This window comes from Polypterus senegalus, chromosome 7, assembly GCF_016835505.1.
Source record: "Polypterus senegalus isolate Bchr_013 chromosome 7, ASM1683550v1, whole genome shotgun sequence".
Lineage (NCBI taxonomy): Eukaryota > Metazoa > Chordata > Cladistia > Polypteriformes > Polypteridae > Polypterus > Polypterus senegalus.
The window spans coordinates 59,526,114-59,670,292 of record NC_053160.1 but is presented as its reverse complement, the minus strand read 5'-3'; the positions used below and the strand labels follow the sequence as shown (position 1 = coordinate 59,670,292).

The 144,179-nt window shown below is 39.4% G+C and overlaps 1 protein-coding gene across 1 annotated transcript; it reads right to left on the bottom strand.

Annotated features, from left to right (window-relative positions):
- Nucleotides 1-77,631: 77,631 nt before the first annotated feature.
- On the bottom strand, nt 77,632-135,308 carry LOC120532583 (kinesin-like protein KIF2A). Its single transcript, XM_039758705.1, has 21 exons — nt 135,225-135,308; nt 133,803-133,877; nt 132,911-133,004; nt 131,798-131,906; nt 124,369-124,423; nt 121,636-121,725; nt 117,907-118,007; nt 117,017-117,112; nt 116,211-116,265; nt 115,902-116,064; nt 111,927-112,017; nt 111,493-111,556; nt 110,615-110,706; nt 110,375-110,517; nt 107,969-108,173; nt 107,670-107,780; nt 104,077-104,144; nt 103,362-103,500; nt 92,572-92,707; nt 91,227-91,544; nt 77,632-78,923 (listed from the first exon to the last, which is right to left on the bottom strand). Exons 3-21 carry the CDS (start codon nt 132,961-132,963, stop codon nt 78,787-78,789), a joined length of 2,226 nt encoding a protein of 741 aa, XP_039614639.1. The 5' UTR covers nt 132,964-133,004; nt 133,803-133,877; nt 135,225-135,308; the 3' UTR covers nt 77,632-78,786.
- Between the last annotated feature and the right edge of the window lie 8,871 nt (nt 135,309-144,179).

The following is a 144,179-nucleotide window of genomic DNA, read 5'->3' as shown; positions in this document are numbered from 1 at the left end:
GTGGGCCCTGGGGTGCCGGTAAGAGGGGGGAGCGCGGCCTGTGCGAGGCACAGGAGGACGCCATGTGGTGGTGTCCAGGTAGGGGTCTCCTCCCCTATGCCTATTGGGAGAACAGGGCTGGACCCCAGCTTCCCAGGAGTAGGGCCCCCTTCGGGTGTAAGCTGCCCTCGTGGGACGTGCCGCTCCTCCCGAGTGGTCTTCCCTCGCAGTGTTGCACTGTCAGAGGTGACTGGGGTGGCAACCCGGCCAGGATGCCCAGTAGGACCGGAGGAGCGCTTTTGCCTTCCCCAGACCATCTGGGGGCGACCACCCTGGTTTCTTTGGGGGCCACGGGCACAGAGCTTTGAAGCTCCACCCTGTAGGGGCCCGTGGTCGTTGCCAGGGGGCGCCCCCATGCCTTTGGAGCCCTGGACCTCAGCACTTCCGCCACACCAGGAAGTGCTGGGGGGAAGAAGAGCAGGGACACCCGGAGTGCTTCCGGGGATGCAGCCGGCACTTCCGCCACACAGGGGCATGTCGGCGGGTGATTGCCAGAACCCACCTGGAGTACATCCGGGTGATAATAAAAGGGGCCGCCTCCCTTCATTCGAGGCAAGAGTTGGTAGTGGAGTGGACTGAGCTGAAGAAGAGAGAAGGAGGCGGTCTGAAGAAAGGCATTGTGTGGCCAGGACTTTGGGGACTTTGGGGGTTTGTGGTGCACTTGACTGTTGTAAATAGTGTAAATAAACATGTCTGTGGGTGACATGAATGAGTCTGCCTGTCTGTGCCTGGGCCAGCTTCCACAACGCACACTCACTCCCTCAAACTAGGCCACTTAACCCAATGTTGCCATCTTTCAGAGACACCTGTAAAAAACTAAAATGGACACGGAGAGGACATGTGAACTCCTGGCACATAAGGACTGAGTTGGAAACCCAAGGCTGCAAGTCAGTAAAGCCAGCCTCTGCAGTGGGGTCCCGGTCTGATTTCTTTTTCCAACTTGAAATAAATTATCCAATTTTATAATGTCATAAATGAGCAGCTAATGTCACTTTCCTAAACAGATCAGAGATTCCACTTGTCTTCGATATATTTGATATAAACCTGAACTTGCATTAAACATTCTGTAAATGTTAGTATATTACAAAATCAAAAGAATTTATTGGTGGTGCCTCTACAGTATGCCTTCTTCCTTCTTCCCAAGTACTTGGTTTAAATAATTGCCCCAAATGGGTTTATATGCTTCCCCCATGTCCATGTTATCTGGGTGTCTCCCATCCCAAAAAGGGTATACGGCAGACTAAATGGAGACACCACTTTGGTCTGGGATGAGTGTGACTGTGTCCACTGAGGGGGTGTCAGTCCATTGATGGATTAAAAGATGGAACAGAAGACTTCTTTCAAATATATTTACTGAATGTATTGCAAATGCACGTGAGGAAGAGTCAAGAGAAAGTGTTGGGGTCCCAACCAGGAAGTCCCATGTCATAACTGTTAAAAAAATAAAGAAAGTTGGCAAATCTATAACAAAAAAATAGTTCTGTTGTGAAAGGTTTGTGATTCTCGATGCAAGAGTGCATTGGGCAATAAACTGACATGGACTTTCTACTTTGGTCTTCTTTTATCTTTGGTGGAGCCGAGGAGTCGGAGCTGAGGTGGGACCTCATCCATTATGGGAACAGAAGTGAAAACCAGATTAGTGATGGTATTGCATTCTTTCCCATTCTCTCTGTGCACTCTTAAATCACTCTTTATAAGACAGTAACCGTGCAGTTTGTATGTAGGATTAACACATCTGATATTTAAGCCTACTTTCTAATAGATTGAGAGGACCTAAATACTATAATTCAAAGACTCACAAAAACATACTGTGCATTGTGGCGGACGGCCAGCAGGTGAACCCGGTTGGGACGCCCAAAGAATAGAAGGATGGGGAAAGGCAGATATTTTGGTAAGTTCCCTGCAGCATAGAGGTGCACTGGATTCCTGCAGGGCACCGTGGGATTTGGAGTTCGGCTTCTCAGCCCTGCTGGATACCGTGGGTGCTGCAAGGAGACCTGGGGCCTCATGTATAAACGGTGCGTACGCACAGAAATGTTGCGTAAGAACGTTTCCACGTTCAAATCGCGATGTATAAAACCTAAGCTTGGCATAAAGGCATGGACATTTCCACAGTACCTCATACCCTCATACCCGTATACAAGTTCTCTGCTCGGTTTTGCAGACTGGCGGCACCCAGTGTCAAAGCAGTGCTACTGTTCCTGTGTGGTTATCCTTTCTTTTCCTGACGCGGCTTTATAAATACACTGAAATTAACCGCATATTGTTTATTAGTTTAATGCATCTGATTGTAATTAACCTGTAACAATATAATGGTCCACAGAATGGTCAAACTATTCTAAATACAATAGCTGCTTTATCGTTGTTACTCTCACTGCACTTTCTTTTTCTTCTTTCTGATGCTCCCGTTAGGGGTTGCCACAGCTGATCATCTTTTTCCATATTACTCTCACTGCACCACTCGGAGCAGCTAATTATTGGTATACAGCATCAAGCACTCGCTGCCTCAGCCATGCTTCACATTTGAACTGCTTGTCATATGGCAAACGCTTCAGAGGCTTTCCTGTACGGACCTCGCGGTTCAGAAAGAGTTTCATCCCAAGACCTCTAAATGCACTCAATCAGTCCATCAACTGTTCCTTGTAGGACTGTTAGTACTTATTAGTACAGTTACCTCACTCTAAACTTGCAGTACAGTTATAATATTGCACAACCTGAGCCACTTTATAAAGAGTGTATTTACGTATGATGACAATATCATGTTTAAGATGAAATGCAGCAAAATATATTTATTATATTATACAGATAAAACTTTAACTTCATTTAAATAATCAATATTGTTAATAATTAAAGGACACGGTGTTGCTACACTAGCAAGGATCTGGCACTCTGCTCACGATTGTTCCTGCCTCGTACTGTATGCTTCACTGGGACTGGCATGAAGGATAGAATAATTAAACATGTACTACGAAGATATTTCAATGTTCCTTAAAAGATTTGAAGAATCGGCATTATAAGCTTACAGATGGTTTAACTCCATTACAGAGCTGATTGTGTGGCGATCAGTTACTTGAAGAAAGAAAAGGAAGGACATGAATTGGAGGTTAGTACATTTGAAAGAGTCAGTACTGCAGGGGCGGCCTTAGGCATATGCAAACTGTGCACCTGCACAGGGCTGCCAAATCCCAGGGGCCGCCACACCAATATATATTGAATATAAAACAGAAAGAGAAAATAACGACACAGCTAAAAACGCAGCGGCAAATTTCGGCAAAAGTTAAATGCTTGTTTCATGAGCATGAGGCGGCTATGCAGTGTCCGCAACAGACGTGACCATTCGCTGTGCATAAGATACCATATTGACATCGGTGGGCGAAGGAGCCACCAATTCTTCCTCAGCCTAGAGCTGCCCCTGAGTACTGCTGCAGTAAATTATTTCATCGAAGGTCGCGCACAATCACTGGGCCACCGTGTTCCCATGTTTAATAACGTGCTTTAACTCCTATCATCATAAAAATGATATCATGAAAATGACATCACGTATACATCTCAGTATTTTAGTTATTCAGAGAGCTGTAATATCACGAATGTAATGGACTCTGTGTCCAGTTGGACGAAGAGAGCCAGTTTAAGAAGCAAGTAGTGATTCACACACATAGATCACATACGAGTAGAAGATCAAATACAAAACAAAGCATTTAACGTGCTACTTTAATTACGATGTGATTTGAGAAACTGGTTAATTAAACGATTTTAAGATGAAGTTTATAATGTTCTACTAAATGACAAAATAAACTACGTGATTAAAGTGGAAATGTCGAGATTGAAGTTGACATTTCATGCTTTTACCCCACCGTGTGCCTTTTTTCTCTGTACCCTAATAAACTTTCATATGACACTCAAAAAGTGGGCTTACAACTCTTCTTTTCACGGCAACTTTGATATGTTTGACTTCTTTTTTATTTCCGGCACTGTGCGATTTTGTGATGTGAGCTTTCAAGTTTCTCCAACACGCTATGTCACTCGATCAACTTCCTTTTGTTGATTATACCACGGTTTATTTGAACAAATAGTATGTTTTTCCTTTGCCTCCACTTGGTATTCGCTGAAATTCTTATATTTTCCCCGTGCTTTTCCCATTGTCTTTTCACAGAAGGCCGCGCTTAAGGGCGATTTATATTGATTTGCATATTTAAATAGGCGTAATTCTGGGAGGATTTGGGGCGTTACATAATGTGCGTGCACGAGCGTTAGTTTTCACGCTGATCGGGATTTATGTAGTGGAAGAACGTGGAAGGACATCTGCATCTGGATTTTTCTGTGCGTAAACACATTTCGGCTTTTGTGCTTACGCCATGTTATAGTGCGAGTTCTACGCACGGCGTTATACATGAGGCCCCAGGTGACTTGCTAGCACTTCCGGGTCTAATGAAGAACTGGCTTTCCTCTTCAGCCCGGAAGTACTTTGGGGCTTCCTTCATTGAAACTTGGGAATACTTCCAGGCTATGGATGAATATTGGCTCCTCCAGTCCTTTCACAGCTCCTCCTGCCGGCACCCATGGTACCCAACAGGGCTGAGAAACTGAACTCCAAGTCCCAGGATGCCCTGCAGGAATCTGGGGCACCATTGCACTCCAGGGGAGCTCCTATCTAGCATTTTGAGGGAGGCAGTGTTCAAAAGTAGCTGCCTCCCCCATCCTTCCATCGTCATGGCGTCCCGGCCAGGTTGAGCTGCCGGTCGTCTATCAAGATAGATAGATAGATAGATAGATAGATAGATAGATAGATAGATAGATAGATAGATAGATAGATAGATAGATAGATAGATAGATAGATAGATAGATAGATAGATAGATAGATAGAACGAACTAAATTTATTTGTCCCTGGGGAAATTTGCCTTTTACAGAAGCTCTATAAATAAATAAATAAATACATAACCTCACACCAGAATGACTAAAAAGCAAGAAAAAATTAAAAAGAAAGAAACATCTCTGCCTTGGCAGTCCCGGTGAGGCATTATGCAGGGTTATTGCTGTTGGTATAAAGAAGCCCCAGTAGTGTTTCTTGACGCACTTCTGCTGAATAATTTGTTGGCTGAAAGTACTCAGTTTTAGTGTGTCAGAGGGAGGATGAACGCTTTTCTGCTGAGCCACTGAATACACTGTGATTTTCTATTATTGGTGCTCAGTTTTTGTTTCTTATTTTGTGCCAATTAAATCGAGACACCTGTTTGGTGCCACAATATTTTGAAGCGGCTTGTGCAATTCTTTCTACCTGGTCAAAGCGGTTAGTCAGTTTGGTCAGAAGAGTCCTGGTGGTTTCAAACTCCTACTATTTGACAATCATTCAGGCCACTGTGCTGGGAATATTGAGAGCTTTAGAGATGGTTTTATACCCTTACCCGTGAGTCCATAGACTTCTAGGCTTTGTTTTAAATTGTGGGACCTCATATACACAGGTGTGTGTGTCAATTTAGTTTGCCACAGGTAGAGCCAGACAAGTTCTAGACACAGCTCAAGAATAATTGACGTAAGCACGATGCACCTGACCACAATCTAGTTTGTGAACCCTTTAGATTTTCAATAGTTCTGCATAAATATGACCTTAAACATCATCAGATTTTCACTCAAGTCCTAAAAGTAGATAAAGAGAAACCAGTTAAAAAAATGGGACAAAAATATTATACTTGATCATTTATTTATTAAGGAAAATGATCGAATATTTCATATTTGTGAGTGGCAAAAGGATGTGAACCTTTGCTTTCAGTATCTGGTGTGACCCCCTAACTGCAACTAAACGTTTCTGGTAACTTTTGATCATTCCTGCACACCGGCTTGGAGGAATTTTAGCCCATTCCTCTGCACAGAACAGCTTCAACTCTGGGATGTTGGTGGGTTTCCTCACATTAACTGCTTGCTTCAGGTCCTTCCACAACATTTCGATTGGATTAAGGTCAGGACTTTGACTTGGCCTTTCCAAAACATTAACTTTATTCTTCTTTAACCATTCTTTGGTAGAACAACTTGTGTGCTTAGGGTCGTTGTCTTGCTGCATGACCCACCTTCTCTTGAGATTCAGTTCATGGACAGATGTCCTAACATTTTCCTTTAGAATTCTCTGATATAATTCAGAATTCATTGTTCCATCAATGAAGGTAAGCCGTCCTGGCCCAGATGCAGTAAAACAGGCCCAAACCATAATACTACCACCACCATGTTTCACAGATGGGATAAGGTTCTTATGCTGGAATGCAGTGTTTTCCTTTCTCCAAACATAACACTTTTCATTTAAACCAAAAAGTTCTACTTTGGTCTCATCCGTCCACAAAACATTCTTCCAATAGCCTTCTGGTTTGTCCACGTGATCTTCAGGAAACTGCAGATGAGCAGCAATGTTTTTTTTGGAGAGCAATGGCTTTCTCCTTGCAACCCTGCCATGCACACCATTGCTGTTCAGCGTTCTCCTGATGGTGGACTCATGAACATCAGCCAATGTGAGAGAGGCCTTCAGTTGCTTAGAAGTTACCCTGGGGTCTTTTGTGATCTCGGCAACTATTACACGCCTTGCTCTTGGTCGACCACTCCTGGGGAAGGTAACAATGGTCTTGAATTTCCTCCATTTGTACACAATCTGTCTGACTGTGGATTGGTGGAGTCCAAACTCTTTAGAGATGGTTTTGTAACCTTTTCCAGCCTGATGAGCATCAACAACTCTTTTTTTGAGGTCCTCAGAAATCTCCTTTGTTTGTGCCATGATACACTTCCACAAACCTGTGTTGTGAAGAGCAGACTTATAGATCCCTGTTCTTTAAATAACACAGGGTGCCCACTCACACCTGATTGTCATCCTATTGATTGAAAACACCTGACTCTAATTTCACCTTCAAACTACCTGCTTATCCTAGAGGTTCACATACTTTTGCTACTCACAAATATGTATTATTCGATCATTTTCCTCAATAAATAAATGACCAAGTGTAATATTTTTGTCTCATTTGTTTAACTGTTTTCTCTTTATCTACTTTTAGGACTTGAGTGAAAATCTGATGATGTTTTACGTCATATTTATGCAGAAATATAGAAAATTCTAAAGGGTTCACAAACTTTCAAGCACAACTGTACATGAATGAGAGATTTAACTTTTTCATTTTTAATAAATTTGCAAATATTTCTGGAAACATGATTTTTCGCTTTGCCATTACGTGTTACTGGGTATAAATTGATGGGCAACAATGGCAAATGTAACCAATTAAAATTAAATCTACAGCACAATAAAGTGTGCAGAAAGTGAAGGGGTCAGAATATTTTCTGAATCCACTGTATATATAAAATAATGAGCACAAGTGAAAGGCAAATGCATACAAAACACAGCACACTATTGTTGAACCTGGTGCTCCTCCATTTAGCTTGTGTGTCACTTTACTTCAGGGGTATCGATCATAAGTTAGCCAGCTGGTCTTTGTAATGTACTGATGATGATGACGATGTGTCCATATACAATATGTTGGTAACCTGCATACGCAAAGCTGCATTCTGTTTGCAAAAAGTCTACACTTAAATCTTGAATAAAACTTAAAAGATTTAACAGTCAGTCAGTCTGCTTACTGTGTTAAAAAAGTATTATTTCAGCAAAACACATTTTCACACTGAATAGATTATACTGCAGTGTATATCAACAATATGAATCAGCATTTAGAACTTGAGCCAGAGTGGATGTGTTCAACAGATTTCTTCAGCCTTGTGTGACACTTAGATGCTTATGGATGAGTTATTACTGCCACCTATAGGCTATTTTTAACATTGCTGCTAAAAGAACAATAAAACATTGTCCTGTGCATAAAACAAATTTATGTTTCACTTTGCCTAACTCTCCAGAATTTAAAGCCAGATTTGCAAATTAAAATTATTTATTGTCTTCTAATGTGTGTCTTTTATTATACTGCAATAAAAATATACAATATTTACAAAACGTGTAAAAACTGTAATACTTTGTGTTACAATGTGATTCAATTTTCTTAACTTTCAAACATGCCGTATATTGGAATTTCATATAGAGCCATCTCTTGGGATAAAATAAAAACATTAGAATGGATATTTTCTGAATACATGAAATTGTTTTGTTTTTCTCTCATTATTACTTTATTGGATTCTTCCTCAATAGTGCTATTTTTTTTAAATATTTTGGATTAATGCTTTCTTCTGTTCACTTGAAAATCCCTTTCAACAAAAACTCATCTGAACTTATCTACCATTTTTAAGGGCAATGAATTTCAACAAGACCTCAGAGCAAAAGTCCATGCAGTGGCCTTATGAACCCTTTCTCCAGGAATCTGGCTAGAGGGTCTTTTCTAGAAGCACTGGATCCAAAGCAGAAGGCAGAGCCGAGAGGATGTTCCTTCATCACAGGCTGCTTATATTCACACCAATGCTTGTGCAGTTCACAAACGACAGATGCACCAGTGTATGGATCTTTAGAAATGATGTGCAAAGCTTCATCAAGAGAGCTACTTGCCCGAGGATTAAGCAAAGGTCCCTAGAGCTATGAAATGGCTGCATTTCATCTACTGCTGGTTTTCAGATCTTCAGCACCCTACATTGGATAAGAATGTTTAAAAGCAAGAACGCTACAACTAGGCAAAGCAGAGTCAGGAAAAATGAGCAAGGAGATCAAAACTCTTGGGAGATAGACATGTGTTATTGAGGTCCAAAAGGGGCTGTGATTATAGCCAGATCTGAGAAAAGGTATCACTTTAATTTCTAAACTATATTATCAAAAAAAAGGGAATCCCATTTGCACTGCTTTTTAACCCTCTACTCAGTGGTGTTAATGTTTCTATTTCATACTGAACGTGTGAACACAAAGCCTTGTAGTTTCTGCACTATTGATTTTCTGTTTTCGTTCATCTTTTACAGGTTTTCCTTTTTTGCTTTTGTTTGATCTACGACAATACCATGGAAAGATCCACATGATGTCTCCCTCTTACCATTGAATACGGTATGGAACCTCACAATAGACGACTCATTCTCTTTCACTCACCAGCACATTTTGTTTTTTAATGACATGGTCCTCTCACATCTTTCCTCACAACATTCACAAGAATCAAAGCTTGCACTCTACCGATGCCCCTCAAATCCATTGCTCAGACTCTTGTTCAATTTTTACCTGACTGATTAAAATGTCTCCTATCAGTTCTCCCAAAAACCACTCTTCTACTTGCTCAACTCCTTGCTCCACTGCCACTGCTTGACACTTTCTACTGACTTTCAGTTGCAACTAGGATCCAATCCAAACTCTCATCTTGACCTACATGGCTCTGATCCTCAATACCTTCAGTCTCTCGATATGCTGCTACAATGAGTCTGCTTTGGCCCCTCTCACCATACACAAGACAATGCTCCTCAGCTGTGGAATGAGCTCAACCACACCTTCCAAACTGCTGATGTCTGTTGACGCTGAACCTTCTTTAGTGTTCTGCTCTCCTCTTGCATATCAAATAACCAGTCGACATGAATCTTGCGACTAATGGTAATGCTAAGCATCTGGTACACAATTTACCATTTTGTTCTTCTGTTGTTGTGCAACGTTGTACTAAAATTGTGCTAAAAATTATTTGTTTTTGTACATCACCTTAAATGAAGATGTAGGGATGAGGCTTTACATTTATGAAAAGAGCATGCATATGTTTCTTGCCTAATGATAAAGATTTCAAATTGTACCAAATGAGGCCCTGTAGTAGTTATGGCCTCAAACACACCTTACTTTTATTGAAGTACAAAGCGAACCTCCTGTCAAGCCTGATGTAACAAGCAAGCCAGCATTAAGCCTCAGATTAATTTTAAGAGATTCCAACTTCTCAAGTGGATGCTGAGACATTTGGGCCCCAGAGTGCATTCATCCGCTTTCTTTTCCATATTCAATTCATTTTTCTAAACTAACTTTGATCAGAATAGATTTTTTTTTCCGAAAGACTTAAGGGTAAGTGTCATTACAAGTCATACATTAGAAACTGGTTTAAACATTTGCTGAAAGGAAAACCTTCTGCTGTCATAGTCCATTGAAAATGGCTGTACGATTTCAAAGTTTTATATCTATTTAGATTTGAAACAGTGAAATGTGCAGAGGATCACAAGTTTTACTGTCATACCCTAATAGGCCTTGATGTGAGCTTTTATTTGTAGGATTTCACACACGGGCTTTTCTAGAACTATGGAGGCAGCAGTCAAGATCAATAATATTCTGTGACTCACTGTGGCCTGTCTATTTAATAAGCTTTGCACTCATAAAAATGTTGCTTAGGAAATATTATGCTTTCATACGCAATACATACATTTTATCTCTACTTGTTAGAGTACTTGATCTTCCTTTTCATTATGCATTTATATTATTGTTCTCATTATTGTGCTATATAATTTGGGATCTGATATAAGAAGGTATTTGTTGGCTCTGCCTGGAGTAGCGTCAAGGTGGCTTTTTGTTTCGTGAGATTTCTAGAGAGGGGGTGATGAAGCTCCTGGTTAGACACGGATTGATTTATTGTAACAAAACAATATTACCTGAAATCCCCAAAATGTCTTCCCACATGCTGGCATTTGAGCCCCCACATCTGCTCGACACTGGAGTACCACTGCTGCTGACCTGCTCAACCCTAGAACTTCTGAGTTGCAGCCCTCCCACCTTCAGACATCGGATCTCCAGGCAGGGTCTTGCTTGTGCATTTGTAACTTGAAAGATTCAGTAATACAAGCTAAGAGTAAAATTATAATTTGTGTCATGATTGTTTTAAATTGCTGTGGATATTTAGTCGGCTTTCAGTGAACAAAATGACTTTTCCGCAGTTGCTCTTTCCAGCATTGAACCTGATCCATTTGGGAAGCTAAGGCTTCTCCTTGACACAAACTCTAAACCAGAGGCCCTCTTTTATGTTAAAATGATCGCGGAGTGACAGGAGGCAGTCAAGAAAGCAAGCTGGTCATTTTTTTTTTTATGTTTTGTTACATAGTTTGGCTTGAGTGTGGCTTCCTCTTTAAAAAAATAAATGGCAAAAAAATGAGTGTCAGTTAGTATGTGAGCGTGCCCTGCCTAACCCTAAAGTGATGTTCATCACTAGTTTTCTGTCAGTGCTACAACTATAAGCTCCATCTCCTCGTAACCCTACGACGGGTAAAGCTGATCCACAAGACAAATCCATGTATGATCCAAGAATTTCCTACAAATCACTATGTGTACAATACTCATATTATTATGACCTTCTCTTTTCCAGCCCTAAATTAAAATGATGTTTCTCCACCACAGCAGACATACAGGAAACACACATCCTTGTGGAATTAACATCACTCAGGAACTTTGACATAGATATCTGTGCCATCCGAACTGATGACAAGCACTTATCTCTGCTCCTCTCTGTAAATTCTGACCCAGAGCAGATCCTAATGTCACAAATTCACAGTGCTGATCTGTGAAGCTGGATGTTGAGGCAGTCAGAAAGGAAAACAGAGTGGAACATTAAGTTTCTTAGGTATATAATTTTGGAGAGCTGAATGCTTCTGATTAGGTCAGGTCAGATGCACCTGTAATTTAATGTGATTAACTGCAGCTCAAATTTGAGCTTTTCCGCTGCCTTTCAGGTGTGATACCACCCTCTGGTGTTAATTATTGTCTTCCAGCTAATATAATTGGTACTTTTATAAAACTGAAGACATCATTGTCTTCTTTTGATAACTTGGAAAGGCATGGTGAACTTCTTGTTGCATTGAAGTAATTATTACCCTGAGTTTATAGGCTAGGTATGTCTAAATCAGCCTAACAGCCTTACCTTGCTAACCTATGGCTTATTTTTGGTGTCAAGTGCTCAGTTTTTTAACATATTCAATGCATTCAACAATATAGGACGTGGAAAGCTTCACCTTGAAAAGCTCAGACCTGAAGTTTAGCTCTAGACTGGAGTTTGCATGTTCTCACCTTGTCTGTGTGGTTTCCTTCTTTCCGTTAGGTCAGATTATCTCAGGTTACAACGTGAGCTACCACAGCTATGCTGATGACACACAGCTGTACTTATCTATAGCACCTGATGACTCCGACTCTTTCGATACACTAACACAATGTCTTACTGGTATTTCTGAATGGATGAATAGTAATTTTCTCAAACTAAATAAAGAGAAAACTGAAATCTTAGTAATTGGCAATAATGGATTCAATGAGGTTATCAGAAATAAACTTGATGCACTAGGCTTAAAAGTTAAGACGGAAGTAAAAAACTTAGGGGTAACCGTTGACTGTAATCTGAATTTTAAATCGCATATTCATCAGACCTCTAGGACAGCATTTTTTCACTTAAGAAACATAGCTAAAGTTAGACCTCTTATATCATTGAAAGATGCTGAGAAATTAGTTCACGCTTTTGTTTTCAGTCAACTAGATTACCGTAATGCACTCCTATCAGGACTACCCAAAAAAGACATAAATCACTTGCAACAAGTGCAGAATGTAGCTGCTAGAATCCTAACTAGGAAAAGAAAATCCGAACACATTTCTCCAGTTTTGATGTCACTACACTGGTTGCCTGTGTCATTCAGGATTGACTTTAAAATACTGCTAATGGTTTATAAAGCCTTAAATAATCTCGCTCCATCTTATATATCGGAATGCCTGACACATTATATTCCAAATCGTAACCTTAGATCTTCAAATGAGTGTCTCCTTATAATTCCAAAAGCTAAACTTAAAAGAAGTGTTGAGGCGGCCTTCTGCTGTTATGCACCTAAAATCTGGAATAGCCTGCCAATAGGAATTCGCCAGGCTAATACAGTGGAGCATTTTAAAACAATGCTGAAAACACATTACTTTAACATGGCCTTTTTATAACTTCACTTTAACTTAATACTGATACTCTGTATGTTCAATTCATCACAATAACTATTCATGGTGGCTCTAAAATCCGTACTGACTCCAACTCTCTCTTCTGTTTCTTTTTCCGGTTTCTTTGTGGTGGCGGCCTGTGCCACCACCACCTAATCAAAGCATCATGATGCACCAACATTGATGGACTGAAAGCCAGAAGTCTACGTGACCATCATCATCAGGTCCTTCCATGAAAACCCTAAATACAAAGAGGACTGTTTGATTTATGTTAGGTAGATTGCCCAGAGGGGACTGGGTGGTCTCGTGGTCTGGAACCCCTACAGATTGTATTTTTTTTTCTCCAGCATTTGGAGTTTTTTTTTTTGTTTTTTCTGTCCACCCTGGCCATCGGACCTTACTCTTATTCTATGTTAATTAATGTTGACTTATGTTTATTTTTTATTGTGTCTTCTATTTTTCTATTCATTTTGTAAAGCACTTTGAGCTACATTTTTTTGTATGAATATGTGCTATATAAATAAATGTTGATTGATTGATTGATTGATTCTTGCTGTGCTCTCTGCTGTTGTTAAATCTCCCAAATGTTTAAGTACTGTATGTGTGTTCTCTGAAGTAGACTGGTAACCCATTTAATGGGAGTTATTGCTTTCTACCTCTTGATACCAAGATAGGCCTCAGCTCCTATTTGACCATAACTGAGCCTAAAGCAACTTCTAAAATGAAACTCTCATGAATGAATTCTTGAAGCAAACAGCAGCATCAAGTTACACTTCAATTTCAAACAATACTTTTTTTTCTTTATTTGGGGTAATTAGATGTTTGATCTGATTAAGAAACTTATATCTACATCAATTACAACATCACTGCAAGTAAAAAGGACAAAGATAAGGAATGGCTACTCAGCACCATCAGTTAAGACAGTGGTTCTCAAACTGTGGGGGGGCCCCCCTAGGTGCGGCGCGAAGTAACAAAAAGGGGGGCTCGAAGATGTGAAAGAAAGAAAACAAGAATCAAAAATATGAAAAATACATCTATTGAATCCAAAACAAATTAACATAAAACCCCATTCTGATTCTAGAACAATAAATATAGAGTTAGATAAAGTTAAGTAGGTATAATAAAATATGCATCTATGCTATATCATTCATTAAAAAAGAACAAATTGGTATTATTTCAAAAAAACCTTAGGGGCGTGATTAAAACTCGGGTCACAAATACTTAAAGGTTGAGAAACGCTGAGTTAAGACACAACTTTTTAAAATTCCAGTTTTATTACAGCCCTTAGACCAGCAGTCTACAAGCATAACATTACTGACTTTAGAGTTTGGACCCTTTGAGGCTGTCTGCTTGATTTGTTGCCTCTATTGTTGGTGTAACATGTGTAAAGTGTTGCCTGTAATCCAATCATCTACTTGATCCGAGTGGTTGTGTAGTGCTCCCGTCTAGTTCTTTTATATTGTCTTACTAAGGAGCATTTTTAGCATATGTGAAAGAAAATGGTGTGCATTTTCACACCAAACATTATAGCAGAAAATGCACAAATATGATAACACAGATGTAGTTATACATACAGTGGATTCAGATTCTTTCTGCACAATTTACTGTGTTGTAGACTGTAAGCAGATAATTCTGCCATTTTTGCCCAACAAGCTGCACTTAATAGCCACTAATGACAAAATGAAAACATGTTTTCAGAAAGTTTTGTACATTTATTCAAAATCAAAAACTGGAATTTCTCATTTATATAAGTATTCAGACCCTTAAATCAGTACTTTGTAGCGGCTCATTTGGCAACAATTACAGTATTGCACATCTGGGCAGTTTATCTCCTTCTTCCTGGAAGATCCTATCAAGCTCTGTTAGACTGGACGTGAAGCATCTCAAACCTGCCATCTTCAGGTCGCTCCACAGAGTGTGAACCACTCAAGAACAGTCAGAGACTTGTCCTGAAGCCACTCCAGTGTTGTCTTGGTTGTATGATTTGTGTCATTGTCATGCTGAAAGGTGAATCATCACCCCAGTCTGAAGGTACTGTGCACTCTGGGGCAGGTTTTCTGCCAGGACTTCTCATTATTTTGTCTACATTCCTTGTTCTCTCAATTCTGAACAGTCCCCCTGTCCCATCTGCGGAGACGCACCCCCATAGCATGAAGCTGACACCATCCTGTTTCACCACAAGTATGGCATTAGGCAGGTGATGAACAGTGACTGGTCTTCATCAGACGTAGTTTTTAGAGTTCTAATAATAATAATAAAAATTTTTTGCATTTATATAGCGCTTTTCTCACTATTCAAAGCGCTCAGCAATTTTGGTATTACGGGATTCGAACCGGTAACTTTCCGATTGCCAGTGCAGATCCGTAGCCTCAGAGCCAACATTCTGCCCAAAGAGCTCAATTTTTGTCTCATTGGACCAGAGAATTTGTTTCCTCATGCTCTCAGAATCCTTTTAAATGCTATCTGGCAAACTCCAAGTAAATGTTAGCCACTCTGCCATAAGCTCTGGATTGACGGAGTGCTGCTGAGATGGTTGTTTTTCTGACAGGATCTACCATGTCATACAGAGGACTCCTGAAGTTCAGTGAGTCTGACCTTCAGTTCTTGGTCATCTCCCTGAACAAGACCCTTTCTACCTGGTTACTTATTTTGGCTGGACAGTCGACTCTACGAAGAGTCCTGGTGGCTCCAAACTTCCATTTCACATGTTCATTTCAAAGTTGTTGAGGTCACAGCGCTCCTGAGAAGAACTAAAACTTTAGAAGTGGTTTTTATTCCATTGTCCTGATCTACAGCCCAACACAATTTTATCACGGAGGTCTACAGTGAGTTCCTTGGACTTCATGAGTTGATTTTTGTTCTGACATGCATTGTAAACTGTGGGACCTCATATATACAGATGTGGGCCTTTCTAAGCAATAATCAATCAATTTGGTTTGCCCCTTTCTACTCCAATTACGTTCTAGAAACATCTCAAGGATAATTAAAGCACATGACTACAATTTGGAGTGATACAGCAATGGATCTGAATACTTACATGAACAAGAGGTTTTCAGTTTTAGATGTATATTTAAATTTGCAAACCTTTCCAAAAACGTGTCTTCATTTTGTCATTGTGGAATATTGAGTGTCAATTACAGCAACAATGGAAAATGTATCCACACAGTAAAATGGGCAGCAAGTGAAGGGGTCTGAACATTTTCTGAGTCTACTGACTCTGCTGCACCAAACCCATCTAATTACCTACTTGTTAAAAAAAAAACCACCACTAACTAATCCCATCATGACCTTGTTCAGTGATAATCTGTTAATACTACATTTAATTCATTTAACAGTGAAGCTGTTACCTCAACAACCACCTCTAAATGACCCAGCACCCTAACTGGAAGTTTCATTTCCACTGTCTGAGGATGGGTTAGTCTATCATTTTTTAAATAAGTTATAAAAATATCATAACTGTGAGGATAAGGATGATGGAACAAGGGGTAGGCATATCAGTTTCATTTCTGCCATGATTATTGCCACCCTGCTACTGAAGGCTTAATGCACCTACCATATTCAACTAATAATAAACAGTTTAATTAATTTCCCCAATATTACTTAGAGGTTTATGTTAACTAAGTGTGTATAGAGTTTCCTAAGAAGTTTATTCAAAATTTTAATAAAAATTGCTTCCAACATTATAGTGAAAATTTACTCTTACAGTTTTATCCCAAACTTCTTGCTGAAGGAACAGCTACATCAACTTTAAATCTTACTTACTTTAAATCTACATGTGATTCAGATCAGGTCAGTTCAGGTTGGGGAGCATGCATTGGTACACTGCGTTGCCGCACCCACCACACAATGAAACAGCTCAGGATCCCGGTTGGAAACCCCCAAGGCAGACACGTGGTCCAGTCCCACCATCTGGAAATGACCCTCTATCTGCTGCAGCCTGGTATTACGTGGGCATCCTCTTGGCCTGGTCCAGCCACTTTGGGTTTTCAACAATGAGGATCCTGCGAACCGGGTAACCGTCTGGGAATCACGCCACATGGTCATAGTGCAGTAACTGCCGCTCCCTCATAATGCAGGCAATATGCCTCATTAGAGACTCTGTAAGCAACAACTCATTCGACACAAAGTCAGACTAGCAGAACCTAAGAATTCTCTGAAGAGACACAGTACCAAAGGAGTCCAGTCTTCGTCTCAGATAACTGGATAGTGTCTGTGTCTCGCAACCATATAGCAAGTCAGGACGCACCAGGACTCTAAAGACTTGGATCTTCATTCTTTTGCATAGATGCGCCACACATTCCTTTCCAGCAACCTCGTGACCCACCATACTCTCCCAATCCATCTACTGACTTCACAGGAAGGGTCACCAGAGACATGAATGCCACTACTGAGGTAAGTAGACCTCTCGACAAGGTCAACACTCTCTCCGCAAACAGACACACTGCTGATGGCTGTGCCCAAAAGGTCATTAAAGGCCTGGATTCACTAGAAGTAAAAAAAGAAAGAGGATAAATAGAATAAAATTGACAGAAAGAGAGTCTACCTGACTGGTCATATGCATTTTAATTGGCTTAACAATTGCAATATAGCAGTATTATTTTAATATAATATATTCTTTGTTTCAAACACGGAGTTCTAACAAGCACATCTATTACAGAATCTTTAACATAGCGCAGCATCATAACACAGCATACGTTAACGTAATTTAGATCAACGAAACATAAAAAAATGCAATGCAGAATAATTCAGGCACATAATAAATCCCAGAAAATAAACAGAAGGAAGAGTCTGCAAAAGCAGACGTGGCTTGATAGCACGTAGGAGTAGATTGACAATAAGGGTGGATAAACAGCACATTAGAGTCAGCCTCATTTCATGAGAGATGTAAGAGTCAGTTACAAAATAAAATAAAATTGCCCATTTGAAAATAAAATAGTCAGAAAAGGTGAAGCTTTCAGGCACAATTTTAATGTTAACACTAATGAGGTCTCTCAGACAGATCTATGGATTGCCAAACAGAAGGAGTCTGTCTGATAGAAGCATTATGGCAAAAAAAAAAAAGCAATTCTCAGAAGATCTGAGGTGAAAGCAGAATAGCAGTAATCCAACAAGAGGTAATGGAAATGCATTTGATGATTTGAAAATTGTAGGCAGAAGGGAAATGCTGGTCTCTGGCAGGCCTTCACTGGAGGATGATGTTGTTTGTGCCAGATAGAGGAGCGTGGACTACAGGGTCGTCTCAATGTTGCTTTAAAATGCTGGATGGAAAAGTTTGAGTTTGACTATTAAGAAGGCCAAAAAAACGGCGCACAGCATTGCTCTGCCTCAACCGGAAGTCGTTCTTTTTTATTTCTCCTGCTTACGAGGCGATAAGCCTGAACGCCATTTCACAACACGGTGTAGTAGACACTAATGTGATGAAGGTTTATACCCTTGCAGTGTGCGCATATATAAAGTAAGTGTTCTTTTCACTTCAAGTTATAAGGGGATGCCATATTTTGGGATGGTGTAAATATTGGATATTTAAGCTGAATGTCTGCCGATGTGAAGATAGTGACATGCTGCTTACTGTTCAAAAGCAACCAACTGATGTTTTTAATGTGTGCCATATGTGACCTCTGCTAATGTTATTATTTCATTTGAGCTTAAATTTCAATACATTTAGCTATGTTAATGTGGAGTCAATTGTTAAATTCCAAATCCACATGCTAATATCTTAAATATTGTACTTATATATTTAAAGTTGCCATTTCTTCCAAGTAATAATAGTACAGTACACTATTGAACTATTGCTGCCATTTACATTATATGTAATGCGATTAGTGTAGTACTATTTCATTTAGGTGCATGATGATTTATAAAGGTTCATTTCCTGTATTTCAGTGAAAACCACACACATACTTCATGTAAAATGCATGTAGAGATGAAAGATATTCCTTTGCTAGTTTTATATAGATTGGACAAGGTGGGAAACAAGTAAACTGGTTATCCTGGAAGACTTCTTGTGTCTCTCTCCAACTTCCTGATTCAGCATTGCATGATTGTGAAGGTTGCCACTGAGTAATACCTTCAATACCTAAAGATCTGGTCAAAATCTCTTCCTTATATTCAGCTTATTCACATCTTATACCAATCTCAAATTAATTTATTAATTAATTACAGGAACATCAGAAAGGAGTGGAGAATGGTCTGTCTGATACAAACAGTTACTGGATGTCTGTGTTGGTCATAGATTGTCTGAATTACAGTATATGCCATACATTTGTTTGAACAATAACCTACACATACTGTAAGCTCACCCTTTGGTCAATGACCGAGACTTATACGGGTAGTAAAGATGTCCTAAGTATACCAAGAATATCAGAATGAACTCACTTGTCACTGTCATAAGAGCTTTTACTTACCAATAGGTTAATAGATTTGGAATAAGCCTAACTCAAGGTCTTAGTAAGGAGAAAAGTAAAGAAGATGCAAGGAGCTCTGACCAGAAAGTGGTTTACTCAAGGAACTGATGGACAACAGTAGGATAGGAAGTCGTTGACTTTAAGAAGGAATGTTAGTAGTGGCGTTTTAGAACTTGGGCAGGAAGAGATGCCCAGTGAGAATGTACAGATTCTCACCGGTTTCTAGTTAGTTGCAGTGGAATGTGAGGAGACCAGTAGAAAAGGAAAGTATTAAATTAAAGAAAGAAGCTTTCTGTGTACTCTTAACAAGAAGGCCTCAGGGTTTAGCTGCAAACAACAAGGCAGAAGATGCAGCTGTGGGCAATGTGAGGGCATGTTTTGGAAGACATTAGTAAGGCCTAAGAGAATTGCTTTTTTGGTGGCATCAAAAGATGGCCTCAGTAGGTAGGCCTACTGAAGCTGAGGTAGGAATATTCAGATGTTGCTCAGGCTTTTCTCAGCGAGGGTGAAGGAACATTGACCTCACCAAAGAGTATTTTTAAAAGGTTGAAGTAGCATTTTGAGGAACTCCTGGAGTCCATGAAAGGGGGCAGTGCTAGATGCATCTGGTGGGATTAGATATGTTTTTGTGGTTGAGATCACTGCAATGATTAAAAAGCTCTGTAGTGGCAAGTCCACAAAAGTGGAAGAGATCTAGAACTAACTTACACTGGGTGACATCAGTCTTCATGGGAAACCTTTTTGTCTGCTGCATTAAACACACTGACTGCGTGAAGTTAATCAATAATTTTTTGGAAATCATAAATTTAAAACACCCGTATTTATGTCAAGGGACAAGTTTTGTTTTGCATATGGTTTCGAAAAAATTGACACCAAAATTTGTTATGCATGCAATTACGCAATTACAACATGCTAAAATTCACTAAAAACTGTTTTTTTTTTTTGAATGGTAGAGTTGTACATGTCTCTGTATTTGTGCGTATTTGTTTGGAACACCAATCCACATTACTCCGCCACTTTTGGTACAGATTTCCCATTTATAGAAGGGAATGCAATTGGTGGTTTTGCATTACGAAACTTAGTTGGGGCCCCCCAAACAGGAAGCAGGGTACCTGCTGCTAGTTGTTTATATTTTATGTTGAGAGCAACATGGTGGTTAAAGCTCGTGGGTGTGAATCCCATGCTTGGGTTTATGTGGAGAGTGAACATTCGCCCCATCTGCCGGTGTGGTTTTCTGCAGGTACTTTCACACAAACCCATAAGACTTGCATGTGAAGTCAATTAGAAACTCCAAATTGGCTCAGTTTAGATGTCAATGGGGGTCCGGGCATGACTAGGCCCTTGGACAGATTGGCATCACTAGGAGTTTAATGTAGCCAAGCAATTTAAATAGAAAGACACTACAGCAGCCGTTCTGTCCAAACTTGATTAAAACGGCCTTTGCATCTTGATAGTAAATAAAGGATTCTATTATCAAAAGAACTATTAAAGTCTAAACCAGATTACCAGACACAGTGGCAGAATAAGCATTTTAAAATATGCAAATACTGGATTACATGGAGTATGCACCCCACAAAGACACTGCCATGTGTTTGTATATTAAGTATAAGTAACATGGTAGGCTTTATTTTTAACAAGATTTCAAGTCCTCAGAGGTAGTAGCAAGTCTGTTAATCATCCATTTCCAACAAAAACATATATGCATAGAAATCTAATATTTTGCTGTTGTACTTGTAAGTGGAAGCCTTGACAGTTGTCTCTTTTTATTATAAAAGACTTTCTCAAGCATGAAAAATGAAAACTTAATTGTCACCTTCAGAAGGTACCAGTGTTATACTCCAAAAAAAAAAAAAAACACAGGATTTTGCTATCTTTTCTCCCAAAAATTTCCGTGATCAGGATTTTCCAATGCACTTCAAACGGCTTACAGTATGAAAGGAGCGAATGCATCTCTCTGGGGTAATCTTTTTCGAGGGACTATTTTGTTGTCATTCTCCTTGTAGAAGACTTTGATCACCTTGTTTTCTGTCATGTTTCCATACTGCTCGGAAATAAGACAAAGCGAAGAAAGGCAAAGCAAGATTTCATTCTCTATATAATTTATCACCCACTGTGCAGAAACACACAAAAAACTAATATGCTCTTTGAAAAAATAAACTTGATAAGAAATGAATTTCTTCAGAAATGAAATGAAAACGAGTTTTCTGCTTTTCTTCCCCCTCTGTGTCACATTGTCACTGACAGAATAGCAAATAGAAAAAGGCAACTGACATTCAATAACTTTGCTGCTGACAAAACTGTAAGGCTTTAATTATTGTTCATCTGCATGGCATTAAGAAGAAGGCTTTTGATGTCATTCTCAGGCAGAGTGTCTCATTTTAATAATGCATCCTGTCATTACTTTGACAAACACAGGATCCGACCAAAAAATGATACACATAAACTGAAATGTGACAGTTTGAAAATGACACTACTGCCATAGTTATCTGCATATGAATAAAGAAAATAAAATAAATACGGTACAGGTATTTGCAGCGTATAATCCTGCCGTTGATATTTTAGGCTTGCAAAGCAGATGTGTACCTAAGCAACATGCAGCACAACCTTAATGGCCGAATTACATGGCCGCCAGTCAGTAAGTACCCCAAAAAGAGGGTTTATCAATATGGCCAGTGGGTCGTGTTTCTTCTGGCACAATATTAGACTATATATTTTTAGTTGCTTAAATTAAAGGCACCATTGTAAAATCTTACAATAACACAGATGCAATGATCAACTTAGAGTAACGTAAGGGAACTGACAAAGCTTCTGTAGCTCACACCTAAGTGTAAAAACTGTTGTGGCTACTATGGGCCATACTGGCTCCCCCAAACCCCAGACACAATTGTACCACAACAGTCCCAGGTCACTTAGGCAGTGTGGTGTGCTGGTTAAACGTTAGCATTGGACCTCAAACCCAGAGGTTGTGGGTTCAAATCCCACTTCTGACACCAGTGGGTGACCATGAGCAAGTCACTTGACCTGTCAGCGCTCCAATTGGAAAAACAAAAGAAATATAACTGGTTGTATCTAAAATGTTGTAAGTTGGCTTGGATAAAGGTGTTCACCAAATAAATTTAAAGTGCTTTTTAATTTAAACAATACCTTCAGAACAACTCTTTCTCTTCCTTGTCTACCTTTTTTCTTTTCCTTTCTTTTTCTACACTCTACTCCCTCCTTCACATTCGACTCCAACTCCTCCGGAGTCAAGTTCAGGTCTACCTCCAGTGCTTAATCTATTATCCCCAGGAAGCACTTCTGGGTCAGACAACAACTCAACCGTCCTTGTGCTATCAGTACTCCACAGCTCCCCCTGACGCCCCTTGCAAAACCCGGCAGGGCAGGGCCCTAGGGCCACAACTCCAATGCTGCCCAGCGGGTGTCCATACTGGGACTCACCAAACGAGATGCTGCCACCCAGCGCATGGTAGAACATTCTGCCCATAGCAGGCAGTCACCAACTGTTCCTGACATTCCAGGTACCCAAGTCCAATCAGAGTGTCCATCCGAGGTTGCTGGGACCCCAACCCCGTCGTAGCTGTGTCCATGTCTTGCAGTGCAGGATTTACGTATAAGCTACACAAGCTATAGCTTAGGGCCCCCCGCCTTCTTGGGGGCCCCCACAACAAATCATATTTGGCACTTACATAGAATATCTGGACTTATAAAGGGCCCCATGTCTCAAATAGCTTAGGGCCTTATCAAGTCTAAATCCGGCCCTGTCTTGGCATGCCAAAGGAATATCACCACTCCCTAGGTGTCCTTCCTCTCCTGTGGCCTCCTGGACAGGTAAGGAAGCAGGATCCATCCGGGGTTAGGTGCCTGTTTGTGCCTCATGTGTTTGAGGATCAAGTGAAATGAAGGGACGCTTGTTGTATTGATGTGAAGAAACTCACAAAATAAGAAAGATAAAAGTCAACCTGAAGTAATAAGATGTTGGTTTAACCCAAAGCAAAATTAAAGGGAGGCATGAACAAAGGTAGCCCGAATATTCTTAGCTAGACGGCATTTTGCTTTGTCTATCAGAGCAAAACCACTATTTGAAATAACAGTTTGAGTCCTATCACTCCTTCAGATTAACTAGCAGGACAGAGTGGACTGTAGCCTTAGGGACCCCGATTTTTTAGGAGCCCTTGAATGGCTAAAGTACTTTTAAGATAACCTGTTGGTTCCTCCCCCACTGGACCATAAAAACATGGAAAACTTGGAACAATTTGTAGGTATCAACAGTTTCTAGTAATTAGCACCAAGATTGTGACAGAAAATATGACAGCAGAAGTGTGCAAAAATGAAAAGCACATTTGTTAAAAGTGCAACGTGAGCAGGATCTTCTTAAAAAAAAAACCCTTAAATGGAGTGGACCAGAGCCAGACGCAGACTCCAAGATGACAGCTAGCACTTCAGGCAGCAATATAAAAACCACAGCCAATAAATGAGCCGAGTCAGAAGAACGCAAATTATTTGAAACGCCATGACTTTCCAGTGCAATCTCCACAAGACTAGCAAGCCACGTCCAAACTGGCCCAGATGGCAGGAAATACTAAATAAAGAAGATTCTTCAGTAATCGTTATATGTGAAGTTCAAACATGGCCATCCTTCATTTGCACCTCTAGGTGGAGACCCCTTGTACTTTCCTCAAAGCATCATGGCAGACTGAAGACTCTAACAGAAATGCTTCCTTGAATCATTTATATAACACATTTCAATATATTTTTAATTTTCACCAATCAGCTTTAGATAAATAGGATGCTTTAGAAACACACCTCTGAATTAAGTATTATGTGAAGTCCCAAAACCGTTAAACATATTAAAAGTCCTAAGTATAAGAAATAAGACTTTGCATACAATATGTAGAGTGTTATCACAGAACAAAGCACAAAGTTAAATTTTATATACGATTTAATTTTCGAATCTAAAATGTGCTGATACAAATGATGTCAGGATGTTCTAGTTTAACAGGCGGGCAATTTTAAGCACTTTTTTCTTTTCCCTTACAATTTCTTTCAGAATAACTAATCAAACCTTTTAATCGTAAAATTATTCAGATATATCCTAGTTCAAAAAGAGATTTTATTAACTATATTTGAGTCTTCTTGACCTAAAGACAACCACAATAAAGAGTCACCAATTGCTGTTCTGAGCAAGTCCTCTTAGCATCTAGAAATATGTTCAATTCCTCAGCATTACATTATTTCCACAAAAAAAACATGTAAAAAGCATCGCATTCTTTGGCTTGAAAAATGACATCTTTATTAACTCTGAAGTTTCTACTGTAAAATGAGCAAAACACGAAAAGTGAGAAGTTTAGAAAGTATAATAATAACACAAATAATAATAATGAGGATGACTAATGACAGGTGGCACGGTGGCGCAGTGGGTAGGTCACAGTTAGGAGACCTGGGTTCACTTCCCGGGTCCTCCCTCCCTGGCACCCTGCCCGGGGCTTGTTTCCTGCCTTGTGCCCTGTAATGGCTGGGATTGGCTCGAGCAGACCTCTGTGACCATGTAGTTTGGATATAGCGGGTTGGATTATGGATGGATGGGTGGAGTGTGGAACTTGTTATCTGACAGTGAAATAAACACCAAGCCGTAATATTGTTCTGTACTGGAACCTATAAAGTTGGCACAATTTCTAAAGTTTCCCATTCCCACAAGCACATTCCCTAAACTCCATTATGATTCACGTTGCCCTTGAGGGCAATTATTCCCCTAAAACTGATGGAAAAATATTGCAATGTCACAGTGGGGACAATAGTAGCAGACTGGTTAGCTTTTGAACAGCACGCTGCACGTATACGACTAACACAAGCGTCACTTTCGGATTCATCAGAATCACTTTCGATTTTGCTGTTGATTTCAATTTCACTGCGTGAAGACAGATTCACTTCGTCATCATTGCTCTTATCACTGTTTAAGAGTGTGCAACACTTGGGCTGCTGAAAAACGTTTCTTACAAGGCGCCATTATGAGACTAGGAAAAGACGTGTCTGCACCTTTGCCCAGGTAACACTCGGGCCTCACGTCCACATCTTTTTCCAAGTAACGCTCGGCACAAAGGCTGTTGGCATTTTTACAGTCCGAGTAATCCTCGAGTCTAACGATTATATGAGACACGTCTATACAGTTACCCAAGTGACACGCGGGACTAACACTTTTAGCACTGTTTTTACAGCCTGAGTGACGCTCAGATCCAATGCTAAGGAAGTTAAAGAACAGTGGTTTGATATCAAATGACATAACCTAGTCAGTAATCGACTTGACTTGAAGCTTGGTTCCTTGTTGCCTTTCCCCTTCTGTGATGGGGTGACTGTGGCAGTTTGGAGTGCACAGTTAACATAGGCCGAAATAGCACGTCCCACGCCCTTTGGGCCAGCCTGGATAAACATTTTATCTACAGACAACGTAAGTATAATTAAGGAGCAACTGGGGTTATGCCCAATGAGAAAGAAAGAAGACCTCTTTGGAGCCTGGCCAGTTTGATGAGAGCTTGGAAAAAGGTAACAGTGGCTTGTCCACAAAGTTAAATTAACAAAAACTGACACATGTCACCTCAACTAAGACTTGAAGTTGACCCAATTTTCTACTTTAACCTTCTTGTAAATATATACTGCTGTATAGCAATGAAAACTTCTGGGCTATTGATCTGGTCAGTTAAATAGCAGAGGGGCTTGTTAATCAGTTTCAGCTGCTTTGGTGTTAATGAAATTAACAACAGGTGCACTAGAGGGGCAACAATGAGACGACCCCCAAAACAGGAATGCTGTAGCAGGTGAAGGCCATTGACACTTTACCCTCCTCATCTGTTTTTTCCACTAGTTTTGCATTTGGCTATGGTCAGTGTCACTACTGGTAGCATGAGGCGATACCTGGACTCTACAGAGGCTTGCACAGGTAGTCCAACTTCTCCAGGATATATGCCATTGCCAGAAGGTTTGCAGTGTCTCCCAGCACAGTCTCAAGGGCATGGAGGAGATTTCAGGAGACAGGCAGTTACTCTAGGAGAGTTTGACAGGGCCGTAGAAGGTCCTTAAACAATCAGCAGGACTGGTATCTGCTCCTTTGGGCAAAGAGGAATAGGATGAGCACTGCCAGAGCCCTACAAAATGACCTCCAGCAGGCCACTGGTGTGAAAGTGTCCAACACTAACAATCAGAAACAGACTTCATGAGGGTAGCCTGAGGGCCCGATGTCCTCCAGTGGGTCCTGTGCTCACTGACCGGCACTGTGGGGCTCGATTGGCATTTGCCATAGAATACCAGAATTGGCAGGTGCACCACTGGCACCCTATGCTTTTCACAGATGACAGGAGGCTCACCTTGAGCACATGTGACAGATGTCAAAGGGTCTGGAGAAGCCGTGGAGAACGTTATGCTGCCTGTAACATCGTTCAACATGACCGGTTTGGTGTTGGGTCAGTGATGGTCTGGAGAGGCATATCCATGGAGGGACACATAGACCTCTACAGGCTAGACAATGGCACCTTCACTGCCATTAGGTATCGGGATGGAATCCTTGGACTCATTGTCAGACCCTATGCTGGTGCACGACAATGCGAGAGTATGCATTACACAGTCCATATCGGTATAGATATCCAGCATGATTTTTTTCCCATTGAGATCTGATGTGTTTTCAAAGTGTTCCTTTAATTTTTGTGGAGTTTATAATCATGTATGTGATAGTGGAATTAATTATATTTTTCCTTCTTAAATCTCAAGAATGCGTTTTATAACTTAAGTTCTAAATATTGTGATTAAACATTGACAACAACTACTTGATCAATGTCGTATTTTTCTTTCTTGTTTAGTTAAATGTACACATACTTGGCTAAATGGTCCTGAATCTGTGTTGAAAACAAACCGCAGACATTACAGCACAAGAAAGACAACATGAATATCAAAAATAGCATTTCCTTAAAACCCTCTTCAAAATAACCCTGGGAAATGGCAAGTGTGTGAAAAGTAAATGGCTGCTGTATTCCCTATGAAGGAAGCAGCACATTGTTTTGTCTGTAAATTATTTGGGGACACTGAAGATAAGTCCAGACTGACCATTGGCTACAGTGACAGGAACAATGCACCCGCATGCCCAGCTGAATATGAAGCTTAGGAGACCCTTAGAAATGCTGTGGTCATGTACATTATGGGCTGTACTGATAATGTTGTAATAAATGCACAGCTATTAATGACAGTTTAACAATGAACAGTGTAGCTGTGTTTGTCACAAATTACCAACGTTCTGTAGCTTTTAGTGTGCCAAATAGGATGATTCAGGCCAAAAGTGAGACGCGTGTTCCAAATAATTCCATAGACCAAATATCTTTGTTTTAAAGGTTTTAGTAAAATTCAATGCAAAACAGTTCAATGATGTTAAAGGAAGGAAACATTCTCATTTAAGAAAAGTTCTGTTTAAAGCTTATTTCTCTTGTTTCATATCTATAAGCTTGGTCAGGATTAAGGTGGGTGCTATTGATGCTGCAGCATTAGGCCCATTCCTGAAATAGGCCCAGATGAAAACAGACAAGAATTTTCCGGAAGCTGAACAGTTTTCCTTTGCTATATTAACCTCAAAATAATTCTTAGAATGAAATTTGGACTCCTAGACACAGCGTTACTTTTTATACAGTTACTATTTTTCTTTGCGCTGTGACGTAGCTATAATGTCGTTGTGTTTATTGTTAACCGAAGATTTCAAGTTAATGCTATCAATTTTATGTTAAACAGTTTACTTAGTAATTTGTTTGCAATATCTTGGGGATTCTTGCCACTTTATTATTGTTCGGTAAGTTCCACGTAGTAAATTTTTCACCTTGAAAGTTAGTTGTACAGTAAAAATCAATGGCTACTTAAATGGTTATCTGTAAAGGTAAAAGTAAAAGCCGGCTCGCAGGCCCGGCATGGATGTTTAGAATTTTTAAAATCCTCGACAGGATTCTGGTCTATTATGAAATTTAAATCGTGGATAACTTTTTACCCTTAAGAGCCTGAACTGAGTCACTTTAGCCCAACGTCTCTGCAAATTCATTTTTTCATACTCTGTTTCATAAGAGAATTACGAAATTTTGTGTATTTCATTGTTAGGTTTTCTGCATTAATTGCACTTTTCAGACAGTTGCTATTGAATGTTGATGTTACATAGTTTGATGTTAATCTCGAGTTGTTACGATACTACGTCGTTATTATTATTCATGTTCAATAAAGGCTGGCTGGTTGTGTCGCAGGCAATTAAGGCTCCTTGGTCGGTGTGAGTGCGCATGTACAGTGAGTGTCGAATGCACATGCACCAATGCAGAGAAAAAATAGGCCTTTTTTGCACTGCAGCATCAGGCCCAATTTCATGTTAATCTGGCCCTGGTCATACACTCGTACTTTAGGCATGTTAAGTACGATCAGAAAACGGTATGCCATCTCTTATTTGCAAACTTCTCTAACAGTCCATGCTAGCAATAAGACTGTTTCTTAACTGGCTTAATCAACTCTCCGTATACAGACTAAGCAAAGGAAGTTCTATTTCATATTAACTTACAGGGAGTAAAAGACTATACCATAAACTAAGCAGCTATGAGAAAATGATATTCAATCACAGAAATGAAACAATTCTAACATTAACATTAAACATTTGAGGATTGGCTCCTACAGATAGATACATGGGACGACCATTAGACATTGTTTTGACGAGAACGTTTGCTCTGTGCTCTTGTTGAACAGTAACGGTAACAGTCTCGATCCACTGTACCAGATCTTTTAATAATTTTAAATACTTCAATCATCGCTTACTCTCATTTTGCTTAAAATCTCCCATTTGTTTAAATGGTGCAACATTTTGAAGAGAGTGGTTGCACTAATTAAGTTTTTAGTAAAGCGACGGCTATCTTTATGGGGACACAGTGGAATGTTTGGATGTCCTGATATTGGCAACTTCATTAGCATCCTTGATGTTATCAATGAATTTGATACTTCCTTGAAAAAGCCATACAGAAAAATATGGAAATCCTGGCTTCACAACATGGTCAGGATTCATTGAACTAATGGGACGAACTGTGCTCAATGAAATCTTCACTGAAATAAAAACTACACAATATCTTTCAGATAGTGTTGATTCCACCCCAGGTATGACACATGCACAGCAGCTAATTTTCAGAATGCAGTTAAGTGTCACCCGCTGATTTCACTGTGGAAATATTTGTCAATTCAGAGTCCCTTTGTCAATCAGTGCTAAAAACATTTAGAAAATATCGACTATGATAGTAGTAATTGCTGGCGACAGGGCTATTATAATGCAGCCAATATGTCTGACATTTCTAAAGGTCTGCATGAAAGCATTAAGGAGGTTAAACATTTAGTTGAGTGGATACCATGCGCTGTGCACACAAATTAATGGGGGTCAGCTGTGTGAACTGCTGCTTTCAGACAAAGGAATGCTTTCATTTTTGTATTGAAGTGTTTGCCCCCTTTACTGAGACACACCTGACTCACCTTTGGTGCAGCCCATTGGTTTTACAAGTCGCAAAAACAGCTAAATGGAGATCAACTGCTGGGAGTCAATAGGCTTCAATTGATCGTAGTAGAAATGCACCAGGGTCTGGAAAGTCCAACTTGGTGCAGATGAAGCCCTGTGAAGATTCTGAAGCTTCTTAATCTGAATCTTCTGAATCTTCAAAGAATAGCGACATCTGGTGGGTTACAGAAATCATAGCAGCCATGAGCACGATACAGCTCACGTACCGCTCACCCTTGCTGAGCACATAGTTACAATCGGATAGGTGCACTAAAACACCAAAAGCCCAGGAACACTCTGTGTGTTCATTCTGATCTTACGCTAATCAGTCCTAACGATGTAAAATGTTGCCATTAGGAATATTGTAGCACCACACTGGTTCTCACCTGCACTGAGTGCCAATGGACTCTCGCTCTTTCTATCACTCCTTTAGGTAGCTCACTATCTTTAGAAGGACCGCATTCTGCTGCTGCATTCATTGGAATTAATTTGAGACTTTGGCAGGTTTGCCATTTTCCTTCTAAAGCTGGCACTAAAGCTGCTCATTTGCATGATGGAATGGCATCTAATACTGCTGGCGACTCATCCCCCAGGCTGATGTACCTCGTCAGCGCTGTTATGATACTGATGTAAACAACAAAAATCCATCAAAGCCACCACTGATTTGTAATTATATGACAACTTTTTCACGTCAGGTTGATTTTTGCTGAGAGGCATTGAGAAAGATTAATATTTTTCCATCAGTGTTTGGGGAATAATTGCCCTCGAGGGCAACGTGAATCATAATGGAGTATAGGGAATGTGCTTGTGGGAATGGGCACACATAAGAAACTTTAGAAATTGTGCCAGCTTTATACGTAGGTTCCAGTACAGAACAATATTATGGCTTGGTATTTATTTCACTGTCAGATAACAAGTTCCACACTCCATCCATTATCCAACCCGCTATATCCTAACTACAGGGTCACAGAGGTCTGCTGGAGCCGATCCCAGCCAACACAGGAAACAAACCCCAGGCAGGGCGCCAGCCCACTGCAGAGCAAACACACACACCCATACACCAAGCACACACTAGGGACAATTTAGGATCGCCAATCCACCTAACCTGCATGTCTATGGACTGTGGGAGGAAACCGGAGCGCCCGGAGGAAACCCACGCAGACACGGGGAGAACATGCAAACTCCACGCAGCGAGGACCCGGGAAGCAAACCCGGGTCTCCTAACTGCGAGGCAGCAGCGATACCCACCACACCACCGTGCCACAAGTTTCACACTCCGAGACTCCTAATTTAATTCTTAATATTCTCTGTACAAGATATGAGCGGTAATTTCACATCCTGAATTCCAGCACATGGTACAACACAAAACACTGAAACAGTCAGAATGTTCCCGGTGCTTCAGTGACGCTTGAAGCTTTGGATGTCATCAGTCCAGAGCTTGTAAAGCTTCGATACAGTGAGCTTCATTAAAGCAATACAAGTTCCGAAGCCTCGGTGTCAAAACGCCTCATCTTTGCCAACATGTGGTTAGTCAGGATCATGGCCTAACCTACTGTACATCATGAAGGCAAAAAGAACATCCCTGGCAAATCAGGGCAAAGGTGATTGAAAAGTGCCAGTAAGAGGATGGATGGTGACAAAATATCCAAGTCACTGAATATCCCTTCAATGTCCAGTTAAATCTGTCATTAAGAAATGGAAAAAGTTTGGCACGCCTGCAAATCTGGCTACAAATGGCCATTCACAAAAACTGAGTAAATGTGCATGAAGAAGAAAACTAGAGATTGAGGCCACTAAGCGACTGTGACAACTCTGAATGAGTTAAAAGCCACATTGGCTCAGACTGGAGTGACTGCTCATATAGCAGCTCTTGTCCTGGTGCTTTATGGGAGAGTATCACACATGGGACACTTTGAAGTCTCCTGGAAGAAGGCCCTATGGTCTGAAGAGACCAAAATGGAGCTTTTTGGCCATCAGATTAAAAGACATATTTAATGTAACCCAAACACTGCATGCTGGTGGCAGAAACGTGCAGTGGGATGCTTCTCTACAGCAGGCCCCTGGAGGACTTGTGAGGGTATAGTGTACAATGAATGCAGCAAAATACAGGGAAAACCCAATGATGTCTGCAAGAAACCTTCAACATGGGAGAAGATTTGTTTTTCAGCAAGACAACAACTATGGGCCTAAAGCCAAAGCTACACAGGGATGTCTTCAAAATAACATTGTTAATATACTGGAGTGGCCAAGTCAGTGCCAGTTCTCAAGTCCAACTCAGAATGTGTGGCTGGACATGAAAATGACTGTTCACTCATGATCCCCATGCAACCTGATGAACCTGAGCCACCATTCAAAGATGAATGAGTGCCCAGCTATGCAAAGTTGACAGCGTCCTGTGCCGTCAGACTGAAGGCTGTCATGGCTGCCAAAGGAGTGTCAACTAAATATTGACCTGAAGCAGCTAATTGTGATCAGCTATTTTGTGTCTGATATTGTATTTGTAATTCATTTTGATCACTTTGCAGAGATCTGTTTTCACTTTGACATTCAAGACTTTTTGTCTGTTGACCAGTTTAAAAAAAAAATCCACTGTGATTCAATGTTTTATAGAACCTGAAAATTCTGAAGAGGGTGAATACTGTAACTATCCATCCATCCAACCCGCTCTATCCTAACTACAGGGTCACAGGGGTCTGCTGGAGCCAATCCTAGCCAATAGAGGGCGATACTGTAACTTCCGTACTGACCCCTAATCCCTTTTCTGTTTCTTTTTCCGGTTTCTTTGTGGTGGTGGCCTGTGCCACCTCCACCTACTCAAAGCTTCATGATGCTCCAACAATGATGGACGGATTAAAAGCCAGAAGTCTACGTGACCATCTTCATCAAGTCTTTCCGTGAGAACCCTAAATCCAAAGAGGACTGTTTCATTTATGTGAGGTAGAATGCCCAGAGGGGACTGGGCGGTCTCATGGTCTGGAATCCCTACAGATTTTATTTTTTCTCCAGCCGTCTGGAGTTTTTTTGTTTTTTCTGTCCACCCTGGCCATTGAACCTTACTCTTATTCGATGTTAATTAATGTTGATTTATTTTGTTTTCTTATTGTGTCTTTTATTTTTCTATTCTTTATTATGTAAAGCACTTTGAGCTACTGTTTGTATGAAAATGTTGCTGTAAATATTTGAAAATATCTTAAGAAGAACATTTTTATGGATGTTCAAATGCACAGAGCATGACCTTAAAGGAGGAGTTAATACTTTTTGAAATACAACCTTTGCACTTAAATTAATACTGCAAACCATTATTATACAGTATATTTTAATTGCCTTTTTTAAAAAAAAATTCTTTCAAAATGGTAATCTTGGAGCGGTCAAGTATAGACAAAAATCAGATTAACTTATCACTTTGTTCACGGTATATTAAAAGGTCGGTGAAACATTTTAAACATCAGTGGAATTTAGGGTGGGATGCCCAGTAGACTAAGGGTCTGCATGCAGTAATGGATGGCACAGGACAGCAAAGGCCGTAGACAAGCAGGCAGGTTAGCCCTTTGTTCATCAAAAGGAGTCAGGAGTCCTAAGGTGGATGTGCACTCATGCTAGAGATTTCAATCGCTGCTGCTTGTGCTTGTGTTGTGATAAAGTGGTGAACCAGGAGCTTCCTCTGAATATGTCCAGAAAAAGACTGGTGGGAAGGAGGAAAGAACAAAATGAAATTCAATGAAAATACTCTTCTGAAGGCTGTAATACGCGTAATATATAAATATTTCTGTTGTATGAGACCCTGTCTACATGAGGGAGATTTCAGTTGATAAAGGAGTCTCTATTTTGGCCTTTTGTCCACACTATCCTGGCATTTTCAAATGATGACAATGAATACTTTTGAAAATATTTTACAGAACGAGAAACTGTTGAAAATGTCAGTGCGGGGTTTTAGTGTGGACAGGCAAAAATGAAGATTTCTGGAAATGCAGATTCTATTGAACTCTGCTTGATTTGTGCTTATTATGTGGCTCTTCCCCGATTGGATCCTGTTCATTACAACATCTCCATGATTTCCATAATTGCTCACCCTTCATGGAAGAAAAATATACAACATAGCAGGCAGAGATTTAATGTATTTAATTCCGTTTTGTGCAATTTTCATAAATCGTGGTTAAGTAACTGGAGACCCTAACTGTATATGTGCTCAAACTACATGAGCACGTTTGGACCAGTTGACACGCCAGGATTAGGGAGCTCAGACTTTACATGTACGATGCACACTCACTGCAACCACGCAATGAATTTCAGGAAATTTGATGGGGACATCAAAAAAACAGCTTGTGAGACAAAACAAGGCAGCTAAATTTATGACATGACAGAAATTCTTCGTGAGAGGCAATGATGCATTGCAACAACTCTCATATTGCATGTTAAATGGTAGCCAATAAAGGCGAAATTTGGGCCGATTCTGAAAAGGAGTCGTGAACTATAAATCAGGCATAAAATCGTGTCAGAATCACACAGTGGCCCATTCAGTTTAAGACGTCTGTGCTGCGTGCATACCGAGTGTAACATTGCTGCCAGCGGCTGAGGGACTGCTGAGACTAGCGGGGAGGGTGGAGAGCTGTACAGAGGGCTGCCTTCAAGGAAAAGATTGATGGTAGATGGAAGAAACGGGTTGGTACCCTGAACGGAGGAGCTGGAAATGGAGGCAAGGGTTTCCAGATGGTTCAAGGGATGACTGGAAGGCGTGGTATATAAGAGTAAGGTACAAGCATGGGAGGAAGGAGGATTCTGTGTAGGGAAACGCAGATTTTCTTTAGGGCGTCTGTCAGGGCCTCAACAATGAGAGGTTTTTACGTTAATTGTAAATTGTTCCTTTTCAATGTTGTTTTACGTTTGTGTATTCTTCTTACACTGTTAAGAGTAAACCGTTCTGCAATCACTTCTTTTTCCTGCTGTGTCTTCCTTCCGAATCTGATTACGGGGAGCTGGCTACACCCCGTTTAGGCAGACAATAATGTCTTTGTCATTTTTGGTTGCTTTAGTATGGATGAAAATACTTTCACAAAAGATATGAAAATGCTAGTGCAGACAGAGGTTGTTTTGATTTAAAATGACATTTTTAAATGAAAACATAGTAGCGTGGATGCATCCAAAATTCAGTTTTATTTAATTTTTCGCCCAACCTTAAAATTTTCTCAGCTCTGACTGGGTGGCCCAGATGTCTATGTGGGTAGACTAGTGCCATCCTGGCCCTTATGGGGTCTCATGCCAGAGCTAAATCCATGTGGGTTACGTAAACTGATGTCTCAGTATAGCCCTTAGTGAGTGAGTACTGGTGTACCCGTAGACAGACGGGCACCCTGTCCAGAGTGGGATCCTGTCTTGTGTGTGATGTCCCTTGGAAAGTGTATAACGAAGGCAGACAGATGAATGAGACAAAAAGAACTCAATTTGTATTATTAAATAATTTACAATACTTACTGTAATTGTAGGTCTGAAAAAGTTAATGACAAATATTTAACTTTTGAAATGAGTTCATTTATTGTGGCCTTCTTGAAGCTATAGTCATGAGAATTACAGTACAGGATCAAAGCAAGCCGGCTTTACAGAGCAAATTGATAGCAGGCATTGCTTAATATATATTAAAATATTCTCTCTGGGGAAATTAAATAGTTGTCAGGCAGGCACTTCCAGATTGGTGTGTATTTGTAGCCTTGTTTGCAGTCTAACCTGTGAGATCTGTCACTTCTCTATGTTCTCCTTGAGCATGAATTATTGGTTAAGTTTTTACCATGAAACTTTATAAGGTGCAACTATTGTGCGTAGCATTTAATGAAGGCATTTGCTCTTACCTTTGTTCGTGTTTCAGTTTGTGTTGTTGTGGGTGAGAATTATTCAAAATTTGAATATCAAACTTATTCCGTGATTAGGGGCAGGATAATTCAATAAATTCCCCCAAAAACCATAGATGTAAACTTTTCAAGAGTATGACATGTTTCCAATTATTTTGTTAAACCTTCCCTTGGGGCCATATTTTAATAAATGACATCTCCTCCTTTGTTTACTTCTTTTGTACTTTTACTCAGTTCAATGGCATTGTGTGCTGATGCATCCGGAAAGCTAAATTTAGAAGCCAATCATGTCAAACCACATTTGGCTCAAAGGCCTGGGGTCAATTAAATTTCCATTCTTGCTGTCGTATTCACATCAGTCAAAGGCAGGGCAAGCAGCCACCTCTGGAATCGAGGACTGCTTTGTTGTCTGTGGTGCATAACTATAAATGTTTGAAACAGCAGACAGAGAGTTAGTGTCCCCCCACTAAGAACAGCTCCGAGTAATGCTTGGCATAAGGGGCTTAGGCAGATTAAGTTTACATTTCAGCTCTAATCAGCTTGTTTATCCTAAAAAATACAAATTCTGCACGTCAACAAATGAAAACTGAAAGCTTCTTCCTTCCCATATGGAAAAATGCTATTGGATTAATTTATTCATTATACAGTATACAACATAAAGGTATTTTTGTAATGACAGTTGCATGATTAGCTAACATATTCACATAGATACTACATAGACATACATTATCTAACATGCTGAAACCAATTTAGGATTATGGAGGGCAGGGGATGAAAACTGGACCTGGATGGGGGGGTTAGTTTGTCGTAGTGCCCACTCTTACACACACACACACACACTTGTATGACTCCGGTTTAGAACCACACATTAACACACACAGTATAGTGCAGCCTAACAAGAGACTATGGCCTATCCTCACATCATTGGAAGCAAGGTAGAAACCACCTCTGAACAGAGATCAGGCCCATAGCAGGGATGGTACTAAAAATCTCTAATTTATCTAATTGAAATGCATGCTTCATATGTACTTACATCAGAATAAATATATGCAGTAGCCATTAAACTAAAACATATTAAAAATATGCAAAAATGAATATAATATCTGCCACATATTTGAAATACATGGTATAAGAATTACCTTTATAAAGTGTTGCTAACTCTTACCGTGGTCTAGGGCTTGCTGAGCCAGCTGAGAAATGGAATCCTTCCTATAGCATGTGGGTCTGCCCCAGGTGAGCCCCCAGTAGGCCATGTACAGCACACCTCTCAAATGAGAAGGGTCATCTTCACAAGATATCTAAACGCCATAAAGACTCTCTCTTCATCCAGAGGAGCAATCATTCAACTGCAAGGTTCCATCAACTTCTAAACCCAGTCAAGCAGCTTTGTGAAGGAGCTCCTTTCTGCTACTTGCACCCACCTAATCTACTTTTGTGGTTTCTACCTTGAGCTCGTAGCCATAGATTACAACGGGCGCAGAGATTCACACCAAATTCAGACCCTCCTTTACCACCAATATCTGGTACAATGGATGCAGTGTTACAAACAGAAGCTCCAGTTCATTGGCCAGTCACTCAACCCCCTTAATCAATAAGCAAGACCCCCAAAAAGGTTCAATTGTTTATTTGGGGCAGTTGTGTTCACCTTACTTAAGGAAACCATGACCACAAGTCTGGAGGTTGCCCCAACATCGTCGCACATACACTGAGTCTGTAATGAGCACAGAACATCACAGGCCAATGAGACCAAAAGGGCACCGTTAGTTATGAGTGAACCCCACTGAATTTGCCTCAACCTGAATTCAGGGAAAATGCAGAAATATTCAGTAGCGTTACCAGACTCATTGAAATGCATTGAAGTCAAGGAAGGGGAAACTGAACTCGGTCTGAGTGGATTATAATGGTGCAATGATCTTTTAAGAGTCCCTGATGGCTAGGGAAACATCTGCCAACTATGCTGGACCAATTACTGTGGCCAAAAATGTCACCAGAGCTGTGAGGTAGCAGTGTTCTCACCACCGTAACACTGTGCCTCTTTGACACAAAATTAATAGAATTAAATATCCAAACAGTAACATTTCTTGCAGACAGGACACATGATTTCACAAAGGCTTGCCCCCAAATTTGACAGCAGATACTCACCTCTCCAAACCAGAAAAGGACACTTGGTTTGTTCTTCTTGCTGCTGCTAGCGAATAAGTCCAACACTAAAGCACGTGAATTCTTCACTCCTTCCTGTTACCTCAGTTGCACAGCACTCTGGGTAATACTATTAAAGGGATAGGCTCATATATTATACACAAGTCTCATACAAGTTCGTTTTAAAAGACTTGACCTTTAAGACATGAATGCACCAACACATTTCCAGTCTCCTTCTGTGTGTGTGTGTGTGTCTCTGTGTTTGTTTTTAATGTATTCACAAGTAAATTTTTAGGCCAATATTAGGATCAGTGTTATATACTCATGGGGCTGTCCCATCCAACATTGGCTGCTACAGGTCTGTGATGTCACAAAACATCATGGGGCATTGGGGGGGGGAAAGCCAGTGACATGGAGAATTTCCACGAAAATATTCCACAAACAAGGTTGCTGGTGAACACCATGTTTTTCTGCAATAAATGTGGTTGCAAATTTTGCCGATCAACACTGGTCATTACTTGCAAAGAGCACAGATACAACAGTCAAGTCCCCAAACTGAACACTCTACAAACCACATCTGCAACTTGGCGTCTTGCCCATGAAAACCACAAATAGGACAGGATAGAAGATGCACCTTTGGTGGAGTCATTGAACACTTTAAACATCAGGTACGCACTCACAACTTTCATTCATTAAATACAGAGACCAAATACCGGACACCATAAGATCCAGAGACTGTTGCCTTCTCTGCACCTTTGATAAGATACCACATGGTATGAGATTCTAAACCTTCTCCAAGTTCACAGCACCCACAGAGAGATCATCATCAAACTCCCGCCAAACTTGTTTTCAGTGCAGCTGGTCACTGTTCAAGGTCTAGGACACGATTCACATTGCTCTTCTTTTTTCCAGTATTTCACGATTAATTAAATTCTCTGTTCTACTTCAATGGCTTGGGCTTTCCTTGTCATTGTATGCCTTTTTATTCTTCTTTTTAACAACTGGGCACCACCATCCAAATCATCTAATTTCAAGATGCTGTCCCTCATTTTACAAACAATGTTAAAGAGAGACATTGATCAAGACAACTCCACCATACCCAGTGGTTTCTTCATTTCTGGCCAGATTGATTTTTGTTGTGGAACATCTGACACATTGCAGTGATCTCAACCACAGAACATTTCCTCCTGTCCAGGTTTAAGTAAATTTCACAGGTTTTGTTTATATTTTACTATTTTACATGTCATTAGCACCATTTTAAGTATCTGATGTTACAATGCCACATATGACCTTGCACATTAAATGATGTGATGTCGTAGACCTAAAACATTTTCATGCGTATTTTAATATTCTTTGCTGTTCTGCAACGTTGGTCCCTGCTGGTCCCCAATGATTGTACCATAAAGTTTGTGATCTCCAATCTCCAGGAAAGCATGAGATCAAAATGTCTTCTCAGCCATCACTGCAAACATGAGGAAGGTAGCAGATAAAAAATGGTAATATTTGTGAAGAATACTCCTTTAGAGACTGACTTTTGATTTTAGTTTGTTGCTTTCTTTGTGGAAATTTGTTTTTATTTCTATTCTTTTGTCTCTCCCCTTGAAAATATAATTACAAGAATCAACCTATTCTGCTTTTCCTGCCATTCATCATCTATAGCAGGGGTGTCAAACTCCAGGCCTGGAGGGCCGCAGTGGCTGCAGGTTTTCATTCTGACCTTTTTCCTAATTGTTGACCAGTTTTCACTGCTAATTAACTCCTTTTCCCTTTATTTTAATAGCCCTGTTTTTAAGGATTCAGTCCTCTGAATTGATTCGTTTCTTCATGAAATGGCAACCAAACAGAAATGAGATGTGAAACGAGCCAACAGATGAGCAGCTAAACGGGGGCTTCAAACTCCAACCAATCTAATAATGAGAAGCTGATTCTTGCTGTTACTTAATTAAGCCTGTTATTTAATTTTGTGGTTTGTTGCTGCTCTCATTCTGCCACAGCAGACATTTCCAAAACTGTTGATTTTCTGTTCGTCAAACGTTTTGGTGACCTGAGAGATCAGCCTTACTGAGACCTTCACTTTTCTTTATTTTCAGATATTGTGTGACGGGCACAGGTGAGCTGGTCATGTGGCAGCTTGTTTTGTGTCTCATTATTGTTTGGCTGCTAATTAAAGAAAAAGAGACAACTAAGGGGCCTGAGTCAAGTTAATTAAAACTAAAGCAAAATAAGTTAATTAGCAGCAAAAACTGGGCACTAATGAAGAAGATGGTCAGAATGAAAACCTGCAGCCACTGCAGCCCTCCAGGCCTGGAGTTCGACGCCTGTGATCTATAGCTTTTATCTTAGCATTACATCTGAAAATTTTTAAAAATTGCCTTCAACACCCCTACTGATACTCCTGCCGTGCCACTCCATGAACTCTCATCTGCCTTTTCCATTGTCTGCACATTGAGGCCATTTGCTTCACCACACACCGCGCACTTGTGGTCAGATTCACCCACCTTATTTACCCCATGTCTGTGAGCTGAGCCACGCTAGGATCTGTAAGGAGACCTGTCAGCATCCAGGCACCCAGGCCAGTGGATTTTTAGTAGTGGAGGAACACCACCTGCCTGCAGATAAGTCCTCTCTAACTGCACAGTCGTGCCCCCCGCTTCCGCACAATGCGCCAGCTCCTTTCACGGCTGGTTGCTAACGTTAATGATTCTGCCAACGCAGTGTTTCTTTTCTGCAGCTTCTTCCCTCTTGATAGTATACATTTTAGTTTCTAAAGATATTGCTTTACGCTTGTGTGATATATTGGGTAAATTATATTTATTACTTTACAAAGATTTAGCTGTGCTACCCATTTAGGACAGGTTAAAATCTAAGTAATCAACGTTGATTTCAGTGTTAATGTTTGCAGTGCACCATCTATTGGAAAGTATTGTGCAATACATGATAATAATAAAATGCAATGAATTTTATTGGAATGGCATTTTGTTTTTTTTCCAATTTTTTATTGGAATGCAGTATGTTGGAATGATAAATGCAATGCATATGCCTCTGATATATGCAATTTATTATGAGAGCTATAAAACCAGTGTTAATGTTTGTGATGCACCATCTGTTGGAATGACAAATGCAATTCATTTTATTATTACAGATGTTTGTGATGAACCATCTATTGGAATGACAGAAACAACCAGGTGGACACATCTAATGGAATGTATTTTGTAATAAAATGCATTCTTTTATCCAATATTTCACAATGGATGGGACCAAAGGGACCAGAAAATGTCAATTCCATGCCAGGCCAGGCACTAAACCTCTCTGTTTTCTATCCGCAAATCAAACATGAGAAATTCTGCCTGTGTCCTATTACAGTCCGAGGACGTCATTTCTTTTTCCGGCCGCAACGACATTACTTCCTGTCTCGGCCCCGAGGACGTCACTCCCAATTCAGCCCTGATGACATCACTTCCCTTGAAGTGCCTTAAAAACTCTCCATCCTCCATACTTGAGCAGTTCTGTTTTGGACTCTAACCTGTACACATTGCATGCAAATTTAAGCCTTTTGCAGCCTGGGAAAACTAAATGGGTGGCTGCCCCAAACCTTCATTGCATGTCTGGCTATTTCTTTCACAGCATGTATTCATTTCAAATATACACACCTTAGAATAACTAGATATCTATTAAAATATCATTTTTCCAGACTGATAACGAGTAAGTGTTTAGTATTGTAGGATGAAAATTTTAACCTGAGATAAAAGAGAGATACTTGCGCTTAAGTTGACTCACTTTTATTCAGTACGCCTAGCAAGTGAGGCACACGACTACAAAGTAAAAGCCACGGAGTTTATTCCCACACCACATGCACTTCATGTTTAGTCTTTCAATCCTCCAACTCTAAACAAAAGGTAAACACTAGCTTATTAATTATACAGTATATAAACCCATATAAAGTCTGATTGTCAGTTTAACTAGGGGGCTTCACCCCCTGCTCGCTTCATTCGCCAAACCCTGTGGTTGGTTTTCCAGACTTTTAAGATTTTTTTTCTTTGAAGTTTTGCTATTTCATTAATTTCACTTTTATTTCAGAATTTCTGTAAAAACAATATTTGGAATCTTTCGATTCCCAATATGCTGAATCTTTTTAATGAGGTCAGTGAGACGTGTTTAATGACTTTGTACCGTAATTCAAGATTAGGTTTCTCTGTTTGGAATAACAGCACAGGCAAAATGATCTTCATCATCAGCAGTTAATAATTTTTTTTTACAAAGCAACCAATAAATGCATGTGAGGTAAACTCCGTTTTTGAAATTCTCAAGATTCTTTATTTGTCACATGCATAGTTATACAGGACAACAACACGCAGTGAAATGCATCCTGATCCGCTTATCAAAAACGGTGCAAAGTTAGAAGAATATCAGTTAGATTAACAAAAAGTCATAGATTGAAAGATAACAGTATAGGAGAACATAATAAATAAGTAAAATTATGTGAATAAAGTAGAATTAAGTGTTAAGGTGCAATAGTGCAGTGATTATTGTGCGAAACCAAAGTTAGACTGGTGCACAGTTAAATGAGGTAGTTTGTTTGTTTGCGCTACTGCGATCTTTACTTTCTTTTTTTTTATACTTTCTAATTTTCCTACTTTCATATCCTTTAACTTTCTCCACATGTGTATCGCGCCAGCGTTTTTTTTTTTTTGAGCCTTTCGAATTCCACTGCTTTTATAATCTCTAACCTGCTCTTCATGTATTTAGCTACTTTACTTTAGTTCTACTTTGTCTTTTAATTCTGAGCCCAATTGGACGTGCTTTGTTTCAATTCCACTTGTTCCGGGCTGATAATTACTTTCCTTATTTTCTGAATTTTCACCTAGATTATTTTTTCTTTTTTGCTCTTTTTTCTCTCCTACGCGTTTGAGTCTCTTTTCTCTGCGCTGCTTTCTTCTTCACTTAGTCGTCAACGTTTCATTTATAACGTATTTTCCTTATACGCTTTATATGCGCTGAGAGGCATGGATCTGTGTGTGCTCAAATCCTTTCCACGACTGAGTGCTTTGCTGCCCGTAGTCTTATTTTGACATTGGTTGTAAGTAGGACGTGTCCTGCAAGAATCTCATGTTCCACGTCATCCCCGTGAGATGTCCCCCTCAGGTCCCCGTGAGACACTCCGTGGCCAGTCTCTTTCATCTCGCGGTTTTTTTTAAATGTCTTCCGTGATCTTAATGTAAAGATCATGTCTCGATGCCCTTGTGCTTCTCTCCAGGATTTTTTTCATAGTAGAGAGATGTATTTGTACTATTGTCACTAGTCAGTGGAACACATGCAAGGGTCACACCCCAACATTCTGCCAAAAATACCTAAAAAGAAAACCCCACAGTGAAGAAATAATTGAGAAAAACAGTAAGGCTGCAACCCAAAATAGAAACCAATGTATGGCATCACAAGAGCTTACATCACCTAACTAGATCCAAAATCAAGAAATGAGAGCACCAAACAGCAGGAGCAAGCGGAACTGCATCATCAGATGGCTAAGGAATGTCTGGACTTATGGAGGTTGGGGGCAAACATGGCAACAGCATCAGGGGCCCCACCCCCCTTGAATCAAAGTATAAGAAACAAGGGCAATAACTAAGAGAGTTAACATAAAATATAAAATAATTAATAGATGAGCCAATACTAATTAAAGAATTACAGATTAAAAAAGAAAGAAAACCAAAACATATTTAAGAATATTAAACACAAAAGAAAGAATATAAACAACAATACAGATGAATAAACAGAAGCTCTGTCAAAACATGTCAATAATATGTGACGATGAAGCATAAGGGCCGTTGTAAATTTCCGGCATTTATTTGATGTTTTTCAGGTTTCTTAACTCTTTCAGGGCGGATGTTGACTTTTATCAAACGGTGAGGCTGACAGTGGTAACCAACTGTAAAAGGTGACAAAACCCACCGTTATGTTTTAGTTGATCTGTCTTTGCTGGAAAGCAAGTTAGCTTCATTGGTTTGATCAAAATTCCCTGCGCTCACGTGAGTAGCTAGGAGCAAACAACGGCAAAAATGGTATCAACATCTAGCAAGAGATCAAAACGAATACGTAAAGCAAAATACTCCGTGGACGATGTTTGCCCGGCCGGGACACCCCTTCGACATATGTTCTGGGGGTGCAACCATAGGCTGCTCAATATCTCCCCCAGAACGCATGGTGGCAGCCTCCCTGGCTGACGGTGGTGCCTCAGCTTCCCGCAGGGCTCCACGGGTGGCGGAGTTCTCCTTAGCCCTGTTGGGATCCATGAGCCCGGCTGGACGAGTCTTTAGCTCCACCCAGAAGTGTAACCAGAAACAGGTGATCAAGCACCTGGAGCACTTCTGGGTGGGCTGTAAAAGAGGCCAGCAGCCACCACTCAGTGGCCTGAGTCGGGAGGAGGAGGACAAACGTTTGACGGTATGAGTGGTGGTGGTGGTGGTGGTGCCAGAAGGGAGTGTTCTGTGTTTGTTGGTGATTTGGGACTGTGTTGTGCCTGTGGGGTTCATGGGGAAGAAAATAAAAAGTATTTAATTAATATCACACGTGCCTCAGTGTGAGTCTGTGCCGGGTCGGGCGCAATATAGCACCTTATTACAACATCTTGGCAAACAGGCAGCCACAGCACACAGCAACAGATGTTTATGCCAGTTTCTGTGTGAAACCATTGTGCTTTTAAGAAAACTGTGTTTAGAGTTAATGGTGTTTTCCAGCATTTTTAAAGAAGCATTTTGCAGTAAAAATATGATTTTGTTAGTTTCTGAAGTGCTGTAGTGTTGTGTCTCCAGAATGACGTCTAAGACTTTAGAACTTTTAATCCTGGCGATCACAGTACTGAAGTGGAGCTGTCGTCTGCATTGTTTGCAGAGATGTTGGTCCCACCCAGTTCTGCAGGAAAGAGGGCCAAGAGGACATTTCTGGACATTCTATGTAGAACACAGATGTTGATAAGCATGTTAAGTACAGTGATATGGGATAGTGTGCTCATGATATTTCTGAAAGCTTATTCCTGCCACTCAAAAATAAAAAACAAAACACCATTGTGTTATATCGCTTATGTTAGTGCAAGTGTGTGATGTGGTTGTCTAATAACAGCTACTGAGGGAGAGGTTTAGCTTGTGCATATCATGTAATCAAGTGAACAGGCGTGAACAGAAGTTAGATTTAGTCCTGCAGGTGGAGAAGGTAAACTGTTAATCTGTCCAGGTTATGGTCACAGGGAGACAGGGATTATGGCAGCGGCATTGGGTGTAAAGAAGCAAACGTGGTGGATAGTAAGCAGGTCCTTTGTAGTGCAGAGGCAATCTGAAAAGAGTGGGCTGCATGCAATCTACTAACAGAGACCAGCTGGGGTGTGCAGTTTTTGCCGTTGCAGTTGCCTGTTTCCATAGGCTGGGCACTTGTTGTAAATCCATGGACATTTCAAATATGGAGTGGAATATTGGAGAGAGCTCCTGTGCAAGGTAATGAAGCAGACAGACACTCATTCCCCGTGGACCCATGCATTTTTGGACTTTTTGTTTATTTAAGTACCTTTCTGACATCATTCTGGTCAAAGAAGGGCTGACTCCTGGCTCCAGGGTCCAGTCTGTTCTTTTGCTGATTTAGTTCTGAAGCAAACTCCTGTGTTTCAAATCTTGAATAGAACTCAAGTTTTGCGCCAACTGGTAGTCGGTATTGACCCTTGCCAGTTCAACTTGATTATTGCTTTTTGTATGAATGCCAGCAATCATCCACATGCTAATACATCATGAGCCCAGGGTATCAGTCCACAGTTCATTCTCTATCTTGTCCTTATACTTCAGCTTTGCCTGCTTTATTTGTACATGTTTAACCTCCTTAATGCCCAATGCTGAAATGCCCTATTTGTTTAGGTTATCAGTAGATCTCTGGTAATCCACAGCTAGTTGTTAGGGTATATTTCGGCCAATTTCGTGGATATTATGGTGTCTTCTCACATTAATGTCAGCACAGGATTTTTCAAACACTAACCTGTCAGTGCACTCAAAAAAACAGAGTCCTCATCCCAGACTTTAACTTGTTTGCTTTCCATCTTTTCTCTCTTAAAGATGGCTTTATAGATTAGAATCTGATGGACCCAGCGGTGGTTTTGCTCTTGATTCATAAGCATCAAGGACACAGTTGTGACGAGTTGGGCGAGTGACGTATTGGTTAAAATTGTGAAGTGTTTTGTTCATTGCATTTGAGTGTTTCCAGGAGCACAAAGGCCTCGATAATTGTGAAATGGAAGAAGTTGGGAATCATCAGAGCTCTTCCTGGATTTGGCCATTGTGCCAAACTGAGTGACCAGACAAGAAGGGATTTGTCTCAGGAAAGGGACCAAGAACTCAATGGTCACTCTAACACATCTTCAGAAGTCCACTGCTGAGATGGGAGAACCTGTTGGAAGGACAACCATCTCTGCAGCATTCCACCATTTCAGGTGTTTATGGTAGAGTGGCTAGATGGAGCCTCTCTTGAGTAAAATGCCTATTAGGGCATTTAGAGGACTATGAGAAAAATTGGACTCTTGGAGTACACCTTCAAAGCATTATGCCTGGAAAACACCACACACTGCTCATCACCTGCCCAATACCACGTTGGTGGTAGCATCGTGTTATGTGAGTGCTCTTTTTAGCAGTAGGGAAAGCAAGGCTTGCCAGAACTGAAATGATGAATGCAGCCAAATACAAAGAAGTTCTTGAAGAACACATGTCCTCAAATTGGAGTGACCGTTCACCTTTCTGCATGACAATGACGTGAAACATACAGCCAAGACAACACCAGAGTGACTTTGGGACAGGCCTCTGACTGCCCTTGGGTGCTAGAGACTGGTAGAGAGCCAGGAAGCCAAGAAGACTTGAACCTGTAATTGCTGTCAAAGAGACATCTAGGAAGATTTCAGGTTTGGATTTTTAATACATGTGCAAACCTTTCTGAAAACACATTTTCACGTTATATTGAGTATCGAAAATGACAAAACAACAACAACATTTATTTCTATAGCACATTTTCATACAAATAATGTAGCTCAAAGTGCTTTACATAATACTTCCATCTTAACTTTTAATCCTTTGACATCAAGTTTATTTCGAATAACCTCATTTTAAGCATTATTGCCAATCACTAATAGTTCTGTTTTCCCTTTATTTAGCTTGAGAAGATTACTGCTCATCCATTCAGAAATACCAGTAAGACATTGTGTTAGTGAATTGAGAGAGTCGGTGTCATCAGGTGCTATTGATAAGTACAGCTGTGTGTCATCAGCATAGCTGTGGTAACTCACATTGTAACCTGAGATAATCTGACCTAACGGAAGCATGTAGATCGAAAAGAGCAGCGGACCCAGGATAGAGCCTTGTGGAACACCATATCGGATATCATGTGTCTTTGAGATGTGAATACCACAACTCACAAAGAATTTTCTACCTGCCAGGTAGGATTCAAACCAATTTAAGACCGTGCCAGAGAGGCCCACCCATTGACTAAGGCGATTTCTAAGAATATTATGATCAATGGTGTCAAATGCAGCACTCAGATCTAAGAGGATGAGAACAGATAAATGGCCTCCGTCTGCATTTACCCACAAGTCATTTACTACTTTAATGAGTGCCGTTTTTGTACTGTGATTTGTTCTGAAACTTATCAAGAATAGCAAGTTTATTGAGGTGGTCATTTAGCTGCATGACTGCTTTCTCTAGAATTTTACTTAAGAAAGGCAGGTTAGAAATGGGTCTAAAATTTTCAAAAGAAGAGGGGTCAAATGTATATATTTAAAATTAAATGTACAACACAATAAAGTGTGTAGAAAGTGAGAGGGTCTGAATACTTTCTGAATCCACTGTAATTATAGATGAGCACAGATCTGAGGAAAGGTCCAAGGCAACCTCAAAGGCACTGAACTATCCATCACACAGAAGTGAAAAAAGTACGAAACTACAGCCACACTGCCGAGGTGGACAGGCTACCCCTCTAAACTTGAAATGTTGAAGAAGAATGGCACTTGTCAAAAAGGATACCGTCACGCCTGTTGCTGCTATGGCTGACTTACAGAAGTCATTGACGGCAATTGGAGTGGATGTTCAAGACTCAACTATCTCTAAGGCACTGCACAAAAAAAGACTTTTATGTTAGAGTGGCAAGAAAGGAGTCCTAACTAAAAAATAATGATGAATCTGTAAAATGTCACTTTATAGAAGATACTGCAAAGATGTGGTCTGATGTGGTCTGATGAGACCAAAGTGGTCCTTTTGGCCTGAACACTCAATTGTATGTGTGACATAAATCTGGCACAGCAAATCAGGCAGGTAACACCATCAGCCCTGTAGAATGTGGTGCTGGCAGTGCCATCTTGTGGAAATGCCTTTCAGTACCAGGGACCAGGGAAAGATGAATGCTGCCCAAGATAACCACATCCTGAAGGAAAACCTACAGCCAATGAATACACAGGTTTGTCTTTCAACGGGACAATGATACAAAGCACACTGCTAGGACAACAATGGAGTGGCTTAAAATGAAGAAAATCGAACATCAAACATCTGATGCCTAAAGACTGCCATCCACCACCACTCCACAACTAGCCTGGCACAGCAGTTTTGCAATGACGAAAGGGTAAATCTGTCTCCATTATATTATGTAGTTAATAGAGACTTATTTAAAGGACTACAGGCTGGAACAGCAACAAGAGGCGGTGCAACCATATACTGAATACTTACAATCCATTGACATTTCAGTGTTTCGAATTCAATTTTTTTTAAAAGTTTATTATTTTTTGAGGTGAAAAAGCGATTTACACATTTAAATTCTCAGCCAGATTGATTAAAACGCCAGGCTGTGACAATCATTTATGTGAATAAAAAACATAGGGGACAAATACTTTTACAAGGTACTGTATAACTTTTGGCTTCTCCCCACCTGAATGACCTAAAAACAACGCCAGAGTGTGAAGGTCAGCAGACTTGGCTTTCAAATACTGTAAATCTCTTTTTGATTCCCATATTTAACTTTTTCTTTAATTAAGCATTTCCATTTCTGTTTTTATCATTGCCCCATGCCAGGTCATCTTGTAATTTGGGATTTTTGCACCAGAAGAATAGTAAATACAAAGAAGCATTCTAGTAGTAAAAATTTCTGTATACTAAATACAATAATAAAACTTGGAAATAAAGCTTGGTTGCTATAAGAAATAATATAATTAGTAATTACTTTTTACATCTGTGGTGGGCTGGAGCCCTGCCAGGGGTTTGTTTCCTGCCTTGCACCCTGTGTTGGCTGGGATTGGCTCCAGAAGACCCCCGTGACCCTGTATTAGGATATAGCGGGTTAGACAATGACTGACTGAGTTTTTACATTTCCACTTTCTGACCCTGGCAATGCCAAGTAACTCAAGTAGTGGCAAAAATACATAATTAATCTTGCAAACAGCTACAAATAGCACATAAGCCTTATATAGCGCCTTTCAAATCAAATTTTGCATGTGCAGAAGTTTGCATATTTCTAAAGTGACATATCCAGGGAGTGAGCTTCCAACTATACACACTAAGCCCTGCAAGGATGATTCCCAGGTTTTGTACCTTCAGCCTGACGTAGCCTGACAACATGACAGAGCTGGCTTCACCCTCGTTAATGCATTCAGATCAATATGGTTTAACTGCATCAGACCTGCAGGCTTTAATAAAAAACCTCTAGGCGGCAAATAAAGAAGAATGACTGCAATAAAGAATTCATTTCAACAGAATTGCAGAATGTAGTCTCCAGCTCCCCCTGCTGGCCTCTCTTCATATTTGCAGATCCAACAGATTATGAGTTCACTTGGCTGGTCTCAACTTGCAAAAGACTCATTTAATCATTTAATATCAATTATTGATATCTTGAAGAAATTAATTAGAAACAAATTATCTGTCAAGTAATGAATCATTAGGATACTCAGCTCATTTTAGGGGGGATATGTCATTATGCAACCTGAGTCCTTTGATTTTATTGCAGATAGATAGATAGATAGATAGATAGATAGATAGATAGATAGATAGATAGATAGATAGATAGATAGATAGATAGATAGGATTATATTTTAGTATAGTAGGCAGGATTACATAGATAGATAGATAGATAGATAGATAGATAGATAGATAGATAGATAGATAGATAGATAGATAGATAGATAGATATGTATTTGTCCCCAGAGGGATATTTCCCTTTATTTACATAAATAGGTAGATAAGTAAGTAAATAAATAAATATACACACATACTATTGCACTATGGTGGGCTGGCACCCTGCCCAGGGATTTGTTCCTGCCTTGTGCCCTGTGTTGGCTGGGATTGGCTGCAGCAGAGCCCCGTGACCCTGTGTTAGGATATAGCAGGTTGGAAGATGACTGACTGACTGACTGACACACATACACTTTGGTCTGAGCACACATTGGAATGACTATAAAGCAAGAACGTTCAAAAGAAAGAAAAGTTCTGACATGGCTGTCACAGTCACAGTGAGGCATTATGCAGGCAGATTGTTCAAGAGTTTCATATAATATATTTATTTTCTTCTGCCTGAAATAGAAAAGAGGAATGGTTTAAAATATACTAAAAGGGCAAATTATTCAATTGGGGGCAAATAGTAAGGCTTACAATTTAGAACTATATTGCAACATTTTTAAACCAGGGAGTGTGCCACATGGAATAATATATGTGGCAGATAGTTTTTATATAAGAAGAGTTTACAAGACAGATTATTTGGGTCACGTCCTTTTTTCATCCTTTTGCCAAATCTGCCAGTTCCAGGGAGCTGCAGAAGATGGAGAGCCCAAAGGCAGCTCACGCAGGATGTGGGTGCTCAGAAGGACTTCCACAATGTCACGTCTGCACCTAAATGAAAGCGTTTGGTACTCAAGCCGGGGAAGAAGCGTGAAATGAGATGGTAATGTGCATATTCTTGTGACACTGAAATAAGATCTGCATTTGAAATTCCACTTTTCGGTGCACCTCACACAATTTGCCATGCACAAGGTATCGATTACACTCCATCTTGAAGCCATTTCGATTGAGCTTCATTTGGTTTATTCCTTTGCTTCTGCAAAAAAGCCTTCAGAAATACCTTACGCCACAGGGCTTGCTGAGAAGGGCTATAAGATGAAAAAGGAAAAGGTGATTTTCTGTGGGCAGCATGGTGGCACAGTAGCATCAGTGCATCTTAGCTCCAGGAGTCTGTGGTCCGATTTCAGCCTGGTCACTGCCTTTATGAAGTTTGCATGTTCCCCTATGTGCAAGTTGTCTTTCCTTGGGTACTTTAGTTTTCTAGCATATGTGGACAGCTTACCTACCAAGTGGTTGGATTGGAGAGCATTTTAGAGCACTCGGCATTCTCAGATTAGTCCACTGTTAACTTACTGATTCATCCATCTTTCTTCTGGCTTATCCAAATCATGCCTGGTGACTATTCAGGGATTGGATGAGAAGGTACTGCACCTGCTACAAGTACTTGGGAGTCCACATCAATGACAGCCCATAGGAAAATTGTACTGCTTGAAGGTTGATCTTCAATGACTCATGAGACTTAAAACAGTTTCTCATTTATGTTTCATTTAGGAATTAACTTTGTCACAGATGTTTCTCCTAAAATTTCTTTGGAGAAATAGCTTCAGGCATAAAGGAGACATGAGATGCAACTGAGGTGAAACAGAGTCAAAATTGAGAATTTGGTTTAGAAAAATCTCATAAGACCTACCACACTTTTTCAGTCTTGTTTTAATGTTACTTTAAATTTGTTTAGCTGATGCCTTTACATCCTTACAACATTTGAGATACATTTGGTTAAATTTCCTTTTGTTTTTCCAACTGGAGAACAAGCAGGCAAAGTGATTTGTTCATGATCAACATGGTGTCAGAAGTGGGATTTGAACCAAAGCTTCAACTGCAATGTTTCACTGCTAATCTCTGTTATACCTGCATTTTTATCACTCTTTAATTTAATATTGTTCTTTGTGTATGCTGCTGCTGGAGTATATGAATTTCCCCTTGGGATTAATAAAGTATCTATTTATCTATCCATCTATCTATCTATCTTTCATGACTTCCTCTCTAATTGAGGCACAACAGTAAAAATTAGAGCAATGGGTACAATTATTCAGAAGTAAGGACTACAGATTTGTAATCATAGTAAGATGTTTGATTACCACAAACCATACATTTCACCAGGTATTAATGAGCACACAATGCAGATACTTTTATTTTGGAAAAACAGCAAGACACTTTTTGGAAGATCTGAGGCCATTGTGTGACTTTTCTGAGGTCTGTGCTGAAACTCAAGATGAGACACTTGTAAGAATGCTGGGGTATTTTTGCTTTCAGGAGAAAGATCTCAGAAGCATGTGACCAAAAACTGTCTCCGTTTTGTTTCTTTCTGATCTCATTGTTGTCGAAGAGAAACCAAGAAGTTGTTAAGAAGATCTCTTTTTTGGGAGGCTGGACTGGTCTGGTGACACTGTGGATCTATATAAAAAAAGTCTGAGCAGACTCCTCTTTCTTAGGAGACTATGTTCATTGATGTGGGTAGTGTCATCCTTCACAAGACCACCCAATCAACAAGCTAATGAAGTTAGGGGGCTGAGTTATGGGATGCACTCTCAACCTGCTGGCAGTAGTAGAGAAGGACAGAATGAAGACAAAACTGATGGAGACCACTCAAGCCCTGGCCAAGAGTAGCTTAACTCTTAAACTGCCTCATACTTGGGGTTTAAAGCACCTCCTGGATGCCAAGTACTTCTTTGTTGCACTTTTTAAGGAAACATCAAAATTCACTAAGAAAAAGTGAAATTTTAATGGAACATGTACTCTTTATCATGCAAACAGCATCACAATTACTGCAACACCGATCATTGTACACACTGCCAATGAACTGTAAAAACTATTTAAAATAACTAGTGGTACAATATGTTCAAGGTGCAACTGACGCCATTGATGAAATTCAGTAAATGACTACTGCGCCATTATCAAGTATGCGGATGACACCATGCTCATAGGACGCATATCTGGGGAGGATGAAAGCCACTATCTAAATCAAGTGGACTGGATGGTAAACTGTGCAATAAAAACTCTCTCACTCTGAATGTAAAAAAGACCAAAGAAATGATATTTGATTTTAAGAGACAGAAATCTGTATGTTCATCTATTGTAGTTCTGGGAGAGGAGGTAGAAATAGTGACTGAATATAAATACTTAGGAACTTACCTAGATCCATCCATCCATCCATCCATCCTCTTCCGCTTATCCAAGGTCGGGTCGCGGGGGTAGCAGCTTAAGCAGAGAAGCCCAGACTTCCCTCTCCCCGGCCACTTCTTCCAGCTCTTCCGGGAGAATCCCAAGGCGTTCCCAGGCCAGCTGAGAGACATAGTCCCTCCAGTGTGTCCTGGGTCTTCCCCGGGGCCTCCTCCCTGTTGGACGTGCCTGGAACACCTCACCAGGGAGGCATCCAGGAGGCATCCTGATCAGATGCCCGAGCCACCTCATCTGACTCCTCTCGATGCGGAGGAGCAGCGGCTCTACTCTGAGCTCCTCCCGGATGACTGAGCTCCTCACCCTATCTTTAAGGGAAAGCCCAGACACCCTGTGGAGGAAACTCATTTCAGCCGCTTGTATTCGCGATCTCGTTCTTTCGGTCACTACCCATAGCTCATGACCATAGGTGAGGGTAGGAGCGTAGATCGACTGGTAAATTGAGAGCTTTGCCTTACGGCTCAGCTCTTTTTTCACCACGACAGACCGATGCAGAGCCCGCATCACTGCGGATGCCGCACCGATCCGCCTGTCGGTCTCACGCTCCATTCTTCCCTCACTCGTGAACAAGACCCCGAGATACTTGAACTCCTCCACTTGGGGCAGGATCTCTCCCCCAACCCTGAGAGGGCACTCCACCCTTTTCCGGCTGAGGACCATGCTCTCGGATTTGGAGGTGCTGATTCCCATCCCAGCCGCTTCACACTCAGCTGTGAACCGCTCCAGAGAGAGCTGAAGATCACGGCCTGATGAAGCAAACAGGACAACATCATCTGCAAAAAGCAGTGACCCAATCCTGTGTCCACCAAACCGGACCCCTTCAACACCCTGGCTGCGCCTAGAAATTCTGTCCATAAAAGTTATGAACAGAATCGGTGACAAAGGGCAGCCCTGGCGGAGTCCAACTCTCACTGGAAACGGGCTCGACTTACTGCCGGCAATGCGGACCAAGCTCTGACACTTACCTAGATAACAATCTTTACTGGAATACAAATAGAAAAAAAAATATTCTCTAAATGCAAGCAGCGCTTATTTCTCCTCCATAAACTCAAACTATTTAAAGTAGACAAGGACCTCATGTTGTCCTTCTATCGCAGTCTGTGATCACTTTCAGTTTCACTGCCTGGTTTAATAGTCTGATAAACCAAAACTCAAAAAAGCTCCAGCAGATTACGAAGTATGCAGCTAAAGTTATTGGGGCTGATGTAGATGATTTGACTAATGTATGGCAAAGGGCAATGCTAAAGAAACTGGAAATCATCTCAACTGATGACAGTCATCCATTACATGAAGAACTAAAGTTCAGTAAATCAGGAAGGATAGTCGCTTTGAAAACCCACACAAATCGCTCCACAAACTCCTTTCTTCCTAGTGCCATACGACTTTTCAATAAGAAATATCGGAGATAATGATTAAGGTTTTTGATATATATCCTGTAACCTTTTTTTTTTTTGGTGTAAATATGCATTATCCAACTGTTTTACCTTAACCCTTCTTGTTTCTATTTGTCTGTTTTATCTCATTCTGTCTGTGATTAGATGCAACCGAGAAGGTAAATTTCATGTTTTCTTGTGTAAACATGACTAAATAAAGAAACCTTAAACCTTAAACCACCGAGCCAACTGCGATTGAACTGGCTGCACGCAAGCACACAGAGGTAAACGCTGATGCTGGCAGGCTAGTCAAGTGCAGCGGCTCAATCCCAGGGACGGTGATGCTGATTTGCTAGGGAGCGGCAGTGGTCATGAGCTGGCTGCTCAACGAATGTACGGCACGGGCTGATCAGCTCCAGCGTGCTGGTAAATTGCACTGGGAAGAGACTTTAACCGGTTGCAGCGTTCAATGATTGTCCGTCACTGAATATACTCAGCTCATGCGTGCTGGCAAATTGCATTGGGAACCGACTATAGCCTATAATTAGTGAAAAGCCAGTGAAATTTGATTTTAATTTCCGCTTTGTAAAAATAATTGTGAAAGAGTGCCAGTTGACGGCCATTGAGATTCTCATCATCGACCCAGGAAAATGGCGTTTAGTATATCTGAAAACTTTCTCGCTCTTTATTTTCATTTTTAATCTGACACAGATTCTCATTATTGAGAAGAATTGCGCTGGGGCTGATAGGAGGATGCATTAACAGCATGCCATGCATAAAGTTTACATAGGAAGTCGGCTGCTGCAGCATTTTTTTCCTCCACCACTTTGGAAGAGAAAAGAATTTTAGTGCCAGTTTCACAAAATGTTTTTTGTTTTTTACTCATCACCACCTGTTTTATTTTATATACTGCAAATATAGTCAGCAGCCATGCCACCTGCACCTCAGAACAACATGAAGCTAAGCATGTTCAGGCCTGGTAGACCATCTAGGAAAAGCTTGAGTTGCTGCTGGAGGAGGTGTTAGAGAAGTCAGCAGGGGGCGCTTACCCTGTGGCCCATTTGTGGATCCCAAAGCACTAGTGCAGTGACAGGGACACGGACGAGACGTACTGTAAAACCCGAGGTCCTGACTCTCTGTGGTCATTAAAGATGTCTGGGCATCCTTTTGTAAAGAGCAGGGTGTTTCCCACTGTCCAAGCTAAATTGTTCTCCATGGCCTGGTCATTCTGGCCCCCTAATCACCCCCTGTCTCCATTTGGCTCTCTCTCTCACCCCTTAACTGACTAAATGTGTGGTGAGTGCACTGGGGCAATAATGGCTGCTATCACTTCATCCAGGCGGGTGCTACACATTGGTGGTGCTTGAAGTGACTCCCTACTCTCTATGTAAAGTACTTTGGCAAGTGAGAAAAGTGTTCGATAAATGTAAAGAGATATTATTATCAGTTATTATGCAGTAACCTACAAAGTGAGACTCAGGCACTGGACAAGGACAATGGCAGCATGGTGAATGTTGGTTAGATGTGCAAATTGGAATCTCATTATACTGTTGGATGCTGTGATCTGAAATTAACTGATGACGCTAAATTGTTTGTCAAAGCAAAGCCTTATACTTACAAAAAAAAAATGCTATTGTCCGCTATATAACATTACTAAGATGGCGATACTAAGCGTTACAAGCTTTATGTGGCATAACGTCTTCATGCATGATAAGAAAAAATCTGAAGAAATGACTATGAAGGCAAATTATGTGGTAGTGCTAGGCCATTATGTAAAAGAATGGCGCAACATTTTGTTTACAGCGCATGTTAAGTCGCTTTTGTTCTGAGGATGTTAGAAAGAGAATGACTGGGAACATCGTGCTGGAGTGAGTACAGTAATGCTGGTACGTATTTATTCAAATATATTTTAGGAGAAGGTTGCCCTACGATTTTAGGCCACGGGTTAAATTCAACTTTGAATGAATTACCTTCAAAAATTCTTTATAACGTTACCGAATATTGCTGTTGCTGTAAAGCCAAGTCCTGTAGCAATTATTGTGAAGCACCCCAGAAACACCCCCATGGGGTCAGATGCCTGAAATGTTAAGAACAATGTCACACATCCTGTTTCTGACACACTAACACTGACGTGTGTCACGACAGAATACTGGGACACCTCCATACCAGCCTTTATAGTGTCTTGCTGGGATTGATCTCTTGTCATTACTCAGGGCAGGAGTTTTCTTCTTTTTGTAATTCTTTGTATGCATCAGAGTGGAGTGGTGGCTCTGAGGTAGGGATCTGCACTGGTAATCAGAAGGTTGCTGGTTCAAATCCCATAAACACCAAAAGTGACTCTACTTCGTTGGGCCCTTGAGCAATGCCCCTTAACCTGCAATTGCCCCGTCCTGAGTGTGATGTTAATCGGCATCCAGTCCTGCATGTAGGCCCTCCAACCTGCAGGGAAAAACCTGAGGATTGGTAGCAGAATTGGCACTCCAGCCACCATAAAAAACCTCACGCTGGTTCCACTCCATCTGGACTAGTGTGGTGCTGAGGTGTCACCTGCCACATGGCTGCACTCGGGTCCTAATCTGGGATCCTGAGTTGGTTTGTCATGTGGTGGGTGCGACAATGTGCTCCATCAGCGCCTCTCTCTTTGTATGTATTCACCGGGGGATTGTTGTTGTCTGTTACAATTAAAAGCTAAATAAATCACTATCTGTCTAAACCCATATTTGTATTTGAAATGCTCCAAATATTTTAACGTCTCTCTCGACTACTGATTTGTTGTTACTGCGCTCTACATTTTATAGAGTGCATTTATTTCCCCCAAAGTCTTCTGTTTTGTTCCTAATTTTGGATCAGTTTGTTTTCTCAGATGACTGAATTATTGATGCTATTCATATGCTTGAATTGTATTCTTGTGTGCCTTGAAAGGCACCTTGTGATATTGTGCTCCATCAAACGCACTGTATAAGATAATGAGAAATGGAGGGATTTCGTTTAGTTCAAAACAAAAGGGGCTTGTGCCATTGTTAGCACTGCTATTTCACAGTTCCCATGAGCACCTTCAAAATATATCACAGATGTCACACAGGTACATGCGCATGGGAGACAGTGTACAGACTCAAATACATTTGTTTCTCTGCCAGACCAGAGGTTGACCCTGCACTCTAACTCTTTCTCTCTGCAGACCATCAGAAGAACCCGCCTCCTAAAAACATCACTTCCTCTTCCGGCCCCCCAGAACCCGCCTCCTACCGATGTCATTTCTGCCTCCAGTCTCTCCAAACCTGCCTCCTCCAATCCCACCTCTTCCTGTCAGTTTTTTCAGACATTTTTCTAAGGTGTTTACAAGTGAGCAAGTGGATAACCTGCCAGCGGTAAACGCGACTACTAAGGAGGTACTGAGGGATTTGGAAATTGTAGAGGGAGAAGTGCTGCTCAGATTAAATAAGATGAAATCAAACAAATCACCAGGCCCAGATAATATTTATCCTCGTGTTCTTAAGGAGGCTAGTGAGTACATATATAAACCCTTGACACGTATTTTTAGGAAGTCACTGTGCACTGGAGAGATTCCAAAGGACTGGAAAATGGCAAATATCATCCCATTATATAAAAAGGGTGACAGGGCAGATCCAAGCAACTATAGGCCAGTAAGCTTAACATGCATCACAGGAAAATTAATGGAAGGAATTATTAAGAATAAGATTGAGCAACACATGGCAAGGACAGGAGTTATTCTGAACAGTCAGCATGGGTTCAGAAGGGGGAGGTCGTGTTTTACTAACATGTTGGAATTCTATGAGGAGGCAACAAAAGCATACAATCAAAGTGGAGCTTATGATATTATTTATCTGGACTTTCAGAAAGCATTTGATAAAGTGCCACATGAGAGGTTGGGCATCAAATTAAAAGAAGTGGGAGTTCAGGGTGATGTTTTTAGATGGGTGCAGAATTGGCTCAGACACAGGAAGCAGAGGGTGATGGTGTGAGGAACCTCATCAGAACTGGCCGATGTTAAGAGTGGTGTTCCACAGGGGTCAGTGCTAGGGCTGCTGCTATTTTTAATAAATATAAATGATTTAGATAGGAATATAAGTAACAAGCTGGTTAAGTTTGCAGATGATACCAAGATAGGTGGATTAGCAGATAATTTGGAATCCGTTATATCATTACAGAAGGACTTGGATAGCATACAGGCTTGGGCAGATGAAATTTAATGTCAGTAAATGTAAAGTATTACACATAGGAGGTAAAAATGTTAGGTTTGAATACACAATGGGCGGTTGGAAAATCAAGAGTACACCTTATGAGAAGGAATTAGGAGTCATAGTGGACTCCAAGCTATCAACTTCCAAACAGTGTTCAGAAGCCATTAAGAAGGCTAACAGAATGTTAGGTTATACAGCACGATCTGTGGAGTACAAGTCCAAGGAGGTTATGCTCAACCTTTATAATGCACTGGTGAGGCCTCATCTTGAGTACTGTGTGCAGTTTTGGTCTCCAGGCTACAAAAAGGACATAGCAGCACTAGAAAAGGTCCAGAGAAGAGTGACTAGGCTGATTCCAGGGCTACAGGGGTTTAATTATGAGGAAAGATTAAAAGAGCTGAGCCTTTACAGTTTAAGCAAAAGAAGATTAAGAGGTGACATGATTGAAGTGTTTAAAATTATGAAGGGAATTATTACAGTGGATCGAGACTTGTATTTTAAAATGAGTTCATCAAGAACACAGGGACACAGTTGGAAACTTGTTAAGGGTAAATTTCACACAAACGTTAGGAAGTTTTTCTTTACACAAAGAACGATAGACACTTGGAATAAACTACCGAGTAGTGTGGTTGACAGTAAGACATTAGGGCCTTTCAAAACTCGACTTGTTTTCTTGGAAGAAATAAGTGGATAGGACTGGTGAGCTTTGTTGGGTTGAATGGCCTGTTCTCGTCTAGATTGTTCTAATGTTCTAATTTTAACTATATATCGGCCATCTTTGTCATTGTACCTCAGTTCTGTCTTGGAATCAAGTCTGTAAAGACCTCATATTGCTTTTGTTTTTGCCTGTTTCTACTTTCAACATTTTAAGTATACGGGGTGGCTACCCCAAAGCTTTTCTGTCTCCTTTTGTTTATTTTACACAGTGTTCAAGTAAGCTTGTAACGGCCGACTCCTTATTCCCAGCCGGCAGCTACACCTCCAAGACCTGTGGCCTGGATAATTTACTGAGAAACCTTTCCTGTCAAGCCGTACTCCTACACAGAAACTTTCCCCACAATCGACGGTTTGAAATGCAAAGACACAGTAGGCAGAATGTAAAATTAAACAGGAATAAATGTATTAAATGAGACAAGACACGCCACAAGACAAATGCACACTCAAATATTCCTCCACCCCAACAATCCCAAAGCAAAACTGAAAATATATATACAAATCCCCTCCCTTGTCCACGTAACATATAACACACACCACACAAACGATAAATGACTAGCAAACAGAATGATCGTGAACTTGAGTCCGAACGTGAATAAATGTCCTGAATACGGGTACTGATTAGCGGCAATTGTAGTGTTTGTATTTCCCGGCGTTTGGAACAACCTCACCGTGATTCCTCGGCGTGTGGCGAATGATGATTCGACCCCGGGGTCTTCAGCGGCAAGCAGGTTGAAAGGCAGTCCGGATGAATGAAAAACAAACTGGATCAAAGCGCAATGAAATGAATCGGCAGGCAGGTTGTATTCGTGAATGCGGTATTGGTTCTCCTCTTTCTCTCTCTCTTGCTAGTTCTCCTTTCGTCTCCTTCTTTTCTCCTTAAATAGTCAGTGACGGCAGTAATTGATTGATTTGACACAGGTGCTTTCCAGATTAGTGGTTGTGAACTCCTCCCATCATCCGTCCTCCTTTACGGGGACAACATTAACTGATACACATACACGCAGTCAATGGGACAATGAAACGAGACACACACAGAACTGACATTTAACCACTAACTATGTGGCACCGCTACAAGCTGATCCTGTTGTAAAACCACCCAAATAAGCCTGACTGGCAAAGATGGACTGGTGCCCCTTCCAGAGCTGGCTCCTGCCTTTCGCTAGATGCTGCCACAAGTCTGAACTAATACATAGACAGTTAAGGGTCTTGCTTTTTTTGCTATAGTATATCCACATAGGGAGCAGAACTGAAATTCATGCTGAGGAGTGGCTGCAAATGCAGGCAACAGCTGTTTCAAACTGTAATAAGAGACAAAAAGAAGATTTGGAGATTCCATCCCGTAAAGTGTAGGTTTTCTTAAACAAAATACTCCAAAATGAGTAATCATTCAAGACTGAGTCTTAACAAAGACTGCTAAAGAAGAGGAAAGCTCAGGTGTTACAGTCAAAGGGGAGGAAGAGGCGGGTCTTCAGGCGGAAGTGAAGTCAGCAGGGGCGTGAAAGACTCCCGGAAGTGGGAGGGGTTTTAGGTGGACTTTCCATCTGGAGGTCTGTTGAAGACAGAGAAAAGACATTAGTGTGATGAATCAACCCCAGACTCTACGTTTCACTCCCACATCTGCCCTTCCCACGGGCACGTGAGTCACAAAACCTAAACTCTTTACAGCTGCACATTTGTGTAATTTCATTTAATTTTTAATTTTTGCAGCAGCTTTACATGCAGACTTGCAAGGCAATGGCAAGAGAGGGACTGCATTTTCATTTTATAATTTTAATTTTCTTTTCCCTTTTTTCAGAAAATATCTCCCATATCCCTATATTTATAGTAGCTAGCTTTAGGTTGCATTCGGTTTTGAAAAAAATTTTTGCATAATCTGAATGATGAAACTTTCCCACAAGGTTTCAGGAACTAAGGAGTGCATCAGGTAAGCTTCTATTACACAAAACAAGGTTTTCAAACATTCTTGTTTATTACGCCACTGGACAGAGGTGATGTGTTGGTCAGACATGCAAGTTAAGAATTTCATGACAGTTAGTCCAAGTGACAATATCACTGCTAATACCCCTACTAATACTAGGTGGGATGCGAGTGAGAATGTCTCTGATGTACTGCTGTCCTGTCCTGACACCTGCTTTGTGCTCAGTGCTACTAGGATTGGAGTTCATACAGTGCAACCTGCTATTAGATTATATGAGCGCACATCTGTCTGTTGTTGCAAGCCATGGCAGGACATACAGTAGGAACATAACAGTAGGATTATTTAGGTGATCACATCACAAACATTTGTTTAATAAAATATGTTGTTAAAAATGTTTGTAATGCTCCATTTGTTGGAGTGTCAATGCAATGCATATGCCTCTGTTATATGCCATTTGGTATGGGGTTCGTAAAAGCAGAGTGAATATTTGCGATGCACCGCCTATTGGACTGATAAGGACATAGCCACCAGGCAGACGCACAGATACACAGTAGCTGTGCTTCCCATTTGAAATCTAAATAATAAACATAGACCTCAGTGTTCACGTTTGCAGTGCACCATCCATTGAAATGCATGTTCTAATAAAATGCATTGAATTTGTCATTGTCACAGATACCACATCACAAATATTTTTAGTAACAAAATGCATTACTACAAAGGTTTGTGGTGTGCCATTTATTGGAATGACAAACACACAGACATTGTTTTATAATGTGTTAGGCTGTAGGAACTGCTACATAAACTATGAACTGACTTCATATTCTGCCCCACGTGACTTTTGAGAGAGGGAGATAATTCACAAAAATTCCTAGTTAGACACTGTTTGGTTTATTATATCAAAACAATATTATCATAAAGTTATAAAATGTGTTACCACTTCCTGGCATTTTGAGACCACACAACTGTTGGACCCTGGACATCACAGCTGCTGATCTGCTCATCCCTGGGACCTTTGAAATGCAAAACTGTCCACCTTCAACCTTCTGCACAGCCCAACAACATCTGGAGAAGATGACAGCAGGCGTACAGAAAACACCTCAGTGACCTCGGCAGTCATCTCTTTCAACTCTGATCTTGTGTCACCTGACAGAGTCTGTATGCTGAAAGATTCTTTAAAACACGCTATGTATGATTTGATTGTGTCCTTGTTGTGGTTATTCTGCTGCTATTGTGGCACCGTAAGTAGAATAACCTTTCCAAAGTGTGAATCCCAGTACTGAGCCTGGTCCAACTGACAAGCTCGTGCCAAGCATGGGACAGAGCATCACGCAGTGACCAGGATGAGATTCAGCGGACAAGAACAGCGCTGTTCATTCTGGACGTTGTAGGTGGGTTAGTGAGGGCATGAGGGGATTGTGGCAGGCTGGGTATTGTTCTTTCAGATGGGTTTAAGTACTAGACATGAAACAGAAATATGACATACATTACAAATTAATATAAAATACACAAGTCAGCAATTTGAAATGTACCTGAATTTACTGAGTATTTTAATTTGGCCTAAAAAAAAATAAGCAAAACAAAAAAGAAAAAGCATCCATATTTGAATTAAACTAGGGACTAGCTGCTTTTTTTCTTGCTTGCTTAATTTCACAACATCATTGATTCAGTATTATGTCTTACCTCATGTCTGTGATCCCACTGTGGATTCTGTGGATTTCTTTGTTTTGTACCAAGATGTATATTTGTAGTGTCTTGTAGAGTCAGCAGAGAGCACCAAAAGGAGGAGGATTGTTTTGCTTTGCTTTTCTGTGACCAAAGAGTCAGCCTGTGAAAGATGACTACATATATTATATTATATTATATTATATTATATTATATTATATTATATTATATTATATTATATGAGGGACATTCAAAAAGTTTCCACACTTTTTTTTTTTTTAACTCCATTTACATCTTGCCTGAAGAAGGGGCCTGAGTTGCTTTGAAAGCTTGCATATTGTAATCTTTTTAGTTAGCCAAAAAAAGGAGTCATTTTGCTTGGCTTTTCTCTACATTCATAATGGCTAACACGGTACAACATCCTAGTGCTTAAGAATTTCAAAAACAAATGACATCACTTTTCTACATAGTCACCGTCGCTAGCGATGCAATTTTCCCAACTTTTTAATGCCCAATTACTACTCCTCCCACCTTCACTGCTTACAATGGAAATATAAAAGTGCTGAAATTTTTTGAATGTCCCTTGTATTATATTATATTATATTATATTATGCTAGGGGGTTCCCCCATGCTCTCTTCGCTCACCAGCCACTTCACGTCTCTGCCGCCCGCATTGTGAAGAGGAGGTGCCAAACACAACCCAAGGAGACGCGGTCGCTCCTCTGAAACTCCCTCTTAAAAGGTGATACAATGGGAAACAAAAAGTTTGTTTTTTTTAACCTCCTCTTTGCTCAATCAGCTGCTGCCGTGCTGCGTGATCTGCATCTTGTGTGGTGCTTCGAACATTTAAAAGGCTGTAGCGCAGCTGTTCTACTCTTTGTCTTTTATTTCCGGCCCCAGGTGTGGTTAAATCTTTAAAGCCCTGTCTCACAAGATGTGAGTTCTTGATATGTTTTAGTTTATAAGTTTGGGAACCTCTCTTAATTCTTTGGATTTTTGTTTATCATAGGCTGAACTTTCAAAGTAGCAACGTCCTTTTAATATATGACATGCCTTATGGAAACAGTAGTATTTCAGCAGTGACATTACATTTGTTAGATTAACAGAAAATATGCAATCTGCATCATAACAAAATTAGACAGGTGCATAAATTTGGGCAGCCCAACAGAGATATTACATCAATACTTAGTTGAGTCTCCTTTTGCAAATATAGCAGCCTTTAGACGCCTCCTATAGCCTTTGATGAGCGTCTGGATTCTGGATGGAGGTATTTTTGACCATTCTTCTATACAAAATCTCTCCAGTTCAGTTCTGTTTGATGGCTGCCGAGCATGGACAGCCTGCTTCAAATCATCCCATAGATTTTCAGTGATATTCAAGTCAGGGGACTGTGATGGCCATTCCAGAACATTGTACTTCTCCCTCTGCACGAGTGCCTTAGTAGATTTCAAACTGTGTTTTGTGTCATTGTCTTGTTGGAATACCTAACCCCTGCATAACTTCAACTTTGTGACTGATGCTTGAACATTATCCTGAAGAATTTGTTGATATTGGATTATTGGATATTCATATTGATATTCATCCAACCCTCAATTTTAACAAGGGCCCCAGTCCCTAAACTAGCCATACTAGCCCCACAGCATGATAGAACCTCCACCAAATTTGACAGTAGGTAGCAGGTGTTTTTCTTGGAATCTGGTGTTCTTCCGCCATGCAAAGTGCTTTTTGTTATGACCAAATAACTCAATTTTTGTTCCAAAATTAATCTGGCTTGTTTAAATGAACATTAGCATACAACGAGCGACTCTGTTTGTGACGTGAATGCAGAAAGGGCTTCTTTCTCATCACCCTGCCATACAGACGTTCTTTGTATAAATTGTGCTGAATTGTAGAACCACGTACAGATACACCATCTGCAGCAAGATGTTCTTGCAGGTCTTTGGAGGTGATCTGTGGGTTGTCTGTAACCATTCTCACAATCCTGCACATATGCCGCTCCTGTATTTTTCTTGGCCTGCCAGACCTGCTGGGTTTAACAGCAACTGTGCCTGTGGCCTTCCATTTCCTAATTACATTCCTTACAGTTGAAACTGACAGTTTAAACCTCTGAGATAGCTTTTTGTAGCCTTCCCCTAAACCATGACACTGAACAATCTTTGTTTTCAGATCTTTTGAGAGTTGCTTTGAGGATCCCATGCTGTTTCTCTTCAGAGGAGAGTCAAATGGAAGCACAACTTGCAATTGACCACCTTAAATACCTTTTCTCATGATTGGACACACCTGTCTATGAAGTTCAAGGCTTAATGAGCTAATCCAACCAATTTGGTGTTGCAAGTAATCAGTATTGAGTAGTTACATGCATTCAAATCAGCAAAATTACAAGGGTACCCACATTTTTGCACAGCCAGTTTTTCACATTTGATTTAATTTCATACAACTAAATACTGCTTCACTAAAAATCTTTGTTCGGAAAACACCCCAGTATTTAGATGTGAATGAAAGACATTCCATTGTTATCTTTTTTGTTGAAAATAGAGTAAATTATTATGCAGGCTGAGAGGGGTTCCCAAACTTTTTCATATGACTGTATATATCCATCCATTATCCAACCCGTTATATCCTAACTACAGGGTCACGGGGGTCTGCTGGAGGCAGTCCCAGCCCACCGCAGGGCGCGCGCGCGCACACACACACACACACACACTAGGGACAATTTAGAATCACCAATGTACCTAACCTGCATGTCTTTCGATTGTGGGAGGAAACCTACACAGACATGGGGAGAACATGCAAACTCCACTCAGGGAGGACCCGGGAAGCAAACCCGGACTGCATATACCTGTATATATATATATATATTGTCAGGGATGCCAGGGGCAACGACCCGGCCGGGACGCCGTGAGGGACCGGAAGAGTGTCAAAGCCCACCCTGGATCACGTGGGGGCCGCCTTCCTGGTTGCTCTGGGGGCCACGGGTACAGGACATGGAAGCTCCACCCTCTAGGGGCCCGTGGTCACCGCCAGGAGGTGCCCCAATGCCTTGGGGACCTGTTACCCCAGCACTTCCGCCACACCAGGAAGTGCTGGGGGGAAGATTTAGGACGGCACCCGGAGAGCTGCTGGGAGGACAGCCGGCACTTCCGCCACGCTGGGGCGTGGCCAGAGGAGGAATGCCGGGAACACCTGGGACTCATCCGGGGACTGTTTAAAAGGGGCCGTCTCCATTCATTCAGCACTGGAGTCGGGTGGAGGCAGGACAAGGCAAGGCAAGGCAAGGCAAGGCAAGGCAAGGCAAGGCAAGGCAAGGCAAGGGAAGGGAAGAGAAGAGAAGAGAGTGGAGGCGGCCCGAAGAAAGGCATTTGAGTGGCCAGGACTGAGACTTTGGGGTTTGTGCACTTGACTTTGTTTGTAAATAATTGTGTTAATAAACGTGTGGTGGTGATTACAACATGTCCGCCTGTCTGTGTCCGGGTCGCGTCCACAATATATATATATATAGAGTAGATTACATTATATTATACACTGTGTGCACAATTATTAGGCAAGTGAGTATTTTGACCATATCATCATTTTTATGCGTATATTCCAACTCCAAGCTGTATTAACTTGAATGCTTATTGGATTTAAGCACGTCAGGTGATGTGTATTTGTGTAATGAGGGAGGGTGTGGCCTAAGGAGATCAACACCCTATATCAAGGTGTGCAGAATTATTAGGCAGCTAGTTTTCCTCGGGCAAAATGGGCCAAAAAAGATTTAACTGACTCTGAAAAGTCAAAAATTGTAAAAAGTCTTTCAGAGGGATGCAGCACTTTTGGAATTGCTAAGATATTGGTGTGTGATCACAGAACCATCAAACATTTTGTTGCAAATAGTCAACAGGGTCGCAAGAAACGTGTTGAGAACAAAAGATGCAAATTAGCTGCCAAAGATTTGAGAAGAATCAAACGTGAAGCTACCAGGAACCCATTATCCTCCAGTACTTTCATATTCCAGAGCTGCAACCTACCTGGAGTGCCCAGAAGTACAAGGTGTTCAGTGCTCAAAGACATGGCCAAGGTAAGGAGGGCTGAAACCCAACCACCACTGAACAAGAAACATAAGTTGAAACGTCAAAACTGGGCCAAGAAATATCTGAAGACAGATTTTTTCAAAGGTTTTATGGACCGATGAGATGAGAGTGACTCTTGATGGACCAGATGGATGGACCTGTGGATCAGTAATGGGCACAGAGCTCCACTCCAACGTGGAGGTGGGGTACTGGTATGAGCTGGTATTTTTAAAGATGAGCTAGTTGGACCTTTTGCATTGAAGATGAACTCAAAATCAACTCCCAAACCTACTGCCAGTTTTTCAAGACACTTTCTTCAAACAGTGATACAGGAAAAAGACCATGATTTTTATGCAGGCCAATGCTCCATCACTTGCATCGAAGTTCTCCACTGCGTGGCCAGCCAGTAAAGGCCTTAAAGATGAAGGAATAATGACATGGCCCCCCTTCCTCATCTGACCTAAACCCTATCGAGAACTTGTGGGCACTTCTTAAACGCTAGATTTACGGGGAGAAAAACAATACACCTCTCTGAAGAGTGTCTGGGAGGCTGTAGTCACTGCTCCACAAAAAGCTGATCGTCAACAGATCAAGAAACTGACAGACTCCATGAATGGAAAGGCTTATGACTGTTATTGGAAAGAAGGGTGGCTATATTGGTCATTGATTGATTGATTTATTTTTTTTGAAATGTCAGAGATGTTTATTTGTAAATTTTGAGGTGTTTGTTTATTATTCTCACTATAACAGATGAAAATAAACAAGTGAGATGGGAAAATTTTCATTTTTCCTTTAGTTGCATAATAAATCTGCACACTAATAGTTGCCTAATAATTGTGCGCACATATGTATTCCCCTGATGATGTTCACACTCACATTTCCGTTGTGAAACATTCAGGTTTCAGGTTTATTAACATTTTGGATTGACTGATAGCACTGTGTTTGTTCCATATTAAAATTAATCCTCAAAAATACAACTTGCCTAATAATTGTGCACACAGTGTATTTCAAAGGATTGCGTCTGTCCGTCACATGGTAACTCGCAAACCACTGGGGCCAGAACATTAATCTTAGCCTTAATCAACAGCTTATGTTGTGATACACACTGATTAAGCAAACAATTTGGGTACCACAGAATTATCGGGGTTTGTGTCTTTCTCACTGCTAACTGCTTGAGAGGGTGACATTGCAGAAAGGAAAAGAACAAAATTGATATCTGCTCTAAGTGAGGTTGATGAGCCTGATCAACCTTCTCCATACAGCTCAGTCCTGCACTTCCTCGACAGTCAAGTCATTTTCCTTCATATCTTCATTTAGTTGATCCATCCACCTCTGCTTTAGCCTCCCTCACTTTCTCTTCCCTTGTACTTCCATTGCCATTCCCACTCTTTTGCCCATGTTTTCATCGTCTCTCCTTGTCACCTGTCATTACCACTTCCATCTACTTTCTTAGATATCTTTCCCATGTTTGTTGTACTTCTTAATTGTCTCATTTCATATTTTGCTCTTTTTTGTAACTCCACACATCCATCTCAACATTCTCATTTCTGACCTAACGTCTTCTCCTGTGCTCCCTTTACTGGCCATGTCTCATCTACATACATGCTGGTCTTACCACTGTCTTTAAAACCTTACCTTTAACCTCCACCACCTTAATATTTCAATCACTCAATACTCATGATACCTTCTTGTTCCATCCACGCTGTACTCTATGGATTATCTCTGCATCTAATTTTCCATCTTGGGCTACCACTGATCCTAGACATTTAAACTTCTCCACTCTTTCCAATAGCTCTCCCTGCAGGCTAACGTCTGAATCCTGATCATCATTAAACCTCATATATTCTGTCTTCTTCCTATTTATCTTCAGCTCTCTGTCTTCCAAAGCCCTTCTTCATTCTTCCAACTTCCTCTCCACTTCCTTTTTTCTGATTCTACACAACAGAATGTCGCCTGCAAAAAGCCTGTGCCAGAGGGATTGCTCTTTTACCCATGACTCAACACATCCATAATCAGGTTAAAGTGGTCAGGACTTCAAGAAGACCCCTGGTTCAGACCTATCTGAAGTGGGATCTTGTCTGTTACCCCTTACGTTTCTGTTTTACTGTATATAGCATACTGGAAGTGATGTGCAATAAAAAGAAATTGAAATTGAAAACGTAGAAGTAAAACAGAGGGTCTGAATCTGTTAAACACTGACTTTATTTAGGATATGTTATTTTAAATATCAAAAGGAATTGTTTTACATGGTGGCCCACAGCTCCAAAGATTCTGGCCCTGTGTCTACCTGGGCACCGGTTTACCCCCACACCCAGCAGACATGGAGGGCCGCTTGGCAGTCAGCTTTAATTTGGCTCCATGTCAGTAAGTATTGGGAGTGTAAGTGAATGTCCCCTTATAATATCTGGCAACCCACACTGTGGCTGAGATGGGCTGTTTCAGCTCGGCATTGGAAGAAGAGAGTTTAAAAAATAAATAATTTGTAAAAGCGTTTCTACTTCATCATACTGCACTAACCAACCTTTCACTTTGTTCTTCAGATTTCAGTATTGTACTTACATTAAAACGTTTCTTTCATGCTTCAAATGTTTCCCAGCAATCAGTGATTTTCAATACAAATGAATGGATAAAAGGCGGCAAGTGGTGGCTTACTGACTACTGGCTGTTTGAAGATATAAAAATGAACAAAAGAAACAGCAGAGTTAACTACGAGGCAGGTAATGGAATAGAATGATCGCAAATGGCGTAAAAGAAATACAAAGGGAGATGTTTTACAAGTCATGTAACTTTAATTATTAACTGGATTATTTGGTTTTGAGAATGTTATTTTATGTTATATATAAAGCAGCACATAGAAATACTGAGAACTATAGTCGGGCAAAGGGCCCTCATGCTGATTGAGATTCTCTTAGGCTTCAAATCATTTTATTAAGCCAGTTAGCTCATTTTAAGCCAATTAGTAATTACCCAATGTTCACAGGCATTAAATTAAATTATACTATAATCAGGCATGGACTGGCCCAGTGCTTAAGCATCTGAATCTTAAATTTACCAGGTCAAATCTGCCTTCTCCCTGCTAAGTGAATCTAAGCCAGCCTGTCAGTTCTGGGCTCTGCCCGCTTTGGTGGTCTCGCAGAGGGCTGTGCCGTGTGGAACTCCCACTGGAGGGACATTTCAACCACATGGCTGTTTGTTTCTTCTTGGCACAGAGCTGAAACCTGATGTCCGTTGCTCAAGTCTATCCCCCTATTGACTGTTTGCTACTCGGCCTGTACCTGATAGGTTTTGCTGTCTTTCTTTAAATAATATCTTCCATTCATTCACCTGGGATACTATTCTATATATCTGATAGGACAAATATCTCCTGAGATTCAACAAGCAACGAAGACGGAAGTTTCGAGGTAAGTTAGTTATACTCGCTGACCACCGTGCACGTACATGAAGATATGCAAGCAGTAATTTCACTGTACTCTGTACACGTGACAGTAATGAGCCCTTGAACCTATGAACCTTCTCAGTTGACTACTTGTGATCAGGAGAAGCAACAGTTCAACTCCAAAGTCCTCTCATATTACTGAGTTCCCCTCCTCATAGGAAATTAGTTTAGCAAACCTGCACTGGAACTTCTCTTTGGGCAACTGTACTTGCAATCATTAATTTTCAGTTGCTACTGGGGCAACCATAGATAAGAATCAGGATGTAGAGGTTGGGAGCATGCGGTGATTACAGCAGGTTGCTGCACCCTCTACACGGTGAGCCACCTGGATTGAGATAGGAGTGCAGCCATGCAGCGGGTGACACCTCAGTACTATACCACAGTGTGAGGTTCTTATGGTGGTTGGAGTCCCATCTTGTCACCAACCCCCAGGTTTTGCCTGCAAGTTGGAGGACCTGCTTGCAGTGCTGGACGCAGATTAACGTCATACCCAGGACTGTGCAATTGCAGGTTAAGGGCCCTGCTCAGGGGCCCAATGGTGTAGAGTCACTTCTGGCAATTATGGGATTCGAACCAGCAACCTTCCAACAGATCCCTAACCTCAAAAGCTTCATCCAAGAACGTAGGTCAAGCTTCACATCACGGTTTGGTATAACATCTACAGAACTTGTGCCACTAAACTAATTTGATGGTCACTATTATGATTACATTTTCATTTACTTTTGACCATGACCCCAAGATACTTAGGGCCTTCATTTGAGGCAGATACTCACCCCTAATCTAAAGGGAGCAAGCCACTCTTTTCCAGAAGAGGACCATAAACTGAAATTTGAAGGTGCCGATTTTCATCTTGCCTATTTTACACTCCATTCTATTCCAGCGTGCACCAGATATCACAGTCTGAAGAGGCCATCATCATCATCAGCACACAGTACAGATCTAAACGTCAAGAGCTCAGACTAGATATGGATATTATTTAATATACTTTATTATATAATCTCTAAGGGGAAATTTTCTTTTCACATGACCTTCGGAGGTGAGAGTCAGGGTCAGCCATTATCTTCCATTTATCAGATATCCTACCCATGAAAATCCCAAAAAGAAGAAGTGAGTCTAATTCCCAACACTGATATTGGAACTCAATTCTCACTCTGGACAGAATGGCATGAAGCAGCAGCCCCAGAAACCCATTCTCTTGAGTACTCCCACAAGGTGCTACACTGTCATAAGCTATCTCCACATCTACAAACCACAAATAGGAGTATCAAATTACCCTTCTGTCCTGAAATATCCATGCAAGAGCACAGAGTTGGTCCACTGTTGCATGGCCAGGCCAGAGTTCATTTGGTTATTCCATAGTAGAGTTTTCCAGAGAGGCTGAAGAATGCAATCCCTCAGTGACTGGCACATACCGTCTTCTCCTGCTTTTAAAAATGTGGACCACCACTCCATTCCGCCAGTCCCTAGGAAATGTCTCCCAATTGCACACAAAATTAAGATGGTGTGTAAGGCAAGACACAAACATGGTATGTCCAAGGCTCTCAGCACTTCTGATCAGATTTCCACTCTGACCATCCTCTCCCATTCCCACAGGCATCTCTAAGCATTCTATGACTGTGGCCTTGTTAGTGCAGAGGTTTTTAATTCTCTGACTTAAAGCACTGACTGGCAGCACCCACGGGACCCAACAGGGTTTTGGAATCTGCCACCTCGATTAGGAAATTAACTTTTCAACGATCTTTTAAACCCATCGCACTGTTGACAAAAATTATGATCTCAGAAGATGCACCCCTAACAGCAAAGATAGCTTCCCAATGACAGGAGCATAAATGGAGGCAAAAATAGCCCAGATTTTTAAAATTCAAACTAAACCACTAATCTACAAACTCAAAGTAAATTCGGATGCTAGGACAAGTGGTGTTCGGCAGGGGGCTTCCTGGGCTTTAGCCCCTGATCTCTGAGAGCCCTCCACCCAAACCTGTCAACTGGATTTAATCTCCCAGCTCCTGGTCTTCATGATCCAAGTACTCCATCACACATTCTGAATACTCGTCGACAGCACTGTTACGCTTAGTGCACCAAAGAGAGTATTTTAACCTGTTGATTATATTTGTGTGTGGCATCATGGCTGGACAGGTAGTGTTGAGAGCGCAGTGGATTACAGGTTACAGCAGAGGACACAGCTTCCAGCCCTGTAAGGCAATTATAGCACACGCTGCATATCTACTGATGGCGACGACTGGCTTCTAAGTCCATTTAGATTTCTAAGAGCTGTCGTCTTGGAGCTGTGTGCTGTTAAAATACTAAGATGTATACTTGATATCGTTTTGATGATGAAATGCATTAAATTATGTACATTACATTTTACAGATAAATTGTTAATGTCATTTAAATAATGTATACTGTTAATATTTAAACATGTGGGAGCATGGTGGACAGCGGTAGTAATGAGCTAGCGCCCCATCCAGGGATTGTTTCTACATTGTGCTCTATGTTTGCTGGGACTGAAGCAAACCTGGATAGATGGATGGAATAAGTACAGTAGCCCAGAAGTGTAATGCGCAAACAAATCAGAAAACACGAAAACAAATTGGAAACACAAACACAAATCAGAAAATGCAAAAACAAACCGAATATGCAAAAACATATCAGAAAATGCAAAAACAAACCTTTTTCCATTTTATTTTTTTTTGCATTTTCTTATTTGTTTTTATGTTTTCTGATTTGTTTTTGCATGATTTAAATTGTTTTTGTGCTTTGCACTTCATGTCACCGTAAATAATTAAACATGTATAATGAAAATGTTTTAATGTTCCTTATAAGTTTTGACAAATAGGAATTCTAAGGTTACAGCTGGTTTTACATTATTTAAAGATATTTATTGTGTGATGATAGGTTTACGTGGAGAAAGGAAACAGAATGACAGGAATTGGGGGTTGGTACATTTGACAGACACAGTACTGCTGCAATAAATTATTCCATCCAGGGCTGTGCGTGTCCCAGCAAGCATCATTGCACGAGGCAGGAACAATCCCTGGATGGGAAACATACATGCTTTAATGCATTTTCTTCATGTAATTAATATTAAGTATACATCTTAGTATTCTCTGTGGTGGGCTGGCGCCCTGTCTGGGGTTTGTTTCCTGCCTTGTGCCCTGTGTTGGCTGGGATTGGCTCTAGTAGACCCCCGTGACCCTGTAGTTAGGATATAGTGGGTTGGATAATGGATGGATGGATCTCAGTATTCTAAAATAAGAGCTGTAATATCACGAATGTCATGTATTCTGTGGATGGATCACTGCCTACGCGCTCCTGTTGGAGTATGAAAAAGCCTGTTCAAGAAGTACATAGTGATTGATAACTGGGTTGGGGACACAAACATCAATTTTAAGATGAACCTTATGATGTTCTACTTTAATGACAAAATGAACTGCAAGATTAAATTTAGATTAAATTCGACATTTTGACTTTAATCTCAACATAGACCTTTTTTTCCTTCACTGTGTCCCTATTTTTTTTCCTACTTCTCTGTTGCCCTAATATGCTTCCAGTAAATATGCTCAGACACTCACCTTTTCATGTCGACATTCGGCTTTCGACATCTGACAACTTTTTTTTATTTCGGGCACTGTATGACTTTCTGAACTTGAACTATTGAGTGCCACTCCCATCAATTCTGTCACGTTGTTCACTCATACCACTGCCTAAGCCACCAAAATGATACGTTTTTCCTTTCCTCCACTTCACATATGGTGAAATTCTTTTTTTACACATGCTTTAACCAATGTCTTAACAAAACATTGAACAGAAGGGTCCATTTATATTGATTTGCATATTCAAGTAGGAAAAATTCTGGGAGGAGTCGGGGTGGGGCTGTAGGCGTGTGCATGTGCATTGAACTCCATGTTGGTTGGGATTTATAAAGGAGAAGAGCATGGAAATTTGCTTACACTTTTATGCATCTCAGTATTGTTGTGCATACGCACATTTCTGTTTTTGTCCGTATGCCACGTTTCAGTGTGAATTCTACACACAGAGTTATACATGAGGCCCAAGAGCTTCATTTTGTGTTGTGCCCATGTGGCACCATTTCCCATGTCTCGGTTATCAGATTCACTGATCACTATATTTAGAGCTCAAAACAACTTCTAATTTGACTGCCATCAGAAGGTCTGCAATATGATTTGAAAAAAGCTGTATATGCCACAATATTATAGTAAAGTGGAGATACTTGCTTTAGGACCCTGAAAGAGCCGTATGCCCACCTGCTTTTTTTTTTTTAAATCTCATGCCCACTTGCTCCTACAGATTCTTACCCATTCCCACAGGTTTCTCTTACTGTTCCTGCCCATTCCCGATGATCGAGGAGGCTATTATGCTGGATACATTGAGTCCACCATATGTCGCCACAGTGTTAACAAAATATTAAGCAAGCTGCACAAAGCCTTTACCAGCTAAAACACCACGGGGGAAAATGTCTGGACATACAAATTAAATGCATGTCACTACTGTTTTTTGCTTAATGCTAGCTGGGAGCACATCTGCTTATCTCTAAAACACAATTGGGTTCGGCCATGTTGTAGGAAACTGGGGGTAGCTGATTTGAGTCCAGCATTATCTTGCAATTTTGTTACCTTTGTCACTGCTCAGGCCTCCATACATCTGAATATAAAATCAATGCAAATCTATTAGGATGTCTGACTTCAGCCTCTTATTTACTGTGCTATACTACCCAGCTTTCAATACTTTATGAACATCTGCCAGCTCCATTTTTTTAATTTTCTTTGAATGTCTGGCTCTTCACCATGAAAACAGCAGCATTATGACTCGCTTTTTAACATTTGAACAAGACATACTTTTTATACTGAATGCCCATTCCTATCCTGTTTTACATTTTGTCTTGCAGATTGCTGATCCCAACACACACTTCCAAATCCTGATTCCAGCCATAATGCTATGGCTGTATGCCCAGTTTTTCAAAATAGGGTGAAGGACTTGACAGTGACCCTCTGCATCTGGATGCTGTTAGATGTTTGCTCCCATCGTCTGTCCGCGAGCCCTTGAACCCAACACTGTCGGTAATGTCACCGATGAGCTCGCAGTGAGGCATAACAATGGAGCAAGGGGATGGTGTACAAAATGCCAAGTGTTATTAAAAAAACAAAAACAAAAATCAGTGTCTTATTTACCTGGCAGCTCCCCTGCTTCTCCCGTCTAGGCTTCTCAACAGAGGAGCTGCCCTACCTGCAGCTGGCCTTCTCACCACTCTCCTACTGGCCGGTTCACCTTACCTATCCCTGGCTCCAGTATGCTCCACCAAACAGTAACTTGGGATTCCCCCAACAACCAGGGCGCCGAAGTCCCGACTCCCACTGCCTTCCACGGAGAGTCATCTGCCTTCCAGTTACTCCCGCTCTTCACTATAACCTCGGCGGGAGCGACCACTACGATTACTCCCCGGGTGTCGGCCCAACACCCAGGCTCCCAAGCTTAGCTGCACGCTAGCCTGCACTCGCTTGCTCTCCTGTATCAGCTTTCTCTCTCTTCTTCCTTAGCCGACTCACGCTTCTATTTATGAAGGGGACGTGGCAGTCGTGGCAATCAGCAGCTCTGGGGAACAATTACGGATGTGGACCATTTCTCACCTGAGCACTTGGGCGAGAAACGCCCACATCACGAACTCCTCAGGAACCGCTTCGGCCACACACCACCACGCCTCCTTGCTAAGCTGCGAGTGCAGTGATTATTTATTAAACCTGGCCTTTCAGACAGGACACAATTTAGATGTGCTTCTAAGAGAAGCATTTTGCAAAGTAAAAGTTGAATGTGTTTGTGAATTTGTTTTTAAAGTGTATTTTTAAATCACAAGAACAGGAATGAACACCAAAACATATGTATTTACTTATTTGGCTGACAATTTTATCCAGGGTGACTTGAAACATCTGAGATACAACTGGTTACATTTCTTTTAGATTCAACAGTAGTGGAACCTGAAAACACAAGCACAGGGTTTGAAGTCCAAAGCCTTAGCCACTTCACTATGCTGCCTGCCTGGATTCCACAATTGTAACCATGTTAATACAGTCATTGTTTAAAAAAACTGCAACATTACCTTATTATGGTTATAATCAGAGGAACATGAAACTCAAAGCAGGCTTCAAAATAAAAATGGAGGCCCGTCACCAAGTAGGCCTCACTATCACAAGGTATGCTGTCTGCGTGACCATAAAGTGGCCCAAACTTATAAGACTCAAAAAGGGTGAACAATTAAACCCATTCCTAAAAAAAAATATTTAATAAACTTTATTGAACAAAAATTTTAAACACAATTTCCTAAAGTAAGCACAACCAGAGACAAAAACCACAATATGCAAGCCTAAAAACAGGTTGGAAATTCCAAAAATCAAAAGATGAATTTGAAAAAGGCTCAAAACAAAATTCAAGAAGGGAGAGTCGAATGACACAAAAAGAAGCCAATGACTCTACACTAATGCGGAGGTCTCCCAGAACTGACAGTCTGCCGGTGGTCTCCTAACTGCTGCATCGTTTTATCTCACAGGTGTTCACGTCTGCTTTTGGTGCTTTGATGATCCTGATGGTGATGCTGCCCTCATTCCTCCATAGCCCAATACTCACAAATATGCAGTGACATTTGGTGTGAATATCACAACCCATTTATTGGCTACATCATTTTAATTATCCTAGGCTAAAGTAAGAATTGCTTACCTGCTGAGATGCTTCCAAACATTTTTATTTTGTTGATATCCTTTCTTCTCCAATTTTCATGACATCAGTTTCGATATGTTACTTGTGAAACATCCACAAGGTGATTTGTCTTCATCATTAAAGGTCCTAAGAGGCACACTACACTCTTAAGTAGATCCCTTTTAAAGCTGCATTGATTTCATCTTCCAGCCATACCAGCAGGTCAAAAAGGCCTTCCTAGTTGTCTTCTGTGAAAGCCTCAGAACCTTTTAACACTATTGACCACTTTTCAGAAAAAAAATTTTCTCAAGCTTTTCTACTTATTTTTGGAAATTGCCTGTTGGTCATTGGTATGATACATTTAAACTCTGATTCAGAAATAGTTTCAATGCAATGAGACTCAACTCCATTAGAAATAGGCAAAAAAAAATGTTATTATATGATTCTCCAAACTGCATACATTTGTCCATCAATTGGAAAAAAAGTTCCCCCTCGTTCATGCGCTTCTGGGATTAAACCTATCCTCATAAATAAATCATTCACTAGACATGTAGACATGTCAACTGGAAGCAACGGCGACACAGCTATACGCTGAACAAATGACACTGATGGGAGCAAATGTTCTCATTTTGTCTGCAAAAATCGTTAGTCCCGCTCTGTAGTACATATTTAATAATCCTTACAATTACACAGCGATGATGGATATTAGAGAGAGACATAGATGTGCCATTCTGGTCTTGTGCATTAAACACCACATCTCCCTCTTCAGCCCAGCTGACTTCTTTCATTGTTTAGAGACGGCCAGCCTTCATCTTTTACTTTTTATTCTCCACCACAGCTGCAGGAGCACAAATTGTGAAATTCATGATCGATAAATGTTGGACACAATGGTTTAGCTCAGTACATTTATGACTGCAGTTACGGCAAGTACAACATTCAAGACATCCATCATCCTCATTGCCAGTTTAAATGATCAGGGGAGCAAAGGTTTGTCCAGCGTTTTAACCTTCTTATCACAATTCTACTTATTACACAAGGCACACAAAATGAGCAGAAAGACTATAATGCGCGGCTGCAGCCATCTTAAAACAGCCAGCGGTTAGGGTGAAGCACATTGCCTGTCCCCAACACAAAACTCATTTTCTTATTACCCAAATGAAACATGGGTTTACTTTTTTGTTCAAAGAAACCTTTTATTACCACCGCTTATTATTTTAGAGATTGTTTTTTTTTTTTTTAATTTTCTGTAAATACCCATCAGGAGTCTTTTGCATTACAAAGCCATATTGCTCCACTTCATTTATGGAGTTTTTGAACAAAAAGGAGCAGTATTTTGTTTTAACATGTAAGTGGCTCAATTGGAACATCCACGGAGTAAAGCCACAGCTAAACATGACCAAGGTAAAGAAGGCTTTCAGTATCTCCTCAGTGCAATCTCTCTAAACAATTTTCCCCATCCATGATGTGAACAAAACAAAAAACAACTAAATTTCAGAGTGGTAACACCTCACCATCTTAACATGCATTTGACTCCTGGCCAGTCCCAGTCTGTGTGAAGCTTGCATGTTGTGAGTGTGTAGCCTTTCTCCTCTCACAGCACAGGAATGCTGGTTCACTTGCACAGTCACTCTATTTTGGCCCTTTGTTTGGTCACTGTGGGCGAATGCACTGGTGTGCCCCTTGAGGGACTTGAATCCTGTCCGGGCTTGATTGCAGCCTTGTGCTTCATACACCTGGGATAGGCTCCGGCTCCCTTTAACCCTGTAACGAAAAAAGCGAGTTCCAAATGTGGACACTTATGGTGCTTTCAAATGCACTGCAATGTACTCTTAGCATGTGAAAGCATTCAAAATATTTAAAAGGAAGTCTGTTTTTTAGCTGCCTTACTTCCAACCTCATTAACAATTTATGCCAGCTTCCAGATAGGTATGGCATCTAATAAAGTTTTTATTCAGACAATTCCAATGTTTTTTTTAAGATAAACAGGAGTTTTTTGGGACATCACTTCCAGATTAAGTAGTCACTTTACTGACTGAAGACGTCAGTTTTCATCTCATAAAGTAATGGATACAAACATATCCAGTCCTGTATTTTTCAGTGCTCAGTAGGTGAGATTCTAGTTATTAGGTGGCACAGTGGGCCATTTTCTTTTAACTGTTTGTGTATTTTTTTGCACCAGATTTGACCGCAGTTGCATCCCTTATTGACATGATCTTTGCTTGAAATATATATACTCTTTGCCTTGTCACAGGCCTGGTATTACAATAAAACAGGAAAGAAAATCCTCTGCAGTATATATAACACATATTACCAAAAAAAATAGCGTTGTTATACTGTAGTTAAACTATTGTAAACCATATTGTAAGAGCCAATCTTAGAAAGTTAAAGTTTTGGCGAGTTAAACTCATTAATATTTCCTTAATTTGAATAGAACATTTCTTACTATAACTGAGAAACAGTGTGATAATAAGCTCAGTTGTGTTTAGAACAGGGTCCAGTATGAAAGAGGGACTTGAAAGACCCATTTTCTACTCAGAGATGGGCTAAGCATACAGTTTTTTGAACGTTTCGAAATGTTAAGTAAATAGTAACAATTTGAGATGTAACACGACTAAGCTTAGAACTGAACTTTTCTTAACATTAATTTTTCCTTTTTTTGCCATTTTAATTTTTTTTGTGTGTGAATTGTTTTACTTTGAAACTTAACTAAAGTGTTAAAAACGAAGATATTTTGTCAGTGGAATCATTTCTGCGCGTCAGGCTTTTGTTGAATCCCATTTTTTTAGTTAGAGCTGCTGAACTTTGGTAAATTTGGGAAAACACTGCTACACATATCCTGCAACAAACTGCAAATTAATTAGGTACTAAAATATAAAAATCTTGAGCATAGCCTTGTGTTAGAATTATTCCTTTTCTCTGTGAAAGAAGACATTTTTCTTCAAATAAATATGAGACTAGTTTCAAGACGGACAGAAAGATTTCTAATCAACTGGTTAGGATTATTAGATTCTAATGTGAGCTAAAATAATTCCCTGTAAATACACTTGTCAATTAATGTGTCCTAATATCCTATAAATTTAAAAGACATTTAGGTAATGCTTCACAAGCTAAGTCATCCATGGAAGTAATGACTGCCTTCCTTTTGGAGGTTTGCTAGTTTATTCCCTGACTCAATGCAGCTATCCCCATCTAGTGGACATTGTGTGCAATTGCGCATTTTGAAATACTCATAAAATGTGATGCTAACATTACAATCTTGGCTAACCTACATTCACTGAATTCGGATGAAGAAGGAATAGTTTCAGGTTTTGTGCTGATTTAAAGTAAGAGCTCTCAGAGGCTCAAAATGGCAGGAAACTTTTTTAATTAAAAAATAAAGCAAATAGACATGTCTAAGAAGTCTACCATCGACCAGATCCTGGCACTGAGGGTTCTCATAGAGCAAAAACGCGAATATCGGCAGAGTTTCTTTGCAGCCTTTGACGATTTTCGCAAAGCGTTTTACTCAGTTGATCGAGCTGCCCTGTGGAGCATCCTGAGGGTTCGCGTGATCCCCTTGAGGTTGCTGGATATCATGGCTGGCCTGTACACTGGTACTGTGAGTGCTGTGCAGAGTGGAGGCAAGACCTCTCTGTTTTTCCCAGTTGATTCTGGGGTTCGTCAGGGGTGTGTTCTTGCTCCTGATCTGTTCAATGCTTGTATGGACTGGGTGTTGGGCAAGGTCATGGGGTCAGCGGCTGTGGGGCATCTGTTGGTGAAGAAAGATTCATGGATCTTGACTTTGCTGACGATGCTGTGATCTTCACGGAGTCAATGGAGGCTCTGATCGGGGTGCTTGAGAGACTGAGTGAGGAGTCTGAGTGTCTGGGCTTGCGAGTGTCCTGGATAAAAACCAACAGCCAGACCTTTAATGACCTCTTGGGCACAGCCATCTGTAGTGTATCTGTTTGCGGTGAGAGTGTTGACCTTATTGAGAGGTTTATTTACCATGGTAGTGACATTCATGTCTTTGGTGACTCTTCCTCTGAAGTCAGTAGACGGATTGGGAGAGCATGGGGGGTCATGAGATCACTGGAAAGTGGTGTGTGGCGTTCCTGATATCTATGCAAAAGGACGAAGGTCCAAGTATTTAGAGCCCTGGTGCTTCCTGTCTTGCCATATGGTTGCGAGACATGGATGCTATCCAGTGACCTGAGATGAAGACTGGACTCCTTTGGTACTGTGTCTCTCCAGAAAATCCTTGGGTACCGTTGGTTAGACTTTGTGTCGAATGAGCAGTTGCTCATGGAGTCCTGAATGAGGAACATTACCTGCATTGTGAGGGAGCGTCAGATACGACATTTACGGCCATGTGGCGCGTCTCCCAGAGGGTAACACCTGGCTATGGCAGATAGAGAGTCATTTCCGGAGGGTGAAACTGGAGCGCATGTCTGCCTGGGGGGTTGCAAACAGGGATCCCGAGTTGTTTCGCCGTGCAGTGGGTGCGGCAACACAATGTACCAGTGCATGCTCCCCAACTTGACTTGATTTGACTTGACATGCAACTTTGTCTTTTCTCTGATATAAATTTATAAAACAAAAACCACCAATACTCACCCCCCCCTAATGTTCAAACATGGTTGAGAACTTCAAAAACGTATTTCAAGCTAATAACACAGATTTTCTTTTTATACCAAACTAGATTCATTTTGAAATTTTCTCATGAAATACAGTGTGTCACAGACAACAAAACATCTCAAACCAGAAACATTTGTGAAATACCAAAAAAAAAACTTCACACAGATTTCTTCTAATATTATACAAAAAAATCTGAAAGGTTAACTTCTAAGGTAATACCTGGGAAAATAAATGTTTATATTTAGCAAACTGAACATTTTGGTAATTAATCAGGTCCTAGCATAGGTGCTTTGTGAATGCCAGACTGTTGGATCTACTCATGCTTTTCACTTGTCACCTTTTCACAGACACAGATGGATGGACACACATTGTCAGACTGAAGTGCCCCTTTCTGAGCTAGGAACCCTGATGGAATCACTCCACTACAGGTCTAAGAGGTTAGGTGATTGTTGTATCTATACTTCACTATCCTTTTAATGGTTTATTAGATTTGATATATAATTGATTAACAAACTGATCCCAAACAAAGATTACCCATCTATTCTTTTTCTTACCCAGAAAGTTTCTGTGAACCCTGTGACCGAATGAGCTCTTATTGTTCACTAACAGATAAAAACACCTCTGCTTACTCAAGCCTGACCAGTTTATTCAAAGATGTCAGTTAGCATCACAAACACACACAATGTGAAGGAGAAAACCAGTGATCTGACAGGAGAACAAAATGAAAACATCACATAAGAAAGTGAATCAAACTCGAGTCCCCGAGTTAGCCACCATGTCATTTCAGACTGATCGCATTTATTAAATTTATTACCAACACAGAATTTGTTAGGCTGACATGAATTGCACAAGTTACAAGGTGATTCATTTTCTCTTTGAATGTAATAATCTGAGAAAAGCAATATATAAATGTAATGAATTATTATTATTATTATTAATAAATCTAATCTAATGTAATCTAATATAATTTAGGGTTATAATTGTCCTGGGGGACCCTAGTGGCTGCATTTTTTTTGTTCTACCCCGTTTCAGAGTTATTGAACTGTAGTTGATCCCATTGTTTCATTAAATGGTCTTTTCATTTCATATTCTGCATTTAGACTAGTTTAAATGCATAATTGATTTCTTTTAGCATTTTTTGTTAACTCATCTTTTCTGTAGAATTTCCTTCTCTAAATTTATCCTAATAATAAGAACCAACCAACAATGAGCTGGGCAAACAACTACTTCAATGTCACACCTGCTAGCATGTTCATCACCAATAGCAAAAATAGGATTTTAGAAGTTATTATTTATTAAAAATAAATTTTCACTTTGTAATTCTGGGGGTACTGAGTGCTTCTTGATGTGGGAAAAACTGAATAAAAAGTATTTTAGCACATAGGTGCAACATAGTAGCAAAATGTGAAAAATGTGAAGGGGTCCGAATACTTTCTGAGTCCACCGTGTTTCTTATAAATGTGAACTTCACACTATTATGTTTTTCCAAATTTAGAGAGTAAAAAAAGACAAAATAAATGAACAGTGAGATGAATTATTGGATCTAGTTAGAACAAAAGCCTGCCGCCCACAGGGACACCCGAAGATTATACTTAAAAACCACTAGTTAAGTGTTTTGTTATGATCTAAAAGTCAAAGCATATCTAAATACCTTAAAGCAACTTTGACTGGGCATTGGTTCAATTTTGAATAAAATCAGCTGTTATCATATATTTGTAAGCGTTACTGGCATGAATAGCGCTTGAATTGCACGAAGAGAACACGTAGAGTAGGTGGGCACTGGGCAGCAATGCGTCAGGCCATCCCCACACAAGTTTCTACTGCCTATCCTCTCAGTTACTCCCAGTAGAAAAAAAAAAAAAAGCGCGGATCAGCAGCACATATCTCCTTCACAACACCTCCCCAACTGCCTGACTTCCATGGTGTTACACCAAGATGACGGACCATTTAGACAATAGATGGCAGTGTCACTGCTGAGACAGACACTTCACATAGCTACATAGCATGAAACAATATGAGACAGACACTTCACATAGCTACATAACATGAAACAGTCAAATATTGCAAAGTATATACCAGCAAACTTGGCCAATGATAAGAGCTTTTGGTTTGTTTTTCTGTATGATAGTTCCATTTGTGTTTTTCTGCAAGTTGGTCTTGTGTAATTTGGCTGATAATTTACTATTAAAGTGTAGAATGTAATCATCCTGCCCTTTCTGTACATTTCTCATCCATCCAAAAACCCATTCTTACCTACTCATTCAGCATTCCAGGCCCACTAGATGATAGTGATGACAAGCTCCATTTATAGCTCATAGATGTGAACATCATTCCTTCATAATATGAAAAGATTTGGTTTTAAAAAGATGCAGATGTTACTACAATTGTAAATTCTATGCAGTCCTTGACTTATCAGACAACAGATTGTGTAAGAGAGGAAATGAAAAATGAGCAAGCCTGGATACATGCTGTACACACGACATGCAGTGTAATCACACAAGCCTTTCAGTGGATTTTAGGGTGTTATTCAATACCACAGCATAAGAAGTAAATCCCCAAATTACAAATGAAGCCCTGCATTTAGTTTAGAGGTGCCTAACAAGTGTATTCAGTTTGGAAGAAGTGAATGAAGTCAGCACTGGTTTAGTAGCTGCCTGTGGCGCTCCAGTAGCTGTCTCAGGTTTCGTTTCCCTTTCTGAAACTGTTTTAATGAGAAGCTTTCCTCTTTCAGTTCAACAATAAGAGATTGGTTCTTTGTTGATAAGCTAGAATATGTAATTAAAATCTCATTTTATATATTAATAGAAATTGCCTTTATATGAAAAAGTTTTATTTTTGTTATATCAATAGGAATGACTTTATAGTCAGTATACTTTTGATTTACTGTATTTTTCACGTCATGCAAGCTCTCTTGAAGTTACCTAGACCTGAAATATTTCCATATGTGCAGAATTAAGAAAACACAAAATTTCGTACAATTTCATGCATGTCAGTGACTACACTTTGCTCTATCATTCAATATTGGATGTTGTAATAAGTGCACAGTATACTTCACGGTTAATGCTGCTAAAATGTGTCTTCGGCTTAAATAGGATCTGTACTCTTAAACACATAGGATTAAGTTGCTGGAATCGTTATGCAAACTTGAGTGTTTTCCTTTTCAAGCTTTTAAAATATAACAGATATGTTTAATATACAGGTAGTACAAAAATAGCTAAAATATGCAAATCACTTCTACATTTTGCTCAATCTAAGCCCAGCATATACTGTCAAGGGACAACTCTAAACCCACTTGAATAAAAATGATAATTGCTTGCATTCATTTTAATACCTCTCTCAAAATGTTTTGGTTATGAGAGATTCTGTCACACATGTAAGCCTGTCAGCAACTTACAGCCGTGCAGTCTGCAGGAAGCTGATAAGAATGATGTTAAAACTACCTGAAAGCCATATGTAGTCATCTAGTGTCAGCTCTGTCTAATCAACAACAAATGGAGACACACAAACAATAAATGAAAAAGAAGGCCTGCAGCAAGTTAACCGTTTTATAATAATCTGATATTATATATCCAAACAGACGAACCATATGACAAAGAAATGACTGGCCGGACTAGTAACATGTCTTCTGCTAGCTAAGAAAACATGTAACAGACAGTAATACAAACTTCTGTCATGAATAAAAGGTAACAAAACAGTAAGTCGACACAAAGGTCAGTTGCCTGTAAAACATATATTGTGATGGACGGCGCAAATGGACAGGTGTCATGACTGGGATGGGGTAAAGTTTCTTAATTGGATGGGAAGCCATTCCTTTACTGGTGCAAGAAACATGGCAAAAATCATCCTGCCTCAGCCATGAAACAGGCAGAAGATGACAGTGTGGCAGTAGGTACACTATCATGCCTGCAGGGTTGGACCGAGGAAAAATACCACGCTGGGAGTCCAGTGTAATGGAAGGCTGGGGGAGACGACATGCTGCCCCGACAGACTAGGTTGCAGCTTCCATGGGCGATGCTACCTCTGCAAACACCCACAAGGCACACTAAGAATTGTAGGCCCGTAGGGCACCCTTGTCGGGTTCCATGGGTGCTGCCAAGAGGTGCTGAAGGGATCCATTATCATTACTTTGTGGGAATTCCATTTGAGCTGTAAGTACTTCTATTAGGGTATTTCCTAGCACTGGAAGTTCTCCCAGGTCTACATAAAGGAAGCCTCTCGACCTCATCCAGGTGAGTTGGAGTCTGGTGGAAGAAGGACAAGGCTCATATGGAGGAGAGGAAGGAGAAAGAAAGAGAAGTAGAGACGAAGCCTTTTTGGTAAGGTATTTTTACAAATAAAACTATTTACTTTACCGGGACTTATGTCATGGCGGTTGTTTCTGAGGTTTGGGGTAGTGCAAAGCCCCTAGTGGTCACTATACACACACATATATAATAACTATATATATATATATAGTGTATCCGGAAAGTATTCACAGCGCATCACTTTTTCCACATTTTGTTATGTTACAGCCTTATTCCAAAATGGATTAAATTCATTTTTTTCCTCAGAATTCTACACACAATACCCCATAATGACAATGTGAAAAAGTTTACTTGAGGTTTTGCAAATTTATTAAAAATAAAAAAACTGAGAAATCACATGTACATAAGTATTCACAGCCTTTGCTCAATACTTTGTCGATGCACCTTTGGCAGCAATTACAGCCTCAAGTCTTGTTGAATGTGATGCCACAAGCTTGGCACACCTATCCTTGGCCAGTTTCGCCCATTTCTCTTTGCAGCACCTCTCAAGCTCCATCAGGTTGGATGGGAAGCGTCGGTGCACAGCCATTTTAAGATCTCTCCAGAGATGTTCAATCGGATTCAAGTCTGGGCTCTGGCTGGGCCACTCAAGGACATTCACAGAGTTGTCCTGAAGCCACTCCTTTGATATCTTGGCTGTGTGCTTAGGGTCGTTGTCCTGCTGAAAGATGAACCGTCGCCCCAGTCTAAGGTCAAGAGCGCTCTGGAGCAGGTTTTCATCCAGGATTTCTCTGTACATTGCTGCGGTCATCTTTCCCTTTATCCTGACTAGTCTCCCAGTTCCTGCCACTGAAAAACATCCCCACAGCATGATGCTGCCACCACCATGCTTCACTGTAGGGATGGTATTGGCCTGGTGATGAGCGGTGCCTGGTTTCCTCCAAATGTGACACCTGGCATTCACACCAAAGAGTTCAATCTTTGTCTCATCAGACCAGAGAATTTTGTTTCTTATGGTCTGAGAGTCCTTCAGGTGCCTTTTGGCAAATTCCAGGCGGGCTGCTATGTGCCTTTTACTAAGGAGTGGCTTCCGTCTGGCCACTCTACCATACAGGCCTGATTAGTGGATTGCTGCAGAGATGGTTATCCTTCTAGAAGGTTCTCCTCTCTCCACAGAGGACCTCTGGAGCTCTGACAGAGTGACCATCGGGTTCTTGGTCACCTCCCTGACTAAGGCCCTTCTCCCCCGATCGCTCAGTTTAGATGGCCGGCCAGCTCTAGGAAGAGTCCTGGTGATTTTGAACTTCTTCCACTTATGGATGATGGAGGCCACTGTGCTCATTGGGACCTTCAAAGCAGCAGAAATGTTTCTGTAATCTTCCCCAGATTTGTGCCTCGAGACAATCCTGTCTCGGAGGTCTACAGACAATTCCTTTGACTTCATGCTTGGTTTGTGCTCTGACATGAACTGTCATCTGTGGGACCTTATATAGACAGGTGTGTGCCTTTCCAAATCATGTCTAATCAACTGAATTTACCACAGGTGGACTCCAATTAAGCTGCAGAAACATCTCAAGGATGATCAGGGGAAACAGGATGCACCCTAGCTCAATTTTGAGCTTTGTGGCAAAGGCTGTGAATACTTTTGTACATGTGCTTTCTCAATTTTTTATTTTTAATAAATTTGCAAAAATCTCAAGTAAACTTTTTTCACGTTGTCATTATGGGGTGTTGTGAGTAGAATTCTGAGGAAAAAAATTAATTTAATCCATTTTGGAATAAGGCTGTAACATAACAAAATGTGGGAAAAGTGCACTATGAATACTCTCCGGATGCACTGTGTATATGTATATGTATATGTATATATATATATATATATATATATATATATATATATATATATATATATATATATATATATATATATATATATATATATATATAGATAGATAGATAGATAGATAGATAGATAGATAGATAGATAGATAGATGACAAATTTGAGAGCATTCTGTCGCTGATTTAAAACAAAACCGTTTATAATGGTATACTTGCCAAAATCTGGATTGCCACTGAGATAAAGTCTAATAATCTGTGGCATGGAGTTTATAACAAAAAATTGTCAGCCTCACTTAATCCAAAAGGCTCATACCAACCTGGGATGGGACACCAGATTATCACTGGATACACTCATAAATGTTCCCAAACTTGAAGAAGGCCCCATTACATTTATATAGTGCTTTTGTCACTACTCAAAGCCCTTTGAATCACCAATTAACCTAACACTCTTTGGGATTTGGAAGTAAAACCAAAGCATTTGGAGAAAAGCCCACAGACAGAGTATGCAAACTCTTTTACAGACAGCAACCAGCCATGTAATACAAACCCAAGATGCAGGATCCATGAGGCAGCACCGAGTTTAGTTGTGAATTAAGACATGCCCTGTAAATATTCATTCTCAGTTTCAAGGATATATTACATAAAGGATATGAGAGAATATGTAAAACATTTTTCAGCTTTGAAATAAACACACATCAATTGCCTTTTCTGGCTAACAAGTTCAGTGTTCGAGAAAACAATCACAAGCCTATTTCTGCAGTCGTTGTTTCTGTCAAGTACAGTATGTCCCAAGGTTCTTTGCCTAAATGTGCAAACAAGGCACAGAAAACCGGCTTCATATGAGGGAGTTTGAAAGAGAAGTTTGTATTTGTGCTAGATAAGAGAACAAGATAGTAAATCAACTGTATAAAGGATCAGACAGGACTGAAAAGATTCTACACCCTTCGCATCCACAAACATCATCCTTATAATATGGAGACCCAAATGGCAGACAAGTGTATATTGCACTTTGACATTGCCTCTCTTGACTTGTACTTTACTCCGTGAGTAGTTTAAACCTTCATCCTAGTATTAATTGCTGTAAGAGCCATTTCCTAGTTATAGAAGATTCATAAATATTTTACTAGATGACAAAGCATAATTTATGGGCGATTCTTATTACCCCGATAAGCTCAGTAAAATTGGTATATTCTAGCTATTTCTATCTGCTTTGACTAAACATTATTCTTCAGTTAGTGACCAGCCTTGCCATGTGTAAGGCAAAGAGGGCACAAGGTTTTAAATCGTGCCCATGCCTTTGGACCTTTTCAGTGCGTGAAGTAACTCGTAAGAAAACATATATATATTTATATATATATATATTTAATATGCCAATCATCGGCTAAATGTTAATTTTTGTCCAGGTTTTTGTGCTGTCACTTTACTGACACTTAAAAGTATTTCATAAATAACCTACTGACTTGTCACGTATGTTTTAACCTCATTATTAATAAGCTAAAATGAGCAGCAGACCCAACACTGAGCCCTGCAGAACTCCACCTTGGACCTTAATTCTGAAACACATCTTGCACTATATAACATGTTACGTAAAGCAATTTGGAAAAATCTAAAAAAAAAAAAAAAAATTGCAATGGAACCCTACCTTTTTCAGTTTGATCACAAAATGTTTTTGGGAAACTTGTGAAAAGCTTTTGGAAAGTCCATGTCAGTACCACATGTTTCACATTAACAATTCGTGTTGTTTTTTTATGAAAACACCAGAAGAAACAGTAATCAGTCATTTTCATTATTTAATTTCTACACTGACTAAACCTGTTTTAACAGTCTAAAATACTGCAGATACAAAAATATTCTTATACAATAATACACTACCGTTTGTCTGTCCAGGATATTAAGTCACCTGTAGCTCGCAAACCATTTGACCTATTGACGTGAAATTTGGTACACATATACTATGTGACCTCTACTGTCCGCTTACAAGTTGATGACTTTTATTACTATTTTTATTTTTGTTTTATTGTAAAATCAACTCTTGGCAGCAGAGTGGCTGTGCGGCACATGCATACAGGTGCCATTCTCATCCCTACCACCTTTGCCGTCACTTCCTCTACTTCTTATCTTAAATCATTCTTGAGGCAGATTGAAAATTAAGAAAAACGTACCAAGTAATTGCAACACAAAAACTGACTTTTATCAGTTTTAACAGAGGCAGATAGAAGGAGAGAAGAAGCGGGTCGCTAGAGTGTAGAAAACGAGCTGCTCATGAAGCAGCAAGCGCATCAACCTCTGAGCAAACGAATGCAAAATGTACAGAGAAAGAGGATGAAAACAATGTCAAGTCAGGTGTATTCAATGCATGTTATCATGCAGTGTGCCATTACTGGTATTTCGTAATTGCTTTGCATTATAAGATACACAGTACTCTTAAATAGCTGGCCTGCCACTTTCAGTTTGGCAGAGAGATTTCTGTAAACTGCAATTTTAACAATTTGTATACAGTGTAGTGAAATGCTGAACTTGCATTACTGAAATGATTTAATTTGCTCAAGTTTAACCATTTAAATTTTGATACAGCACACTTTTTCTAAAGATTTGATGTAAAATCTGTTTGAATAGTGTGTTATCTCATATTATTCTTTTCGTCAAATATGAATTGTCAGTTGTCAGATTATTTATTTACTAGATGTTTTTTTCTTTAGAATAACAAGGAGGCATGGCTCAGCACTCATGGGTTTGGCATATTGTTGCCTAATAGATTTTTAAGCTTGTAATACCAAAATACCAAAGATAAAATTTCTACTGTTTTTGCAATAGATCCAGGTTAAGCTACATATAGATAGCTTTGTGTATTTTTCTGTACAAAGAGAGCAGAAACAAACACATTTTAGAGATTATGACAATTTTAAGTAACTAATATATAAAGATTTAATGTTAATCTACATTCTAATTGCAGGTTGTCTAAATAGCCCAATGTCAGCAGCATGGCAAAAAATAAATATAGCTCTTTGCAGTTCCCTGAGAGTGTCCGTAGTTATACAAGTGTGATGACCAAGGCCCAGATAAATAAATACAAACAGAAGCTTAAATTCTGGCAGAGGTCCTACTCACAAAATTGAATTAAAGGGAAACAAAGACTGACAGTTCCTCACTCTGCTTTTATATAAAAAGACTGCTGTTTGAGGCTAGAGCCACCTAGTGATCACTGTAGTCAAATTTCCTTTTAATAGGTCTCAAAAGGTCCTACAAAGCATATTGCACTATTTACATTGGTAGTCTAATGTTTAATATAAAACAGTCTTTAGGACACATAAGTAAATAATTAAATTATTCAGAGATCATTTTAGAGCTGAGCCTATGATGCTTTACCTTTTTTATTCGTAGGAAAAGGCTGGTCTAAAAACTTAGTGGGGTGTACACCTTCGCCATCGTGACAAGACTGAAGATCAAATTCTACAGAAGAACTTGTTTCTGTTGAACGAGGTCTGTTCGGAGACATGACAGCGAGTCTTGAAGGAGCCTTAGAACTCCTCAGAGGCGGAACATTACCATACAGGAAGCTGATCAAGTCCTCCCTGCGTATAGTTCTCTTGCATTTTTTTACCCAAGCCAGCACATCTTTATTCCGACGCTGATAGCCAATCTGAACTCCTAAATCATAGCTTCTTTGACGCAAATCCATGCTTTCTAAAAAATGGACAGAAAATTCAAATGTAGGATTATGCAGGATGATTTCCACACCAGTCACGTTTTGCAAACTGGTTTGTTGATTAAAAACAAGTTAACCAAAGCCAAATATTGCAAGATTTATTTAAACTTTAAAACAGTTTTAATAACTAGAGAAACCAGCAGAGGCAGTACATATTAAATATATTCTTATGCACTGCATTTAAAAAAAAGAAGCACAGCATCTTGCAGACTTTAAACAGCAAAGGCAAATGATGAATGTAAGCTTCTTTCAGCTATCTCAGAAGGAAGCCCAGAATTTGTTAAACATTCTACAGCCAAGCATTATCACAGTATCTTCATCTACTGCCGAGCATAATCATCACAGTATCTTCATTCAGAGCTGACACATTTGCTTCTGTCAATATGTTGTTTACAGATACATGTGTTACTATTTGCACTTCAGCATCTGAACACCTAAACCAGACTGCCAAATTAAAGACATTGCAGGTTTCACAAAGAAACATCACACCTGAGGGCAAGATTTGTGCAAATGGTGTCTACACTTGAATTTTTTTTTTGAGAATTTAAATAAGATGTGGCATTGTAGTTAATTTGACCGCATCCATATTAAGTGTTACAGTTTCAATTCACAGGCCTGATCATCAGCTGCATGGAGGCTGAACTTTCTCTACACTTCTGTATGGGTTAACACCAATTCCTGCCCATACTGCAAGTTATATTAATTTACAACACTAGATTGACAAAATATGAATGTGTGTCAGTGTAAGAGAGAGACTTGTGTTAAACATGTGTTCCTCTCAGGGTTGGTTTCTTCTCTGCACCTGATGCTGATGCTCCCTATATCTGCGTCATCAGAAAAACAGAATCAAAAATGAATGGATGGATTGATGATCAAAAAGACACTTGGTTAACTGGAAAGTAATTCTCTAATCTAAAAGCTTCAGTTTGTAGATCATTTTGAGCACATTAAGACTAATGACAAATAATTCTTCAGGAACTGTCAAGAATTTATTCTTTAATTTACCTCTAAGTTCAGTTGTAATGTCAAAGTTCTGGTCCAGAATTTCTTCATGTGGCACATCATAGGAATCCAAATCATAGTCCACTTCTTCAGCCATTTCCAGCATTGTTTTTTCACCCTCTATCCATTTTACAGGTTCCTGAAAACACATCACTTAATTAAAATATTATTAATTATTGTTAGTTTAATTTAAAATTCAATTTAAAAGGTTCAAGTGCTGTACATGTTTAGAAATGTAATAGAATAAAAATAAATGTGCCATAAATTAAAATTAAAACACCAATTATCATGCAATATGTACAGTGTCATATAAAAGTATTTGTCCATCTTCTCAGTTTACTGTCTTACTTCAGGTTTTTGGCCCTGAATGTTTTCAGATGTTCACCAAAATCTAATATTAGACAAAGGGCACCTACAGTTAGGTCCATAAATATCTGGACAGAGACAACTTTTTTCTAATTTTCGTTCTGTACATTACCACAATGAATTTTAAATGAAACAACTCAGATGCAGTTGAAGAGCAGACTTTCAGCTTTAATTCAGTGGGTTAAACAAAAAGATTGCATAAAAATGTGAGGCAAATAAAGCATTTTTTAACACAATCCCTTGATTTCAGGGGCTCAAAAGTAATTGGACAATTAACTCAAAGGCTATTTCATGTGCAGGTATGGGCAAGTCCATCGTTCTGTCATTATCAATTAAGCAGATAAAAGGCCTGGAGTTCATTTGAGGTGTGGTGCTTGCATGTGGAAGATTTTGCTGTGAACAGACAACATGCGGTCAAAGGAGCTCTCCATGCAGGTGAACGAAGCCATCCTTAAGCTGCAAATACAGGAAAAACCCATCTGAGAAATTGCTACAATATTACGGGTGGCAAAATCTACAGTTTGGTACATCCTGAGAAAGAAAGCAAGCACTGGTGAACTCAGCAACGCAAAAAGACCTGGACGTCCACGGAAAATAACAGTGGTGGGTGATTTCCATGGTGAAGAGAAACCCCTTCACAACAGCCAACCAAGTGACGGGGTTGGCGTATCGATATCCAAGTCTACCATAAAGAGAAGACTCCATGAAAGTAAATACAGAGGGTATTACAAAGGCTAGATTGGACTTTGCTAAAGAACATCTAAAAAAAAACAGCACAGTTCTGGAAAAACATTCTTTGGACAGATGAAACCAAGATCAACCTCTACCAGAATGATGGCAAGAAAAAAGTATGGAGAAGACGTGGAACAGCTCATTATCCAAAGCATACCACATCATCTGTAAAACAGTGTGGAGGCAGTGTGATGGCTAGGGCATGCGTGCATGGCTGCCAGTGGCACTGGGACACCACTGTTTATTCATGATGTGACACAGGACAGAAGCAGCCGAATGAATTGAGGTGTTCAGAGACATACTGTCTGCTCAAATCCAGCTAAGTGCAGTCAAATTGATTGGGCAGTGTTTCATGATACAGATGGACAATGACCCAAAACATATAGCCAAAGCAACCCAGGTGTTCATTAACGCAAAGAAGTGGAAAATTTTTGAATGGCCAAGTCAGTCACCTGATCTTAACCCAACTGAGCATGCATTTCACTTGTTGAAGACTAAACTTCAGACAGAAAGGCACTCAAACAAACAGCAACTGAAAGCCGCTGCAGTAAAGGCCTGGCAGAGCATTAAAAAGGAGGAAACCCAGCATCTGGTGATGTCCATGAGTTCAAGACTTCAGACGGTCATTGCCAGCAAAGAGTTTTCCACCAAGTATTAGAAATGAACATTTTATTTCCAGTTATTTAATTTGTCCAATTACTTTTGAGCCCCTGAAATAAAGGGATTGTGTTAAATAAATGTTTATTTAGTTGCCTCACATTTTTATGCAATCTTTTTGTTCAAACCACTGAATTAAAGCTGAAAGTCTGTACTTCAACTACATCTGAGTTGTTTCATTTAAAATTCATTGTGGTAATGTACAGAACCAAAATTAGAAAAAAGTTGTCACTGTCCAAATATTTATGGACCTAACTGGAAATGTGAACAAATAACAGTTTTATCTTTCTTGCAGAATCACTTTAAAATTCTGAAACAGTGCCCGCCAAGTTTTCAAGCGTCAACTGCTCATCTCGAAGCAGATCGAATTTACCAGTCGATCTACGTTCCTACCGTCACCTATGGTCATGAGCTATGGGTAGTGACCGAAAGAACGAAATCGCGAATACAAGCGGCTAAAATGAGTTTCCCCCGCAGGGTGTCTGGGCGTTCCCTTAAACATAGGGTGAGAAGCTCAGTCATCCGGGAGGGGCTCAGAGTAGAGCTGCTGCTCCTCCGCATCGAGAGGAGTCAGATGAGGTGGCTCAGGCATCTGATCAGGATGCCTCCTGTATGCCTCCCTGGTTAGGTGTCCTGGGCACGTCCAACCGGGAGGAGGCCCCAGGGAACACCCCGGGCACGCTGGAGGGACTATGTCTCCCAGCTGGCCTGGGAACGCCTTGGGATTCTCCCGGAAGAGCTAGAAGAAGTGACCAGGGAGAGGGAAGTCTGGGCATCTCTGCTCAAGGGGCTGCCCCCGCGACCCGACCTCGGATAAGCGGAAGAGGATGGATGGATTGATCAGCTGATACAGATTTTCTCTTTATCCTTTTAAAAACTTTCTACATTAATTTCCTGCATAACCAGAGAATTTGAAGCCTTACGTCCTATATTAAAGTAGTGCAAACCGTTTCTGTGAAATGTACATATTTATATATATATATATATATATATATATATATATATATATATATATATATATATATATACACATATACACACACACACACACACAGTGGAACCTCGGTTTACGAGTAACTTGGTTTACGAGTGTTTTGCAAGACAAGCAAAATTTTTTAATAAATTTTGACTTGATAAACGAGCGATGTCTTGCAATATCAGCAGTATGGATACACTTTGTCTGCTTAGCGTCATGTGATCACAACTGAGCTGATGGTTCTTCTCTCTCATGCGCACGCGTCTCTCTCTCTCTCCTTATCTCTGTCTCTCTCGTCTCCTATTCTCCGTCTGAGTGCCTCACTCATACGAGCGTATACTGTTTACTACAGCATTGTGACTGTGTGTGTGCACACGGTGAACTGCTACAGCGCTGGGAGACTGCGATTGCTTTGGGACACTCTTCCGCGTGTCGTCCTGTTGGGTGGAATCCCACATGAGTATAGAAACTCACTCACACCAACCATGATTCTTTTTAAAGGTAAAGTGCAGGCTAATTTGTTTTATGTATTTTTACTTTATGTTTTGTATTAATCGTTTTTATATGATTAGTTTTGGGTTGTGGAACGAATCATCTAAGTTTCCATTATTTCTTATGGGGAAATTCGCTTTGATATACGAGTGCTTTGGATTGCAAGCACGTTTCCGGAACGAATTATGCTCGCAAACCACTGTTCCACTGTATATATATATATATATATATATATATATATATATATATATATATATATATACTAATAAAAGGCAAAGCCCTCACTCACTCACTCACTGACTCACTCACTCACTGACTCATCACTAATTCTCCAACTTCCCGTGTGGGTGGAAGGCTGAAATTTGGCAGGTTGATTCCTTACAGCTTCCTTACAAAAGTTGGACAGGTTTTATATCGAAATTCTACGCGTAATGGTCATAACTGGAAGCAGTTTTTCTCCATTTACTGTAATGGAGATGAGCTTCAACGCCGAGGGGGTGGAGTTTCGTGTGACATCATCACGCCTCCCACGTAATCACGCAGTACATAGAAAACCAGGAAGACCTCAAAAAAGCGCTCAAGAAAACATGCATTATATAATTGAGAAGGCAGCGAAACAATAAGAAGCGAGTTCTGCTACTTGAAACAAAGCACGATGTAAACCTACACTTTAAATTAAGTTCATAGACAGGCTGCGCTGGCGTTTGTAATTTAGTGCCTGCCCATATAAGGCCATCCGTCAGCGGCAATCCAATAGCAAACTGCCACGGGTAAATATTCACGGGTGAAGGACTGTGCTTATGGAGAGGAAGATGAGATGGTCAGGGTGGTGTTTGACACAAACTCAGCGAAACTGCCAGAGAAAGTTTTAAGTGCCAGGACTAAGGTAACATTAAATAAAGCTATGGACATAGCGAGATGGCACCAGCACAGCTGGGAACCTTCGATGCAAGTACACCGAGTGGCTCACGTGAACTGATGCAGTGCACAGATAAAAGCAACAGTTCCAAAGAGCTGAACAAAACCGAATTACACAATTGAAAAGGCAGCAAAAATATGAAGCGTCTGATAAGCATATTCATAAATGCAGCTACTGTGGAAACAAAGCACACGGTGGAAAAAGTCAATGTCCGCTAAAGGAAGACAGCGTAAAAAAAACCCGTGCATGCAGTTTGTCACATCACAGATAAAAAGGAAGACGAGCTGTTTATTGATGCAGTAAGGAACTAATCGATGAATGAAACCTCTTATCTTTACAACGATTGACAAACACGGAATGTAACTTGAACACATCGTACAAATACGAGCCTGATTGAAAGAAATAATGATAATCAAATCCTTGATGACAGCAACATTCAATAACACTCACAAAACAATTACTGTATATTGACAATCATGTTACGTTATTTTTAAAATGTTCCCTTTTCTTTTCATAACTTCTACTTCTCCACTGCGATACGGGTATATATATAAATGTATATCTATAGCCCGATCTACAATACATACTTTAGCATAGACAAGTGTGGCGCAATTGTAGAGTCTTAGCCTCTAACGCCGACATTCGAGGTTCGATTCCCGAGAGGGGATGTACTGACTATGTACGCGCTATCCGATTCATTTTACCTTCCCATCTCCTTGGTTTGGGGCGTATGAAAAATATTAGGTTAACGCAGAATCATGTTACGTTATTTTTAAAATTTTCCCTTTCTTAGCACAAGCACAGTTGAGAAGCTTGATGCATGTACTCCATAAGCGTTAAAAATAACGCATTTAATCACACTTTCAATTCCAAGCAAGCGGGAACTTTTGTCAATGCATGATTTCCTGGTACATCCATTACACTGATGCACACATCACAGCTACAAAAATGTTAGAGTCGGAATAAAGCGCGTTCCTACGACTGATCATTTCGACTACCCGAGCGAAGCCTTGATAAAAGCATGGTTTTGTGCACACTGAAAAGCAAGCAAAATTAGATGCATTACAGAAAGCGGACTTTGTGGCTCTTACTGGGGATCATTGGACTTCCGTGACCGTTAGTAATTCTAAATACATCTAATTACAAAATGTTCAATGATCACACTGTTTTAGCCTAATGTACAAAATAATTTTGGCTAATGTTACTCAGAGTTTAAAGAGTAAGCTGGTCAAATTACCTTTTATGTTTCTGACTTATTTTTTAAGAAGAAAAACTGCACTTTATGGTGAAATTTTGGTTATTATTATTTAAAGACAATACTATTCTGAAAATGTACTTAAAGTACTTAAACTACCACTTTATTTTTAAGTCTGCCCAATTTTAACCAGGGATGATATTTTTGTTTCTGTTTTGAATTCAAATGCAGTTTAAAAGCTTTTTTCAGAAATTAAAACAGCTTCAGTTTACAATATTCATGTCCATGTCTATTATTTGATTCTGTAAGCCCACTAAAACCGTTTTAAATAAAAAAAAAACATTTGCGATTTGGGGCAAATTTCGTGTGCGATTACATACGATTAATCAAGATTAATTCTTACACAGCCTCTAATTAATTGGATTAATTTTTTTAATCGAGTCCCACCCCTAATATATATATGTAGATATATATATGTAGATTTGTATATATATATGTGTATATACAGTATATATGTAGATATGTATATGTTGTATATACAGTATGTATATATGTGTATAGATGTGTATATATATATATATATATATATGTTTATATGTATATATATGTTTATATATGTGTCTGTGTGTGTGTGTATATATATATATATGCCAGCAACACTCATGACAATTACAAAACAATTACATTGTCAATCATGTTACGTTATTATTAAAATGTTTCCTTTTCTTTTTACTTCTCCGCTGCCAATCGCAGCTATTTTGCTATATATATATAAATAGATAGATATGACAACAACACTCATATCAATGACAAAACAATTACATTAACAATCATCTTACGTTATTTTTAAAATGTTTGCTTTTCTTTTTCATAACTTCTTTAACACACTACTTCTCCAGCCTGGTATTCTGCTAGTATATATATATATATATATATATATATATATATATATATATATATATATATATATATATATATAAATGTATACATATATGTATATATATATGTATACATATATGTATACATATATATATATATGTGTGTATATATAAATATATATACTGTGGTCGTGTGCCTCCTCCAGACCGCAAGGGGGCGTCCGTCCTGGTTACGTTGGGGGCCTCGGGTACAGGGCTTAGAAGCCCAACCCTGTAGGGACCCGAGGTCACCGCTAGGCGTCGCCCCGATGCCGGTTTATCCCGTGTGGTCCCTGGCGGGATGGAGCCCGGCGGGACGCCAGGAAGACCAGAGGAGGGCTTGTGCCTCCTCCAGACCGCAAGGGGGCGATCGCCCTGGTTGTATTAGGGGCCACGGGTAGAGGGCGTGGAAGCCCAACCCTGTAGGGGCCTGTGGCCACCGCCAGGCGGCGACCTGGAGCCTGAGGAACCCTGGAGCTCAGCACTTCCGCCACACCAGGAAGTGCTGGGGGGAAGACTTATTGTGGCGCCCGGAGAGCATGCCGGGAGGATAGCCGGCACTTCCGCCACGCTGGGGCATGGCCAAGGAGGGAATGCCGGAAACACCTGGTGCTCGTCCGGGAGCAGTATATAAGGGGCCGTCTCCCTTCAGTCTAGGGCGGAAGTCGGGTGGAAGAGGACGGAGTTAGCGGGAGGACTGGAGGCGGCCAAAAGAGAGAGAGGCATTGTAAGGCCAGAGGAGAAAAAGAGGCATTGTAAGGCCTGAGGAGAAAGAGAGGCATTGTAAGGCCTGGACTTGGGGAATCGGTGCAAGAGGCACTGGCGAGTTGAGCGCGGGACTGCTTGTAAATAGTGTAAATAAACAAGTGTGTGGTGAATTTAAGATGTCTGTCTGCTTGTGTCCGGGTTCAAGTTCACAATGGCGCCCAACGTGGGGCCAACCGTCTGGTGCAAGACGGGGGCCCCATATCAATAAATATTTTGTGAATGACCCGGCGCAGCAGCGGACTCCACACACTTGCCGCAGGAGCGGCCCGTGCAAAACCCCGCGGGAGCGTTTTGCCCCAGAAACCGCCGCCGGACCACGGCATGGATATTCCCGGGTGCGGAGGAGGAACAGACATCGCCGGAGCGCAGCGGGCTCCGAAAGTCGCGCTGTCGAGACGGACAGCCAGGCCGGCGTGGCAACGCAAAAGGCCACACCGAGGCGGGGGCCTCGGCATGACGGGATCCAGGAGGTGAGTACCCTGCCCTGCAATAATCGGCCCCTCGGGGTCGGTCATACCTTGTTTTCCACAGGGAGGGACGAACCGGATCCGCGTCTGTGGCAGGAGCGCGTCGGGCCATGGGCTGTCGGCAGCGCGGCGACGGAGGCAGCAAAGGAGGCGGCGAAATCGGAGCCGCTGCGACTCGAGGAATCGCCGCAAGTACAACGCGGTGAGGAGGCATGTCTCCGTACCCAAAGCAGGGGAGACAAGATGGCCGCGGGCCGGATGTCCCGCCCGCTGACAGGCACGGGATTGGCCGGTGTGTCTTGCGTGCCGCCGATGATTGGATAGAGGCGGGCCCAAGGAATGCCAGCCCCGTGCGGAGGAGAGACCCGATTGGGCCAAGAGGAGTGGCCCACAGGAGGCAGGCGTCGAGTGAAGCTGATCAACAGGTAAGCTCACCCGCGTCTGTCTCTTTGTTCCCACCAGCGGCTCGGGGCGTGTCGGGGAATCCCCTCGCCCGCCGAGTCGCCTGTGATGCAGGTGCTGAGTGCTATCGCCGCTCAGTTAGAGCAGCTGATGGGGAAGGCGGTCGCGTCGGGAGAGACGTCGTGTGAGACGGAGGATCGGCGCAGCGCTGGAACCGGAGGCTGGCAGAGCACTGCGGGGGTGGTGAGTGTTGCCGTCTCCGTAAAGCAAGTAGGGGGGTTCGCTGAACATGGCCGTGACCGTTTACAGGATGACCGGCTCCAAGTAGGCAACTTCCCAACAGCGGACGCGGCGGTACAGACGGCTGGCGAAGCGAGGAGGTCGTACACGCAGGGGCTGGTAGGATCAGGGCTGCAAAGTGCCCCGGGTCCTAGCGCCCTGCGCTCCAAGCCCGCAGCTGTTTCCCGTCGCTCTGCAGGGACACAGACGGGGCTGGGTTTGAGCTATTGCCATGCTCAGACCCAGACCGTCAAGGCGTCCAAGAAGAGAGGGAGGAACCGAGGGGTGATTGCCGGTTCCTCGGACAGGGGAGGACGCTGCGCTGGGTGCGCGCGTCCGATCGAAGGCCGTCCTCTGCGGACGCAGAGGAAATCCCCTGGGCGGCTGGACAAGCTGCCTGCGAGAGCGGTGCCGTGGACAACGAGCGGACGGGCACGGAACCTGCGGCGGAGGACTTCAGCAGGCAAGTTAGGGGCTGTCGGAGGGGGGCAGGAGCACTGTCGGTACGGAGACCGACGGGACGCTCGCGGTGAGCGTCCCGGCAGTGCTTCTGGCCCTCTGTTTCTTTTTTCCACAGGCCCAAAGCCCCGACGAGCGCTGAGGACGACGTCGTCAGGGACCTGCCCTCCTGAAACGGCGCGCCCCGCAGCAGCCACGCCGGGAGGCCAATAGTGTCCCAGCTGGGGGGGACAGCGGGGGCGAGAGCGGCACGGACCAGAGGGGCACGAAGAAAGATGTCCCAGGGTGCCGAAGAAAGATGTCCCAGGGTGCCGTGATGGACCCTGGGGACATAGTAGGACCCTCTCTGGGGACGTGCTGCCCTTTCGAGTTGTGCCGTTCGGACCCACGTGTCCTCGCTAGCGGTGGGGCACTGTGGTCGAGGGCTTATGCCTCTTCCAGAACGCGAGGGGGCGTCCGTCCTGGTTACGTTGGGGGCCTCGGGTACAGGGGCTTAGAAGCCCAACCCTGTGGGGACCCGAGGTCACCGCCAGGCGGCGCCCCGATGCCGGTTTATCCCGTGTGGTCCCTGGCCGGGGATGGAGCCCGGCCGGGACGCCCAGGAAGACCAGAGGAGGGCTTGTGCCTCCTCCAGACCGCAAGGGGGCGATCGCCCTGGTTGTAATTGGGGGCCACGGGTAGAGGGCTTGGAAGCCCAACCCTGTAGGGGCCCGTGGCCACCGCCAGGCGGCGCCCTGGAGCCTGAGGAACCCTGGAGCAGAGCACTTCCGCCACACATAGACAGATATTTGTATTTATTTTATTTGTTTATTAACACTACATTTTTTGTGATTTGTGCACATTAACAACACATTAACATGTTACTACAAAAATATAAACAAAACAATTAACATCAATAACTTAAATATACAGTAATTAAATGATAAAATCATAACAATAATACTGCAGAGAGCATTTTTTAAAAACTGCACGTGCGTTGTTTGTTTAAAGGTCTGAATGGTTCTGAACATACTAAACAGAAACAGTATATCGCTATTTTTTATTACATGGAAGACAGTTTACTGGAAAACTAACCTTTTTCATTTAACTGCAGTCAGGCATTCTTTTTTATGATTTTTTTTCATAAACATTATGATTATTAAATGTACATGCTCAATTAAGACGCATTATCACAATTAAGACAAAGCATTATCTCAGTATCTTCATCTACTGTCGAGCATGTCACCTGTGCCTTTGCGATCTGTTAAAGGAAATGTCTTTTGCCTTTTATTTTGCAACTTATCTTCTCCTCTTGCAAATACCATGAAGCAAGAGATTTCATTGTGTAATCATCAGAGAAACATGCAGTTTGTTGACATGGTCTCTCACTGCACAAATACAATTACAGTTAAATGTTAATGTGCAGTAAGGCTCCATGGTCCTGCTACACAATAAATTGGATGTTGTAGCAAAATATTTTGTATGTCTTTCAAGTCAGTTTCAATCTTTTTCCTCATCAGTTTTAAATGAAAATGAAATCTTGATAAGTTCACGTGTTAAAAAAGAATGGGATGTATAGTACTTACTTTTTCAGATGTATCAATTATCATGCTACAAGTAGATGTCATCCCCCTGTGCCAGATACCTTGACCCCCTTTGGGTGTATAGTTTCATTTTGTTTCAGCCATGCAGTCAATAGGCTATCAAAAACATTCATAAGACCTGCAACAAGCTTTTCTTTCTCTTTCCATAATATACAAAAAAAAACTAATAAGTTCTAATACGTTTTGTGCAAGGGACGTTCTTCATTAGTAGATCCTGCTCCTTTTAAACCTCTAACCAAAGTAGAAACTAACAAAAGAAGACATGGGCCAGCTACTGATGATCAGATGAGTGTCTATGCCAAAACCTAGACTAATAGGAGATTTGTTTCAAATGAATGTTCTGGCAATGAGTTTTAAAATCCATTTACGACCGGGATCTTAATGTGATTCAAGTACTGTATTGGACTTGCTAAAGCTGAATATTCAAATTGAAGAAAGACAAGTTTCCTTAAATTTAGAAACCACTATTGCTAATTTTAAAATTGAATTTCTCACAAATTCTATAAAATAACAACATATTACTTAACCTTCTCAATTAAATAAAAGTAGATTAATCCAGAAGCCTGCATGCAATCACTTACAGTTTGTTCAGAGAATAGCTTAAGATCATCTCCATGAGCTGAGCTTCGAACATCCCAAGGAGCGTCCAAAACATCAAACTGACTGACAGTATTGGCATTGGGCTTTCCTTCAGTGGGCTCCACTGTCAGCTCCTTCACTCTACAATCAAAATGCACCCACACAAATGTAAGCTCAGAGATCAGCAGTAAAACAATAATGTTACATTTTTATCATTTACTGCAAGCACAGTAAGTAGTACTATCCTGATTTTTGTATTAGAACCTTCAGATATTTTAACCCCAACTTCACTGCTAGGCTTCAAAAAATATCTAATATGAGGAATAAGTAGGAATATAGAGAATAACAATAAGATTCTTTGAAATAAAATATTGTGAAAATGCAATGGGGGAAGTTTGAACTGTGGGACTTAAATACTAACAGAATGAGCATAGCCATTTAAACAATTCCCCTCAAAAACGTTTAACTGGGGTTAAATATACACAAAAAGCATTGTCACAAGGAACAAAAGGTGGTTAAGAATAAGATGCTAGCAATAAAATTGGACTTGTGGAAACTGATAAACAATAATAAATTCTTAATTCGAACATACATCATAAAACAGCTTCATAAACTTCAGAATGCAATTTCTGTGATAGTGCTAATGCACACTTTGGCTTAAAGGATGCCCTACAATATTTATGACAACACAGAGAAGAAAACAAAATGTTCACAAACCTATTTGCGTATCTTAAAGTGTTCAATGTATTTTCACATGAGGCCATTCCTGGGGATATTGTAGCAATCTGGAATGAGAATGAATTATTAAGCAAGCAAGCCATTTAATGTGTTTATTGGAATTTTAATAACCCGGTTATTGACAGAAACCCAGTTTCCAAAAAGCCATGTAAACCCTAACCCTTATTCTGGTTAGAGAAACCGGGATGTTGGTCTCTGAAAAACCAGGTTAACACATAGACGTCTCCAAATTATATGGCCATGTTAAATCTTTAAGCAGGTTACAGTTAAGGATGGCATAATGCTTCTGTTGCACTCTGTTAGTCTATGCATGTCTCATCTTTGTACACACTCCTAATTCACAAGGTAAAAGACAGTGAAAGGCATCCACAAAGTTCAATTTCCTAAAGCAAATCCTCTGGCAGTCACATTATTCCTTTTCTTGGTTGAAACAATCTGTCTCAATACATCAAATACTGCAGAATTTCTGTTGATAAACTGAATGCACAGTATTAAGCTCAGCAGCACAAACTTGGGACCAGTACAGTAACATGTTAAAAGTAACAAGTAGTAATTAGTCGGATTACTTTTTAAAATAACAAGTAAACTAATGAAATATATGCATTTTATTGAAGTAAAAATACCTGTGTTATTATTATCCAAGCAGAATTGAGTGTATGGCAGGAAGAAAACATACTTCTGACAAATTTTTGCCAAAGGAGAACACCATAAATGGACTCGTGTATGTAAACACGGTGTCACACATGTGTGCTTGGGAGACAGTTTACGGATTTAAATAAATATGTTTCTCCACTGGACCAAGGATTGGCACTTTGCTCTAACTCTTTCTCCTCTTTCCCTCTGCAGACCATCAGAAGAACCCAAATCCTAAAACATCACTTCTGCTTCCAATCCCTCAGAACCTGCCTCGGAAACACATCATTTCCACTTTCAGCACCTCCTCTTCCTATCAGTCAGCTATATAACTGCCATGTTTATCATTGTACCTCAGTTCTGTTTTGGACTCATGTCTGTGAAGACCTTACTACTAATTGATTGGTCAAGTTTTTCCATACTGCCAAGTATACAGAGTGGCTACCCCAAACATTTTTCTTTGTGTTTGCTGTGTAACAACAACAACAACAACAACATTTATTTATACAGCACATTTTCATACAAAAAGTAGCTCAAAGTGCTTTACATAATGAAAAGTAGAAAAATAAAAGACAAGATAAGAAATTAAAATATGTCAACATTAATTAACATAGAATAAGAGTAAGGTCCAATGGCCAGGGTGGACAGAAAAAACAAAAAAAACTCCAGACAGCTGGAGAAGAAAATAAAATCTGTAGGGATTCCAGACCATGAGACCGCCCAGTCCCCTCTGGGCATTCTACCTAACATAAATGAAAAAGTCCTCTTTGGATTTACTGTTCTCACGGAAAGACTTGATGATGATTGTCACTTAGACTTCTGGCTTTTAATTCATCCTTCATTGTTGGAGCATTGTATTCTGCAATGGGTTTGTAAGAAAGCAGGTTTCTGTGCTAGTTTCGGCTGCACATATACTAAAATTGGAACGATACAGAAAGCAGGTTTCTGCCTTAACTGGGTTACTCACTTTATCCCATTTTGTATGTGTATGTGTACACACTGAATGAGACTAAATAGCAAGACTTCAGAAGTATAGGGTTTTAAGAAAGTCTTGATGATTAGCAATACTGGAGCTTATTAACTCCAGAACATATTTCTGGGTAGCTCCTCGGATGTGTATTTTAAGAACACAAGACATTGATTTCACCTTTCATCTATCCAAAGAAGTTCATATTAAGATAAATTCTAATGACACATTGCTGAAACCATTTTTCCGCTGATAGTGCTTAAAATTTAAGAACTACTTCGCCCATTCATATTAAAGAATTTTCACTTGTCATCACATTTTGCTAGGGAACCTGCAGCTCACAAACTGTTCAATACTGACTTGCAATAGTTTACATTTAATCCATCCATTTTCAATCCATTTTTTCCATTAAACATTCACAAAAAATTTTTTTTTGCTTTTTTATTTTGTTAATTTTAAAGATCAAATTATAATGAGCAAATTACAAGTCAGTCAAACCTTCAGTGCTACATCTGATTTAAATCAAATCAGAGACCTAGAAGAACTGGAAGTTAGATAGTGGCATGGTCCCATTTGAATTAGATTTCTGAATAATATATTTTATTTTCTATGGCATCTTTGTCGTTTCCAAATGACTCAAGTAACAATTACATCCTGTTTTTAAAAGATGGAATTGTTGATATACAGTACTTTAGAATGCACAAAAATGATTAATAATACATTTTGGAAGAGTATTACAGCAGTCTGATCTTGATGAAGAGCACAATAAAACACTTTCTCTTATCTGTTTGAGATAAATTTGGCCTGAATCAAAGCAATTTTGCTCAACAGGAACATTGCCTTGCAGAGTGCACATTCTAAAATGTTTTTCTTTTTCAAAGAAATAAAGTCTACATAGAATATATATATTTTTTTTAACTTCCATAGACACAATATGTTAATATGTCAAAATATATTTGGTGGGCTAGTACGTCATAACTTAATAACATTTTCTCTATGTTCATTATATAAATAACGTGATTTATTTCATAGATGTTCCAAGTCTTTTATGACTATGATTTGTTTTTTTTCCAAATTCTAAAGTAAGATTCTTTTTTGTGTAGCTCAAGAGTGATGACCGGAAATATGGCTGATTAAGCCTACTGTCCTTGTGGTTTCAATTTATTTTTAAAATGTAAGATTTGTCTTTCAGATGTGCTATAAGTGTTTCACAGAGAGTAATGGCAAATACCTCTGAAGATATGCTAGTTCCAACTGGATGGAAATCTCAATAAATCCTTAATTGATTAATACAAGTCATCAAGAGTGAGTTAAATGGTATCATAAATGCAAGATTTGACAGAGGAAAGCAAATTTTTATGGATAAAAAGCAATCACTTCATGAATAACTTTGATATATTAAAAGGAAAAAAGATTTTCTTGAAAATGGATGCAGCAATCTACATGGGACAATGTTTAATCCTTTAGAAACATATACATTTTTATTTCCTTTATCCTTTAGAAACATATACATATTATTGATGTATTTATAGTGTGGATGGTTACATGTTTATAATTGAAAGTTTGATAAAGAAAATCTGGACAATTTGTGCATGTACATGTTAGGCATTATAGAACAAAGACATCTTGTAAATACCTTACCTTCTCAATTAGGTGAATTAATTTTATTCAGAATCGGTTCCTAAGGTATTAAAGCTTATTCTGATAACTACAGGCAAAAGGCACATACTAGCACCATATAGCACAATGCACAAACCACTTAAATATGACAAAACCATTTAACTTAAATACTGTATATGTAATTACATAAAGAGTGGAATGTTGTGAGTAAAGAACGAAGATTAATTTCAACCCCACAGCCAGAAAAGCTAAATTTATGGCAAAGGTATTGTAGCAATACCTTTGACCAAATTTTAAAAAAAAAAATACAAGATGATCTAGCAGCCGGAGTGCGTTGATCACCATAGCTTACCATGCATGTCCTTGAGTTCTCGCCAATGAAGGAGTCTCTCAACACTTGTGTCAGTTTACTTGCTCTGAAGGGAGTATGCGGCTTGTTGCGGCCCAAGGCTCTAATACATTCCTACACCCAAAATGTAAAATATTAAAACCCACTCTGTTAATATTTTCAACAAGAAAAATAAAATTCCAGTGGAGAACACAACTGGATTAAGTCAATAAAAGACATGACAAAATGGCCATTAATAAAGCAATTTTAACCATAAAATGAATGCTAATTTTGCTAACTAAGATTAAAAAAGGTTAACAGACCTTGAGTGCCAGAAGACTTTTATTTATCTCAGCACCTTCAAGCCTCGTTTGTCGATCTGCACTCAGCGTATCTACCCCCCTCTCATTGCCAGCAAGATCAATTAGTGAAAATTTTCCATGAATCTTTCCATTTCTTCGAAGTATAATCTGGAACACTGCATGACTTCTTGAAGAATGAGCATTGGCAGACGTCTGTCCAGAAGTTCTAGGACAAAAAGTGTGATAATTTTTCAAAAATAAAAGATACACTCCTTTGTATAATATATAGTACATTTATAGTAACAAACCTATCGGACTAAAAACGTTTTCAAAAGTTGCACATTAAGATTGTCAGAACTGTCTCAAGTCTACCACCATTAGCAGTGATATTCATTATGTAGGGCAGCACGGTGGCACAGTGGTGGCACAACTACCTTACAAGAAGGAGGCCAGGGTTTGTGTCCCTGTTTGCATGTTCCTTAGTAGGTGTGTGAGGATGTCCCACCGCAATGGACTGGCACTCTGTCCTGGGAATTGTTCCTGCCTTGTGTCCTATGCTTGGTGGGATGGGCTCCAGCCCACCGTGACCCTGCTCAGGATTAAGCAGGCTTAAAAGATGGTATATTCATTACAGAAGAGTAAAAATTTATTTTATACAGTATGTTTTGATCAAGTTCTCAAGACTGACATTTATCTTTATTATAGTAGAGGGCAGTACTATGATATAGTGACAAGTATTCCTGCCCCTAGACATCCAGGAGACTGGTTTTAAATGGGTTTGAATCAAGCCTAAAATCATCAATGGAGTTTGCACATTCTCTCCAGATGTTGTCTATTGACAGAGAAAAACACTTAACCTTCTAGTTATCAAAATAAATATTCACAATTAACATTCTATTTGCAATTTGTTTAAATCACACCTTTGTGGTTTTTGATAATGACTTATTAGGATTGGCTCTTGCACATAAAGAGGATGTTTCGATTCATATTGGAACTTTACACATTGCTCATCACGTAAATGAAGGATGGACAAAAGAAATCAACACAATATGGGCAGACACTAAATTACGTGGGAAGCATAACTCCGCCTTCCACGGGCATCGAGCAGAAGTCTATTATAGTATATGGACGAAAAAATAGGTTCCAGTTATGACCATTACGCAAAGAATTTCGAAATTAAACCTGCCCAACTTTTGTAAATAAGCTGTAAGGAATGAGCCTGCCAAATTTCAGCCTTCTACCTACACAGGAACTTGGAGAATTAGTGATGAGTGAGTGAGTGAGTGAGTGAGTGAGGGCTTTGCCTTTTATTAGTATAGATTACTTAAACAATGCTTCACACATCTGTGCAAAGTAATCTGTCATTTTCTGCAGTATATAGTATTAGTTTAATGTTTCAGGTAACTACAAATAAAAAGACTTGAAAGCTATGCTATGCCAAGACCACAATACAACAATTGCATGTTTTACATTTTTAAGTTTATGAGTCAGCTATTCATCCTCAAGACCTACTTATGATTTATATCATGTATTTACTTAAAACTAAAAATGTAAATTTTTTATTAGATTTTTTTTGGTTTCTGTTTTAAGATGTTTAATACAAAATGTTATTAATAGGGCATACATTCACTATGGCATGTCTGCTGTATATGTATTAAATGAACAGTAGAGTTAGTGTAGGCCTGCGTCAGCAGACATAATTAGTGCTCTATGAACTGCTGGTCCTCTCATGATTATTCCCCAACATTATTCATATGCCAAAAACATGCATGTTAAGATTAGTTGGTGACTTAAAGTTGTCACAATGTGTGCGAGTGTGGCTACATGTCGTGGCTTAGTGTTTATTCTGGCTGGGCTGTTGCCCCATCCTCAGTTGGTTGTCTCAGTTGTGTCTGTAACCATACTAAGCCAGTTTAGAAAATAGAAGGATGGATGGCTACTTAAAGTAAATGACCAAAACACAAAATAATTGCATTCAATGTTACTAAAGGGATATATTATTTATTTAGGAAATCAATCCATCCATCCATCTTCCAACCCGCTGAATCCGAACACAGGGTCACCGGGGTCTGCTGGAGCCAATCCCAGCCAACACAGGGCACAAGGCAGGAACCAATCTCGGGCAGGGTGCCAACCCACCGCAGGACGCACACAAACACACACCAAGCACACACTAGGGCCAATTTAGAATCGCCAATCCGCCTAACCTGATGTCTTTGGGAGGAAACTGACGCAGACACGGGGAGAACATGCAAACTCCACGCAGGGAGGACCCGGGACGCGAACCCGGGTCTCCTAACTGCGAGGCAGCAGCGCTACCACTGCGCCACCGTGCCGCCCTATTTAGGAAATCATACCGTATGTGAAAAATACTAATTAGAGGAACACTCATAAATCAAAACATAAACAAACTGTAATCATATTTACCTACAGCTGTTCCCCATCTCAATCAGCTTTAAAACATCTTCCATGCATTTCACCTCACATTCCTGTAATCCTACTACCTGGACTTGCTGCTTCCCATCCTCCAGAACTCTTAACTTGGTTTTTTGATTCAACAAATCATAAACCTTTCATTAAAAGAAATGTATCAATGTTAAATTATAAAAAAATAAATTAAAAAAATTAGAGTGTAATGTGAGCTCAATTTGAGACAGGTATGCTTACCTTGCCACTGTAAATTTCAAAAAATGTTGCATACACTTGAAGATCAAGTTTCTTGTAGTAAGGCTTCTTCTGCATTAGAAACACATCCTGTGCTGTGCAGAAACAGATTAAATAAGTAACCATTGCATACATAACACCTTTTCAATCTAATTCATAATCTTGGTGGACCGGAGCTTATGCAGGCAGCAGTGGGCCCAAGACAGGATCCAGTACTGGACAGAATGGCAGTTCATCACAGGGCCAGCTCACACATGCAGACCCACACTCTGCATTAATGGTTTGTTTTATGGTTTTGTTTTGCTATGTACTAGTTACACCTGGGCAGCACGGTGGCGCAGTGGTAGCACTGCTGCCTCACAGTAAGAAGACCTAGGTTCGCTTCCCAGGTCCTCCCTGCGTGGAGTTTGCATGTTCTCCCCATGGCTTGCGTGGGTATCCTCCCACAGTCCAAAGACATGTAGGTTAGGTGCATTGGCGATCCTAAATTTTCCCTAGTTTGTGCTTGGTGTGTGGGTGCCTTCCCCAGGGTTTGTTACCTGTCTTGTGCCCTGTGTTGGCTGGGACTGGCTCCAGCAGACCCCCGTGACCCTGTGTTAGGATACAGTGGGTTGGATAATGGATGGATGGATAGTTACACCTGGCCAGTGTAGACTCTTGAACATTCACACCATGGCAGTTTAGAGACAATTAAACTAATTTGCACAACTTTGGAAAAACACAAAGATTAACACAGACACAGGATTCAAAACCAGGATTTTAGGTCAATAGGGAAGCAATGCTACCCATTACAGAAACAAGATGACTGAATGAGCAAAAAAATAAAAATAAAAACATTTAAAACATGTTAAAAATACGACTATTTTGAGAGAAGTCCTTACCAGCTAATGCATATATTCCTTTAGAACAATCCTGACTCTTTCCAGAAAAATCACCACCCATTGTCTGAGGGGAGGAAGCGAAAAAAGATGGTAACATTTGTTTATAATTAACGGTTTACCTTTTTTGATTAAGAGCAGCTAAACATCAACAAACGTTTATGGTAGATTTTCAGCTAATTATGCCACAGGGCAGTCTCTTTTGAAAGAAAAACTATAATTGAAATCAACTGAGTAAGGCACATATCAAATAAACGTCAACTAAAGAAAAAAATTAATAGAATTAAACAGCTGAACACAATGTATAAATAATAGATCTCTCTCTCTCTCTTCCTAAGCAGTGAATATGATGTATCTGACATACTTTATTTATTAAAAATAGAACATTACTGATAACTTTTACTAATATTTATTAACAAAAGGAAGACTCCACCAACATGTGTTTTGCCACTTCCCGTTTGTCCATAAGCAAAACAAGTAGCCATTCCTTTTTCAAAGATGGTTTCCACAAGAGGTCTGGCTGTAAAACTAGAAAACAGTAAAAAAAAAAATTATGAATATGTTCTTTTGTAAAGTACAGATCAAATTTAAGTAAAATAATTGATGTTAGGACTCCAAGTACATACAAGAGATTTATGTTAAAAGTAACCTTGCATAAGACTGCATGCATGTTTGGACACACACACACCTTAACAAGTCTGGGTCTGTCCTAGCAGCAGTGGGCTCAAGGCAGGGAACAGCCAGCCCACTCGCACTTTGACCAACAGGCCTACTTGGCCAGTTTGGAATCACCACCTAAAGTAACACGCATCTTTGGGATATTAGAATAAAATAGGGAAATCCATTCAACATGGGAAGAACATGCAAACATCAAACACACAATAACCAGTTACGGAAATAAAAGACCAGACAGCAGATTGATGAGGCAGCAGCGTTAAATACTGCACTAACATTCCACCCTAGAGTTACAACATTTTAAAAAACTGACTCAAATCATTTTGATAAAAAAATGTTTATTTGGTGGATTCTGAACAAACTTTCATTAACTATTTACAACTATTTCTTTGATTGGGTTGAGATTTTTCTGGGGTACATTTAAAATATTTTAAAACATGTGCTTTAAATTGGATCAAGAATTAGGGAAGCTGGAGAATGGTGCAGTGGTCAGCAGAGTTTCCTCACCATTCAAGAAGACTGCATTTCAATGTGAGTGAGTTCAACTGATAAAACGCTCTAATTTTTGTGTATGTGTGCAGGAATGTAGCCAGTGACCGAGTGGCATGTCAACAAGTGTTGATTTCTAAACTACACTTCACAATAATGGGAATGGATGCTGCTCCCCAAAACTCTCAGACTAAGCAGACTTTTTGTCATTGATGAATATTTTTGCATTGACAGAGCTCCACAGTCCTTAGCATGAATCCTGGCATTTGACACTCTCCCTCCCTGCGTATGCTTGGGTTTTCTCGGTGTAATCTGGTTTCCTCCTACTGTATATCTTATAGAAAAGCAGTTTATAGTGACTGTGTCAAAGCAATGAACTGGCATCCTGAAGAAAGGTTCCTGAAGATGGGAAAATACTCCAGCATCCCATGACTTTGTACTTAAATATGTAGCTTTTGAAAAGTAATAGAAAAATAAAGAATAATCAAGGATCAAATTACAATTTCATACGTGGGGAACCCCCTGGGGTGTGGCGATGCTGTCCCTTCACAGCAATCTCAGAGTAAACATTCCCATTAAAATGAAGATGTCCTTCAACATCTGCAATAAGATGCTGCAGATGTTCTACCAGACGGTTGTGGCGAGTGCCCTCTTCTACGCGGTGGTGTGCTGAGGAGGCAGCATAAAGATAACGGACGCCTCACACCTGGACAAACTTGTTAAGAAGGCAGGCTCTATTATAGGAGTAAAGTTGGACAGTTTAACATCTGTGGCAGAGCGATGGGCACTAAGCAAATTCCTGTCAATCACGAAGAATCCACTGCATCCACTGAACAGTGACATCTCCAGACAGAGGAGCAGCTTCAGTGACAGACTTTTGTCACTGTCTTACTCCACTGACAGACTGAGGAGATCGTTCCTCCCCCACACTATGCGACTCTTCAATTTCACCCGGGGGAGTAAATGCTAACATTATTCAAAGTTATTGTCTGCTTTTACATGCGTTTTTATTAATATTTAATTTAATATTGTTTTTTTGTATCAGTATACTGCTGCTGGATTATGTGAATTTCCCCTTGGGATTAATAAAGTATCTATCTATCTATCTATCTATCTATCTATCTATCTATCTATCTATCTATCTATCTATCTATCTATCTACAGTGGCATACAAATGTTTGGGCAACCTTGTTAATAGTCATTATTTTCCTGTATAAATTATTGGTTGTTACGATAAAAAATGTCAGTTAAATATATCATATAGGAGAAACACACAGTGATATTTGAGAAGTGAAATGAAGTTTATTGGATTTACAGAAAGTGTGCAATAATTGTTCAAACAAAATCAGGCAGGTGCATAAATTTGGGCACCACAAAAAAGAAATGAAATCAATATTTAGTAGATCCGCCTTTTGCAGAAATTACAGCCTCTAAACGCTTCCTGTAGGTTCCAATGAGAGTCTGGATTGTGGCTGAAGGTATTTTGGACCATTCCTCTTTACAAAACACTTCATGGTTCATTCAGGTTTGATGGCTTCCGAGCATGGACAGCTCTCTTTAACTCATACCACAGATTTTCAATTATATTCAGGTCTGGGGACTAAGATGGCCATTCCAGAACGTTGTACTTGTTCCTCTGCATGAATGCCTTAGTGGATTTTGAGCAGTGTTTCGGGTCGTTGTCTTGTTGAAAGATCCAGCCCCGGCGCAGCTTCAGCTTTGTCACCGATTCCTGGACATTGGGCTCCAGAATCTGCTGATACCGAGTGGAATCCATGCGTCCCTCAACTTTGACAAGATTCCCAGTCCCTGCACTGGCCACACAGCCCCACAGCATGATGGAACCACCACCATATTTTACTGTAGGCAGCAGGTGTTTTTCTTGGAGTGCCGTGTTCTTTTTCCTCCATGCATAATGTCCCTTGTTATGCCCAAATAACTCAATTTTAGTTTCATCAGTCCACAGCACCTTATTCCAAAATGAAGCTGGCTTGTCCAAATGTGCTTGAGCATACCTCAAGCAGCTCTGTTTGTGCTGTGGGCGGAGAAAAGGCTTCCTCGGCATCACTCTCAAATACAGCATCTCCTTGTGTAAAGTGCGCCGAATGGTTGAACGATGCAAAGTGACTCCATCTGCTGCAAGATGATGTTGTAGGTCTTTGGTGCTGATCTGTGGGTTGACTCTGACTGTTCTCACCATTCGTCGCTTCTGTCTATCCGAAATCTTTCTTGGTCTGCCACTTCGAGCCTTAACTTGAACTGAGCCTGTGGTCTTCCATTTCCTCAATATGTTCCTAACTGTGGAAACAGACAGCTTAAATCTCTGGGACAGCTTTCTGTATCCTTCCCCTAAACCATGATGGTGAACAATCTTTGTCATCAGGTCATTTGAGAGTTGTTTTGTGACCCCCATGTTGCTACTCTTCAGAGAAAATTAAAGGAGGAGGGAAACTTACAATTGACCCCCTTAAATACTCTTTCTCATTATAGGATTCACCTGTGTATGTAGGTCAGGGGTCACTGAGCTTACCAAGCCAATTTGAGTTCCAATAATTAGTTCTAAAAGTTTTGGAATCAATAAAATGACAACGGTCTTGCCTGATTTTGTTTGAACAATTATTGCACACTTTCTGTAAATCCAATAAACTTCATTTCACTTCTCAAATATCACTGTGTGTGTCTCCTATATGATATATTTAACGGACATTTTTTATCGTACCAACCAACGATTTATACAGGAAAATAATGACTATTAACAAGGTTGCCCAAACTTTTGCATCCCACTGTATCTATCTATCTATCTATCTATCTATCTATCTATCTATCTATCTATCTATGTTATGTGGACTAACAGTGACAACATTTTGGTTTGGCTCATTTAAAACTCTGACAATACTGTTGGCTACACTGAACTGCCAAGTGAACAAGTACAGATACTATTAAACATTTAATATATACAACACTAAACACGACACATGCTCAAATTCAGTTTGCTCTTAAACATGCATCAAACAATAAATCACAGTCATTTCAATACAGTCAAAGGTAAAAAAGTGGCACAAGTTCATTCTTTCAGTTAAGACAGATGATTTTTGCATGCAGTGTCTGGCAGGTCCTTCTAAAATAATCAGAAATGCTTGTTTGTTCATTTGTGTTTAAACTTCTTGTATAGCAATATTGCGCAAAGAATAATACCTATTAATTATTATTCATATTCAAGCTTTTTTTTTTTTACTTAAAAATGATACCTGTAAACCATTTCATTTGTTGTTGAGTCATCAAAAGCATAATCAAAGCGGAAGGTCTGATTTTCCAAGTATCTTGTCAAATCCACCTTTTGTTTTGGCTCGTGCACCATCACTATGTCCTTGTTGGGGATGGTAATAACATCAAAGTCTTTAACCGTGGCTTCTGAAAGCACAGACAGTTTCTGTTAAATCATCTCTGTCCCTTGTTGCAACTAGTCAAGTTTGCAATTCTTTTTTATTTATTTTTTTTTAATTTTCAAAAAAACTAAAGTTGCTGCTAACAGATAATATGACAGTGAATCTAATCACCTTTCTTATTTAGTGGACGTTTCCGTACACAGACGCATATCCTGTGTTCTTTGACCTGTAAAGGGAAAAATCATAAAACAAATGAAAAGCAGGGTATTGCTTTAAGATTTTGAAAAACAAAAAAATCTCTTTTATTTTTTTATTTATAATGAAACTTTAATGCTGTGTCAGGACCAGAACCAAAGAAAATCTATAGTGGAGCCCGAAACATTAGGTGGGCTTTGATATTGTGGCAGAAAGTATGCCACCACTACTGCACAAGTGAAACTTCTCTGTCACTTTCCAAACCAATAAACAGTGATGCAACAATTAATGTTTTACTAATTAAATTTGGTGCAGGTTGAGTATCCCTAACCTGAACTTCCAAATTCCAAAACATTATGAGAACCATAATAATACCAACAAGTGGAAAATTTAACACCTAACCTCATTTGCCTATGTGGGGCTCTGACCAATGATACCGCTAAAGTTTTTTTTTCTGATGAGCAGGTGTAAATATAACACACCTATTTACATATGATATCATACACACCTAATATAACATGAAACTGTACTTGATTTCGCCTTGGGTCTCTTCACTGTCTTCCAGATAAGAAGGTATGTAATTTCAAAATCCGAGCACTGATGTTTAAGTCTTTAAAAGTTAATAATTTCTGTATAAATAGGCATATCTGTGTATACATACATGTATGAAATATTATTTCATATTGTATTAAAAATAAATATGTAAAATGGTAAGACTGTCTAACAAATAGGGTGCTATAAAAGTAACTGAGCTAAAAAAAACAGATAAATATTGAACCCACCAGATCAGCTTCAGTTAGTGGTCTGTAGTCAAGACTTGCCCGAAACTCTCTTATCATGTACATGATTTCATAGTTTGGATTTGTAGCATCAACCTCCTATGTTCAAGGAAATAATTAAAAATAGTCTACATTGATGCAGTTTCATTTATATTCAGAAAATAAACCATCCCTCCATCCATGTCTTTTTTAACCTGTCCAGTTCAATACAAGGTTAAGCAATAATATCTTTTAAGCAGAATAATGGTAAAGAAAAATGTTTACAATTTTACAATTAAGGTACATTATTTAAAAATGTCCCATTTTGTCTGTATTTCCATTCCTGAGATTTTACTTATTTCAAAATAACTGTACAACATATATATTACATACTGACAAATTATACACATTTATATGTTGAATATATAAAATAAATGGTATAGCAACCAAATCCACTAGAAAACCTGAAAATGTCCATAAGAAAGAGGAAGGAAAAATATAGTAGGTTAAAGTCATGCAAATACTTTCAAAAAAAGCTTGGGATATGCAGATCAAGTGTGGTTAATGATTATTATAGAGATTGTTCTTTGAGGAGGTCTGAAAAATACTGCCAATTTTCTTATTCTAGTACAAAATACTTTTAGATTAAGCATTTGGGTTTGTTACACAGAGGAAACATGGAATATGCAAGCATTGACCAAGGAAAATTAAATATTGGACAACTAGGCAGTTCTTTCCCCTTCAGCTGATAGGCATGCTTAAATAGCTGATTCGTACTGAATTTTGAATTAGCCTAATGTCCAAGGTGAGGTCATCAGAGAGAAAGGGAAAAAGGGAGACCTTCAGCACTATGGGTCCCTTTTTTCCATTTTTCTTCCTGTTGTTCTTAGTGAACTCTAGCATACACTTGGTACCTGTGCTTTCTTTTCTCTCATCTCTTGTTGCTGCACCCTCCGCCGCTCTCTCCTCTTCTGCAGCTTTTCAACTTCCCTTACACAGTTGGATTTTTTACGAGCTACCGGAAAAATTTAAAAAATGTTTTTTTATAAAACTATAATGAACTGTTATTCTTTTACTCATTTTCAATATTTATATCACATAATTACTTCATATCAATTAATATATGTGTATATACTGTCACACATGTGCATCAGAGAATCACACTCCAAGTTCTTCCCAGGTATGTGGTACCACTCTGGGTCAAGGGGGGCACTGCTGCTAACTGTCTTATCTTTTTCTTCCTCCACAGTGCTGAGAAACTACTCAATGAGGGCAAATGACTTCATCCCTTTCCAGTCCCTGTCCCACAAAATCTGACCAGAAGGAGGAGTCACTTCTTTCCTGAGCAACCAGAGTGAGGGAGTTCCTCAACCTTTTCAACAGCAGATGAAAACATCATTACTGCATTAGCCATGTTATTCTGGTGGCCACAGTTTTTGTTTCCTTTTTATGACGCCAAGCATAGTTTTTGTTCATAACGTTAAGTCAATGGAGACAGCCAGGTTGGTGCCCCAAAAATGCACTCTTCTTTGAGCCTGTCTTTCTCTCGGACAACCACTATATTATATAATATATATATACAGTACATATATGCAGTATATAATGGTTGTCTAGAGAGTCTTTTTCCATTGCAGGATTGTGGAGATGCAGGGCCTAGTAAATAAATCAACAATAGATGGCATGACAATCCATTTCAAATCATACTAATACAACACACTGAACCACATTTACTCACAAGTCCAAAACATATTTGATATGTTTAAGGAAACAGAGTACGAGGTGTGGCAGAAAAGTAATGAGACTGATTTTTTTATCTACCAAAGTTTTTATTTTTTTCAAACATCAATGTTATCCCCTTCAAAGTAGTTCCCTTGGGCAGCTACACACCAATGGAGACGTTGTTCCCACTGTTGGTAGCAGCGCTGGAAGTCTTCAACCGGTATGGTCTTCAGCATGTCCGTTACACTTTTTTGGATGTTTTCTAAAGTCCCGAAATGACGTCCCTTGAGGACATTTTTCAGTTTAGGAAAAAGTCACACGGACTGAGGTCAGGTGAATAAGGGGGCTGGGGAACCACAGGAATGCCTTTTGAGGTCAAAAATTCTGTTATGGAGAGGGCAGTTTTTTGGCACCATTTTGGCACAGACATTTCGCATGTGCAAATGTTCATTCAAAATCTGATGAACGGTAAACCTGTTCAAATTTAATTGTTCACTAAACATTCTTAATGTTAAACGACGGTCTGATCTCACAAGAGTGTTTACACGTTCGATGTTTTCATTGGTTTTCGAAGTTGAAATCCTCCCTGAACGGTGTTCATCTTCAACGTGTTTTCTGCCTTCCAAAAATGATTTGTGCCAGCGAAAAACTTGAGCTCAGGATAAAGAATGTTCCCCATAGGCCTGTTTTAACTTTTCAAACGTCACACTTGCCGTTTAATGGCACAACGTTACTCCAAATTCCGCTGTTTCATTTTGCGTGACGCACAACCAAAAGCACAACTTCGCGAATAGCAGTCACAAAAATCACGTAGTTAACGGAAGGAGTTGAAACTCGCACTGAGCTATGGGAGGGTACTGATACACGTGCTCTATCAAGGACAACAGCGCAGCGTTGCCAGATCGCTTGCAGTGTTGCCAGATCGCTTGCAGTGTTGCCACTCTCATTACTTTTCTGCCACACCTCGTATATCCAGAGGATTCATATCCAGGTATTCAGGATTATGAAAAAGTTATTATCATAAATATTACAGGTAAATACGTGCCACTTTATTAAATGGGTTGATCATTAAGGATGGTAATAATGATGTGCTACAAGAAATGTGTTACTGCTCCACTATATTCATTGTAAATAGTTTCAAAATCAACCACAATGCATTCATTTCCGGTGGGGTTAAAAGAATGTATTTAAAAATAAGTAAATAAATAAATTAAACAAACACTTGTTGCACACGAATGCTTTTCAGTGCAGCATAGCAGTTGAAGTATTGGTTGCATCCACAATATACCCCACCACCACCCCCACCCCCGCCTGTATCCCACTAGCAAAAATAAAAAAAAACTATATAGATGAATGTACTGTGTACCGTTCTTTTATTTCACATTGCTTCTTAATAAATACATTTTATAACAGTCAATATGTGCTGCATGCATATTGCTTGTGTAATTTCATCATTAAAGCCTTTTATTTACTTCAGCATTTAATAGTGACTCTGTTATTGTAACTATAACTGTATTATTAAACTACAGTGATTAATTATTATGCTACATGAAACACGATATCAAAATAGATTTATAATAGGCATTATGCATTTTTATTGTTATTTCTGTGGCATCATGCCAACATTATTTTGTGGGGGTATTTTTAATGGGTGCTGCCATTTAATGCATTGTTTTCATATTTCCATATTGTTTACAACAACGATGCCCACTGATAGTCTCAGTGAGATAATGGCAATGTGACACATAAAGTCCTTGCGCTGCTGCTGCCAAAGGAGGCAGTGCCCTTGGAAGGTATTCATACTTTGGATTTCAAAGTAAAGACCAAATGACACTCTAGAGCAGTGTTTCCCAAACTCGGTCCAGGGGAACCTCCTGTGGCTGAAGGTTTTTGTTCCGACCAGCTTTAGTTTTTAATTGGACTCCTGGGCTAATTAAGTGATGTGTTATTTCCCAAGTTCTTTGTTTTGGGAACAAAATAGAAATTAGAAAATTAAGTTTGGCAAAAAAATATATATATATTTCTAAAAATGTAATAATGCATTTTTTTCTTTTTAACAATATTTTCATCTTGATTTTCATTCTACTTTTCTAGGTGTTCTAATTGTTTAATTAATCTATTATTTACTAATTAGTGGGTCTGATGCTAAAGTACTTTGCTTATTCAGTGTTGTTTGCCAGCGTGTCTGCTCTGCTCATTTTTAATTGTCATTAATAAGATACAACGAAGGGGAAAAACTGCACAGAGAAAGGGCAAAATATAATGAAATCAACAAAAGAGAGTTAAGCATTTAAATCTATAGCAAAAGCAGAAATATTTCTAAATGTCTTATAAATGTAAAACTCATGCTGCTGTGCTTTTCTGAATGTAGAATTAAAGATTAATAATACCAGCTAATTAAATGAGATCAGTGCTATCAGATATTGTCACTGAGTAGGAATCTGGTTGGAACAAAAACCTGCAGTCACAGGGGGCCACAGGGCCGAGTTTGGGAAACACTGATGTAGAGCTAGTACACCACAAAACACACAAAATAAAAGGACTTTGGGTTATGACTAGTTTTGTGACTCAAATTTTTGTAAAACAATGTTATTCTGGTGATAGATTCTTTAAAGTTAATGATTAGACCATTGCCATTTATTGATCAATCATTGAAAATTCCAAAAAACAACATACATTATTCCCTGCCAGTCAAACCATTTCAAAGCTGTTTGAACTCACCTCTTACCTGAAACTTACATATTAAGTACAAAAATACAAGAAAACATGTTAAAATGACAAAACATACAAGAAAACATATTAAAATGACAAAAATCAGTGCATTAATGCAGAAACAGGACTTTTTAAAAGGATTTAAATTCCCTTTCAATATTAACCAAGGGCTAAAATGTTATTGTAAGATTTTGAAAATAGCAGCAACATACCAGCACTTTGTTGCTGATGTTGCTTCTGCTGCATAGTGGGAAGTACTGTGTGCTCCGGAGGTTGACTGGGTCGTGGTCTAGAAGTCCTAACTAAGAAGAAAAAAAAGATTATTATTACTATTAGAAGGAAAGAGAAATGTCCACTGCAGATAATATGCATTCACTGACAGATAATTTCTTGAAGATTATCAAACATTAACAATGCACAGTGCGGAACAATTAATCAAGATGCTAACTTTTTCCAGTAGCATATAAGCAGATGTTCTCCTCGACTGAGTACAGAAATTACTTTTCAGGTGGTAAATGAGCACTTTGTAAGGTACTGTCAAAATACATTACTATGGTCATGAATAATTAGTTATTTAATAACATAATTGAAATTACTGATTTAACTAAGCAAACATGACATTCACTAATTCAATGATCATGGCCAAAACATTTAATAATTCAATAATGCCACTTAGCCACTGAAATAGAACTGTCTTATTAAAATATAGAAGGCTTACACATTATATTTCTAGCATACTCAATCTAATCACATTAATATTATTTCTTGACAGAATGTGTTACAGGTTATGCTGCGGTCTGAACATTAATGAGCGAATGAAAAATGCTAAATATGTCTCCAATTAGTAATGTATTATTTCTGCACTACTGTGTATCCCTATAGAATTTTTGAGGTTGTTATTTGGTATTCACTCATCCCCTACAGAAATGGTCTGAGGCTACTGAAATAAGGAGTCCTTTCCAATTGGGCTTTGCTGTAGATCGTCCCTTCAAGTTGAGGAGCTAACCAGCTTGGCTTCTAAATGTTTAAATCCCTGTTGACATGAGGCTTATACAGTATAGAAAACATGGAGCATTCTGCTTGTTGCTCCAAGTAAGAAGGTGGGAATTTTATAAAGTTGACACTTCGGAGAATCATCTATGATTGGTGGAACACATTTTAGGCTGCTACTTTTGAAAGTGCTATTAGAGGTAATAAGACAATGTTAATCTATCATTTCTTTAACCTAAATTAGAAGTCAGAGTAAATTCTTAAAGCAAATCACTGCAGAGGCAGCATAGAATGTTACCTGTACCCATCTGCCTACTCTTCAGGACATACCCAACACTTGCTGCCTCAGAAAGGCAAAGAGCATTATTAATGACCTCAGTCATCCTGTGCAGTAGCTTTTCTAACTCCCACTTTTGGCAAAGAGTACAGGGTCACTGAAAATCAAACCAGTAAATTCAGAGATAGTTTTTATCCCCAAGTTGTAAAGTTGCTGAAAAGTCAATCGTTAAGAATTCAACTTTTATAAACATATATATATTGTGCATAATTGGATGTATTGTATATGTTGTATGCTAGTAATACTTTCTATATATTTAGGCTTTTTTCATGTATTGCATTTTTGTCAACTGTATGATAAGACATGCAAGTAAGAATTTCATTGCACTTCATACACATAACAAACCTAACATCACAAATTGAGCAACCAAGAGAAGTCAATTTCAAATTGTAACTAGTATTATAATCTTCATCATTATTATTTAGCAAAAAATATATCCCACAGTGATGATCAGCACTATCAAAATATTACACCTTCTAGTTAACAAAGAACAAAAAAATTAATAAAGAGCACAATTTTAAAGAAGACTTTAAAAGCTTAGTACTAGTTAGTCCCAAGGCTAGATGATGACTATCAGTATAACAATGCAGAGCTAACTGACCCATGTTCATGTGTTGCCTTGTTCACGCAAATCTTTCTAGTGACACCAAACTAACTAGAGGGTGCATGTTTAGTCCGCTTGAAAAAAATACATAATTTTGAAAATAACATTAACAGTTTCATGGAAGGTATCATCCACCTCTTCCAAAATGTACATGTAGTCCACAGAATTATTAAACCACATTTAAACGTGTTGTAACAAATACATATTTTTAATATGATACATTTGACATATCATTATTTATTCAGTGATAACTAAATATTTTTAATATGATACATTTGACATATCATTATTTATTCAGTGATAATGTCAAAAACTCCTGCTCTAAACAGCGGACCCATTGCACTAGTAAGTGCAGCTGATGCAAAGCTCAGCGCAGGCTTATGGGATTAATCATTTATGAAGAAGTTTCTTCTAGCTTCAGTGAGTCTCAAATGAACTACGCATCATGTTTGTTAGACAAGGTTTGAAACTTGAGCTTTCATCTGTAAGACTTTCCTCATGAAGTATATTCCTGAATATTTCTGATGGTAGACTATATCATGGAAGAAGGAAACAGGATCACACTACATGAGAAATATGGGGACATTTGCCAATCTTATTATTATCTCTTATTAGCTTTCTGTTAGTCAGGAAGTGCAAGAGATCCAACATAATCTCTAACAATTTTAAGCTTGAAATTTCTGTTTTGTATTCACATAGGTAGATTGTAAGCTCAGATTTAACAACAATGTGACATAATTTAAAGGGGGCTACTTTTTTTTTATAGTACACTACCTACTATGTAATACAAAAAGTTGACCAACTAATTATTGTGATTGACAAAAGTATATTTGAGAATAACAGAGCACAATACATTATAAATGTAACATAGCAAGAGCCTGTTGTGTGATGGACTGCAGCAAGCATCGCACAAATAAGAAACGACATACTACAGAAAGCATGCAGAGAAATTGTTCCAAAAAAATGGAGAGATCAAAATGTCACTCTTCGGTTACTAATAAAAACGGGCCTTACCTCTATTTTCTCTGGTGGGTGTTTCATTTTTATTTGGAATTAAAGCTCTTTGGTTCTAAAAACAAAAACTGTGTCAATTTTAAATTTATACAGTACATATTAATAACAACATTTTCCATAAAATTTTGCATTCAAGTGTTAAAGTGAATTATTTAAAACATTTTCTCACTACACTATTTGTTAGCATCCACATAAGTATTTTTTTCTTTTAGTTGCTTACTGACTGAGCTGACTTGCCTCTGAATAAAAGGGAGTGTGGCACACTGGATCTATCCTTAATATTTTTCCATAAATCAACTTTATTATTAGATATTTGTATCTTCATTTCTGTGCGACTATTCTAAAATGCAGGCTTTTACTATCTTAAAAATGGCAGCACTGACATCTTTTCTTTGTTGTTCAGTCCAGTTACTTATTTTTTAAATGTAGTTTTAATGCTCATTACTTACCATCAGTATAATGCCTTAAAAAGCTTAATACTTGCAAAATATGTAGTTCCATATATGCTAGTTCATTAATGTTATTTAAAAAATATAATCATAATTAAGAAGTGGGTAAAAAATCATTATACTGTCGAGCAGCTTATTGACACACATTAAATAGCCTTCTCTAGCTGAAATCTCTTAGCCATATACAATGACTTCACTCAGACTCAATTTTTTACCATCCAAAACACAGGAGAATAAAATGTGTACATGTCATCAAAATTAAAAATCAAAATAGACTTTGAAAAAACAAAACATTTCTCAGTAACAATAAGTATAGTAAGTTGAGAAACCCTTTCAGAATAGAGAAATAAGGTATGAAGTAAAATCTCATGCCCTTTGGCTTTTTATGTGGTATGTTGTTCTTCCATGATCTATACTCCTCCATGATGCATGCTTTCTGTATCATTTCTTGGCCATTCAGGAACATTGTCTGGAGTTGGGGGAATATGGGAACAGTGGGAAATATGATGCAATGTTTGTTCTAGCCAAAAGAAACTAATTTAGGCGAAACCTGACTTTAATTTACCACCTTGGCTGGACCACACATCCAAGTATTTTCCAAGGTGGGGTTCCATTAGGTGTGTTTACCCTAAAATATCAGATCAACATTAAATTATCTGAGAAGTACTTTGATCTTATTGCAAATGCTTGTGATTCAAAAGAAACACATGAAACTTTTGTTCTGCATAACAGCAGTGTAAACGCTGTACTGAGTATTCACTAGCACTCACTTCAAACTTACAGAGATTGCCATTTCTCCTGTCTACATACCATGCAGATAGCACTCTGTAACTCACTACAAAATGAAGACACTGAATAAACCTAAAGATGTAAGCTTATTGACAATCAACTTAAGTGAAATTTTGAATGGGATTATTTTCCACATGTAGTATTCACATACTTATTTATCAAAACTACCAATTTATTCATATATTATGCTATCTGTATTGTCTATGAATGTTTCCTTTTCAGCCAATACCTCGTGTGAGCCTGTAACAATCAAATGAGCATATTCATTGAAAAATTAGGCACAAATATGCTTAATTATTGTTCTTTGTTAGGTAGCTAGAAATGAGGGTTCTGTTGGCTAAAGCTGGGAATGATGGTTCGGTTAGCTCAATTGACAACAGTAGGCCAGGTATGTGGAAAGAGGGGGATAAAACTATAAGGTGAACAGAGCAAGGGGGAACTGGGCAAGTAGACCAACCACCTTATGTGTAGTCAGATATTATCTATATGAAGAAATGCTAGAAGGCTTAATCTTTGGGTTTTTTTTTTTTCTCCTCATATTTGTATTTTGCTTTCCTGGCTTTTTAGTATTCACTTGATAAAACTCCTTTTCTTTTAATGCTTTGGTTGTTCTGGTCATTATTTTGAGACAGTTTACCATAATCTTCCTAAGTCCACACTCTTTAATCAATTACCAGCATTGGAGTCGATGAATTTGGTCTAATTAACAACGTTTGCATAAAATTCATTACAATTTCTGGTTTTCTTGAGTTGTATTGCAAAGGTTTTAAAAAATTACTTAGATTGCAATATATTTAAGATAATCTTTCACACAAAGCACAGGTGATTACTAATTTGATTTAATAACATTTTAAGCAACCAGTCTGTTTGTAGTGCTTGCTATAATAGAGATAATAATGTAAATTGTAAGGTGGAACATTTTAATGCTAAAGTGAGAGCTGTCACTGAAATAGTCGCTCCTGAAAATTATGCCATGGAAGAGTGTCTGATTTAAAGAAAAAATGCTGAAGAGCTGACTATAAATGGAGAAAATCCAAGAGTTTTATTCTCAACTATTGATCGTTTGCTAAACCCATGTCACTCAATGGAATGCCTCTAAAAAACCTCCAGTGAGACTTTTGCTATATTTTTTAATCCCAAAATTAATGATATTAGAAATAATACAGTACATCCCCCCGATACTGAGCCTATAAAATCCAGGTATTCCATTTTAAGTGGATTAAATTCATTCACCAGGATAGATTTACCTGATTTGCATAAAATAATTTCTCATCTGAAACCCTCCACCTGCGTCCTTGACCCAATACCAACCAAGTTTTTTCAAAGTGGTAACTGGTGTGCTAATTGAAAGTGTTCTTGACATAGTAAATTCATCATTACATATGGGGGTCTTCCCAAACTGTCTTAAGGCTGCTGTTGTTAAACCCCCTGCTCAAGACAAATAATCTCGACTCCTCTGTTTTGACAATTTTAGACCTATTTCTAACCTGCCTTTCATAAGTAAAATCCTACAAAAGGCAGTCATTATGCAGCTAAATGATCACTTGAATAAATATTCTATTATTGACAAGTTTCAGTCAGTTTTAGAAGAAATCAAAGTACAGAAACTGCACTCATTAAAGTAGTAAATGACTTGTAAATAAATGTAGATCTGTTCTCATCCTCTTAGATCCGAGTGCCGCATTTGATACCATTGATTCAAATATTCTTATAAATCGCCTTAGTCAATGGGTGGGCCCCTCTGGCAGTGTCTTAAATTGGTTTGAGTCTTATTTAACAGGTAGAAAATGTTGTTAGTTGTGGAAATTATATTTCAAAGACACATGACATTCTATATGGTTTTCCACAAGGACCTATTCTGAGTTCGGATGACACACAACTCTGTTCATCAACAGTGATTGATGACCCCGACACTCTTGGTTCACTGACACAATGTCTTACTTGTGTTTCTGAGTGGATGAGTAGTAATTTTCTCAGACTAAATAAGGAGAAAACAGAAATCTTAGTGATTGGCAAAAATGGATATAATGAGGGTATTAGAAATAATCTTGATATATTAGGCTTAAATCTCAAGAAAGAGGTAAAGAATTTAGGGGAAATTATTGACACTGGTCTAAATTTTAAATTACATATTAATCAGATTACTAGGATAGGATTTTTCCACTTAAGAAATGTAGCAAAAGTTTAATCCCTTCATACTGTGCAAGATGCTCAAAAATAAGTTCACATTTTTGTTTTCAGTCGACTAGATTACTGTAACGTACTCCTCTCAGGACTACCCAAAAAAGACATCAATCGGTTGCAAAGAGTGCAGAATGCAACTGCCTGAATCTTAACTAGGAAAAGAAAATCTGAGCACATCTATCCTGTTTTGATGTCATGACATTGGTTACCCATGCCATTTAGAATTGACTTTAAAATATTGCTTATGATTTACAAAGCCTTAAATAATCTCAATCTGTCCTATATTTTGGAATGCCTTTCAAACCAAATCGTAACCTTAGATCTTCAAATGAGTGTCTGCGTATAATTCCAAGAGCTAAACTTAAAAGAAGTGGGGAGACAGCCTTCTGCCGTCATATACCTAAAATCTGGAATAGCTTACTGACAGAAATTTACCAGGCTAATACAGTGGAGCACTTTAAAAAACTGCTAAAACCCCATTATTTTAATATGGGTTTCTCATAGCTTCAATTTAGTATAACCTTGATATTTTGTATATGCATTTAATTATCATTTTTATCATGACTTCACAATCTGTACTAACCCCTAATTTCTCTGCTCTTTTTTGGTTTTCTGGGGTGGCAATCTGCACCACCACCACCTGATCAAGGCACCATGTAGTCCATACATTGATGGATTGAAGGCCCTAATTCTTCCAAGTGAAGCCTGAAAACCACAAGGACTGATTTAGATCATTTATGTTAGGTAGAATGCCCAGTGAGGGCTGCGCGGTCTCGTGGCCGCAGAACCCCTGCAGATTGTTTTTTGTTCTCCAGGCCTCTGGGGTGTTTTTTTTGTTTTTTCTGTCCTCCTGGCCATTAGACCTTACTTTATTCTTTGTTATTTAGTATTGCCTAATCTAATTTTTATTTTTAATAAACTTTTCTTTCGTAATTTTGTAAAGCACTTTGGGCTACACCATTTGTATGTGCTATATAAATAAATGTGGTTGTTGTTGTACTAAACACTGTAATCTGTGCTTCTGCAAATTAAGCTTGTATTTTAAAATAAAACCTGCTTTCTTGATTTTTATTCTTAAACCTTGCCCATTGCCTTGCCATAGAATTTTCAGGACTTATGTACTACATAGACGGCATGACAAAGGAAAACAGAAGTGTTTTGACAAATTCATAACATTTATTGGGATACAAAAATATACAGAAATTTACAGAAATTGGAATATTGGAATATTATAGAAATTCATATGACAAAGGAAAACAGAAGTGTTTTGACGAATTCATAACATGTTTATTGGGATAAAAAAATATTGAAATTTAGAGAAATTGGAATATTATTGAAATTCATATGTTCAATTGGAACTTGATTACGTTTCAATTTTGAGGCGCTGTAATATATATCATATCATCTCGTGACCTTATTCGCAAGTTTTTGTAAGAAGCACTACACTACGCCTTTCGTAAAGCTGTCTGTTTAGTACACAAGTACCAAACTTTCTTTCTGTTTCTCAAGGCCATGTACGATTTTCTAAATGATGACATTATCAGACTCTAAGAACTAAAAAAGTAGAAATGCAGAACAATTCCTGCCCAAGAGGGCAAAATGTCATGTTCTAAGTTACGTGTAACCAGTTCATTACTTTATTTTATAGAACCTGTTTTGTAGACTTTTTTTTTTTTACATTTTTTGCAATTATACTTTGAGTTTTTATTTTAATAAAACACCTTTACTTGATTAAATGACTGACATGGCAACCTAAATTGGATCAAGCAGGTTTCGGAATGTTATACTTCATTTAATCTAGACTGAATAGCAACAGATTATCATGCCACAAAATAAGAAAGGGTTAAAGATTACTACAAATGAATGTCTTAAATCTATTCCCTAGTATATGTGGCACTAAATTGCACACAACTTTATATTACGGTATGTGTGATTGTATTTTATATGCATATCTTATACCATGACTTTGTTTCCCAGAGTCATCTTAACAGGAAATCAAGGCCATGGTAACAAGAGAGGCAATAAAAATGGAAGAAAAGATTTTGATAATGAGAAGTGAAAGGTAAAGTTTTGAATTACCAGACTAGCTAACTATACTGTCCACAAGGTTTCAGAAACTGGGAACGTAATTGACCAAGTAGTATGAAAAAGAAAAAAAAATTATCAGGCAAGTGAATTTATGTTTTCTATTAAATTAAATACATTTTTCCACTTTGCTTATGAAACTGTTGCTATCAAGTCAATGAGCAGGGTAGAAACACAACAGGTAAACAAAGCAAAAGGGACTAAAAAATCAGCAGAATGAAATAAATGTAAAAACAAATATGCTGGAGGAGAGGAAGTTAACAGGGGAAATAAGCAAAAAGGTCAATGGGCTATACGAAGCCATGAAAACTAGACTAAGGTGAGAGTTACCTGGTTGCCAGGCAAGTACTTTGTAATTACAAAACATGTAAAGGTCGGCCTTTGCGATTCAAGTGTTTTCAATTTACCAATCTGCCTATTGACAGGTTTGTCATCAAAAGTTAAATGGAAATTATTTTATTTTTAGGAGTTTTGAGACATATTATGGAAAACCACAGAAAATGCTATACTAGTGCTACTTAAAATAACTGCAAAACCCAGCAAACCATGAAGTACTCCATGAGGGCAGCTTTGGCGACTGACATAAGGGCTACTGTGGGGAAGAAGAAGAGGGCAGTAGTTTAAAAAGTGAGCCATAAGAAGCCAGCAGGATTGTAATCTGTGGTATCATTTTGTTTCAGTGCAACACTGCTCAATTGGATTATAATTATGCCCGTCGGATTACAGTATTTTCTGGATTTATGTTCTTGTCCTGTGTCTGCTTGTTCATGTAATTTTTATATGGGGTGGAAAAAATGTCTTCATCTGGTGAGGCTCTGAGCTTCTAAACATCTTCTCTTACATCAGGATCACAGTAGGACAAAACTTCACATAACTTTCAGGAGGCTGTTCACAGGGATTTAATTTTTATAACTACACCACCATTATCTGCATCTGTGAAACTGGACAGTGTCATGACTTTTTATCATTTATTATTTTGTGCTTAGTGTTTTCTTGCATTTACTTTGTATCTATAATATTAATCCTTTTTTGCATTTACTATCATGAATATGCACACACATTTAGTTTCAATTTTGTAGAAAGTTACAACGCACTAAAGAACTGCTCAATAACACACTTTGTCTGGGGGACACCACGCATCTTTGTTGTGCCAGCCAGCCTCACACATGCAATTTGACTGCACATTGATCATTCTATCTCGTGTTTCTCATAACATTTTAAAATTAGAATAAACAGTAATCATGGGCCCAAAACATCTGTGGATTATCACATCCATGAGAGTCCAATGTCCCTAAACCTTATGAATCACAAGGGACAACTGTATATTGTTTACAAGATATAATATTCCAGTATGAATTGCTTTTGGAAACAAATTTACAAAGTATCATTTACAGTACATCACATGGGCACAATTCAAAGCCTCCATCTCTTCTCAATTAAGTAAACATTTAAAAAAAATCATAAATCAATAATGTAATTTTCAAGGCCTCCTCCAGCATTCATTTAAGTAAATATATGAAGAAAAAAAACCCATAAAACAATTACGCAATTCAAATGTGAATATGTTCTTGTTACAAAACATTTCCTATCAGTTCAAAAATTAACAATACCAATTGAGTAGTTAAAGGTCAGAGATGCGACAAAGCACTTAATCTTAAAAATATGTTGTACATTATGCAAATATTTGTCTTTTATAGTTAGTTTTTAATTTTTTACTACAGACAACAATTATTCAGTTTTTATCCTTGAACAAATCATTCAGGGCCCCTCTAATAATAAAACTGCATAATATGTTCATTTTACTAAAAGTAATTTTATTTTGTAAATAATTTGGGAAGGGGATAAGGAGCTAGGCTGACATTGAAGCCAAAGCATAGGAGCACCGCCAGTCTAAAATCGACACAAGGTGAAAATGCACTCACCTTCACAATCTTGTTAACTTTGGCAGAAATTGGAGTCGAAGGAGGTGGGGTCTCAGGACTTGATGCATTCTCTTCTTCTTGTGCAAAGTCAGCATTAATTGCAAATATACTTGTAATATCAATCAAAAGAGATAAAAAAAGGCTTTACAAAACAAATACACTTCATAAGAGGTTTTGTTTATAAAAAAAGGATGACATGCTGCTGCCAGACTAGCCAATGTCAACATGGACATCTCAAAGCTGAGCATGTTGGGTTATTTAGTACCTCTAAATATGTCTAGTAGTAGTTGTGAAAGTGGATATATAGGGGAGTGAGATCTGCAATGGACTGGTGTCCCATCCGTGGTAATTCCTGCATTGCACACAGCAGGGCTAGGACAGGTTACAGCTCCATGTAAGCCAGGAATATTTAGTTTTTTTAAATGGATAGGGGGATATGAGAACCTGCTAAATAAGCAAAACTAGTCTGCAATTACTTAAAAAATAAAGTATCCATAAAAAAGATCAGGCTTGGAATCCCTGATGTAAATTCACATTAACATTACCAGTCAAACTTAACTGAAAATCTAGACTTAATTATCATACAAACCCACCTAGAAACAGCAATCACACTACATTTCTGTGATACCGATCTATGTTCTCCACCTATTGTGTTCGTTACAGGATGAAAAAGCAGGAACCTACTACTCCAGCTACAATGACATTCCATGACAAAGCAAGAACACACAAATTAGGAGACTTCAGACGTGGATATTCCAGTGAACATCCACAGAGATGGTAAACATTCAGCTTTAAAGTTGTTATCAATAAAGAAAATTGCACCTGTCTCTGCAACTATTCACTGTGGTAGTCTATTCTAAAAATATACCCTTCAATCAATATGACCTGCTACTAGAATAGAAAAAATGCTGATTTTAATTTTCAGTAAACTCAGCCATTTATGGGCTTGGCAATCCTCCTTTAGCCCTGTGGTCTGAAGTGTATGAAGCTCATTCAAGTCATATCAGACTAGACTGAATGTGTGAGACACACACTTTTTAATTGGTTTGAATCCTCACAGTTAAAGCCTAAATTCAAGCACACATGAATCCTACGCAGTGGTTTCTGCTTTACCTTTTTGCCTTTGGTATCACCATTCTCAGTCTATTCAACAGAGACATTTTCATTGTTTTCCTTGAAAGATTTAATCATTGTTTGATCTTTCACCCTAAGAAGTAATAAAAAAGTACATAAATGACATATCTTAAGTAAGTTGGGCTTATAGGTTAGTTTAGACCATAAAAAATAGAAGATGTCATTACATTGGGGTATAATGGATGAGTAGGTTGTTTTTCACAATCACAGTATACATTAATTTGCCATAAGAGACTGTTCTCTAAAATGATTTTTTATATATAAATTTTAAAAAATACCACATGAAAATTGGTTCAAATATGAAAAAGAGCTGCTTTCTCATGCATGTCACCATGAAGCAAATCCAGGACAAGATGTGGCTTTTTCCTGTTCCCTCCCCATTTCAAATCACTGGGTTTATACACAGTTGAAATGGCTAAAACAGATATATTCTTCACTCTTAATCAGGCAGCTCTGGGTGACAACCAAGAGGGAATTTCTTACTGGTGACACTTAGAAACTGATTGCGGCAAGAAAACTTTCAAAGCTCTCATGTGGTCATCGGCCCCCGGCAGTTGAAATATGCACACTAACTCATGCCATTTTCTTAATCCAGACTAGGGTCCTGGCTGGTCTCCTTACTGCAAGCCAATATGCCACTATGCACTCTAATTGTTGAGAAAATGCTCACATGACTTTATGAAAACTGGCTTATGCATATTATTATGGAATGTGTACTATAGAACCACATGGAATAAGATGCCAAGTAGTGTGTTGATGTTATGTTATGGACTGACAAGCTTTGTTGTTTGAATGGTTGGTTGTCATCTAGATTGTTCTAATGTTTTTGTTCTAATTTATACTGCATTAAATGGTTAATAATATGAATTACCTGCAAGAGTGTTTCTTACAGTCTCACAGATTCCCATATACAGGTTTCTTCTGCAAAACTTCTAGATGGTCAGACCTGAGGAAGAAGAAACCTTAAATCCATAGCTCATCTGGTTCACTTTTCCTCCAATCAGTCAAATGCACCACAATTCATGAAGTTCAGTATTAAGCAAAAAAGCTTGACAAATGATGAATAGCTGTACAGAATACTTTCAATATGAGAACTTTGTTAATTATTGGTATCATGGGGTTAGGGCTCAGCTGAAAACTATCAAACATCAAAAGGCCATCTGGAGGACAAAAAGAATAGAGTAGGTGCAAATAGAAAGCAACTGTGCTTAATTCAGAGGAGAAACTACTGGGAGATTGTTGGAGTATTGAAGAGTTCTTCATTCAGAGGTAAACACATGGTAATAATGGATATGTTCTATATTCAATAGAGAAGAAAATATTGGCAGAAAACTGTAGTTTAAGGACATTCTACATGCCAAAGGTTGTCAAATCCGGTAACATAAATTCAGTTGAAAATATCCTTGATGGATTGGAGCTATATTGAAACTGACGATTAACCTGATAAATCCTCAAGTAAGAATTCTAATAAGAGGTCCAGAATCTAAAATGTTTTAGTAAGCCTGAAATCACATTTTAGACTTAGCTATCTACAATGCCCCAGAGGAAGAAGTCACGGAGGTCCCTGGCAGAAGGAACAAGGAACATTATGCTGGCAAAAATGCACCAGGAAAGTGAGCCACAGATGTCCCAGGTTAGACATCATTACAGACAATGCTATATTGTTTTTACATTGAGGCTTCAAGATTAAAGAGTGCCATTCAAGAATAAAATGCATTGAATTAGAGCTTTAAACAAGTTTTATACAGGGACCTGAAAATTTAAACCACAAGGTATGCAAGTTAGCAACATTATTTAAACTGAGCCCAAGTTGATATTTAAACTGAGCCTAAGTTGACATAACATTTCTAACCCACTTAACTCTACGGTGAAGGTCTAGAAACCGGACTAGGAAAAGGAAAGGAGCAAGTCCATTTCTGTGCCCATCTCTTGCTCACACTCACACACAGGCCAATCTGGAATCACCAGTTGAATAAATCTTTTATATCTTTGGGGATGTGGAAGGAAAACCCAAAGAGTCATGTTCAAAATGAGTGAGGTGGAAGTGCTAAACCCTGCAATGATGTGCCACTCAATGCTAAAATAGAATACAAAACATACTGTTTGTTTTAATAGTTGAAATGTAGATTAATTTATTATTCAGCAGCATCTTGACATTTTTACTGAGAACAATATCCAGTCCTGAAGTCTGGTATACTTATTTAACAGAAATAAGAAAAGAAATGTTTCAAATGACTGAATTGTTCCCAGCAGTCAAACTAACAAACAAAAATATAAAAATGCTTCTCCTTACCTGTGTGTTCCTTTGAATGGGACAAATCTGAGAATACTGTAAATTTTTCAGAATTTCACAGAGTACTCCAACGTTAACAGACGCCTGGATTAAGAGAGAAATGTAACTGGCAACTTTTCAAGAGATATGGAAACATAGTTTACAATACATCAGGGTTTTCCAGTTCCGGTTCTGGAGGGCAGCAGTGGCTGCAAGATTTCATTCTAAGCCTTTCTTTATTAGTGACCTGTTTTTGCTGCTAATGAACTTCTTTTGAATTAATTTTAATTGACTTGTTTATTAAGATTTGTTCCCCTGAATTTCTTCATCGCTCTTCTGAATTGCTTCATTTCTTTCCATAAATAGCACCTAAACAGAAATGAAAATATGAAGTTAGTGAGCCAACAGAAGACCAACTAAATCGGGGCCTCAAACTCCAACCAGTTTCACTCCAACCAGTTGCTTAATTAGGCACTGATTCATGTTGTTTTCGATTTCTTGTTGCTGCTCTCAATGTGCACTAGCATATATTTCTGAAATTGTTGATTTTCTCTTTTGTAAGAATACTGTTAAAATGTTTTGGGGACCTGAGTAGATCGACATTTCTGAGACCTTTATCTTTCTTTATTTTCTGATATTGTATGATGGACACAGTTTGTTGGTCATGTTTTGTATCTCATTATTGCTTGGTTGCTAATTAAGGAGAAAGAAACAATTATGGAGTTGGAGTCTTTAAGAGCAACTCATATAAAATTAATTCAAAAGAAGTTGATTAGGAGCAAAACCAGGTCACTAATGATAGATAGATAGATAGATAGATAGATAGATAGATAGATAGATAGATAGATAGATAGATAGATACTTTATTAATCCCAAGGGGAAATTCACATAATCCAGCAGCAGTATAATGATACAAAGAAACAATATTAAATTAAATGTAATAAGAATGAAAAAAATTAAAATAAAATTAATGTTAGCATTTACTCCCCCGGGTGGAATTGAAGAGTCGCATAGTGTGGGGGAGGAACGATCTCCTCAGTCTGTCAGTGGAGCAGGACAGTGACAAGTCTGCCACTGAAGCTACTCCTCTGTCTGGAGATGACACTGTTCGGTGGATGCAGTGGATTATTCATAATTGACAGGAGTTTGCTTAGTGCCCGTCTCTCTGCCACAGATGTTAAACTGTCCAACTTTACTCCTACAATAGAGCCTGCCTTCTTAACAAGTTTGTCCAGGCGTGAGGCGTCCTTCATCTTTATGCTGCCACCCCAGCACACCACCGCGTAGAAGAGGGCACTCGCCACAACCGTCTGGTAGTTAGAATGATAACCTACAGCCACTGCGGCCCTCCAAGACTGGAGTTGGGGACCCCTTCAATAAATACTTATTTTTGTTGTTTCCCTACACACATTAACCTGATGTAATATCACAAATAGCATGTAGAGGAGCAACCCTTTGGAAGGCACGCTGCAGCCAAGCAGTGAACAATACATAATTAATAGTACAAGTAAATAAAAATGTTAAAAATGTTAGACAAAGTGTCTACAGTGCAAGGAAATTTTAAGGCCATAGTAAAAATAAGCCTAATAAAACAGAGATAAAAACATGACAATTTTAACTGTGAGTTCATCAGTTTAGGTATTTGAGCCATTTTGGTGATATTTCACTCTACTAATCATGGGCTCGATAAAACGTAACATTCTCAAACCCACTTAATCCAATTTAGTGTCCAAGGAGCCTGGATTGTATCCCAGGGGCATTATGTGCAAGTCAAGAGTCACCTCTGGACAGGGCACCAGCACACTGCAAGGCCCACTCATGCCTAAAGTGCACAACATTGGTGACATGGGAGAAAAAATGTAGTACTCAGTTTAAACTCAAACAGACATGGGAAGGATGTGCCGATTCCACATGGACAATGACCAAATGCTGGCTCTGTGAACCTACAGCACAAACTATTGTGCTACCATACTGTCCTCAGTCTTGACAACTGTGTCATTAAACTCCAGCCTTCAACCTTGTTCATATGCCTCTTTGGGAATGCTCACAGGTTGGGACTTCAACTCTCAATCAACAAGTCATGTAAATCAGGCACACACTACACTTGAAAGGTGTTCTTTGTATGTATTTTTCATGACTGCTTTGCAGCACATTTAATTATTGGAGTATCAGTGTTGTGTGCGTTTGTGCGTGCGTGACTGGGCCCCCATGTCCATGGCAGGTCCCTTCTTTCTTTGCACCCAATTGACAGTGTTGTGAACCCTAATTGGATGAAATGACTACGATAATGTTGTGACACAAGAACAAATACCTGGTTAATTTAAGCAGAAAAGGGGGACAGCAACTTTCTGAACAATGAGCCAGTACATCTGAAACAAAACACACAATACATTTTCAATTGCATTAAATGGAAAATTCTAATGAGTTTGTGATATATAGAAGAATATATGGAGAACAGAGTGGAAGGGGGTATGTTAAAAAATGAATAAAATAATAAAAAGAAATGTAACTTAAAAATGTATTATATTTCAACTGCATTAGTTGTCACTGGAGGCCAGTCTTCATTTACTGTACATAAGATCTGTAGATGGCGTCGACTGGTATGGCTGGCCGTCTGCTCGTCTCACTAATCTATGTTTTAGCTTTGTTTTTATGTTTTAGTTTATCCCAACGGCCCCTGTCCTACGATCGTGATTCTTTACTTAACATATTTTCTGGCTTGCTTTCCTCTCAATTTTCATCTCCTGATGGGATATTTTGTGAACCTCCACCTTTGTTTTCTTCATCTCCTGACTTCTTCACCTGGACGCTGGTGTTCACCTGTATCAATGAGTTGAATGCCCCTCGAAGACGCAAACACACTCGCTGCCGTCGTGGAATAAGAGCCGGAATTGCTGTTAAACGCTGTCTCAAGTCCAAAAGCTTAGATTCCCAATGCCTTCGAGTCGTCTATGACCCATCTTCTCCTGCACAGGACTCCATCCCTGGTTCATGGGCGCTGGACATCGGATTTAAGTTCTCCATTTCAAGGCGGCATCACTTCTCCTCGGTGAGCTTTTGGGCAGTAAACACTGCTAATCTCCGCATGCTCACCCGTGCTCATCCCGCAACAAGCTCTTCTACTTCTATCAAGGCTGCTCTCTTGAACGTGAGATTAGTGTCTAATAAAACTTTTATTCTGCAAGACTTTATTACCTTAAATAATCTGGATTTCTTCTTCATCACTGAGACCTGGATTTTAACTGGTGACTCTTCATGTTTTACTGACTTGGTACCATCAGGTTATTCATTTTTTAAACTCTCCTTGGCTGACTCGTGGTGGCGGCACTGCCACTGTTTTTAAAAGTATGTTCTTGTGTTGGAGCCTTACAAGGGGTCCGTTTAGCAGCTTTGAACTGTAACGTCTCAAAGTGTGCAGCTCCCCTTCTTTGTTGTTTGCCATGGTTTATAGACCTCCTGTAATTAATGATACTTTCATTTCTGAATTCTCTGATCTCCTGGCGATATTACCCTCTCCCATGACAAAGTATTTATTGTTGGTGATTTTAACATTCACGTTTGTTGTCAATTGAAACTTTTGGTTAATGACTTATCACTATTGGACTCATTTGATTTTATCCAGCATATTAATACGCCAACTCACTCTCTCGGTCACACCTTCGATCTCGTTCTTACTTGTGATATTTCAGTTAATAATATTGATTTATGCAATGTTTCTTTCACTGATCACTTTTCTATAATGATGGATATGAATATTACTGTTGATGTCCCAACTAATAGCTGTCCCTCATGCTGCTCGCGCTTTTTAAATTTCTTCTATTATATCCAATTTTAAAACCATTTTTTCTTCCAATTAATGCGGCTGGCTATTCACTCTCATTCTGTGATGGGATTAAATAGCACTGTTCATTCAAGCGATCAGATTCTAACATTCTTTGTCAGCAAAATCGATACTATCCACTGTGGCATTGTTCAAACTGGCTATGAAATACCTACTGTTAATCATGACATTGTCTTAGAATCCTTTGATCCTGTCTCACTTTCACTATTGACACCCTTAAACCAGCTCCCAGCCCTCTCGATATTGTACCACCACGCCTCCTAGTCGAAGCCTTTGATGTTTTGGGCCCATCTTTACTAGCCATTATCAATGACTCTATAAGTGCAGGGTTTGTGCCATCATTTTTTAAACATGCTGCAGTCCATCCCCGTCTAAAAAAGGCAGATTTAGATTCTGGAGATTCTGGAGTTTTAGTCAATTTTCGCCCAATTTCCCAACTGCCATTTCTGGCTAAAATTCTAGAAAGAATTGTTTATAATCAATTGGCCGATCACCTTAACTCCAATAGTGTATTTGAGATCTACCAATCTGGCCTTGGCATTATCATGGTGTTGAAATGGCCCTCCTGAAAGTATTCAATGACATCTATATTATTCCTGACTCAGGTGACGCGGCAGTCCTTCTCCTCCTTGACCTGTCCGCTGCCTTTGATATGATTGACCATGAGATATTGCTGATGCGGCTTGAACATCTTGTTGGGCTTAAAGGTGCTGCTCTTAACTGGTTCAGGTCATATTTAACTGGTAGACACTTTTCAGTGACTTTAAATTCCTCTTTTTTGTCTACTGCTCCTCTTAAATAAGGTGTTCCTCAGGGATCCTTTTCGGGGCCCTATTTTATTCTCTATATACCTTCATCTTATTGGAGCGATTTTTAGGAAATGTAACATTTCTTTTCACTGCTATGCTGACGATACTCAGGTTTACATTCCTGTCTGCAACTCTGCAATAAATCAGCTCTACAACTGTCTTTCTGAACTAAGACCCTGAATCAAAATAAAACGGAGTTGCTTATAGTGGGTCCATCAGCTAAAGCCCAAATTGGTTTTGGACTTCTTGGCTCTCTCTGTCTTTTGCAAACCTCAAGTCCGCAATCTTGGTGTTATCTTTGACAGTGACCTCTCTTTTGAGAAACAAGTAAATTCTGTAGTCAAGAGTTGCCTTTTCCAGCTTCGTCTTTTAGGTAAGATCAAGCCTTTTTCATCTTCTAGGGATCTTGAGAAAGCTACTCATGCTTTTATTTTTTCTCGCCTCGATTACTGCAACTCGCTGTATTCTGGAATTAGCAAATCCCTGATACGCAGGTTACAGTTGGTCCAGAATGCTGCCGCTCGTTTTCTGGATGGGGCAAAAAAATATGACTCTGTTTCTGCAATATTGGCTTCTTTACACTTATTTACGTTTTACAGTTATTGCTTGTTTTCTCAACACAGCTAGTCAGTGCAGAAGTTGCATTACTGTAAATGCTTTAGTATTTGATGCTATTATTCCTCCAACTCTATTTAGAGAAGAACTTGGATATACAACAGTGGTCGGCCAGCATTGTTGGTTGCTTTTATGACTCCCAACAGCTTGAAACTTTAAAATGAGGCAAGTAAATTTTGAATATCTATACATTCCTCATGACTCCTTCTCATACAACATGTCATATATTGCAAAAAAAGTGTCATAATGAAGATACCCTCATGAGTGAAAATGCCATCCGACTGTTTAAAATCACAAGATGCACAATGTATACAGGTATGAGGCAGCTACAAGGAATAAGGAACATGGGTGTTTGACCTGATAAACAGTAGAGAGACTTGCCTGTCTGATGTCACCTGTTTTATGTACCATGACAGAATAAACAAGTGAGGTGTGCATGGTACGTTTGAGACTAAGTTAACTGATATGAAGGTTGAAGCATTTCATATTTATTTTTACTTCACCTAAGAGTCGGTTACTACATTTTGTTTATCACATAGTTTGGTAACAATGAATTATATTCAGAAGGTAATTGTGATAATAGAATGCAATTACACGTTAAGACTATAAAAATACGTGCTTTTTAGCAGCACTTTACAAAGGATTTAAAAACGTGTACAAAGAGGCTTCTGTTGGCTCAGTATCTTTCATAAACAGTGGAATGCAATTGAAGTGATGTGTGCTAGTGATGGAGGTTCTGTGACTAATTGTTATTTAGCTTTCTTAGACATTATATTTTTGAAACTATACCCAAAAGAGTAGTACTAAATAATTAGCAATTTAAAAATACCTATTAATACAAAACGACAAAAACTAAAATCAGTATCAATATTATCCTACGAAAAGGGAGAAATAACTGAAATAAGTTCCCCATTGTTGTGTCTCTTGCACAAATGCAGACAGGACACAGATTAACAAAAGGTGTTCGTCTTACTTTATTCAATATAGCAAGAACAGTAATTATACCTTCCACAAAAAACAGAAATTACCACACGTTAATCGACACACCGCAGCTCCCTGGCTGTCGATCTTGCTTCTTCTCTGTATCACCCCTTTCTGGCCTGTATTTCCCACTTTTTCTTTTTTTTTTTTTTATTTCGTCCTTTGACCTTTCAACCCTTAGAAAAGTTCACTTAAACTGAACCTTTCTTTATGCTGTATATACAAACACAGGGAAAAAAGTAGGATACATTGCTATAATTATTATATTAACAAAATCTAAAAGACAGGTATTTCAATATATATATATATTATAGTTGTTTTTTCATACATATCATCAAAAAAAAACTATAAAGTTTTAAAGTTTTTAACTAAATTTTTAGGTGAAACTGTAATTCGTTAAAATTATATAAATAATAATAACTTGCAAAGGAATATTTATTTTGTAACGGGAACACAAATGGTACACGATAGGTACGAAGATCAGGAACTTTCCGCGACTATTCGGGTATATCTGGGACTTAAGGATCAGAGGCACAAGCCACTGAAGCCGGTCACCTCCCGACGCTGCAGTCCATTTCCTTGTCCGCTCTGTTTGTATCTATTAGGGTAGCTGCACCTTTTCCGTGTTATTAATAAGTTCAAACACCATTTAGATGCAGGGTGATAACGTCGGTTCTTTACAGTTATAATCTGCAGTTACTTTTGTGTAATCAATTCAATCCTATATGTGCTAACATAATTGTTTTACAGTTATAATTCGCAGATACTATTATGTAATCAATTCAATTCTATATATGCTTACATAATTGTTTCTCCTGTTTATTTGCAGAGATGACCCTTTTCTGTACTGTAAGCCGGGTAAGAAGGGCGCTGCTGCATGAGTCGTGTGCACGCTCACCCCGGAGTCTGACTTACTCAATAGACTGCATCGTGCGTAGAGTAAAATGTACAAAATGCACAAGTTCAGGCAGCTGCATTCAAGGTAAAATTGAAACAGTGAACTTATTCTTATGTCAAGTTGCACTGAACATTTCTCCGTTTCTAGATGTACAAGTTCGTAAATTCGCCAATGCTTTTACATGGGAGATTTTGGAATTTTTAAAACTTTGTTCGAGATAATTGGAACGAAAACTGAGATGTCTCGCCGAATGTATTTGTCTTGACAAGTAAGTGTGCCATATCTAAACAAAATTATTTAACGGGGATTACATGCTTATTGCCGACATATAGACACGGGCTTTTGCGTATCATATACGAACGTAGCCTAAAAAATAGAAAGAAATGGGCAGAGATTTTGGGGAAAGTCGTCGTACCTGCAAAGCCTTTGCACGGGCAGCAAGTTATTGACTGAAGAAAAAGTGACGAACCTCGCGATACTTTGGAAATGTGAGACCCTCTCGGGAAGTACCCTGCAATAGTAAGTTGTGTAATAATCAAGATCCCCTCCGATTATATCATGTAATATGACATTGGTTTTAAAGCATGGAGGTGTTTTTTCTCACTTGTTATTTTTCTTTTTCATCTACTTATATACACTGATTCCCCAGCATTTACCTCACCTACAGAGGCATAACAGTGTTACTACTGTATACAGATTAACCTTATAAAGTGGACTGAAAAGGTGATCACCTCTGAAAATCACTATACAGTATACAGAAAAGATTGCATTCCTGCCATATTTATGGACTTGTTATACTATAGAGTATATAGAGAAATTGACATAAAAGGGCTAAAAGATAGCCCAACCATGGTTTTCTGCAGTTTATTTTTTAACCAGTGATATCATGCCTCCTTGTAGTTAAACAGTATGTATGTGTAAGGAATATATTTAATACTTTAAATGTAAAAAAACAATGTTTTGCTCCCCTATACAATGTTACACTGCAACTCAAATTCATAGTTCATTAATTCATTAGTTTCCCAGCCCATGCTAAATTATAAGTTGTGCAGTCAAAAAAGAAGTGACAGAAGAGAGGTTGAAGGCTAGAGGACTTTATAAATGCAGCACATTTGGGTAAAGGAAGCCACCAGAATGTTAAAGAAGTATAAAAGAAAGGGACACAATTTTGGGATGGGGCAGCAATTAAAATATTTCATACTTATACTGTATGAGCTGTGCAATCTTTGTAAAATAGACTTCATTTGAATGCAGCTTGTCAATGACTTAAAAAGGAAACTTAGAAATTTCAATTCGAGTTAAATTTGAGTTGCCTTAATATCTAATCCAGATTTTTTTTGTTTGTTTTAAGTTGTTAAAAGTTTTCATTTCAACAGTACATCTCAGTAGTTTTTTCCAGATTCCTACAACTCTGTGAAGAAGTGCTTCCTGGCTTCAGTATAAAATACATTGCCCTGTAATCTTCACTCCCATTAACAAGTACTTTGTTGGTTATTTAAATGATACATTCTTGTGGAAAATTTTATGCAGTTCTTGCTACTCATGGTTGATTATTCATCAATTGTTATACCACTGGAAGATGGTACTCAACACACTTTGTGATCAAGTGACAGAAAATAAGTGACAGAACACCCCCTCAAGATCTTCTGAAATTACCAAATTATTTCTCATTACATTTAATCAGAGATGTAGATGCCAAGTCAACAGTTTTGAGTACCAACACAGCCCATTACAGGCCACACTTGCATACAAACTCACACTCAATCTTACTGATCCAGTCAGGTAATCTAGTACAAACAGGAGTATCCGTGAAAACAATATACAGACACAGA

What these genes read in the sequence shown, in the direction of transcription:
- LOC120532583 (XM_039758705.1), bottom strand. Translation starts at nt 132,963, where the DNA reads ATGAAAATGTCTCTGTTGAATAGACTGAGAATGGTGATACCAAAGGCA. An exon ending in GTGATACCAAAGGCAAAAAG is followed by an intron (nt 131,907 to 132,910) that starts GTAAAGCAGAAA and finishes TGATATTACAAG; the next exon opens with TATATTTGCAATTAATGCTG. An exon ending in AGCTATTCTCTGAACAAACT is followed by an intron (nt 92,708 to 103,361) that starts GTAAGTGATTGC and finishes ATGTGTTTTCAG; the next exon opens with GAACCTGTAAAATGGATAGA.